The sequence below is a fragment of the Theropithecus gelada genome, chromosome 4 (genome assembly GCF_003255815.1).
Source record: "Theropithecus gelada isolate Dixy chromosome 4, Tgel_1.0, whole genome shotgun sequence".
NCBI classification, from domain to species: Eukaryota; Metazoa; Chordata; class Mammalia; order Primates; family Cercopithecidae; genus Theropithecus; species Theropithecus gelada.
Window position 1 is genome coordinate 107,140,917 of NC_037671.1, and position 125,218 is coordinate 107,266,134.

Sequence of the window (125,218 nt, forward strand, 5' to 3'; positions counted from 1 at the left end):
ATTGCTATTGTTATTATTACCTAATGTCCCTTCCTCACTTTGCCATCAACTGTCTTATATCATCGAGGGCACTAGAAATATTCTCTCTGGCCGGTGCAGTGGCTCACGCCTGTAATCCCAGCGCTTCGGGAGGCTGAGGCGGGTGGATCGCTTGAGCCCAGGAGTTTGAGATCAGCCTGGGCAACATGGCAAAACCCCATCTGTACCAAAAATATAAAAATTAGCCAGGCTCATAACCTGGTCTCAAAATAAACAGAAAAAATAAAGTGTTTAAAGAAATATTCCATCTGAGTTTTCAAGAACTACTTAAATCAAGCAATAACCAGGTTGTTGCAGTCTTCCTGGGAATTTTTATTTTCTAGTATGGAGGACCACCAGCAGATGGCAATCAAGGAATACAAAATCTGAATTTATCCTATTCAGGAAGATTTTGGTAAACAGATTTAAGAATCATAAGATGAGCTTGGCACAGTGACTCACCCTAAAGTAATCCCAGCACTTTGGAAGGCTAACGCAGGAGGACTGCTTGAAGCCACGAGTTCGAGACCAGCCTGAGCAATATAGCAAGCCCTCATCTCTACAACAGTAATTTTTTTTTTTTTTTTTTTTTTTTGAGACAGAGTCTTGCTCTGCCGCCCAGGCTGGAGTACAGTGGCCGGATCTCAGCTCACTGCCAGCTCCGCCTCCCGGGTTCACGCCATTCTCCTGCCTCAGCCTCCCGAGTAGCTGGGACTACAGGCGCCTGCCACCTCGCCCGGCTAGTTTTTTGTATTTTTAGTAGAGACGGGGTTTCACCGTGTTAGCCAGGATGGTCTCGATCTCCTGACCTCGTGATCCGCCCATCTCGGCCTCCCAAAGTGCTGGGATTACAGGCTTGAGCCACCGCGCCCGGCCGCCGGCTTTTTGTATATTTAGTAGAGACGGGGTTTCACCGTGTTAGCCAGGATGGTCACGATCTCCTGACCTAGTGATCCGCCCGCCTCGGCCTTCCAAAGTGCTGGGATTACAGGCGTGAGCCACTGCGCCTGGCCAATAAATTTTTTTTTTGCGGGGGTGCAGAATCTCACTCTGTGGCCCAGGCTGGAGTGCAGTGGCGCAATCTCAGCTCACTACAACCTCCACCTCCCAAGTAGCTGGGATTACAGACGCCACTCACCATCACACCCAGTTAGGCTTTTTGTTTTTTTTGTTTTTTGTATTTTTAGTAGAGACGGAGTTTCGCCATGTTTGCCAGGCTGGTCTTGACCTCCTGACCTCAGGTGATCTGACCGCCTCAGCCTCCCAAAGTGCTGGGATTACAGGCATGAGCCACCACACCCTGCCTCAATTTTTTTTTTTTTTTAAGAATCATAAGATGGGCTGGGCACGGTGGCTCATGCCTATAATCCCAGCACTTTGGGAGGCTGAGGCGGGCAGATCACGAGGTCAGGAGATCGAGACCATCCTGGCTAACACGGTGAAACCCCCTCTCTACTAAAAATACAAAAAAAATTGGCAGAGCGTTGTGGCAGGCGCCTGTAGTCCCAGCTACTCGGGAGGCTGAGGCAGGAGAGTGGCGTGAACCCGGGAGGCGGAGTTTGCAGTGAGCCGAGACAGAGCCACTACACTCTAGCCTGGGAGACAGAGCGAGACTCTGTTTCAAAAAAAAAAAAAATCATAAGATGATAAATTTAAGATAAGCAGACCACTGTATTCTACTTCTTGAATATTGGTTCTTCTCAGAGCCACAATTTCTCATGCCCCAAACACATCTTCTACCAGTGACTGGAATTAATGTCTAACCTCAAAAAACTCACCAAGACAAAATATAAGATCCTTTAGGTAATCTAACAGAAACTTAGGCCTGGTGTAGTGGCTCACACCTGTAATTCCAGCACTTTGGGAAGTCAAGGTGGGAGGATTCCTTGAGCCCAGAAGTTCAAGAACAGCCTGGGCAATGAAGTGAGACCCCATCTGTAATTTTAAAAAATTAAAATAACAAAAACAAAGACAAATGGAAACTTTAGTTATTCTATGTAAAAATGAATTAGTAGAATTTGTTTTTATTTAGGCATTCTGTTTCCTGCTTACATCGTGAGCCAAGGTATATTTTCTTTGGTATGTAAAAAAAATGAACATTTGTGTAAATGCTTTTCCAATGGTAGAAAACTTATAGTTCTGGCAGAATAGAGCTGCAAAATTATCAGAGGGAAGGGATTTACTCATAACATTCCAGTACATGTACATCAGGGTGAGGAAAGGGATTTCACACCAATTTTACAACTTTATGAAAAATGAATTTTACAACTGGTTTTACAAAAAAAGGAATTTCTTCTTTTCTTTTCTTTTCTTTCTTTCTTTTTTTTTTTTTTTGAGACGGAGTTTTGCTTTTGTTGCCCAGGCTGGAGTGCAATGGTGCGATATTGGCTCACGACAACCTCCGCCTCCTGGGTTCAAGCAATTCTCCCGCCTCAACTTCCCAAGTAGCTGGGATTGCAGGCATGTGCCACTACACCCGGCTAATTTTGTATTTTTAGTAGAGATGGGGTTTCTCCATGTTGGTCAGGCTGGTCTCGAACTCCTGACCTCAGGTGATCCGCCCTCCTCGGCTTCCCAAAGTGCTGGGATTACAGGCATGAGCCACTGTGCCTGGCCCTTTTCTCTTTTTTTGCACTTTGCTTCTGGAGACATGTTAGTGAGTAGGTGTTCAATTAAATCAAACACTCTCAATAGGGTAATGGAAGACTTTGTCCTTGTTGACGAATACTGGTATCTATGCTTTCCATTTGCTCAAATTGCTCTGAGTTTCCAGGGAGAGTTGCAGTGCGGTCAAGCCTACAGAATGCTAATATTGCAAATTTTTCTGTTAGGTTGAAACAAAGAGCATTTCAGTTTATAGTTTACTGCTCAAATATATTTGATGGCATAACAAAATCCCTTGAAATATGGCTGGTGGTTCATTGTAGAAGATGATTAACCTGTTTTGTTTCATTTTGTTTTGTTTGACAATACCTTTACCAGAAAAAAAGCCTCATAAAACACTTTAAAAAACAAACATTGTACCTGGAGAGCTTGGAGAATGTCCAGTATTTAAGAGAAGTTATAAACAACAAATAGTATTTTTGGACTTCTGCTATTTATTAGGCAATATTATCTTAAGACAGATAAATTAGCCCATTTTTATAGATTTTTTAGGCAATTAAGGATCAGTGAGATTCATAGTTTGCCAAGGTTACATGAGCTGAGATTGGAACCAGGCCTATTTGGGTAAAGGTAAGCACTTCCCTGCACTATAATTAATTGTTGATCTTATTCTAACAAATGATGTTAAATACTTGGAACCTCCTAGTTAATGCAGAAATTTAACCAAATCACCTGGGAAGCTGTTAAAAATTTAGAGTCCCAGACCATATCCCTAGAGATACTAATTCAGAAAATCTAGTGTGGGGCCCAGGAATCTGAGGTTTTTGTGTATTTGTTTCTTTTTATTTATTTATTTTTTTGAGACAAGAGTCTCACTTTGTTGCCCAGGCTGGAGTACAGTGGGGCAATCTTGGCTCACCGCAACCTCCATCTTCCGGGTTTAAGCGATTCTCCTTCCTCAGCCTCCTGAGTAGCTGGGATTGTAGGCATGCACCACTACATCCAGCTAATTTTTATGTTTTTAGTAGAGACGGGGTTTCACTATATGTTGGTCGGGCTGGTCTCGAACTCCTGACCTCAAGCGATCTGCGCATGTCGGCCTCCCAAAGTGCTGGGATTACAGGCGTGAGCCACCGCGCCCGGCCTAAGAATCTGAGTTTTTAACAAGCTCTCCAATGATTGTGATGCTGCAGGCGCTCTTCTGACCTCAAGCACTTTGAGAAAGCACAGGCCCAAACCTGTGGACCTTAAAGAACAAAGAATTCTTTGAGAACCTGATGAAAGCTCTAGACCTTTTTCTAGATAAATGAACATTTTTTACATACAACTTAAGGGGGTTCACAGACACTCTGGACCTATGGATGCTTGGTCTCTTTCCTGTCCCAGTTAAAATTCTCCTGATAAGGAACCTCTTCCACCTCTCCACCGAGAGAGGTCACTCTTCAGCCTCAAACAGCCTCCCTGTTTTTTCTTTTTCTCTTCTTACTACAAAGGGAAGAGTTTTCCAGGAAAACGAAGTGACTGTTGTTTGAAAAGGAGCTTCATCTTGTAAATAGAGCAGCCTCTGCTGCTGTGCTTCCAAAAGTTAAGCTGAAACAGGATAATAGTGTTATGTGCAATCAGGATGAAGGCCGATCTGGATAAAGGTGTTGTGATTAAAACCAACAGCAGAGACCAAAGATTAATAAGGGCACAACCAGAAGAAAGAATCATTAAATTTATTTTCTCAAGAAGCCCTTTCTCTAATGTCTTTTCAGACTCTAGGTTTTCTCTTAGGTATTTTATTTTATTTTATTTATTTGAGACGGAGTCTCCTCTGTCGCCCAGGCTGGAGTGCAGTGGCACAATCTTGGCTCACTGCAACCTCTACCTCTCGGGTTCAAGTGATTCTCCTGCCTCAGCCTCCTGAGCAGCTGGTACTACAGGCTCATGCCACCACCCCCAGCTAATTTTTTTTATTTTTTATTTTTGCAGAGATGGGGTCTCACTATGTTGCCCAGGCTGGTTTTAAACTCCTGGGCTCAGGCTCTCCTCCCACTTTGGCCTCCCAAAGTGCTGGAATTACAGATGTGAGCCACTGCACCTGGCCAGGTTTCCATTTTTAAGCTACTCTTTGCATCTTTAAATAACTCAAGACTGATGCAGCCCATCTTTTGAAACATAACTAATATTGGTAGAGTCCTCAAAAGTTTACTTGTAATATGTTCTGGATTCTGTAACACTGGAAAGATGTAAGGAGAACAGATTGGTCTCTTTGTAAACCAGGGGCTCCAGACACAGGCCCAGAGAAGTTGATAGATAGAAGTTAAGGAAGGAATGTCATATCTGCAAGCACCCTGGTATTGTTCATAAGTTTCGTGTGTTTATGTACTTTTGGGGGGAGAGATTAAATGACTTTCATCAAATTCTTAAGGGAATCTTCAATTAAAAATTTTAAAAGTAATCACTTATAGAAGAGTCTTATCTCACAAGGGCTAGACAAGCAAACATGCAGCAAAGCCTGTGGCACAGCCACGGTGACCATTGACTTAAAGTGGCCTATGCACCATTGTCAAAACACCTGTCACAATTTTGATTTATATTTGGGACATTCTGCCAGAAGGACCACTTGTTCAGAAACATGTCCTCCCTGGCTGGGTGCAGTGGTTCACGACTGTAATCCCAGCACTTTGGGAGGCAGAGGCAGGAGGATTGCTTGAGCTCAGGAATTGAGACCAGCCTGGACAACATAGTGAAACCTTGTCTCTAATAAAAAAAAAGTCTTCCCCGATGTAAGAACAGAGGCATGTTTTTCAGAGCCAGAAAGACCTGTTGAGTGACAAGGACAGATGATACAAATTATCCTGGAGTCCTAATGCGATTTTAAATCAGGAATGATAATCCCTAGTTCATCAGATTGCTGGGAGGCAGCAGTGAAATGCCACATGTAAAGCTCCTCGCACAGTGTCTGGCATAGGTGGGCACTCAGAAGTGTTATTGTCCCTCTTCCTCACCACCACACTAAGATTCCCCATGATGGGAATGCTGAGAACAAGTGATCCGCTGCAAGGATGGGGCTGCACCTGGTCAGACAGACCCGAAATCTGGTCTAGGAAACCTGAAGGAAAACAGAGTTGTTTGGAAATTCCTATTTTCAGGTCTCTCACAGGAAGTCACAAGTGATGAAAATACATCATTCTTGTCCTTGGAGTTTTGGACCCTAATAGGGCAGATGGTACAAACTGTAAGCTAGCAGGGGCACAGGGCACAGGACACTCACAGCACATTAATAAGCACAAATACTCTATGCGCTTGATTGATAGCAGGTTGTGACAGACAGGACAAAACCACATGGAGTTGACCTAGGAAGTATTCATGAAGGAAATGATTATTGAGCAATATTTTTAAGGTGGGGGAAGAGATATGATTTAGGAGAAAGAAAGGGAGGGGAGAAAGCTGAAAAGATAGGAGAGATTGCCATAGGGGCAGGCTTAGGAGCAGATTTGCAGGGCAGCAGGGAAGCCATGCTTGAGGGCCTGTGAAAAGATGACAGCAGTTAGGTGCAGGGGAAGGGAGGCAGCTAATTGGTAGAGACCCTTGAAGCCCGTGATTAGGAGTTTTAATTTAATTCAAGAGGCAATTGGAGCTATTGTAGGCTGCTAAGAAGAGTAGTGATATGATCAAAATGATGCTTGAGGACAATGGTTCTTGCTGTTCTGGCTGCTGTGAACAGGGTGGATTAGATGAAGGAGATCCTCAGGCTGGGGGGCTGATCTGAGGCTGTTTCACAAACCAGGTGTGAGGGACTTGGCCTAGAACAGGATTCTGGGGATGGGGTGGAAGGAGCAGAGCTCGAATATGTTATGTGGGATAAACATTCATTCATTCTTTTTTAGAACCGGGCACTGGGTTGGACACTGGATACCGTGGGGCACGGAGGCTAAGATCAGGGGAGACAATTAAGCTTTGTTAATAATGTAGGATTGAAGTTCTGTGACCATTAAATCAGAGAAATGTGGGAGCACATAGCAGGAGCAGCACCTCACTGAGTCATGGGGAGGGACACCGGGGTCAGGGAAGTCTTCCTTGAGAAAGTGGTGTTTAAACTGGGCACTTAAAAAAGAATCAGGGGCGAGGGTAGTAGCTCACTCCTGTAATCCCAGCACTTGGGGAGGTCGAGGTGGGTAGATCATTTGAGGTCAGGAGTTTGAGACCAAACATAGTGAAACTCGCCTCTACTAAAAATACAAAATTAGCTGCACATAGTGGCGGGCACCTGTAGTCCCAGCTACTTGGTAGGCCGAGGCAGGAGAATCACTTGAACCCGGGAGGTGGAAGTTGTAGTGAGCTGAGATTGCATCACTGCACTCTAGCCTGGGCAACAGAGCGAGACTCTGTCTCAAAAAAAAAAAAAAAAAAAAAATCAGAATCAGGCCGGGCTTGGTGGTTCATGCCTGTAATTCCAGCATTTTGGGAGGCTGAGGTGGGTGGATCATTTGAGATCAGGAGTTCAAGATCAGCTTGGCCAACATGGTGAAACCCCATCTCTACTAAAAATACAAAATTAGCTGGGGCATCATGGCAGGCGCCTGCAATCCAGCTACTCAGGAGGCTGAGGCAGGAGAATCGCTTGAACCCGGGAGGTGGAGGTTGCAGTGAGTGGAGATTGTGCCACTGCACTCTAGCCTGGGCAACGGAGTGAGACTCCATCTCAAAAAAAAAAAAAAAAAATCAGATGTTAACTGAGTAATAAGTCATTGGGGAAACGTTACAGGCAGGGAGCCTCAAGATAAAAAGGCAGGGGTAGCCACAAGGGAAGGGAAGAATGGCTCCAGGAGAGGCTCAAGGGGGAAAGCAAAGCGGGAGCAGACCGAGAAGGGCCTTTATTTTGCAATATGGACTGTGGACTTTATCCTAAGGGCAGTGAAGGGCCATAAAAGAGGCACGATTCATGTTTCATTTTAGCAAAATCCCTCCAGCTATGTTGTGGAGGAAATGTATTGTGGGAGATTAGAATGGGAATCTATCTGGGAGACATGTTGCCATAGTTTAGGGGAGAGGTGATTGGGAAACTGAGATAGATACATGTGACGGATTCAAGAGATATTTAGGATATAGAACTTAGGGGATGAGAAAAAGATTGAGAGATGAGAAGGAAGGCAAGAGTATCAGAAGAGATGTTATCAGCCCAGGGAGGGAAGAAGTATTGTTTAGGGTCATACAGCCAGCCTGTGGAAGTATCAGTATTAAAATCCAAGTCTCTAGTATTTAAAGCAATAACAACTATATACACAAACACACACACACACACGTATATATGTATACATGTATATATCGTTATGTATACATGTATGTATGTGTATATGTGTGTGTGTGTGTATATATATATTACGCTAGGCATGCTCATGCCTGTAATGCCAGAACTTTGGGAAGCTGAGGTAGGAGGATCACTTGAGTTAGAGTTTAGACTGCGCAACATAAGGAGACCTTGTCTCTACGAGAAAATAAAAAAATTAGCCAGGCATGGTGGCATACACCTGTATAGTCCCGGAACTCGGGAGGCTGAGATGGGAGGATGGGTTGAGTCTGGGAGGTTGAGGCTTCAGTGAGCCATGCTCACAACTGCACTTCAGCCTGGGCAACAGAGTGAGACCCTGTCTTAAAAACAAAAACAAAAAACATGATCTTTCATTTCCTTTCTCATCATGTTCATGTTTTCCTTTGCATACTTGAAAATATTTTTAAAATTTATAATAGCTATTTTAAGTTCCTTGTCTACTTAATCCATTATCTCTATCACTTATGGATCTGTTTCTATTGGTTGATGTTTCTCCTGGCTGTTAGTGGTTTTTTGTTTTTTTTTTCTGCTTCTTTGCATGCCTGCTAATTTGTACTGGTTGCCAGACATTGTGAATTTTATTTTGTTGGATGCCAGATTTTGTTGCAGTCTCAGTCTCTCTCTCTCTTTTTCCAAGATGTCAAAAAGAACCTTTACTACTTTCATAATAGCCTCTTAACGCTTTCTTGCCAGATGCTTTTGGGCAACATGCTTTCTGGGCACGTTGCTTTTGAAATTTCTGAGCTTTCAGAGGAGGCACTGTCTCTAGCCTATGCCTTTCTGGGCAGGAACCTTCTGGGCTGGAGCCTTCTTGCCTGCAGTGGTCATCTTTTTTGCTGGAACTATAGCAGCAGGTACTTTTTGGGGAGAAGGTTTCAAGAGACCTGCCTTTTGAAGCTTCTTGTTCTTTCTTTTTTTTTTTTTTTTTTTTTTTTTTTTTTTTTTTTTGAGACAAGGTTTCACTCTGTCACCCAGGCTGGCGTGCAGTGGCACGATCTCGGCTCACTGCAACCTCCGTCTATGAGGTTCAAGCAATTCTCCTGCCTCAGCCTCCTGAGTAGCTGGGACTCCAGGTGCATGCCAGCACACCCAGCTAATTTTTTTTATTTTCAGCAGATATGGAGTTTTGCCATGTTTGTCAGCCTGGCCAACACGGGGGAAACCTCGTCTCCACTAAAAATACAAAAAAAAAAATTAGCCGGTCGTGATTGTGCACACCTGTAATCCCAACTACTCAGCAGGCTGAGGCAGGAGAATCACTTGAACCCAGGAGGTGGAGGTTGCAGTAAGCCGAGATCACGCCACTGCACTCCAGCCTGGGTGACAGAGCGAGATTCCCTCTCAAAAAAAAGTAAAAAAAAAAAAAGTTTTCTCATGCCTGTTCGTAATCCACACCCACCCTGCCAACCATAGGCAACCACTGATTTGTCATTGCAGGTGTGTTTGCATTGCCTACAATTTTATAGATGTTGAACCATACATACTCTTTTTTCGTCTGGCCTCTTTCACTCAGTATAATGATTTTGAGATTCATCCATTCCTTCTATTGCTGAGGACTATTTCATTACGTGGCTATACCTCAGTTTGTTTATTCACCAGCTGAGGGACCATGCTGTTACGGTCTGAATGTTGGTGTCTCCTGAAATTCACAGGTGAAACCTAATACCCAATGTAGTAGTATTAAGAGATGAGGCCTCTGGGGAGTGATTGAGTCATGAGGGCTCCACTCTTATGAATGAGATTAGAGTCCTTATAAAAGACACTTGGGCAGTGTGATGAAACAGCAACAGCACACCGTCCATGGAGCAGAGCACCCTCCCCAAATACCAAGTCCGCTGGCACCTTGATCTTGGACTTCCAGCCTCAGAACTGTGAGCAACCAATTTCTGTTGTTTATAAACGACCCAGTCTAAGGTATTTTGTTATAGCAGTCAAGCAGACTAAGATGCATCGTCTCATGGTCCAGCCCTTACTTGAGATATGAGCTTCTTATGCCTGCTAAATGAGTCAGTCAAGATGGGAATGATAATTCATTTACTCTTAGATGTGGGGAAAATGACCACACCTCAGATGGGGGGTGCAGGACATGCCAATACTCAGGGCTGGTATCAAACGTCGCATAATATTCCTAGGTTCCTGCATGAAGGAGAATATTCTCTGGGAAGAGATCTTTGTCTTTGTCATTGATTCCCACATTTCAGGTGTGAATTTCTCTGACCTTTTGTGACACTGAGCTATTATTTCTTCGAAAACACCATACATCCCAGAGGGAAAAGAAAATCATCAGATAGATAGATACATGCATACATACATACATACATAATATATGCAGTTACAAATTTTTGTTTGTTTGTTTTTGAGACAGACTCTTCCTCTGTTGCCCAGGCTGGAGTGCAGTAGCGCGATCTCAGCTCACTGCAAACTCCGCTGCCTGTTTTCAAGCGATTGTCCTGCCTCAGCCTCCCTAGTAGCTGGGATTACCGGCACGCACCCTCATGCCTAGCTAAGTTTTGTATTTTTGGTAGAGACAGGGTTTTGCCATGTTGGCCAGGCTGGTCTTGAGCTCGTGACCTCACTGGTCTGCCTGCCTCAGCCTCCCAAAATGCTGGGATTACAGGCATGAGCCGCCACACCTGGCCACTAATCTCTTAATGATGGAAATATGTTCTGAAAAATGCCTCATTAGGTGATTTTTATCATCATGTGGATATCATAGAGTGTACTTACACAAACCTAGATGGTATCACCTACTGTGCACCAAGGGTATATGGTAGAGCCCTTTGCTTCTGAGCCGCTAACCTGTCCTGCACATTACTGGACTGAATACTGTAGGCAACTGTAACACAGTGTAAGTATTTGTGTATCTAACCATATAAGAAGTACAGTAAAAATATGGTATACTACTCGGGAGGCTGAGGCAGGAGCATCGCTAGAACCCAGGAGGCGGAGGTTGCCGTGAGCTGAGATTGTGCTACTGCCCTCCAGCCTGGGTGACAGAGAGAGACTCCATCTCAAAAAAAAAAAAAAAAAAAAAAGCGAAAAAAAAAAAAAAAAAGGGTAAAAAAAAAAAAAAAATATATATATATATATAGAGAGAGAGAGAGAGAGAGAGTACATATATACCCTGGAACACTACACAACCATGAAAAAGAACAAAATAATGTCCTTTGCAGCAACACGGATGGAGCTAGAGGCCATTATCCTAAGTAAACTAACACAGGAAAAGAAAACCAAATCCAGCATGTTCTCACTTATACGTGTGAGCAAAACATTGAGTACACATGAACACAAAGAAGAGAACAATACACACAGGGACCTACCTGAGGGTGGAGAGTGGGAAGAGGGCGAGGATGGAAAAACAACCTAGCAGGCATCATGCTTGTTACCTGGGTAATGAAATAATCTGTACAGCACACCCCAGTGACATGTAATTTACCTACGTAACAAACCTGCACATGTACCTCTGACCTAAAATAAAAGTTGAAAACAAAAAAAAGAAGAAATTCTCAAAAGCTTAGGCAATGAACACATTGGGGCTTTGGGAATACCGACAGTGTTTATTTCTAAAGTCATTAGGCCATTGTACTTGGGTTCACTTCATAATAATCCATTATTCTGTGCATTTAAATGTATTTTTATATGTATTTTACATTACACACATTTTAAAAGGTTTAGAAACTTTTTTTTTTTTTTTTTGAGATGGAGTCTTGCTCTGTCATCAGGCTGAAGTGCAGTGGCACAATCTCAGCTCACTGCAACCTCCACCTCCAGGGTTCAAGCAATTCTCCTGCCTCAGCCTCCCAAGTAGCTGGGACTAAAGGCGCCCGCCACCATGCCCGGCTAATTTTGTATTTTTAGTAGAGACAAGGTTTCACCATGTTGGCCAGGCTGGTCTCCATCTCTTGACCTCATGATCCACCCACCTCAGCCTCCCAAAGTGCTGGGATTACATGCGTGAGCCACCATGCCCTGCCTGGAAACATTTTTTTTTTTTTGAGACGGAGTCTCGCTCTGCCACCCAGGCTGCTGGAGTGCAGTGGCCGGATCTCAGCTCACTGCAAGCTCCGCCTCCTGGGTTCATGCCATTCTCCCGCCTCAGCCTCCCGAGTAGCTGGGACTACAGGCGCCCGCCACCTCGCCCGGCTAGTTTTTTGTATTTTTTAGTAGAGACAGGGTTTCACCGTGTCAGCCAGGATGGTCTCGATCTCCTGACCTCGTGATCCGCCCGTCTCGGCCTCCCAAAGTGCTGGGATTACAGGCTTGAGCCACTGCGCCCTGCCTGGAAACATTTTTAAAAGAAAATGACTCATAATATATATTTTCATGAAAGTACATACTGACAATAACAGTACTAACCTGTATGGTACAATAAAAATATTAAACTTTAAGATGCCTAACAAATGCAATTGTGTCTCGGGATCTAGGTCTTTAGCTATTTGCAATAATCTCTTCTTTTTTTTTTTTTGAGACGAAGTCTCACTCCGTCACCCAGGCTAGAGTGCAGTAGCGCAATCTCGGCTCACTGCAACCTCCGCCTCCCGGCTTCAAGCGATTCTCCTGCCTCAGCCTCCCGCGTAGCTGAGACTACAGGCACATGCCACCATGCCCGGCTAATTTTTGTATTTTTTTTTTAGTAGAGACGGGTTTCACCGTATTGGCCAGGCTGGTCTTGAACTCCTGACCTCGTGATCCACCCGCTTCAGCCTCCCAAAGTGTTGGGATTACACGCATGAGCCACCGCACCCGGCCTCAATAATCTTTAATGATTTTTTGAACAGTGAACTTCTGTATCATGATTTAACCAATAAACTAAATTTAAAATGAAAACCAAAAAAAAAAGATAAAAATGGGCTGGGCAAATGGGAAGCCAAGGTGGGAGGATCAGTTGAAGCCAGGAGTTCAACACTAGCCTAGGCAACAAAGCAAGACCTCATCTCTATTTAAAAAAAAAAAAAAAAAAATTCTTTGAAATGTAGCAGGACGAGCTGCAGACAAAACTCCTCAGACACCGGATTAAAGAAGGAAGAGGTTTTTTATTCGGCCGGGAGCGTCGGCAGACTCGCGTCTTAAGAGCCGAGCTCCCCAAGAAAGAAATATTTGGCCTTTTTAAAGGCTTACAACTTTAAGGGGTCCACGTGAAAGGGTCGTGATAAATCGAGCAAGCGTGGGAAATGTGACTGGGGGCTACATGCATCAGCTAACAGAACAGAAAGTTTTACAATGCTTTTTTTTCATACAGTGTCTGGAATTTACAGATAACACAAGTAGTTTAGGCCAGGGGTTGATGTTGTTATTATTACTTTGTTTAACTTCTAGGGCCGAGTCATGGTGCCAAGGTTGTCTGGCTATTTATCTTACTTTTGTTTCTTTCTCTCTTTACTCCTGACTTGTGAACTAAGCAAGGTGGGGGGAGGAGGGCAGCAGGAGTAGTAGTGGTCTCCTTCCTTATAATTAAAATTACAAATACATAAAGATAAAAATGGCACACCTGAACGGGGCACTTATCATGGACGGGCTTATAGGACTGGAAGTTGCTCTGGGTGAGTCAGGGAGTGAGTGATGAGTGAATGTGAAGGCGTAGGGCATTACTGTACACTGCTGTAGACTTGATAAACATTGTACACTTAGGCTACGCCAAATGTATAACAAATATTTTTCTTTCTTCAGTAATAAATTGAGGAATGATACAGAGAAGATCAGCATGGCCCCTGTGCAAGGATGACATGTGAATTAATCTGTTCTCACATTGCTATAAAGAAATACCCGAGAGTGGGTAATTTATAAAGGAAAGAGGTTTAATTGACTCACGGTGCAGCATTGCTAGGGAGACCTTAGGAAACTTACAATCATGGCAGAAGGCAAAGGAAAAACAAGGCACCTTCTTCACAAGGCAGCAGGAAGAAGTGAGTGCAAGCAAGGGAAATGCTAGACACTTATAAAACCATCAGATCTCGGCAGGGCGCAGTGGCTCACACCTATAATCCTAGCACTTTGGGAGGCCGAGGCTGGCAGATCACCTGAGGTCAGGAGTTCAAGACCAGCCTGGCCAACATGGCAAAACCCCGTCTCTACTAAAAATACAAAAATTAGCCGGGCAAGGTGGCAAGCGCCTGTAATCCCAGCTACTCGGGGGTGCTGAGGCAGGAGAATCACTTGAACCCAGGAGGCGGAGGTTGCAGTGAGCTGAGACCATGCCATTGCACTCCAGCCTGGGCTACAGAGCAAGACTCCGTCTCAAAACAAACAAACAAAAAATGAGATCTCTTGAGAACTCACTCACTATCACAATAACAGCATGGGGGAAATTGCCCGTATGATCCAATCACTTCCCACTGGGTCCCTCCTATGACATGTGGGGATTATGGGGATTACAATTCAAGATGAGATTTGGGTGGGGACACAGCCAAACCATATCAACATGCAAATTCATGCAGCGTTCCATATTTTAAAAGAATATTATAATAAATTAATTATAAATTATATTATAATAAATTAACCTTACCTTACTGTAACTCTCTTACTTTATAAACTTTTTCATTTGTTTTAACTTTTTGACTCTTTTGTAAAACAGCTTAAAACACAAACACATTATACAGCTTTGCAAAATTATTTTCTTTCTTTATATCCTTATTCTATAAGCTTTTTTCTATTTAAAAAAATTTTTATTTTTTAACTTTAAAAATTTGTTGTTACAAACTAAGACACATACACATACATTAGCCTACACAGGGTCAGGATCATCAAGATGTGACTAGGTGATAGGAATTTTCCAGCTCCATTATAATCTTATGGGACCACCGCTGTATATTTAGTTCATAGTTCACTGAAACTGGTGCATGACTGAACTTAGTCTTAAAATTCCTTCCTTCTTTCCTTCCTTCCTTCCTTCCTTCCTTCCTTTCTTCTTCCCTCCCTCCCTCCCTTCCTTTCCCCTTCCCCTTCCTTCCTTCCTCCTTCCCTCCCTCTCTCCCTCCCATCCTCCCTCCTTCCCTACTCTTCCCTTCCTTCCCCTTCCTTCCGTCTTCCTTCCTTTCTTCTTTCCTTCCTCCCTTTCTTTCTTCCTTTCTTTCTATCTCTTTCTTTTCTTTTTTCTTTCTTCTTTTTCTTTCTTTCTTTCTCTGTCTCTCTTTCTCTCTCTCTCTCTTTCTCTCTTTTTCTCTTTCTCTCTTTCTTTCTCTTTTTCTCTCTTTCTCTCTTTCTCTCTTTCTTTCTTTCTTTCACAGAGTCTCACTCTGTTGCCTAGGTTGTAGTGCAGTGGCGCAATCTCAGCTCACTGCAACCTCTGCCTCCCATGTTCAAGTGATTCTCCTGCCTCAGCCTCCCCAGTAGCTCCTGCCTCAGCCTCCCCAGTACAATTTTGTATTTTTAGTAGAGACAGGGTTTCACCATGTTGGCCAGGCTGGTCTCAAACTCCTGAACTCAAGTGATCCACCTGCCTCGGCCTCCCAAAGTGCTGGGATTACAGGCATGAGCCACTACACTGGGCCTTAAAATTCTTTTTCAGTTAAATTCTTGGTTCAAAGAAAGAAATAGAAGCAGGGGGCCATTCTGTGTGCATTGAAGGTTGTTTGAAGCCCCTCTCTCTCCCTGTCATCCCTCCCTCTTGTCCCTTTCCTTTCCTTCCCTCTCTCCTCCCCTTCTTTCTCCACTTCCCCTCCCTCTTCTCCCTCTCCTCTTCCTCTTCCTTCTCTCTTCCCCCTCATGCCCACTCCTCCTCCCCCACCCACTTCCCCTCCCTCTTTCTTCCTTCTCCCTCTCCCCCTTCCCTTCCCCCCCTCTCTCTCCCACTGTGTCTCCCCAACCCTAGGGCAAAGCATGGCCAGGAAGTATGGGCTGTATAATGTACACATTACCTAGAAGCTATATTATTTCCCAGGGAAAAGAGAGCTTCTGTCACTTTGCCCACCAGATTTCCAATAAAAGGATTCATCTTAGATCAGCGTGATTGCAACTAGTGGAGAGCTTGCCAGCTTCTAACTTTGCCTTTCACCGAGGATCCATGTGGGCGTGTTCAGCTGTGACTGCTAGGATAAAGATCAGTTATAGAAATAGCTTTGGAGCTGTTAGGATGATGACTCTTTTTTATGGCAGACCATTAACAACTACATCAAATTACCCATGTGAATTATGAGCTGTAGTAGGGTGCCTGACCTTCCGCTCATTATGTGGGACCCGGTAGTTACTGCAGGTCAAGTCATGCATAATTGCCAAGGGCATTTTTATGTAACTTTGCCAGTCATTTCTTTATGTGGTCCCTTAAGATTACGTTACCATATTTGTACTTTACCTTTTCTGTTTAGATATGTTTGAAGATATAAATAGTTCCTATTGCACTACAATTGCCTGCAGTATTCAGTACTTGCTGTACAGGTCTGTAGCCTGGGAGCAATAGGCTCTACCACTTACCCTAGGTATGTGGTAGGCGATACCATCTAGGTTTGTGTAAATGCACTCTATGATGTTTCCAAAACAACACAATTACCTAACACTTCTCAGAGCATATCCCCATAGTGAAGCATCACCTGACTGTATATTTCAAAGCTCCTATGAATTTGCCTACATTAAAAGTGATGGGGGGCTGGGCTCAGTGGCTTACGTCTGTAATCCCAGCACTTTGGAAGGCCCCGGTGGGTGCATCACCTGAGGTCAGGAGTTTGAGACCAGCCTGGCCAAGATGGTGAAACTTCATCTCTACTAAAAATACAAAAATTAGGTGGGCGTGGTGGCGGGTGTCTGTAATCCCAGCTACTCACGAAGCTAAGGCAGGAGAATCGCTTGAACCCAGGAGGCAGAGGTCCCAATGAGGTGAGATCACACCACTGCACTCTAGCCTTGGCGACAGAGTGAGACTCTGTCTCAAAAACAAAAAAAAAGTGATTGGGGCAGGGTGTGGAACAACTGGTTAGAGATAATAGTATAGCTTATCAATGTTAAACATCAATTTGGACAAGTCTGCTTGTGCACAGTAGGTTGTGTCTCTGAAACATCTAAGGAGCGAGTTCTAATCCGAGACCATCTTCAAGTTTCTGTAAGGCAGCCAGGAGGTTGGCTGGATTACCTCGCAAATCCTCTTCCTACTCTAACATTCTGCTACCTGATGGGAAGAAACCCAGAGAAACTAGAAACAATTTTGCAGACATTCTTTTTAAAGGTGTTACCCAATACTTGTTCAATTTTTTTTGGAAACAGAGTCTTGCTCTGTCACCCAGGCTGGAGTGCAGTGGCATGATCACAGCTCACTGCAGCCTCGACCTCATGGGCTCAAGCAATCCTCCCACCTCAGGTGCATGCCACCATGCCCAGCTAGTTTTTTATTTTATTTTATTTTTTGTACAGACCAGGTCTCACTATATTGCCAAAACTAGTCTCAAATTCATGGGCCCAAGCAAGCAATCCTCCCGCCTCGGCCTCCCAAAGTGTTGGGATTACAGGCGTAAGCCTCGAAACCCAGCCCAATTTCTATCTTTCATTCCAAATACAGAATATGTCATCAAACTTAATTGACTGCTTCCTCAACGCCTGGTGCTTTCCACCCGAATGTCCCGGAGCTGGCTCACGGGCAAAGGGCTGCCTTGTCTATCTGTATATCTCTACCAGCCAGCACAGTGCCTGTCACCAAGAAGGAACTCAATAAGAGGTGATTGAACGACAGATTGAAAGAATTCACTGGATGGATGGACAGATGCACAGTGTCCGGGGCTGGGATCAGGAAATGGAGTAACTTGGGAAGACAGCACAGCGCACTGGGAGCCAGGAAGACAGGACAGCTGGAATCAAATGAAAGGCACCCGAGAGAGGTTTTGGCTGAGGGACTGAAGTGCAGCTTCTCCGTCACAATTATACCTGGGCCTGCGCAGGCAGGGGCCCCTCTAAAGCTCTTAGTTTCTTATACGAGGGCCTGTTACCTGCTGGTCTGAGCAATATCCCCTCCAGGAGGCGGGTATCTTTGTGTGTTTTGAGTAGCTTCCATGCCTTGTGCATACATCTATTATGAATACCAATGTGGTATTCATAATACCACAGTCATAATACCCAGAGCGGTCCCGCAGCTGGGCAGGCAGGTGGCCTGAGGGCACAGAGCCATGAAGCTGTACAGCCTCAGTGTCCTCTACAAAGGCGAGGCCAAGGTAGTACTGCTCAAAGTCGGGTACGACGATGTGGCTTCCTTCAGCTTTTCTCAGAGATCCAGCGTTCAGGAATTCATGACCTTCACAAGTCAACTGATTATGGAGCGCTCATCCAAAGGCACTAGAGCTTCTGTCGCAGAACAAGACTATCTGTGGCACGTCTATGTTCAGAATGACAGTCTTGCAGGTGTCGTCATTACTGACAATGAGTGCCCATCCCGGGTGGCCTTTACCTTGCTGGAGAAAGTACTAGATGAATTCTCCAAGCAAGTCAACAGGAAAGACTGGCCAGTAGGATCCCCTGCTACAATCCATTCTGCATCCCTGGATGGTCACCTCAGTAGATACCAGAACCCATGAGACGCTGACCCCATGACTAAAGTGCAGGCCGAACCAGATGAGACCCAGATCATTCTGCACAATACCATGGATTCTTTGTTAGAGCGAGGTGAGAAGCTAGGTGGCTTGGTGTCCAAATCCGAGGTGCTAGGAACAGGTGCCTTCTATAAAACTGCCCGGAGGCCAGGTGCAGTGGCTCACGCCTGTAGCACTTTGGGAGGCCGAGGCGGGCAGATCACCTGAGGTCAGGAGTTCGCAACCAGCCTGGGCAACACAGTGAAACCCCGTCTCTACTAAAATACAAAATTAGCTGGGCATGGCACCCTACACCCGTAGTCCCAGCTACACAGAAGGCTGGGGCAGGAGAATCGCTTGAACCTGGGAGGCAGAGGCTGCAGTGAGCTGAGGTTGCACTACTGCACTCCAGCCTGGGCGACAGAGCAAGACTCCCTCTAAAAAAATAAAAAAATTCCTGAAACAAAACTCGTGTTGTGCAATGGCCCAGCACTGGAACAGCACCATCATTCGCATCAGAACTGCAGCCCCCAGAGAAGAAGAGACAGTCCTACACGAGGACCTGGAGTGGGGGCACACAGGCCATTTTTATTTTGAAGTTCCCAGGAGAAGCAGGGATGGTGGAAGGGTGGAGAATGTTCAAATTAATATGTGTGGTAGTGATTCTTGGAAAGAATTTGAGGTCCACGAAGGTGGATTTTTGGGCAAATGAAACCATAAACTCCAACTGGCTTCTGAAAAGAAAAAAAAGAAACAAGAATATCGATGTGTTTCTAGAACAGCACCTGGCACATAGCAGATACCTCTTGTAGTTACTGAAGAAATGGACATATTCAGAAAGAGAAGGTTCACTATGTGTCTGAGGGGAGAGCTATTGTTTTCCGACCAACACCATATTTGTTGTGGTGGACAGCGGCTGCACGATTGGACACACAGGGCTTTCATGTGACTTGTGTGAACTAATGGCTGCACACCGGTTCTACGGGAAAGGGGACAGGGTCAGCGGTCAGAGCGAGCTGCCTGGGGGGCTAGTCTGCTTTGCTGCTCATGAGCCTCGCACTTATGGGCCAGTTGTAACCGCCCAAGGGGTTCACCTTGCCTGCTGCCTAGACAGAGCCAATTCATCCACTGCTACAGACAAAGAGTAATTCATGCAGAGCCGACTGTGCAGGAAACTGGAGTTTTATTATTACTCAAATCAGTCTCCCCGAGCATTCTGGGAGCAGAGTTTCTAAGGACAATTCGATGGGTAGGAGAAAGCCAGTGAGCCAGGGGCACTGACTGGTCAGGAACGAAATCTTAGGGAGTCAAATCTGTCTTGTACTGAGTCAGTTCCTAGGTGGGAGCCACAAGATCAGATGAGCCCGTTTACTGATGGGGTGGGGCCAGCTGATCCGTCAAGTGCAGGGTCTGCAAAATATCTCAAGCAATGATTTCTAGGAGCAGTTTACGGAGGGTCAGAATCTTGTAGCCTCCAGCTGCATGACTCCTAAACTATAATTTCTAACATCGTGGCTAATGTTAGTCCCACAAAGGCAATCTAGTCCCCAGGCAAGAGGGAGGTCTGCTTTGGGAAAGGGCTGTTACCGTCTTTGTTTTAAGCTATAAACTATAAGCTAAGTTTCTCCCAAAGTTGTTAGTTCAGTCTGTGCCCAGGAATGAACAAAGACTGCTTGGAGGTTAGAAGGAAGATGGAGTCAGTTAAGTTAGATCTCTTTCGCTGTCTCAGTCTTAATTTTGCAAAGGCAGTTTCACAGTTGCCTGGCCTCTGGGTGTGTGTGTCCCCGCAGTGGAGTGGGCTTTAGTGACAGCACCTTCCTCTCAGGGCTTTCGTGAGGAGTAAATTAATAGGCATAAAGCACTTGGAAAAGAGCCTATTCTAAGCACTAGGTATATAGAAGTGGTGAATATTAGAGCTGCTCTGGATCTCTTGCATTTGCTGAAATTGTATGCAACTCCTAGGTGAGAAAAGACTAGTGTTGGATTATTTTAGCAATAGGGAGCAGACAGGCTGTTTAGCGCCCTGAATAGTCATCTTTTTTTTTTTTTTTTTTTAAGACCATGTCTCAAAAAGAAGAAAATACAAATTAACTTCAAACACGTTCACCCAAGTATAAATCTGGAAACTAAATTTTTTTTTATTTAAACAAATTTTGACGGACCCATGTAATGATGATATAGATTGATATTTATCGGAAAGAAAAAGTCTTCACCACATGACTTTTTTTTTTACTGTACTGAAAATGTGTGTATTACATGATATCAGTTTTTATACTGGTGCGGTGGCTCACACCTGTAATCCCAGCACTTTGGGAGGCCAAAGCGGGCGGATCATCTGAGGTCAGGAGTTCGAGACCAGCCTGGCCAATATGGTGAAACCTCATCTCTACAAAAGTATGAAAATTAGCCAGGCGTGGTGGTGGACACCTGTAGTCCCAGCTACTCCGGAGGCTGAGGCAGGAGGCAGAGGGAGCTTGCAGTGAACCGAGATTGTGCCACCGCACTCCAACCTGGGCAACAGCAAGACTTCGTCTCAAAAAAAAAAAAAAAAGAAAAACAGAAATGAAATTCTGTCTCTACACACATGTGTGCACGTGCACAAACATACACACACACGCCCTTCAGGTTTAAATAGTAATTATATGTATATAGTTCTTGATTGATCTTAATGACTTATTGCCTCTGTGAATTTTTAAATTTTTCTACAATAAATATGTAACACTTGAAGAAAGAACTGTTTGCCGGGTGCGGTGGCTCATGCCTGTAATCCCAACACTTTGGGAGGCCAAGGCGGGTGGATCACCTGAGGTTGGGAGTTAAAGACGAGCCTGACCAACATGGAGAAACCCCATCTACTAAAAATACAAAATTAGCCAAGCGTGGTGGCGCATGCCTGTAATTCCAGCTACTCAGGGAGGCTGAGGCAGGAGAATCGCTTAAACCCGGGAGGTGGAAGTTGCAGTGAGCCAAGATCGCGCCATTGTACTGCAGCTTGGGTGACAAGAGCGAAACTCCATCTCAAAAAAATAAAGAAAGAAAGAACTGTCAAAACACACACACACACACACACACACACACACACACATGCACACATCCCTTCCTGAGGAATAAAACTGAGCAGAAGGAATTAGTTTCTAGTAGAGGAATTTCAAAGCAGAAATCCTTTCTTCATGGGGGCAGGGGTGTGTCACTGACCCCTCCATCATGTTGCCCCTCCCCCCATTCCCCACTCAGAGGCTCACTCAGAAGCCCCAGTGTCACCTTGGTGAGAAGTGGCTGCCCTGTCCCATCCTGGAGTCCTGGGGTCCTCCCCCTCTGAGCCACATGGGAGTTGGCCCGTTACATCATCACCTCTTTTTTGGCAGCCAGCCCAGTGCTCAGATGGCTAAGAGGTGACACCCTAAAACAAATAAACAGGAAAGAGAAAGAAGCAATTCACTTGGATGACATCTAACACAGCCATGAAGAAAGAGGCCACACCGTCCCTAAAGGACAAGTGATAACACCAGGCAGAGCAGGCTCCGCTGGGCATATGATGCAAATGCTGACCTGTCACAAGCAGCATCAAAGAAAGTTGCTCTGAGGGCACGAGCCAGCTTTAATTAATAGCTCACCACTGCATCTTGGAGATGGGTTTCCCACTCTGGTAGAATGTTCCATTAGACTTGCTGACAATATTTTATGTCAAATAAGGTATAGATTGACCTGCAAGTCAAGACTGTGGTGGTGTGATCAAGAAAGGAAGTACAGGCCGGGCGCGGTGGCTCACGCCTGTGATCTCAGCACTTTGGGAGGCCGAGGCAGGCAGATCACTTGAGGCCAGGAGTTCGAGACCAGCCTGGCCAACGGTGAAACTTCATCTCTATTTAAAACACAAAAATTAGCCAGGCCATAATGGCACATGCCTGTATTTCCAGCCACTCGGGAGGCTGAGACATGAGGATCATTTGTACCCAGGCAGTGGAGGCTGCAGTGAGCTGAGATCACACCACTACACTCCAGCCTGGGTGACAGAGTGAGATACCGGAAAAAAAAAAGAAAAAAAAAAAAAGAAAAAAAAAAAAAGAAGGAAAGGGAAGGGAAGGGAAGGAGGGAGGGAAGGGAAGGGAAGGAAAGGAAAGGGTGCAGGAGTACAGTTTAATGTGACAGTAACATCTTGGTATACTTGGTTACTAAAACAGGTTGTTAAGCAGATGGACATTGATGTAAGCTTTGAAGCTCAGAATTCAAGGAAAGTAGGGCATTCCTGGGTCTGCGGAGAGCAAACCCAACCACGAAGAGGCAACGCCCTTGAATTCACTTCCAACAAACCTTTCCAGGGCCCTTCATTTAAGCAGCTGGAATATCATTCAGCAACCACCCTGTCAGCCTTGGGAAACGGGAGACTTGCATTTCATTTCAGACACTGAACACTGTGTTCCGGACCACGTTTATTCTCCATATAAACAGTGTGTTTTGAGAATCATGCATTTACTGTATAATACCGACTCAGGTCACAGTAAACTCGTTTCCGTCGTGAAAGGTTTCAAGTATTCAGAGGAGGTTAAGAAGAATAAAAAGCTTATAACAAAACAACCTCTGTTTCCAAAGTGCTAAATAATGAAAAATGTGGTGTGAAAACATCACTAAATTCCATTTTAAACATCCAAAGTTCATAAGGGGAGACTCAGTCAAGGGAAAAGGAAGTATTTAAGTCAATGACAGAGTCATGAAAACTTAGCGGCTCCGACATTAGTGGGTAAGTCAGCAAATGTGTTTGTACAAGGAAACCAGGCACCTGCACAATTTCCTAAAACCTGCCCCAATTGGAGAAAGTGACATGGAACCTAAATACCTAGGATGTCTAATAACTACAGCTATTTTAAGAAGAGGAGAAAATCTTTGCCTAGTAAAACCGTGATTCTCAGGCATCCACATCTCCAGAACTCTCAGGCTTTCAAACTGGGTCCCAACCAGGAGGTACTAAACACACACATATATACTGACATATGAAGATACCCGGGATATTTTTGCATCTCTCTCTCTCTCTTTTTTTTTTTTTTTTTTTTTTTGAGACGGAGTCTTGCTCTGTCGCCCAGGCTGGAGTGCAGTGGCTCAGTCTTGGCTCACTGCAACCTCTGGCTCCTGGGTTCAAGCAGTTCTCCTGCCTCAGCCTCCTGAGTAGCTGGGACTACAGGCGTGTGCCACCACACCCGGCTAATTTTCATATTTTAGTAGAGCTGGGGTTTCACCATGTTGGCCAGGCTAATCTTGAACTCCTGACCTTGTGATCCACCTGCCTCGGCCTCCCAAAGTGCTGGGATTACAGGTGTGAGCCACCATGCCCGGCCTCCATCTCTTCATTTTCTAAATCAATTAAACATGGCTTGGCCCTCAGTCCCCGACTTGGCAGATAATTCAGTCTGAGCCATGTTTTGGGGATTCCACTCTTCACATCCCTTGGGCTCATGTAGGAACTCCTGGGCCTGTGCAGTCCACAGAAGTCCAACTGGAGGAAGGGCCTATGGATCTGGGGTTGCTGGCATGACCCATGTGGCCTCACAAAGGTGGGTGGCACCCCTTCTTCCTGGCTGAGCCTCACATGAAGACCTGAGCCAAGAAATCCAGGCTTTCAGGTGGGGCTGGCAGCTCTCCAGGGGTAACTCAGGCGCTCATTCAAGACGTTGCAGGCACACAGCACACTGTCCTAACCCCTGCCCCAAGGAAATCCTCCAAAGGCCTAAACCCAAGCCATCCACCTTGACTCCAGGTTGCACCACTTCCCTCTTCCTGCCCATGAGCAGCCTCCTTCCTTCCCATTGGCGGTGGAAGGAGGGGGGTGTGGGAATAATTTCTCCTAATAACTTCCCTCCGTCAACAAGAGGGATAATGAGACTCTAGCCCAGATATTACAAACCAGATGCCTGAGGGCAAAATTCTGAGCTGTTTTGGCCATACTCTATTTTTACCACTAGCCAACACTTTACAAAATCTAGAATTTTCACGTAAAAACCCAACTTCCTATCTACAGGTACACTGACAACACCAGGCCCACAGTCCCAGAAGCCGTAACTGGTTGGAGCCGACCAACAGCGTTCCATGGGACATGTGTTCTCTGCTTTGCCACAGTCTCCACTCCTCCCTTTCGTAGCACCAGGAGCACTTTACAAATGTACATAACCTACCTGACCCCTGTGAGATGTGAACTTTGCAGTCCACCCTCAAGGTCTCAAAGGTTGGCTGCCTTTCTGGGATTCGGAAAGGATTCATTCTTTCAGATTTCCCAAAGAACAAGGGAAATCATGACATGTCTGTAGCTTCTCCTGTTGTTACATCCCTGCGGAGGCCCTCAATGGGAAAGCAGGGAAAACTGGACACAGGCGCCCAGCTTTCCCATCTCACGTGGCCTGCAGCAGTGGTCCACCCACATGTTAAGAAAAGATTATTCTCACCCTTATTTTTGTGTTTTTGGTTTTTTGGGTTTTTTTTTTTTTTATACGGAGTCTCCCTCTGTCACCCAGGCTGGAGTGCAGTGGCTCAATCTCAGCTCACTGCAACCTCCACCTCTCAGGTTCAAGCAATTCTCCTGCCTCAACCTCCTGAGTAGCTGGGATTACAGGTGTGCACCACCACACCCAGATAATTTTTGTATTTTTAGTAGAGATGGGGTTTCACCATGTTGGCCAGGCTGGTCTCAAACTCTTGACCTCAGGTGATCTGCCCACCTCAGCCTCCCAAAGTGCTAGGATTACAGGCGTGAGCCACCATGACTGGCCCTCACCCTTGTTAAAAGACAGACTTTACGACTTTACTCAGGACTATCATGATAGGGACAGGGACCACCGCAATGGGATTGTGCAGCAGGACAGAGAGACAGGGGAAAGTGGGAGTTGTTAGCCATGCAGCAGGGTAGGAGGCTCGGTGGATGGAAAATGATTCAGATGAAACGGCTCATGGGGATTCTGGCTACACTGAACTAAGAGGGTTCTTGCTGAAGGCAGGCCAAGGCTATGGTGGAGGCGAGGATTTGGTCAGATATGGAGGGTGATCCACTGCTGAGGGTGGCGCATTCTGACTAAACTGACTTAGCAGGATTCTTGCCCAATCTTAGCAGGATTCTTGCCCAATCTTAGCAGGATTCTTGCCCAATTTTAAAGGATATGTCTAAGGATAGAGCCTCATTGAAAAACAGCTCAGAGGAGGCTGGGCTAGAGTTTGGTCAAGGATAGAATCTTTGTCACACATCTCCTCTCCTCACAGACAGGCCTCTCTCCAAAAGGCTAGAAGGACTGTGCCTGGCTGTAAATGGCTATAAAACGCCTGCCTCTTTCCCCCCAATTCAAGGAGACTGAAGGGAAGACAGCAGAATGCCAGGAGCAGGGCAGCTCCTTAGAGCACGGGGAGGGCCCTGAGCGGCAGCCCTGGAAGCTGTGATGCGCAGTCAGTCCCAACAGCAAAAAGAAGGGAGCTGGCCCCAAGGGGACAGGGGACTAGGAGTTTGACACTCAGAAGGAACCAGCAGATTCCGCCCTCGGCACAGAGAGCATGTGATTTGTGCGGGGGGTGCCAGCTCGAGGAGTGGCAGTCACAATACAAGGTGACAAAACAATGGTGAACCTAGGTTTCAGGCCTGGGTTCCATACCGAACATGTTTATATTTATATCACGACAATCACAGATGGGAGGTTGTATCTTGCATCATAGAAAAATACTAGATATTGGGAGGCCAAGGCAGGCAGATTGCTTGAACTCAGGAGTTCAAGACCAGCCTGGGCAACATGACGAAGCCCCATCTCTACAAAAATACAAAAATTAGCTGGGGGTGGTGGTGTGCGCCTGTAGTCCCAGCTACTTGGGAGGCTGAGGTAGGAGGATCGCTTGAGCCTGGGAGGCAGAGGTTGCAGTGAGCCAAGATTGCACCATTGTACTCCAGCCTGGGTGACAGAGCAAGACCTTGTCCAAAAAAAAAAAAAGCAATGCACAGGCCAGGTGTGGTGGCTCAGGCCTGTAATCCCAGCACTTTGGGAGGTCAAAGCAGGTGAATCACCTGAGGTCAGGAGTTCGAGACCAGCCAGGAGACGGAGGCAGTGAGCCAAGATCATGCCACTGCACTCCAGCCTGGATGACAGAGCAAGACTCCATCTCAAAAAAAAAAAAAAAAAAAAAAAAAAAAGCAATGCACACGATTAAAGGTTGTTGGGTAATTTCAAAGCCCTGAAAGACACTAGCAAGTCTTCCAATGAATCTGAGTTTCAAAGAAGGCCTGAGATAGAGAAAGACCTTCTTCCTGGGCCCCCCAGCTACCATATACTCTCCAGTCAGCTGTGCTCTCCCAAGTACCTTTGCATAGTGAACAAAGTGCACAGCCATGATCAGCACTATTTCTTCTATTAAACAGTGTGGAATCTATGACAAGTTTATTGCTCACTGAGCACAGGGAGTGGGGCCTATGAAGTGGGTCCAGTGAACCCAACAGGTATTACTCACTGCTCTGCAATATTCATGGTGCTGGAGATACTCAGCACCCTGGGGTGTAGACTGAGGAGGAAGGGCTAGGCTGAAGGGCAATCTTTCAAAGAATGGAAGTTGTTAAGGCCTCTGGTTGCAGTGGGTGGACAGTGGGCAGAGTGAGAAAGGAGTAACAGTGATGTTAACTAGCATTTAGTAAGTACTTTCTCCATAAAAGACTCCATGTAAATCACTTTATAAGTATTGTCCCATTGCATCTTCCCCAAATGAGGTATGTACTGTATTATCCCCATTTCACAGGGAAAGAAACTAAGGTTGAAGCAAGTTACATGACCTGCCCAGGCCTCAATGGTAATAAATGGTAGAACTTAAGTCCCAGGAGTCTGGGAACAACCAAACATAAGGGAAGGGCAAAGGAGGCAGAGGCAGAAAAACGAGAAGCTCCCAAAGTGGGTGACTTTAGAGGAGGGAGGTGGCAAAGCAGCCAAGGGGCTGAGCTCTGGGCAGAAAAGGAAGGAGACTAAGCCTCGGGAGGGGCCCCAGGATGGCAGCAGAGGGGAAGACATTTCCCAGGAGCCATGAAGGCTGAAAGCAAACTGTGGGCTGATGGGGAATGAATGGGGGATGAGGAAGTGTAGACATGGAGAACATGGATGCCTTTACCAAGAAGCCGGGCTTTGGAATAAAGGTCAACAGTAACAAACCCCTTCAATGTGTAATTTCGTTGTTAGGCCAAACTGGAAGAGAGCCAAAAGCCACCAGGAGCCCAGTCCAAATGTCACCTGCCCACCACACACAGCAGGCTTCCTGTGGTACGAACTATTCACCCCAAATCAGCCTCTTCCCCAGAGCAAACGCCTACCCTGTTGGTATATTTGTAATCCCTTTCCTGCTTGCCAAGGTGCTAGAAGTAATTGTACAGGTATGAGCTGGCCAGCCATTGTGCAGCAACCCTCTATGCAGACACAGAATGTCCTGAGCACACCAGGAACTGCAGACGCCAGTGCCCCACATGACTTCTAGAACTTCCAAGTGCCCACTGACAACATCCTCCATAAATGCCCCATGAGAGCAATGCTTTTTTGCCTTGGAAACCCCTTTTATACCATCCAGTCTCTCCCAGATCCCTGACCTGAGGGATCAAGGAAAGTTGGTTTGTTTTTAGAAAGCAGCCATTCTTGACAAAATGCACACCAAGATTGGCAGCTAGCTGCATTCCAGGGCCCCCATAAGAGGCTAACTCCTCTCCTTCCAACTCCCCTACTTTCAAAGCAAGATGTAGTTTGGGGACAAAATCAGGGAAAGGAGAAACAGGATTTCTTCTCTCCCCGCCACCCGCCATCAGGCTACCAGACTTTTTAAGGGTAGAGATATGCTCAGATTTTCTCTGAGGGGTTAAATGTACAAAAAATACTTCATAAGCGTCCAACGGGATAATTATAAATTACTGGAGAAAAGCTTTTCTTTCTTCAATCCTCATAGCCCTCTTCAAAGAAATCCACAGAGCTGGAAAAATATAGGAGACAAAAGAGGTAAAGACGAATCTAGGGCAAAAACGAAGTGGAAACTTCCCAGTCATGTTCTTGAATGCTAAGCTGAGCCCTGATTCAACAAACACTTTGCATGTGATTCCTAAAATCAATCTTTTCTTTTTCACTTAAAACAACAATGCCTACAGGCTCACATTTTATAGAACAGTGGTGAAAGAGAATTGAAAATATAATTCAGACATATTTTACACCTAACTGAAAAGAACAAACATTTAGAGAAGTGGAAGTCACTGAAACAGGCCTCCCCTGTGCTTTTCTTCAAAGATTTGCTGATGTCGGCTTAGAAGTGAGTTAGAGAAAGGATTAAATACAAAGGAGGGGAGGGGTTCTCTCATCAGCCACCCATGAGAATTGGGAGTTTCGGGCTCAGGCCAGACAGGAGACTGCCCCTGCCTGGGGACCTCCACCCCGGCCACCTTTTCCCACCTGCACAGCCCCTTCCCACATCAAACTGCACTTAGGAAGGTCAATAATGGTGCTGGTGGTCACATACTCCCTAACGTTCCTGGGTTCAGTTGCTGCTATGTCTTTTTAGATGCTAATTTTATGCTTCACTCAAAGGTTTTCCAAAGAAAGAGGCTTTTAAGTAATGAAAGAATGAATGGGGTTTAAAGCCCTGGCAAGCTGATACTGATCAGTCTCTGGAAAGGTACAAAGCACGCTGTAGAACGGGTTTGGCATGTTTGCAACAGAGGAGGCGTCACTGCCACAGGAAACTTAGCAAGCGCCCATTTCCCAGTAGAGTTTATTTATCTCAAAAGGTTTCTTCCCTGTCCAGGTATTATTACCACAGGAGACTGGGAAGAATCACCAGATGAAAATGCCTACATTTAAATACTTAAGGTTCCTTGCAAAGCAAGGAAGGTTTTCTATGATTGAATTTAATATATTAGTTTCATTGTAGAACGATTTTTAACTAGTCTAGTCCGAGACTCAGAATTTTGGTTGACTTTTATACTTAAATTTACCATGGAATTTTCTTTCCATTTGTAAGATTTAAGTGTTTAACAAGTACTTGCTGGTAAAGGGGCTAACACAAGCACCGATGAGTCACACTAGAACTGTTTACACACTAAAAGGCTGAGATGGGGGAAGCGCAGAGAGGGATATTCTCTGGGGAAAATATAGAGGCTAGGATGTGCCACCCCTCGGCCGGCCGAGCAGATGGACAGCACTACTGCTGCTGTCCCAGCCACCACGGAAGTGCAGACACCCGCTTCGAGTGGTTTATCTTCACTTCTTCCTCTTAAAAAAAAAAAAAAAAATCAAATATACACAAAGACATAAAAAGTAACACAACCAGCACCTTTTACTCCCCCAACACCCAGCTTAAGAAATAAAACATGATTAAAAACAGCTCCCAGCACAACCCTAACCCTAATCTAATCTCTTCCCTCCCTTCAAGTAACAATTCCTACCCTAAATTGATTATTCTCATTTCCACGGACTTCTTTTTTTCTTTTTTTTTGAGACGGAGTTTTGCTCTTTGGTCCAGGCTGGAGTGCAGCGGCGGGATCTCAGCTCACTGCAACCTCCGCCCCCATCCCCCACCATCCCCCGGGTTCAAGCGATTCTCCCGCCTCAGCCTCCCAAGTAGCTGGGATTATAGGCGTCTGCCACCACACCTGGCTAATTTTTGTATTTTTAGGGGAGACGGGGTTTCGCCATGTTGGCCATGCTGGTCTCCAACTCCTGACCTCAGATGATCCACCCGCCTCGGCCTCCGAAAGTGCTGGGATTACAGGCGTGAGACATCGCGCCCGGCCCGTGGACTTCTTTTACAACATATGTAAACATCGCTGAACACTATGTAGGTGTAGGTGTTATAATGCACTTTTTTTTTTTTCTTTTTTGAGATGGAGTCTCGCTCTGCTGCCACACTGGAGTGCAGTGGCGTGATCTCGGCTCACTGCAACCTCCGCCTCCCACGTTCACGCCATTCTCCTGCCTCAGCCTCCCCAATAGCTGGGACTACAGGCGCCCGCCAGCACACCCAGCTAATTTTTGTATTTTTAGTAGAGACGGAGTTTCACCGTGTTGGCCAGGATGGTCTCAATCTCTTTTTTTTTTTTTTTTTTTGAGACGGAGTCTCGCTCTGTCGCCCAGGCTGGAGTGCAGTGGCCGGATCTCGGCTCACTGCAAGCTCCGCCTCCTGGGTTCACACCATTCTCCTGCCTCAGCCTCCCGAGTAGCTGGGACTACAGGCGCCTGCCACCATGCCGGGCTAATTTTTTGTATTTTTTTAGTGGAGACGGGTTTCACCATGTTAGCCAGGATGGTCTCGATCTCCTGACCTCGTGACCCGCCTGACTTGGCCTCCCAAAGTGCTAGGATTACAGGCGTGGGCCACCGTGTCCGGCCTATACTGCACATTTTTAAGCTTTATGTGCCCAAAGGTGTGTGGAGTCATAAGCAAATATTTTTTGTGGGGGTGCCTGTCTATATAAACAATTTGAGTTGCCCAAACCTGCATATTAGTACCATTCTGGCAGCCCAATCTTGTGCTATGCCATCTGCCAACAGGAACACCAGCCAACTGCGCCAGCCAACAGGAGCAATCTGCTCACAGTTCTTCCTGGAACCAAGATTTGGCACCTAAAGGCACAGCCCAGGGCTGCTAGGGGCATCTGGTCAACCTCAGGCGCTGTGCAAAGGGTGGAGAGGAAGGCTAGTCATCTGAGTCTCTGTCCAAGCTCCGCCCTAGCTCCTGAGATGTGGGACCCGCGACAGGGGCTCCATTTGCACCAGTCTAGGACCAGTACCAGTATACCACATGTGCACTTCTGAAGTTCACATTTACCATTCAACATTGTATGAATTATCCATGTTGACAACGACAGCTCTAGCTCATTCACTTGCACCGTTACTTAGCATTCCATTATATAGACAATTTATTTATTCATTCTTCTGATAATGGACATTTTGTTTGTTTCCAATTTCCTACTATAAAAGAATTCAAGTGGTGTCATTCACCTGGGCTAATACCCGAGCTTCGTTGTCCCACGCCAAGGAAATCAAGGACGCCACATATGGAGTGAAGTTGACAGTGGTGGTTTAATAGGCGAAAGAAAGAGAAATGCTCTCTCCTGCAGATAGAGGGAGTCCAGAGCGGGTCTTCAGGTCCGCAGTGAAGTGCAGGAGGTTTTATAGATGAGCTTGAGGAGGCGGTGTCTGATTTACCTAGGGCACAAAAGATTGGTCAAACCAGTTGTGTCATTTGCATACCTCACGAAGAACTGGTTAGGACTGGGTGTTCCATTTGCATAGCGTGCAAAGAAGCTGGCTGCCCCACCCTAATCTTTTACTGTGCAGATGGGTTCTCTACCTGGGGGGTGCCAAGTTGCCTGCTTCTTTACTGCACACGTGGTGACAAAGAAAAGGGAAGATGGAGTCTCTATACTGAATATACCTGGTCCTGAGGTAGCCTTTTCCTGTTGGCACAGCTGCCAGCATTCACCCATATAAGCTTCCAGCTTGCTTATCTGTGTTTGCAGCTTGATTTTACAGGCTGCTCTTTGTTAGAAAAGAAATGATTTGGGGGCTGCTTTTTGTTTAAAAGGCAGCCTTACCAAGGACTCCTTTACCCTCACTATCTGCCTAAATAATTTCTTTTTAGCTCCTGTATCCGCATGATACATTAGATATTCTTCGACATGTTTCCTGCCATGTGCAAGGATTTGTCTGCAGTGCATACCTAAAAAGGGAATTATTGCATCTTATCGTATGTGTATTTTCAACTTTATTACATATTTTCAACTTATTCTACCAAGCGATTACCAATTTATATGATCATTACTGTAAATTGTTTCATAGCCACATCAATTGTTGGTATTATCACCCTGAAATAATCAAACAGGTTAGAATCTAATTTTAAAAGACTTTATTCAAATGCAAAGTTTGAGAATAGTCCACCAGGAAACCAACTCTAAGGAATGGAGTTGGCAGTTCAAAGTAAGAAAGTTAAGGTTTCGTTTATATATAGGGAGAGACAGAGTAGATTTAGCAAGATTACAACAGTTTTCATACAAGGTGGTACATAGTTATAGCACTTTGATGGTAGGCAGTGTTTGTGGGAATGCTACATTTAGCATTTTTTTTTATATCTATAAAGGGTATAATAGTGATGGTTTTGTCATCTGCGATCAGCAAAGCAGGACAACAAAGGGGACGTTAATCAATAACAAAGGCCATTAATTAGGCAAGCAGGAGGTTGTTGTTCCTGGTGTCATTTAATTGTCTCTAGTTATTGTACAGAACAAGAAAAATAAGAAAGTAAGTTAATCCATAATCTGAGAAACAGAAGTTGTAATCATATATGATCTGAGTCATGACTCAGATCACAGTCACATCTCTCTCAGTGCTTAAAGTGTTTTGGGATTCCAACAGCTTTTAAGCTATATTTATTTTCACATTATCATCAGATTTAAAATTTTAGCCAAGCCGAAGGGTGTGAAACAGTATTTCACTATGGTTTTAATGTCCATTTTCCTGATTACTAGTAACTTTTTCTATGTTCATTTACTATTTTGTTTTTTCCTTTAGGGAATTGCCTTTTTCTATTGGGTTATCTGTCTTTTTAATAGTAGGTCTCCATATATTTTGGCTACTTTATAAAATCTACTACTAATATTTATGAGCAAAATATGTTGCATATATCTTGTGGTAGTCCATTTGTTCTTTTAAGAACACCTGAGACTGGGTGATTTATAAAAAAACAGAAGGGTGTCTGGGCCAATGGTTCTGCAGGCTATACAAGCATGGCACCAACATCTGCTCAGCTTCTGGTGAGGCCTCAGGAAGCTTACAATCATGGCAGAAGGTAAAGGAGGAGCAGGCAATACCACATGGCAAGAGCAGGAGCAAGAAAGATGGTGGGGGTGGGTTCAACACTCTAAACAACTAGATCTCACAGGAACTAAGAGTGAGAACTCACTTATCACCAAGGGGATGATGCTAAACCATTCATGAGGGATCCGTCCCCGTGATCCAGTCACCTCCCACCAGGCCCAACTTCCAACATGGGAATTGAATTTCAACCTGAGATTTGGTGGGAAAAAGACATTCAAACTATATGATACCTTCTCAGAGTCAATAGCTTATTTTTTTTACTGTTTGTGTCTTTGGAGCACAGTTTTAAAATTTAGTATCAGTGAAGTTATCAAATTGTTGTTTACACTTTTTGTTACTTATAAGAAATATTTCCCTAACCTGAGATCATAAGCATTTTCTTCTAAAAGTGCAAAACTTTTATCTTTCCTATTTAGATCTTCAGCCAACCCTGGAATTGATTTTTGTTTGTAATGTGAACATTCAGCTTTATTTTTTTCCCATATGAATAACCAATTGTCTGGACACCATTCTTTGCCACTGATCTTCCATGGCACTCTGATGTTTTTCAATTTCTATACAGGCATGGGCATTTTTCTGTGCTTTCTGCTCTAAACCATTTATCTATTTTTCTGTGCCTTCATCAATACCACTCTGAATTATTAGACCTTTATAATAAGTAGTTATACCTGGTAAACCCAAACGTTGTGCGTCTTTGAAACTAGTTATTCTTGTCTATGTTTTTCTACTGAAATGTAAAACCAGCTTGTCAAGGTCCAAGAAAAATCCTGTTTGAATTTTAATTAGAATTGCAATTCAATTGCAATTGAATTCACAGATTAATTTAGAGAACTGACATCTGTATGAAATTGTGTCTTCCTATCTACTTGCCTGGAATATATTTTTTCATCCTCTTTCAACATTTTGTTATCTCTTATAAATAGCATATATGTAGACTTGTCAAAAATCAACCTGAAAATCTCTTTGTCTCAGCATTTTGCAGATGTTACTCTTCCACTGACTTCTTGCTTCCATTGTTAATGTTGAGAAATCTGCCATTAATCTTACTGTTGTGCCTTCATAAGTCGTTTGTCTTTTCCCTGTGGCTGCCCACAGTTCTCTTTTTCTTTAGTGACCTCAGTAACACTATAATGTGTTAAGGTGTTCATTTGTTTTACTTATTGAGCTTGGGATTCGCTATTATTTCTGAATCTAAGGATATGTAACTTTAAGCAATTCTGAAAAACTCGCAGACATTATCTTGTTGAAAATCACCTTTTACCTGTTCTTTCTGTTCTCTCCTTATTAAATTTTCATTAGAAGCAGGTTAGATCCCCTCATTCTATCTTCCATGTCTCTTAACTCCTGCCATTTCCCCATCACTTTGTCTCTCCATGCTGTGTTCTAGAAAATTTTTTCAGCTTTAATCCAGTTAATGCCATATCAATTCTTTCTTTAGCTATGTCAAATCTACGATTCATTCATTGGTTCGTTGGGGTTTTAAAATATATATTTTTTTCTTAGAAGTTCTATTTAGTACTTTTTAAAATCTGCCTAAAACTGATCTGTGCTATTAGAGGTGGCTGGGCACAGTGGCTCACACCTGTATCCCAGCACTTTGGGAGGCCGAGGCAGGCGGATCACAAGGTCAGGAGATTGAGACCATCCTGGCTAACACAGTGAAACCCCGTCTCTACTAAAAGTACAAAAAAGTAGCCGGACATGGTGGTGGGCACCTGTAGTCCCAGCTACTAGGGAGGCTGAGGCAGGAGAATGGTGTGAGCCTGGGAGGTGGAGCTTGCAGTGAGCCGAGATCACACCACTGCACTCTAGCCTGGGTGACAGAGTAAGACTCCGTCTCAAAAGAAAAAAAAAAAAAAAAAAAAAAATACTGATCTGTGCTACTAGAGGTTAGGATAGTACTTACCCTTGTGAGGGGTATGGGTAATACCTGGAAGGAAACATGGGGACGGGGGACCTGGGGATGTTAGTAATGTTTCAGGTTTTTTTATGGGTGCTAGTTAGATGTGTTCCAATTGTGAAAATCCATCAAGCTATATGCTTATAATTTGTATATTTTTTGCATGTATATGATTATATTATATAATATCTCTTGCTCTTTTCTTATATTTTTAAATGTAATCAAACATTTTAGGCATATTTGTTTTATATTATGCATTTGATAAACCCATTATCTTAAGTTCTTAGGAGTTCTTGCTGACTCTTATGGTAGCTTGTTTCTTCATGTATTTTTTTTTAATTTGGAGTGAAAGTTTATGTTCAGCTAGGACTTATCTGTGGGAATTCTATAAGGTCTAGGTTGAGACTGTGTCCCTCCAGGAAGGATCTGCATTGCTTCTGTCAGATGTCCAGAACTGGAACCAACTCGGGATCATAGAATTAACTTCTAAAACCACTCGGTGTAGATTCAAATCCCAGATCCAAAACCCCTTTGAGTGAAGATGTGGCGTTATACATCTGTGGAAGCTGCTTTTTTTTCTCCACACAGGGCACAGGCAAAGATAAGTTTTTGTTATTTCTCTTTGCTAAAAGTCAGATTTTGTTTCCTTTATTCAATCCATTCTTTTCCTAAGGATGTAGCTTTTTGAGTGTCTTGGTACTATATGGAGTTTTCAGTTTCAACTTCCTAATTTGCAACCCCTTCGCCCCCACCAAGGCATTTATCTACCAGGCACAGATGCCAGTTCAGCATCCAGGTCATCAAGACTGACAAATATCCCCAGCACAGCAGTGGCTTCAATATTAGTTTACAACTCCAGTTTCGTTCCACTGTGACCACTGGGAATCTCCTTGATATTCTTCTGATCTGCTACAAGTATGTAAAAACATATTTGTTACATTAAAGCTCGGATTTTGAGGTATTTTACATTTGGTCTATTTTCACTTTTGTTGTTGTTTGTCTGTTGTGATGGTAGCAGAGGTTCCATAACAGTAGCTTAGTGTGTCTTGGGAGCAGGGCACAGAGCACTCTGGTTTTTGCTGTGAAGCTCTAGCAGACCTAGCAAGGAACAGTCTAGTATCTAGAATGAAGCTGCCTGGAGCAGAAGTAGCAGCTTTCCTGAGCCACTAGTTCTAAGGTGCGGTTCTCAGAGTCATTCTTGGAAGCCCAGCTTAGATCCTGCTCCTCCAGCCCTTTCAGTGATTTTGTAAAAAGCTAATTTCCTTTGACAAAGCTCCTTCTCCTTAAAATAAGAAGAGTGGTTTCTGTTATCTCCAACTAAACCCTGCCTTACACAGACATCAAAAGTCTTAAGACAAAAGAAATGATTAATAAATGTAACAGGTTTTAACCAAATTTGTCAGTGAATAAATACAAATTACAATAAGATTTTTAAAAGTTTTTCCATTTATTATTTTTAGAAGAGATATTTCCACTTATAACATTGGCAAAATTCAAAATATAATAACCAGGCAGGGAGCAGTGGCTCACGCCTGTAATCCCAGCACTTTGGGAGGCCTAGGTGGATGGATCACCTGAGGTCAGGAGTTTGAGACCAGCCTGACCAACATAGCGAAACCCCATCTCTACTAAAAATATAAAAATTAGCCAGGGGTGGTGGTGGGCGCCTGTAATCACAGCTACTTGGGAGGCTGAGGCAGGAGAATTGCTTGAACCTGGGAGGCGGAGGTTTCAGTAAGCCGAGATCACGTCATTGCACTTCAGCCTGGGTGACAACAGCGAAACTCCATCTCAAAATATATATATATGTGTGTGTGTGTGTGTGTGTGTGTGTGTGTATACACACACACACACACACATATATATACACACACACACACACACACACACATATATATAAAATAACCAGTGATGGCAAAAACTTGAGGAAGCAGAGACGCTCTCCTCCACTGCTGCCGATAAAATTAGCACAAGCTTTCTCAATAACAAAGTTTTAAACATGCATCCGACCTTTGACCTAGTGATTCTATTCCCAAAAGTTTATTCTAAAGGAATAATTAAGGATCTGTAGTAAGACTTTATGGTAAGAATGTTCAGTGAATTACTATCTATAATTTTTTTAATGAAGTTAACTCATGTCTTACTTGTTCCTGCTGGTATAATAAAATATCACAGGCAGGGTACATTATAAATAATGTAAGTTGGTAGGGCATGATGGCTCACACCTGTAATCCCAGCACTTTGAGAGGCCGAGGCAGGCGGATCACTTGGGGTCAAGAGTTCAAGACCAGCCTGACCAACATGATGAAACTCCGTCTCTGTTGAAAATACAAAATTAGCCGGCTGTAGTGGAATGCACCTGTAATCCCAGCTACTCGGGAGGCTGAGGCAGGAGAATCACTTGAACTCGGGAGGCGGAGATTGCCGTGAGCCGAGATTGCGCCATTGCACTCCAGCGTGGGCAAAAAGAGCAAAACTCTGTCTCAAAAAAAGAAAAAATAATAATATAAGTTGACTTTTTCACAGTTGTGGTGTCTGGAAAGTCTAAGATCAAGGCACTAGCAGATGCCAAGATGGCACCTTGCTGCTGTGCCCTCACATGGTTTGAAGGGACAAAGGCTGTATCTTCATATGTTGTAAAGGGAAAAAGGGCAAAGGGGCCCTTGAACTTCTTTCATAAGGGCACTAATCCCACTCATGAGAGCAGAGCATTCATGACTTAATCACTTCCCCAAAAGCCCCACCTCTTAAAACTATCCCATTGGGTATTAGCTTTTAGTGTATGAACTTTGGAGAGACACAAACATTCAAACCATAGCTCCTCACATTGAACAGCTGAAGGCTGGTCTAATACAATATGGCACATGCATAAAATACAAAATTATACAGACTTTATAAAACCTGTAGTAGAGAAGGTAGAGCACAGTTCGTCCCCCTTGCCGGAACACCAATTTTAACAAGCATCTGCACACAAAAAAGCACCGTCACAAGAACCACAAAAGTCAGGGAAGCAATCACAGTACCTGGTTTTAACTTCATATCCCTAAAAGGGCCATGGAAGAGGCTCGGAAAGACGGTCTTGAATCACTGACGCCACCCCTCTCCCACCCCCGGCAGCAGCCATATGGCACAGAGAGAGGATCTGTGCACTTTGGGGAAGGGAGAGCACAGCAACTGGGGGACTTCACACTGAACTCAGTACTGCCACATCACAAAAGAGAATAAAGCTGTGCTGGGCTCAGCCAGTGCCTGAGCATGGAGGGAGCATTTGCACCAGCCCTAGCCAGAGGGGAATTGCCCATCCCAGTGGTTAGAACCTGAGTTTTTTGGCAGGCTCCAAAAAACTGTGGGCTGAAGTGCTCTGTGCTCCTAGGTACCACCTAGGCCACAGTGGAGTAGAGCGACGAGCAGGCTCCTGAAGTTTCCAAGTCCAGGCCTAGGCTCTTGGACATTTCTGGACCTGTCCTGGGCCAGAGGGGTACCCACTGCCCTGAAGGGTGAGTCCCAGGCCTGGCAGCATTCACCACACTCTGACAGATGAACCCTTGGGCTTTAGGTGAATATCTCTGGTTGACTGGCAGAACCCGCTCTGGACCAGTGGTGGTGGTGGCCACATGGAGAGGCTCCTCTCCCTGTGGAAAGGGCAGGGAAGCGTGAGAAGGACTTTGTATTGTGGTCTGAGTGCTAGCCTAGCCACAGTAGAACAGAACATCAGGTAAATTGCTAAGGTTTTTTACTCCTATCCCTGGCTCCCAGACAGCATTTCTGGACATGCCCAGGGCCTGGGGGAACTTGCTGCCCTGAAGGGAAGGGTCTTGGGCAAGACCTGGTGCTGTGCTGACTTCAGGTCTGACCCAATGTAGTCCCAGTGGTGATGGCCACGGGGGTGCCTGCATCACCACACTCCCAGTTCCACATGACTCATCACAGAGTGAGAAACCCATGTGTTTGGTAAAAAATAAGGGAAAAGAAGAAGAGTCTCCGTCTGGTAATCCAGAGAATTTTTCTGGATTTTATCCAGGACCACCAAGGTGGTATCTTTCTGAGTCTGCAAAAACTACTACATTACTGGGCTTGGGGCCTAAGTCCTTTCAAATAACTGGGAAGCCTTCCCAAGGAGGATGGGCACAAACAAGCCCAGACGGTGAAGGCTACAATAAATACCTAATTCTTCAATGCCCAGACACCAACAAAAATCTACAAGCATCAGCACCATCCAGGAAAACACAACCTTCCCAAATGAACTATATAAGTCAGCAGGGACCAATCCTGAATAAACAGAGAAATATGACCTTAAAGACAGAATTCAAAATAGCTGTTTTGAAACTTAAAGAAATTCAAAATAACACAGAGAAGGAATTCTATCACATAAATTTAACAAAGAGGATGAAATAATTTAAAAGAATCGAGAAATTCTAGAGTTGAAAAATGCAATTGACATGCTGAAGAATGCATCCGTCTCTTAATAGCAGAATTAATCAAGCAGAAGAATTAGTGAGCTTGAAGACAGGCTATTTGAAAATACACAGTCAGATAACACAGAGACAAAAGAAAACAGAATAAAAGGCCAGGTGCGGTGGCTCATGCCTGTAATCCCAGCACTTTGGGAGGCCGAGGTGGGCGGATCATGAGGTCAAGAGTTTGAGACCAGCCTGGCCAACATACTGAAACTCCGTCTCTACTAAAAATACAAAAATTAGCCAGGGACATGATGGCACATGCCTATAGTCCCAGCTACTTGGGAGGCTGAGGCAGGGGGATCGCTTGAACCTGGGAGGCGGAGGTTGCAGTGAGTTGAGATTGTGCCACCGCACTCCAGCCTGGGTGACAGAGTGACACTCCGTCTCAAAAAAAAAAAAAAAGAATAAAAAACAATGAAGTATGCCTACCAGATCTAGAAAATAGCTTCAAAAGGGCAAATCTAAGTTATAGGCCTTAAAGAGGAGGTAGAGGAAGAGCTAGTGGTAGAATATTTATTCAAAGGGATAATAACAGAGAACTTCCCAAACCTACAGAAAGATACCAACATTCAAATACAAGAAGGTTATAGAACAGCAAGCAGATTTAACCCAAAGAAGACTACTTCACGGTATTTAATAATCTAACTCCCAAATAATCAAGAATAAAGAAAGGATCCTAAAAGAAGGAAGAAAAACAAACAAACAACAATAACAACAAAAAAAAACCAGTAACATACAATGCAGCTCCAGTCTGGCAGCAGACTTTTCAGTGGAAACATTACAGGCCAGGCGAGAATGGCATGATATATTTAAAGTGCTAAAGGAAAAACTTTCTTTTTCTTTTTTTTTCTTTTTTTTTGAGATAGCGTCTCACTGTGTCGCCCAGGCTGGAGTGCAGTGGTGTGATCTCGGCTCACTGCAAGCTCCGCCTCCCGGGTTCATGCCATTCTCCTGCCTCAGTCTCCCAAGTAGCTAGGACTACAGGCACCCACCACCATGTCCAGCTCATATTTCTTTTTTTTTTTTTTTGTATTTTTAGTAGAGACAGGGTTTCACCGTGTTAGCCACGACGGTCTTGATCTCCTGACTTCATGATCCACCAGCCTTGGCCTCCCAAAGTGCTGGGATTACAGGTGTGAGCCACTGCACCCGGCCAGGAAAAATTTTTTATAATAGTATTTCCAGTGAAAATATCCTTCGAGCATGAAGGAGAAGTAAAGATATTCACAGACAAACAAAAGCTGAGGGATTACATCAACATCATACTTGTCCTATAAGAAATGCTAAAGGGATTTTTTCAATCTAAAAGAAAAAGATGTTAATGAGCATAAAGGAATCATCTGAAGGTAAAAATCTCACTGGGAATAGTAGGCACATAGAAAAACACAGAATAATATAATGCTGAAATTGTGATGCATGAACTACTCATCTTAAGTAGAAAGACTAAATGATGAACCAATCAAAAATAACTTTTCAAGGCATAGAAAGTACAATAAGCCATAAAGGAAAATAACAAAAAGTTAAAAAGCATGGGGTTGGCCAGGCATGGGGGCTCACGCCTGTAATCCCAGCACTTTGGGAGGCTTAGGTGGGCAGATCTCGAGGTCAGGAATTCGAGACCAGCCTGGACAACACGGTGAAACCCCATTTCTACTAAAAATACAAAAAGTAGCCAGGTATGGTGGAGAGCACTTGTAATCCTAGCTACTCAGGAGGCTGAGACAGGAGAATCATTTGAACCCAGAAGGCAGAGGTTGCAGCAAGCCAAGATCGCAGAACTGTACACCAGCCCAGGCAACAGTGCAAGACTCCGTCTCAAACAAAACAAAACAAAACAAAGGCAGGGGAATGAAGTTAAACTGTAGAGTTTTTTTTTTTTTTTTTTTTTGAGATGGAGTCTTGCTCTGTCACCCACGCTGGAAGGCAGCGGCACGATCTCAGCTCACTGCAACCTCCACCTCCCAGGTTCAAGTGATTCTCCTGCCTCAGCCTCCTGAGTAGCTGGGATTACAGGCACATGCCACCACGCCTAGCTAATTTTTGTATTTTTAGTAGAGATGGAGTTTCACCATGTTAGCCAGGCTGGTCTTGAACTCCTGACCTCGTGATCTGCCCACCTCGACCTCCCAAAGTGCTGGGATTACAGGCGTGAGCCACCACACCCAACCTAAACTGTAGAGTTTATGTTAGTATTTATTTGCATGTTTGTTTATGCAATAGGTGTTATCATCTATATCATGGGCTATAATATAGTATTTGCAAGCCTCATGGTAATTTCAAATAAAAAAACATACAATGGATATACAAAAAGTAAAAAGCAAAAAACTGAAGTGCATCACCAGAGAAAAAGATAGGAAGAAAAGAAGGAAGAGAAGATAGCAAAACAACCAGAAAACAAATAACAAAATGGTAGGAGTAAATCTCTACTTATCAATAACACTGAATTTTTTTTTTTTTTTTTTTTTTGAGATAGAGTCCTGCTCTGTCACCCAGGCTGGAATTGCAGTGGTGCAGTGTAGGCTCACTGCAACCTCTGCCTCCTGAACTCAAACCATTCTCATGCCTCAGCCTCCTGAGTAGCTGGGATTACAGGCGCGTGCCACCACACCTGGCTCATTTTTTTATTTTTAGTAGAGACAGTTTCACCATGTTGGCCAGGCTGGTCTCAAACTCCTGACCTCAGGTGATCCACCTGCCTCAGTCTCCCAACATGCTGGGATTACAGGTGTGAGCCACCACACCTGGCCAGAATATTAACAAACGAAACTCTCCAATTGGAGTGGGGCCAGGCATGGTGGCTCATGCCTGTAATCTCAGCATTTCAAGAGGACCAGGCAGATGGATAACTTAAAGCAGGAGTTCCAGACCAGCCTGGCCAACAGGGTGAAACCCCGTCTCTACTAAAAATACAAAAATTAGCTGAATGTGATCGTGCGTGCCTGTAATCCCAGCTACTTGGGAGGCTGAGACATGAGAATTGTTTGAATCTGGGAGGCAGAGGTTGCAGTGAGCCAAGATTGTGGCACTACACTCCAGTCTGGGCAATAGAGCAAGACTCTGTCTCAAAAAAAAAAAAAAAGACAGAGTAGGCTGGGCACAGTGGTTCACACCTGTAATCTTAGACCTTTGGGAAGCCAAAGTAGGAGGATCACTTGAGGCCAGGAGTACACAGGCAACATAGTGAGACCATGTCTCTACAATTTTTTTTTTTTTTTTCTGGAGAACTGAGTCTCGCTCTGTCACCCAGCCTGGAGTGCAGTAGCACGATCTCGGCTCACTGCAACCTCCGCCTCCCAGGTTCAAGCAATTCTCCTGCTTCAGCCTCTCAAGTAGCTGGAATTAAAGGCACCTGCCACCATGCCCAGCTAATTTTTGTATTTTTAGTAGAGACAGGGTTTCACCATGTTGGCCAGGCTGGTCTCGAACTCCTGACCTCAGGTGATTTGCCTACTTCGGCCTCCCAAAGTGCTGGGATTACAGGCGTGAGCCACCATGCCCAGCAACAAAAATTTGTTTAAAAAATAGCTAGGCATGTCAGCACACACCTATAGTCCCAGCTTCTTGGGAAGCTGAGGTGGGAAAATTGCTTGAGCTTGGGATGTCAAGGCTGCAGTGACCTGTGATCATGTCACTGCACTCCAGCTTGGGAGACAGGTAAGACCCTGTCCTTAAAAAAGAAAAAGACATAGAGTGGCTGAATGGATGAAAAAAACAAGACCCAGTGATCTGTTGCCTACAAGAAACATACTTCATCAATAAAGATACACATAGACTGAAAATTAAGGGATAGAAAAGGATGTTTCATGCCAATGAAAACCAAAGAAGAGCAGGAGTAGCTACACTCATATCAGACAGAATAAGTTTCAAGACAAAAACTGTAAGAAGAGACAAAGCAATCATTGTATAATAATAAAGGGGTCAGCCAGGCATGGTGGCTCATGCATGTAATCCCAGCACTTTGGGAGGCTGAGGTGGGTGGATCACCTGAGGTCAGGAGTTCAAGACCAGCCTGGCCAACTCATTCAACCCATGGTGAAACCCATCTCCACTAAAAATACAAAAAATAAATAACCTAACAATGCATTTTTTAAAAACTAGAAAAGCAAGAGCCAGCCAAACCCAAAATTAGTAGAAGAAAAGAAATAATAAAGAGGAGAAATAAATAAAATTTAAAATAAAATAATACAATCAACAAAACAAAATGCTGGTTTTTTGAAAAGATAAACAAAATTGACAAATCGTTAGCCAGACTAAGAAAAAGAAGAGAGAAGACATCAAATAAAGAAAATCAGAGATGAAAAAGAAGACATTACAAAAGATACTGCAGAAATTCAAAGGATCATTAGTGACTACTATGAACAACTATATGCCAATGAATTGGAAAATCTAGAAGAAATGGATAACTTTCTAGACATATACAACCTATCAAATTGAAACATGAAGAAATCCACAATTTGAACAGACCAATAACAAGTAATAAGATTGAAGCTGTAATAAAAAGTCTCCCAGTAAAGAAAAGCCCAAGATGGTTTCACTGTTGAATTCTGCTAAACATTTAAAGAAGAACTAATACCAACTCTGATCAAACTGTTCTAAAAAATACAGAAGGAGGGAATACTTCCAAACTCATTCTACAAGACCAGTATTATCCTGATATCCAAACTAGACAAAGACACATCAAAAAAGGAAAACTATAGGCCACTTTCTCTTATGAATATCAATGCAAAAATCAACAAAACTAAATTCAAAACAAAATTTGCTTTACTAGCAAACCAAATTCAATAATACATTTAAAAGATTATTCATCATGACGAAGTGGGATTTATTCCAGGGAGGCAAGGATAGTTCAACATACGCAAATCAATTAATGTGATACATCGTATCAACAGAATGAAGGACAAAAGCCATGTGATCATATCAATCATATGATCAAAAACTATACGATCAAACCATATGATGCTGAAAAAGCATTAGGTAAGGTTCAACATCCCTTCACGATAAAAACCCTCAAAAGACTGGGCATAGAAGAAACATATGTCAACGTAATAAAAGCCATATATGACAAACCCATAGCTACTATCATACTGAATGGGCAAAAACTGAAAGCCTTTCCTCTTAGATCTGGAACATGACAAGGATGCCCATTTTCACCACTGTTATTCGACATAGTACTGGAGGTCCTAGCTAGAGCCATCAGGCAAGAGAAAGACATAGGGCAGGCGCAGTGGCTCACTCCTATAATCCCAGTACTTTGGGAGGCCAAGGCGGGAGGATCACCTGAGGTCAGGAGTTCAAGACCAGCCTTGCCAACATGGTGAAACCCTGTCTCTACTAAAAATACAAAAAATTAGCCAGGTGTAGTGGCGGGCACCTGTAGTCCCAGCTACTCGGGAGGCTGAGGCAGGAGAATCACTTGAACCCAGGTGGCAGAGGTTGCAAAGAGCCAAGATCACACCACTGCACTTCAGCCTGGGTAACAAGAGCAAAACTACATCTCAAAAAAAAAAAAAAAGAGACAGAGAAAGATATAAAAGGCATCCAAATTGTAAAGGATGAAGTCAAATTATCCTTATTTGCAGATGATAGGATCTTGTAATTGGAAAAAACCTAAAAACTTCATCAAAAAACTATTAGAACTGATAAATTCAGTAAAGTTGTAGGACACAAAATCAACATATGAAAATCAATAGCATTTTTATATGCCAACAGTGAACAATCTGATAAAGAAATCAAAAAAGTAATCCTATTTACGGTAGCCACAAATAAAATTAAATACCTAGAAATTAACCAAAGAAGCGAAAGATTTCTGTGATAAAAACTATAAAATATGAATGAAATAAATTGAAGAGGACACAAAAAAGAAAAACATTCCATGTTCATGGATTGGAAGAATCAATATTATTAAAATGTCCATTGGCCGGGCGCGGTGGCTCAAGCCTGTAATCCCAGCACTTTGGGAGGCCGAGGCGGGTGGATCACAAGGTCAGGAGATCGAGACTATCCTGGCTAACATGGTGAAACCCCGTCTCTACTAAAAATACAAAAAACTAGCCGGGCGCGGTAGCAGGCGCCTGTAGTCCCAGCTACTTGGGAGGCTGAGGCGGGAGAATGGCGTGAACCCGGGGGGCGGAGCTTGCAGTGAGCCGAGATCGCACCACTGCACTCCAGCCTGGGCGACAGAGCGAGACTCCGTCTCAAAAAAAAATAAAAATAAAAATAAAAATAAAATGTCCATACTGCCCAAAGCAATCTACAGATTCAATGCAATCCCTATCAAAATACCAATGCCATTCTTCACAGAAAAAAAAAAAAAAATCCTAAAATTTATATGGAACCCTGAAAGACACAGAAAAGCCAAAGCTATCCTGAGCAAAAAGAACAAAACTGGAAGAATTACATTACCTACTTCAAATAATACTACAGAGCTATAGTCACCAAAACAGCATGGTACTGGCATAAAAACAGCCACAGACCAATGGAACAGAACAGAGAACCCAGAAACAAATCCACACACCTACAGTGAACTCATTTGTTACAAAGGTGCCAAGAATATACACTGGGAAAAAAGTCTCTTTAATAAATGGTGCTGGGAAAACTGGATATCCATATGATGAAGAATAAAACTAGACCCCTACTTCTTGCCATATACAAAAGTCAACTCAAAATGGATTAAAGATGGAAATCGAAGACCTCAGACTATGAAACTACTACAAGAAAGCATTGGGGAAATTCTCCAGGACATTGGCCAGGGCAAAAATTTATTGAGTAATACCCCACAAGCACAGTCTACCAAAGCAAAAATGGACAAAGGGGATCACATCAAGTTAAAAAGCTTCCTCAGCTGGGCGCAGTGGCTCACGCCTGTAATCCCAGCACTTTGGGAGGCTGAGGTGGGTGGATCACCTGAGGTTGGGAGTTCGAGACCAGCCTGACCAACATGGAGAAACCCTGTCTCTACTAAAAATACAAAATTAGGTGGGCGTGGTGGCATATGCCTATAATCCCAGCTACTACGGAGGCTTAGGCAGGAGAATTGCTTGAACCTGGGAGGCAGAGGTTGTGGTAAGCCGAGATCGTGCCATTGCACTCCAGCCTGGGCAACAAGAGTGAAACTCCGTCTCAAAAAATAAAAAAAATAAAAATAAAAAGCTTCCTCACAGCAACAGAAACAACAAAAAATGTGAAGAGACAACACACGGAATGGGAGAAAATATATGCAAACTACCTATCTGACAATAGATTCATAACAAGAATATATAAGGAGTTCAAACAATGCTATAGGAAAAAATCTAATTATCCAATCAAAAAATGGGCAAAAGTTTTGAATAGACATTTCTCAAAAGAAGACATACAAATGGCAAACAGGCATATGAAAAGGTGCCTAGCACCACTGATTACCAGAGAAATGCAAATCAAAACTACAATGAGATATCATCTCATCCCAGTTAAAATGGCTTTTATCCAAATGTCGGACAATAACAAATGCTAGTGAGGATTCGGAGAAAAGGGAACCCTTGTACACTGTTGGTGGGAATGTAAATTTGTACAACGACTACGGAGAACAGTTTGACGGTTCCTCAAAAAACTAAAAATAGAGCTATCATATGATCCAGCAATCCCACTGCTGGATATATACCAAAAGAAAGAAAATTAGTATATTGGCCACACGCAGTGGCTCATGCCTGTAATCCCAGCATTTTGGGAGGCCGAGGTGGGCAGATCATGAGGTCAGGAGATCAAGACCATCCTGGCTAACATAATGAAATCCCGTCTCCACTAAAAATACAAAAAATTAGCCGGGTATGGTGGCAGGCACCTGTAGTCCCAGCTACTCGGGAGGCTGAGGCAGGAAAATGGCGTGAACCCGGGAGGCGGAGCTTGCAGTGAGCCAAGACCGAACCACTGCACTCCAGCCTGGGTGGAAGAGCGAGACTCTGTCTCAAAAAAAAAAAAAAAAAGACAGAAAATCAGTATATTAAAGGGATATCTGCATTCCCAAGTTTGCTGGAGCACGTTCACAATAGCCAAGATTTGGAAGCAACCTAAGTGCCCATCGACAGATGAATGGACAAAGAAAATGTACTTACACACAATGGAGTACTATTTAGCCACAAAAAAAAAAATGAAATTCTGTAATTTGCAAAGACATGGATAGAACTGGAGGTCACTATGTTAAGTGAAATACACCAGGCACAGAAAGACAAACATCACATATTCTCACTTATTTGTGGGGCCTAAAAATCAAAACCACTGAATTCATGGAGTTAGAGACTAGAAGGGTGGTTACCAAAGGCTGGGAGGGTAGTAGGGTAGAGGGTAGCTGTGGATGGTTAATGGGTACCAAAAAAGTTGAAAGAATGAGTAAGACCTAGTATTTGATAGCACAAGAGGGGGACTATAGTCAATAATAATTGTACATTTTAAAATAACTAAAATGGGCTGGGCACAGTGACTCACACCTATAATCCCAGCACTCTGGGAGGCCAAGGTAGGTGGATTGCTTGAGGTCAGGAGTTTGAGATCAGCCTGGCCAAGATGGTGAAACCCCCTCTCTACTAAAAATACAGTGCACTCCAGCCTGGGAGACACAGCAAGACCCTGTCTCAAAAAAAAAAAAAAAAAAAAAGGAAGGAAAAAAGAGTCATGTTGATAAAAGTCAAAATGGTGTTCACCTTTCCATGGATGGGGGTTGGGGCAGGGAAATGGTGGTGTATGGAGTGGATATTGTATTGACCGCAGAGGAACATAAGGAAAGTTTCTAGCATGCTGGAAATGTTTTCTACCTTGAGCTGGTATTATGTACTAAGTATTTGTGTCTCCTCAAAATTCCTATGTTGAAATCTAATCCCCAGTGTGATTGTATTAGGAAGTGGGCCCTCTAGGAGGAATTAGGTCATAAGGATGGAGCCCTCAGAAATGGGATTAGTGCCCTTATAAGAAGGGACATGAGAGAAATGATCTTTCTCTCCCCTCTGTGAGGCCACAAGAAGACACTAGCTGTAAACCTAGAAGGAGGCCTTCACCAAGAATCCAACCACTTTGGCATCCTGATCTCAGACTTCCAGTCTTCAGAACTGTGAGAAAGAAACGTTTGTTGTTACAACCACTCTTTATAGTATAGTTATAGAAGCCTCAGCTGACTAAGACCACAGTGATGTGGTCACCTGGGCACCCACAAATGTAAAAGTTGATTGAGTTGCGCATTTCAGATGAACGCTCTTTTAGCAGTCTACTGTGTGTATGTTAAATTTCAATAAAAAGGTAAAACTTGGCCAGGTGCAGTGGCTCACACATGTAATCCCAGCACTTTGGGAGGCTGAGACAGGTGGATCATCTGAGGTCAGGAGTTTGAGACCAGCCTGATGAACATGGTGAAACCCTGTCTCTACCAAATACAAAAAATTAGCCAGGAGTGGTGGTGTATATCTATAATCCCAGCTACTTGGGAGGCTGAGGCAGGATAATCGCTTGAACCTGGGAGGCAGAGGTTGCACTGAGCTAAGATTGCACCACTGCACTCCAGTCTGGGCAACAAGAGCAAAACTCTGTCTCAAAAAAAAAAAGGTAAAAATCTAGCCGCTCCACTTTTAGCACTTTACTGTGTGTATGTTAAACTTCAATAAAAAGATAAAAGTCTGGCTGGGCGCGGTGGCTCACGCCTGTAATCCCAGTATTTTGGGAGGCCAAGGCGGGTGGATCACCTGAAGTAAGGAATTCAAGACCAGCCTGACCAACAGGGTGAAACCCCATTTCTACTAAAAATACAAAAATTAGCCAGGTGTGGTGGTGGGCACCTGTTATCCCAGCTACTCAGGAGGCTGAGGCAGGAGAGCGGCTTGAACCCGCGAGGCAGAGGCTGCAGTGAGCCAAGATGGTACCACTGCATGCCAGCTTGGGTGGCAGAGCAAGATTATCTCAAAAAAAGAAAAGGTAAAAATCTTTCTGCCAATGTGTCCCTTTCCCTGCCCCCAACCACGACTGCCATCACATCGAAGCAGAGGGTCTAGAGAGAGGTGGGATAAAGTGGTAGGCTGAGTGCAGCACAGTTAATACCCAGAGGGCTTCCTGATTCTCTTAATCCATATCCCTCACTTAGCTGAGCCCAGGGCTGTACCACCGCCCTGCCTTTAGGAGCCCAGTAAGGACTTTCCACAGGCCATCCGCAATGTCCGTCTTCACACTGAGGTTTGCCTTAGCCTCTGTCCCGCCTATGTGGATAATCCCCACCTTAAATCATCCTAGGGCAGGAAAAAGGCAGAGAGGAGGAGGAGGATGCCCTAGGAGAGGAGGTGATGGAGGTGGGAGGGCGCAGAGACTGAAAGCTCAAGAAATTCCTAAGCAAAGACAGTGATTAAATACGCTCCATTACAGAGCGGGGAGAAGATACGTAAAAGTCTTGAAAGATGTAAAAGGTAAAAATCGGCCAGGCGCAGTGGCTCATGCCTGCAATCCCAGCACTATGGGAGGCAGAGGCGGGTGGATTACCTGAGGTCAGGAGTTGGAGACCAGCCTGGCCAACATGGTGAGACTCCCGTCTCTACTTAAAAAAATACAAAACATTAGCCGGGTATGGTGGCGGGTGCCTGTAATCCCAGCTACTCGGGAGGCTGAGGCAGGAGAACGGCTTGAGCCCAGGAAGTGGAGGTTGCAGTGAGCCAAGATCGCGCCACTGCACTCCAGGCTGGGTGACAAAAGTGAAACTCCATCTCAAAATAAATAAATAAATAAATAAAAATAAAAGATATACTCCAGAATATGGTGGAATTATGGCAGATTTTTATTTTTGCTTGTCTGTATTTTCTAAATGCTTTATAACAATTCTGTATTACTTTGCAATAAGAAAAATAAAATGTTTTGAGCTTCACAGTACTTAAACTACATGCCCTGGTAAGAAGGGCACAGTACTCAACAGCTCCCAACATACCACATTCCATCTTTATCTTTGGTAACCTGCCCTGGTCTTAGGTGATTTCAGGTCAACCCAATTCACAATCATCTATGACGATCTTAGGTAATGTATCACTTTAAGACTGTGCAAAAGACATTATTTTGCTGGGAGTTCATTTCTTCATAACACATAACAAATGACTAAAGAGGTAGCCAAGAAAGAAAATATGCCCGGGCACACACATGAGCGGAGTGTGCTGGATTCTCTGCAGCACCGCACAACAGGCAGGCCCTGGACACAGAGCTGTGGAGGAGGGAGTGGGATATCAGGCTGTCAGGGCCTTGGTTTTTCATGCTGCTCTTCTCTTTCCACACTAGTTTCCAAGAAAGGCTCTGTAGACGACTCTTTCTTTTTTTTTTTTTTTTTTTTTTTTAGTTGGAGTCTGGCTCTGCCACCTAGGCAGAAGTGCAGTGGGGCAATCTCATCTCATTGCAATCTCCGCCTCCCAGGTTCATGCAATTCTCTGCCTCAGCTTCCCGAGTAGCTGGGATTACAGACGCCTGCCACCACGCCCGGCTAATTTTTGTATTTTTAGTAGCAACGGGGTTTCACCATGTTGGCCAGCCTGGCCTTGAACTCCTGACCTCGTGATCCCTCCCACCTTGGCCTCCCAGAGTTTTTTTTTTTTTTTTTGAGATGGAGTCTTGCTCTGTCCCCCGGGCTGGAGCACAGTGGCTCAATCTCGACTCACTGCAACCGCCACCTCCCAGGTTCAAGGGATTCTCCTGCCTCAGCCTCCTGAGTAGCTGGGATTAGAGGCGCCCGCCACCACACCCGGCTAATTTGTATAGGCTAGTCACTGCTTCTCTTTCCCCATTCCTGCTTCAGATGGCACATGGCTGTGGCCACCATTTAAAAATCATGTCAACATGGATTGGACTCCATTCTGTACTCAGCTTGGTGCCCAAGGTTGCTGTGACCAAGTGCTACCAAAGAGAACATTCGAGGTGGCTTGGGATGACCCCAGGAGGCTTCTCTGGGAGAAGTGGGCTTACCAAGCTCTGGACAGAAGCTAGTAATTGGGACAGGCAGGGAGATGGCCTGCATAAGGGCTCAGAGGCAGGACTATGTTGAAACCATCTGGCTTGGGCAGAGAATCTGAGATGAGACCTCCTCCCCAGAAGCTCAGGATGTACTTATTAGAAGGATGGATAGTATGATAAGACACAAAAGAGCGAGCTGATTAATTTGGATGTCGAGTTGAGGAAATGGTCTGAGCAGCCCAGAGATATGCTGAAAATGTACTTTAGAAAAATCTATCTGTACAGGATGGGTAAGGAAGGGTGAAGTGGTGATGAGAAAGCTAGGCCGAAGCCCACTACCCAACAGAGAAAGAACTTAGGGAGGCAGCCATAGAAACAGACACTGAGAAATAAAAATCACTGGATTTTAGGACTGGGCGCAGTGGCTCACGCCTGTAATCCCGGCACTTTGGGAGGCTGAGGCAGGCAGATCACCTGAGGTCAGGAGTTCAAGATCAGCCTCGGGAACATGATGAAACCCCCGTCTCTACAAAAATACAAAAAGGAGCCAGGCATGATGGTGGGTGCCTGTAATCACAGCTCCTCTGGAGGCAGGAGAATCACTTGAACTCGGGAGGTGAAAGTTGCAGTGAGCCAGGATCACACCACTGCACTCCAACCTGGGCAACAGCAAGACTCTGTTTAAAAAAAAAAAAAAAAAAAAAAAAACCTCACTAGATTTTAGAGCCTAATTGGGTGTGAAGGTCCAAATGAGGAAAGGATCACAGATGCTGCTGATGTCTCAACCTGAGGAGATTTGATTCACTTCCCTGCCCTTTCCTGTCCATTCACTCACTGAACACTGAGCACTTACCACACAGCAGGCCCCATGAAAGAGCCAGAGAGAAATAAGATGGGTGAGAGACAGCACCTGCCCACAAAAAGCCCATTGCTTAGTGCAAGATAAGGTGAAATCAACAGATGGCTATAAAACGGGAGAATAATGCTAGCCCTAGGCCCAGAGTCTGCACAGCATGGAAGAGGGGCTCTACTCTGTTCTGACAAGCATTGCCATCTACGTTACCACCCCTTCCCCACACCGGCTCCCTCTGCTAAGGCTTTAAAGAGAGGCAAATGACTCTAGAAAATCCCCACAGGGCTGGGGCAGAACTTTCAGGCCCTGTGAGGAGAGCCCTGTAGACAAGGAAGAGCTCCAAGAAGCTTGTTTCCGTCTCATGAGCATGAGGTGTGGGGATGGACCCCAGCAGTAGCAGGGTGCCACATACTCCATTAGGTCTCTTTTTAATTTCTTACCTAGCTCTCCTCCCACTACTCTGCAGGTAGTGCTGAAATCCTGGATGTTGGAGCTGGAAAAGGTAATGCAGTACGCACTCCCTTATTTTGCAGAGCAAGAAACTCCCCTGGCAGTGTTCCTCGTTCTTCATACCTCTCCACCTATTCTGCCAACAAAATTGGGCGGGGTCATTAGAAAGCTAAGTGACAGATACACAATAATGTGCCAATGAAATCACAGAATGGTGTTAAGAGCTGGTAATGACTTAATGTGTTTTTCCTATTAGGGTCATTTATAGTTTATTACCAAAAGTTTTTTGTTTTGTTTGTTTTTGAGATGGGGGTCTCGCTCTTTTACCCAAGCTGCAATGCAGTGACATGATCACAGCTCACTGCAGCCTTGACCTCCTGGGCTCAAGTGATCCTCCCACCTCAGCCTCCTAAGTAGCTAGGACCACAGACACGTGCCACCATGCCTGGCTAATTTTTTTTTTTTTTTTTTTTTTTTTTTTTTTTTTAGAGACGGGGTTCTCTCCGTGTTGCCCAAGCTGCTCTCCAGCTCCTGGGCTCAAGCAATTATCCTGCCTTGGCCTCCCAAAGTGCTACAATTACAGGTATGAGCTACCACACCTGGCCTCAATAACTTTTTAAAAAAAATTATTTTTATGTGTTTAGGGGTGAAATTGCAGGTTTCTTCCATGCATATATTGGGTAGTTTTACTAAAAGTTGTTAAAAGCCCTTAACAAAAAACAGATGAAGGAATGCATCTCCCCAGGTGGAGTGTATTAGGTAAGGGAAGGTCTACAACAGTCCAGATAAAAGAGCACTGTTTTTTCAGTGGTCTCACCAAAGTATCTGTTTTTAATACGCACACAGGCATTTATAGGTTAGGAGCATCTGCCTACCTCTTGCCTACAAAAGACTGCAGCCTACAAAAGACTACATTGATGTCTTTGGAAATGCAGAGATGGCATTCCTAAGGTAAGAGGTCAGCAGGAGTTGTTTTCTGAGGATGTGGTAAAGAAACCGGGCAAAACCTCTAGTTGCCTTCAGTGCTTGTTATACACTAATTATAATGCACTAGCATGCTAAAAGACATTCTAACTGGCACCATGACAGTTTACAAATGCCTTGGCAACACCCAGAAGTTACTTTATATGGTTTAAAAGGGGAGGAACCAGGCTGGGTGTGGTGGCTCATGCCTGTAATCCCAGCACCTTGAAGGGCGGGGTGGGCAGACTGGCCCACCTGCAAGCCCAGTTTGCAGGTGGGCAGATTACTTGAGCCTAGGAGTTTGAGACCAGCCTGGGCAATATGGCAAAACCTTGTCTCTACTAAAAATACAAAAATTAACTGGGCATACGCCCGTAGTCCCAGCTACACAGGTGGCTGAGTTGGAAGGATCACTTCAGCCCAGGAGGCAGAGGTTGCAGTGAGCTGAGATCGTGCCACTGCACTCCATCCTGTGTGACAGAGCAAGACCTTGGCACGCTCTCTCTCTCTCTGTCTCTCTCTCTCTCTCTCTCTCACACACACACACACACACACGAATTACATTGATGTAAGATGGATTAATAGGAGAAAAACAAAAAACCTCTCATCCGTTAAGAAAAAAAAAAAATTTGCCAGGCATGGTGGCTCATGCCTATAATCCCAGCACTTTGGGAGGCCGAGGCAGGCAGATAACCTGAGGTCAGGAGTTTGAGACCAGCCTGACCAACATGGAGAAACCTCATCTCTACTAAAAATACAAAATTAGCCGGGTGTGGTGGCACATGCCTATAATCCCAGCTACTGGGGAGGCTGAGGCAGGAGAATCGCTTGAACCTGGGAGGCGGAGGTTGCAGTGAGCCGAGATACAGCCATTGCACTCCAGCCTGGGCAACGAGAGTGAAACTCTGTCTCAAAAAAACAAAAAAATAAAAAACAAACAAACAAACAAAAAACAGGAGGCCGGGCGCGGTGGCTCACATCTGTAATCCCAGCACTTTGGGAGGCCAAAGTGGGCGGATCATGAGGTCAGGAGATCGAGACCATCCTGGCCAACATGGTGAAACCCCATCTCTACTAAAAGTACAAAAAAAAAGAAAAAAAAAAATTAGCCGGGCATGGTGGCAGGCGCCTGTAGTCCCAGCTACTCAGGAGGCTGATGCAGGAGAATGGCGTGAACACGGGAGGCGGAGCTTGCAGTAAGCCAAGATCCTGCCACTGCACTCCAGCCTGGGTGACAGAGTGAGATTCCATCTCAAAAAAAAAAAAAAAAAAAATTTAATTCTTAGACCAGCCACAGAACCTAGAAATGAAGAAGGAAGCAATTTTTCTTCCCGTACAAAAGAAAGGTATAAAGACTGGACAAGAAGAAGTATATTTATTTGTAAATAACATGACTACAAACTTAGAAAATATAAAATAAACCACAATTAGAATTAATAAATACATTCAGCAAAGTCATAGGCTACAATGTCAATATACAAGCATCAATAATATTACCATATATCAATAAAAAAATTTATTTTTGAGATGGAGTTTTGCTCTTGTCACCCAGGCTGGAGTGCAATGGCACAATCTCAGCTCACTGCAACCTCCGCTCCCCAAGTTCAAGCAATTCTCCTGCCTCAGCCTCCCAAGTAGCTGGGATTACAGGCGCCCACCACCATGCCCGGCTAATTTTTGTATTTTAGTAGAGACGGGATTCCGCCATGTTGGCCAGGCTGGTCTCAAACTCCTGACTTCAGGTGATCCAGCTGCCTTGGCCTCCCAAAGTGCTGGGATTACAGGCGTGAGCCACCGCGCCTGGCCTCAAAACATTTTTTAAATGAAAAAAATTTTAATACCATGTATAATATCAAACATATAAATATCTAGGAAGAAAATATAATACCTAAAAAAAAAAAAAAACTAAGGAAAAAAGTGCCCAATCCCTATGCTAAACATTGCAAAACATTTCTGAGAGAAATGAAAGACCTAAATGAATGGAGATATTCAAACACAAAGGAGGAAAAATAAAAATAAAAAGATCTACGTGGTGGTAAGGTTTCTACATTCCACTCGACATGACAAAATACTAATTCTAATTAGACTGGGAAATGTTAAGTATGTACATTGTAATCCCTAGAGCAACCTCTAAAACACACATATAAAGAGATATAACTAAAAACTCTAGAGTTCAATTCAGATGGAATACTAAAAATGTTCAAATAATCTAAACCATGGCAGGAAAGAGATAATAAAGAAATAAAGACTAGAGGGAATAAACACAAAATAAATAAAAGAAAAATCTGAAAAGGAAAAATCTGAATCCAAACCTATCAGTAACTACATTCGATGTAAATACTATAAACCAGGAGTCAGTAAAGTCCAGATAGTAAATATTTTTGAACTTGTCAGTCATATGGTCTCTGTTGCAACCACCAAACTCTGCTTTTGTAGCAGAAAAGTAGCCACAGAAAATACATAGATGAGCCAGGCGTGGTGTCCGTAATCCCAGCACTTTGGGAGGCTGAGGCAGGGGTATCACTTGAGGTCAGTAGTTCACAACAAGCCTGGTCAACATGGTGAAACCCCATCTCTATTAAAAATACAAAAATTAGCCAGGCACGGTGGTGGGCACCTGTAATCCCAGCTACTTAGGAGGCTGAGGCAGGAGAATCACTTGAACCCAGGATGGGGAGGCTGTAGTGAGCCCAGATTGAGCCACTGCACTCCAGCCTGGGCAACAGAGTGAGACTCCGTCTCAAAAACAACAAAAAAAGAAAATACATAAATGAGCATGGCTGTGTTTTAATAAAACTTTATTTACAAAACAGGCAGCAGGCCAGATTTGACCTACATAGTTTGCTGACCCCTGATCTAAACACACCAATTTAAAGAGATTTTCAGAATGAATTAAAAAAAAAAAGTACCAAATTATATGCAGTCTACAAAACAAAACAACATACACACAATCCACCTTAACTATAATTATATACAAGGAGTTTAAAAATAAAAGGATGGAGGACAGGCACGGTGGCTCACGCCTGTAATCCCAGCACTTTGGGAGGCCGAGGCGGGCAGATCACGAAGTCAGGAGATGGAGACCATCCTGGCCAACATGGTGAAACCCCGTCTCTACTAAAAATACAAAAAATTAGCCGGGCGAGGTGGCGGGCGCCTGTAGTCCCAGCTACTCGGGAGGCTGAGGCAGGAGAATGGCGTGAACCTGGAAGGCGGAGCTTGCAGTGAGCCGAGATCACGCCACTTTACTCCAGCCTGGGCTACAGAGCGAGACTCCGTCTCAAAAAAAAAAAAAAAAGAAAGAGAGGAAGTGGAGTAGCTATGTTAATATCAGACAAAGGAGACTTCAGAGCCAAAGAAATGACCAGGGATAAAGGAGACGTTATTGTTGAAAGATATTCTCCGAAACTCTCACATTTCTAAATGTTTTATGAGCAGAGGCAATGGCTTCCTTCGATTTAGAGTATCTTTTCAAGGATGTTTATATAGTCAACAGCTCTGGAAATAGAAATAGGCCGCTCTCTGGAGCGAAGGGAGGGTTTGTTTTCTATCCAGCATAATAAAGACAATTTCTCTCTTTGTGGCAAAAGTCAGGAAGGCTCAGCTTCCGTTCTTGTTTTTTTGTTTGTTTGTTTGTTTGTTTTTTTGAGACAGAGTCTTGCTCTGTCGCTAGGCTGGAGTACAATGGCACGATCTCAGATCACTGCAACCTCTGCCTCCCGGGTTCAAGCGATTCTCCTGCCTCAGCCTCCTGAATAGCTGGGACTACAGGCATGCGCTATCACGCCTGGCTAATTTTTTGTATTTTTTTAGTCGAGACGGGGTTTCACTCTATTGACCAGGCTGATCTCAAACTCCTGACTTCGTGATCCGCCCACTTCGGCCTCCCAGAGTGGTGGGATTACAGGCCTGAGCCACTGCACCCGGCCCATTCTTTTTTTTTTTTTTTTTTTTTTTTTGAGACGGAGTCTTGCTCTGTCGCCAGGGCTGGAGTGCAGTGGCCGGATCTCAGCTCACTGCAAGCTCCGCCTCCAGGGTTCACGCCATTCTCCTGCCTCAGCCTCCCGAGTAGCTGGGACTACAGGCGCCCACCACCACACACGGCTAATTTTTTGTATTTTTAGTAGAGATGGGGTTTCGCCATTCACAGGATGGTCTCGATCTCCTGACCTCGTGATCCGCCCACCTCGGCCTCCCAAAGTGCTGGGATTACAGGCGTGAGCCACTACACCCGGCCTCCATCTCCCATTCTTAAAGATGTGGGTTCCTAACCTCAGGGATCCTCTCCCACAGTGCAGACTCTTGACATGTGTAGGTGCCATCTGGTCCCTTTCACATCATCCTTTTGAAAATGAAGCTCAAGGAGCTGGTGCAGATGTGACTACCATGGCCACTGCTCTTGTGGGTGATAAGGTCCTGTGTCATTGTTCCAGCAATCTATGTCTTTTGTTAGCATCTATGAAACTGCCAGACTGACTTACTAGCTTACAAGCAGGGTAAAACACCACACCCTTCACTGTCCATGCAAATGATAAAAGGGTCACCAAGATGACAAAGCCATCCTAATTGTGTGTGCACTTAACAGAGCTTCAACACATCTGAAGAAGGCTGGGAACAGTGACTCACAACTGTAATCCAGCAATTTAGGAGGCCAAGGCAGGAGGATTGCTTGAGCCTAGGGGTTCGAGACCAACCTGGGCAGCATAGTGAGACTCCATCTCTACAAATAATAAAAAAAATTTAGCCAGGCATGGTGGCACACACCTGTGGCCCCAGCTACTCAGGAAGTTGAAGTAAGAGGGGATGGCTTGAGCCCCAGAGGTCAGGACTACAGTGAGCCATGATCATGCCACTGCACTCCAGCCTGAGTGACAGAGCGAAACCTTAAATAAAAATAAAAACAAAAATAAAAAATCTGAAGACGAACTGATAAAACTTAATTGAGAAATGGACAAATCCACAGTTACAGGTGGAGAGTTCAACACTCCTCTCAGTAATCAACAGAAAATTAGCAAGGATACAGAACTAAAAACATCATAACCAATTAACCCGATTGATATTCATAGAATATTTCACCTAATACATGCTTCCTGAATTTGGTATTTACCAAAAGAGACGATAGCCACCACGCCAGCTAATTTTTTTTTTTTTTTTTTTTTTTTTTTTTTTTGATTTGAGACAGAGTCTCGCTCTGTTGCCCAGGCTGGATGGAGTGCAGTGGCAGGATTCGGCTCACTGCAAGCTCCACCTCCCACATTCACGCCATCCTCCTGCCTCAGCCTCCCAAGTAGCTGGGACTACAGGTGTCCGCCACCACGCCCAGCTAATTTTTTGTATTTTTTAGTAGAGACGGGATGTTACTAAAAAATACCCCATCTCTAATAAATGATGTCTAACAGGATGTTAGACATCCTGGCTAACATCCGTGTTAGCCAGGATGGTCTTGATCTCCTGATCTCATGATCCCGCCCACCTTGGCCTCCCAAAGTGCTGGGATTACAGGCATGAGCCACCATGCCCAGCCAATTTTTGTATTTTTAGTACAGATGGAATTTCACCATGTTGGCCAGGATAGTAAACTCCTGACCTTGTGATCCACCTGCCTCAGCCTCCCAAAGTGCTGGGATTACAGGCATGAGCCACCGCGCCTGGCCAATTTTTTTTTTTTTTTCCTTTGAGATGGAGTCTCACTCTGTCACCCAGGCTAGAGTGTAGTGGCACGATCTCAGCTCACTACAACCTCCGCCTCCCAGGTTCAAGCAATTCTCCTGTCTCAGCCTCCTGAGTAGCTGGGACTACAGGCGCGCGCCATCACACCTGGCTATTTTTTGTATTTTTAGTAGAGACAGGGTTTTGCCATGTTGACCAGCCTGGTCTCGAACTCCCTACCTCAGGTGATCTGACTGCCTCGGCCTCCCAAAGTGCTGGGATTATAGGCATGAGCCACCACACCCATCCTCCCTTGATACATTTAAAAGATGCATTGAAATTAAACTATGAGTTTGTATTTTGAAAATACAAACTGAAATCATACAAAATATGTTTGTATGACTGAACTGAAATCACACAAAATACTGAATTGAAATCGTAGAGAATATAAAGTGAAATCATACAAAATATGTTCTATAACCACAGTGGAGATTGAAACCACCTTCGGAAAATTATGACTGAGACAGTGAAAGAGATCTAATTTAACTGACTGCATCTTGCTTCTAACCTCCAAGCTGTCCTTGTTCATTCCTGGGCATAGGCCAAACTAACTTCTGGAGTTTAGTTTATAGTTTAAAACAAAGAGGGTAACAGCCCTTTCCCAAAGCAGACCTCCTTCTTGCCTGGGGACTAGATTGCCTTTGTAGGACTAATATTAGCCACAAGATTAGAAATTATGGTTTAGGAGTCATGCAGCGGGAGCCTATAAGATTCTGACCCTCCCTAAACTGCTCCTAAGATCAGTGCTTGAGATATTTTGCAGACCCTGCACTTGACGGATCAGCTGGCCCCATCCAGATGGATTAACTGGCTCATCTGATCTTGTGGCTCCAACCAAGGAACTGACCCAGAGCAAGAAGACAGCTTTGACTCCCTATGATTTTATCCCTGATCAATCAGCACCCCTGGCTCACTGGCTTTCCTCCCTCCACCAAGCTGTCCTTAGCAACTCTGCTCCCAGAATACTCGGGGAGACTGATTTGAGTAATAATAAAACTCTGGTCTCCCGCACAGACAGCTCTGCATGAATTACTCATTCTCTATTGTAATTCCCCTGTCTTGATCAATCGGCCCTGTCTAGGCAGCAGGCAAGGTGAACCCCTTGGGCGGTTACAAAATCAAAATCAAAAGAGAAAGATAACTAGATAATTTCTTTAAACGTAAACAGCAGAACTTCTGGTTCAGCTCTCCTGAGGGCCTAGTCTTAGAGGGGCCTCACACTTTCATGGGCTTTATTTCCAGGAGCCTCACCAGGGTTTCAGGCAGGGGAAAAGGAAAAGTAACCATTTAAAAATACATCCAGGGGGAAAGTAAACATTTTGAAAAACACTCAGTTCTCTATAACAAAGGCCTGCCTTCTAAGGGAAACTATTTTACCTGAGTCTTATCTCATCTGGAGGAATGGCAATTAACCAGCTCCAGCCCCTCTAGCTTTCCTGTATCAGGTAAAGGAAGAAAAAAAAAAAAAAAGGCTAAGAACGGCCTCTGAAGGTTACAGTCCACCTTTAGAGGTTTCAGAGCCATTAAAAAACTGAGATTTAATCAGATGGTTAGAGAGCACCTCCTCTCCCTCAAACTATCACATCATAGTTCCTGCATAATAACAGGAAACAGGATTGCAACTGAGAGAGCTGCAAAGCACAGACTCCACTGAAGGAGGTTTTAGGGTAACCCAAAGACAACAACAAAACAAAAGGAAACTAGAGGAAGCATCTGGCTCTGCAGGTACAGCAAACGTTAAACACAGATCTGCTCCTGGCCAAATTAACGTTAAGTCTTCGCAGTAAAAGCCTAATCATCTCAGTTCCTATGCCTGATACATCGCATCTGGCTTTGAACAAAAAATTACAAGGATGCTAACAGATAAGAAAAACAGTCTGAAGAAACAAACTATGCATTAGACTCTGATTCAGATGTGGCACAAACTTTGGAATTATCAGGTAGGGAATTTAAAATAACAAGGATATAAGGGAAAAGGCAAATGGCATGCAAGAATAGAAAAGAAATAATGAGAGAGATGGAAACTAAAAGAATGAATCAAAAGAGAATTCTAGAAATTAAAAATATTGCGAGAGAAATGAAAAATGCCTTTATGGGATCATCAGTAGGTAATACGTGCCTGAAGAAAGAATCAGTGAGCTGTGAGATATGTCAACAGAAACTTCCCAAACTGAAAACATGAAAAAAAAAAAAAAAGAAAGAAAGAAACTGCTCGAACAGGGCCAGGTGCCATGGCTCACACCTGTAATCCCAGCGCTTTGGGAGGCTGAGGCAGGCAGATCACCTGAGATCAGGAGTTCGAAACCAGCCTGGCCAACATGATGAAATCCCATCTCTACTAAAAATACAGAAATTAGCCGGGCATGGTGGCGGGCACCTGTAATCCCAGCTACCCAGGAGGCTGAGGCAGGAATTGCTTGAACCTGGGAGGTGGAGGTTGCAGTGAGCCGAGATCGCGCCACTGCACTCCAGCCTGGGCAAAAGAGTGGGACTCTGTTTCAAAAATAAAGAAAAGAAAGAAAAAGGAAGGAGAGGGGGAGGGAGGGATGAAGTAAGGAAGGAAAGAAGGAAGGAAGGAAGGAAGGAAGGAAGGAAGGAAGGAAGGAAGGAAGGAAATGTTCAAACAGAGTATCACTTACTGTGGGACAATTATAAAAGGTCTAATATGCATTTAATGGGAATAGCAGAAGAGAGAAATAAGCAAAAGAAATATTCAAAGTAATAATCACTAGGAATTTTCCAAAATTAATGACAGACATCTAAACACGGGTTCAGGAAGATCAGAGAACATCAAGCAGGATAAACACCAAAAAATCTACCTAGGCATATCATATTCAAACTGCAGAAAACCAAAGACGAAGAGGATATCTAGAAAGAAAGCAGAATAAAAATATCTTGTCTGTAGCAGAAGAGAGATAAGAATTATATTAGATTTCTCATCAGAAACAATGCAAGCAAGACGACAGTGGAATGAAATATTTTGAAAAGAAAACAAAAAACTCACCAACCTAGAATTCTGTATCCAGTGAAATTATCCTTCAAAAAAAAGGGGGGAAATAAAGACTTTCTCAGATAAACAAAAACTGGGGGAATCTGTTGCCAGGAGAATGCCCTACAAGGTATGCTAAGGTATGTTTTTTGAAAAAAGGGAAACTATATAGGTCAGAAACTCAGATCTACATAAAGAAAGGAAAATTTACATCAAAGAAAGAAAAAAATGGCCAGGCATGGTGGCTCATGCCTGTAATCCCAGCACTTCGGGAGGCCGAGGCAGGTGGATCACCTGAGGTCAGGCATTCAAGACCAGCTTGGCCAACACAGTGAAATCCCGTCTCTACTAAAAATACAAAAATTACCCAGACCTGATGGCACATGCCTGTAGTCCCAGCTACTCAGGAGGCTGAGGCAGGAGAATCACTTGAACATGGGAGACAGAGGTTGCTGTGAGCCAAGATCATGCCACTGCACTCCAGCCTGGGTGGCAAAGCAAGACTCTGTTTAAAAAAAAGCACAAGGAACAGTGGCTCATGCCTGTAATCCCAACATTTTGGGAGGCCAGGACAGGAGGATCACTTGAGATCAGGAGTTCAAGACCAGCCTGGCCAACATGGTGAAATCCTGTCTCTACTAAAAATACAAAAATTAGCAAGATGTGATGGTAGGTCCCTGTAATCCCAGTTACATGGGAGGCTAAGGCAGAAGAACTGCTTGAACCTGGGAGGCGGAGGTTGCAGTGAGCTGAGATAACACCATTTGTACTCCAGCCTGGGTGACAGAGCAGGACTCCATCTTAAAAAAAAAAAAAAAAAAAAGGCCGGCACGGTGGCTCACGCCTGTAATCCCAGCACTTTGGAAGACTGAGGCCAGCAAATCACAAGGTCAAGAGATCGAGACCATTCTGGCCAACACAGTGAAACCCCGTCTCTACTGAAAGTACAAAAATTAGCCAGGCGTGGTGGCACTCGCCTGTAATCCCAGCTACTCGGAAGGCTGAAGCAGGAGAATTGCTTGAACCTGGGAGGCAGAGGTTGCAATGAGCCAAGATCGTGCCACTGCACTCCAGCCTGGTGGCAGAGTGAGACTCCATATCAAAAACAAAACAAAACAAACAACAACAACAAATCCAGGGATAAATAGACAAATCAAACATTATGGTTTGAGACTTCAACACTCCTCTGTCAGTAACTGACAGATTCAGTAGGCAGCCTGGATACAGTTAAACCAAACAGCATCGTCAGTCAACTGGATTGAATTGACATCTATAGACTACTTCATCCATCAACATCAGAATACACATTCTTCACAAGATCAGATGGAACATTCACCAACCTAGATCATATTCTAGCCAGAAAACATACCTCAACAAATTTAAAAGAACAGAAATAATACAAAGTTGCTGTCAGACAACAGTGGAATTAAAACTATAAAGTAAAAAATTTAAAATACATAAATAAATGATTTTTAAAAGATAGTAACAGAGAGCTAAAAATGCTGAAAATATTTAGAGAACAAACAGCATATTCCTAAATAACATCTGTGTAAAATAAAAAGTCTCAAGAGAAATGTTTAATTGTTTTGAACCAAATAAAAATGAAAATACAACTTACCAAATCTTGTGGGATACAGTAAAAGCAATGCTTCGACAGACATTTTTAGCACTTAATGTGTATATTAGAAAAGAAGAGGCTGGGCGCGGTGGCTCACACCTGTAATCCCAGCACTTTGGGAGGCCGAGGCGGGCGGATCATGAGGTCAGGAGTTAGAGACCAGCCTGGCCAACATGGCGAAACCCCGTCTCTACTAAAAATACAAAAATTAGCCGGGAGTGGTGGTGGGCACCTGTAATCCCAGCTACTTGGGAGGCTGAGGCAGGAGAATCGCTTGAACCTGGGAGGTGGAGGTTGCAGTGAGCCAAGATTGTGCCATTGGACTCCAGCCTGAGCGACAAGAGCATGGCTCTGTCTCAAAAAAAAGAAGAAAGATTTAGTATCAGTAATCCAAGCTTCCACCTTAGGAAACTATGAAAAGAAAATAATATAAGCCTAAAGCAATCAGAATAAGAGAACTATAATAATAAAAATTAGAGCAGAAATCATTGGAATTGAAAATAAGAAATTGACTAAAAAATCAAAACCAATCATTAGGAACGAAGGATAGGCTATCACTGCACACCCAGACTCTAAAAGGGTAATAAATTACACAAACAGCTGTGCACACATACATTTGACAACTTACATAAAATGGATCAATTCTTTGATGGGCACAAGCTACCAAAACTCATCAAAGAATAAATTAAAAACCTAAATAAATCCTTTATCTATTAAACAAAAAGTTGAATTTCCAGTTTAAAATCTTCCTTAACAGAAATCTGCAGCCCCAGATGGTTTCATCAGCAAATAGTACCAAAGATTTTTAGAAAGATGTAACATGAGTTCTACATAGTTTCTTCCAGAAAACAGAAGCGGAAGGAATGCTTCCTAACTCATTTTATGAGATGAGCATCAACATGATACTAAAACCAGATAAAGAAAATACAAAAAAAGAAAAGACCTTCATGAATCATGAATCAATATCCCTCATCAACACAGATGCAAAATACTAACAAACTGAAAACCGTAATACATAAAAAAAAAATTACACATCATGACCAAGTGGGGTTTATTCCCGGGATGCAAAATTTGAAAACCAATAAAAATGTAATCTGCAACAAGACCGTATCAACTGACAATACTCAACATCAATTCACGGTACAAGCGCTCAGCAAATGAGGAATCGAACAGAGCTCTCTAAACCAATAACGCAAACCTACAAAAAAGCCTATAACTAAACATACTGTGAACGACGTAACGCTTTTTTCCCCCTAAGATCAGGAACAAGGCAAGGAAGTCCACCTCACCCCTCCTACTCAACATTGCACAGGAAGACCTATCTTGTGAAATTGGGAAATAAAATTTAATGAAAATCATAGATTGGAAAGGTGAAAACACAACTGTCCCTAGTCCCTATTCACAAACAACATGATTGCCTATATAAAAAATCTCATGGATTCCATAAAAACCTTCTAAAACCAATGTCAGTTTTGCAAGATTGCAGGATACAAGGTTAACACACAAAAACCAACTATATTTCTTTATAATGGTAATGATTATCTGGAAACCAACTTTTTAAATCACAGTGGCTTAGAAAAATAGTCTCCCATAAATCTAACAGACCACGTGAAGGATCTATATACGAACACCACTAAATGCTGATGAACGAAATAAAACAGTCTAAATAAATGGAAAGACATACTATATTCACAGACAATATAGTTAAGATGTCAGTTCTCCAATTGATCTATAGATTTAACACAAATACAATTAAAATCCCCCACGAGGTGGGGCGCAGTGGCTCATACCTGTAATCCCAGCACTTCAGGAACTGAGACAGGAGGATCACTTGAAGCCAGGAATTTTGAGATCAGTATGGGCAACATAGCGAGAACTCCGTCTCTACAAAAATATATATATATATATATATGTGTGTGTGTGTGTGTGTGTGTGTATAGATAGATATATAAAATTAGCCAAGTGTGGTGATGCACACCTGTGATCCTAGCTACTCTGGAAGCTGAGGCAGGAAGATCCCTTGAGCCCAGGAGTTTGAGGTTACAGTGAGCTATGATGGCACCACTGCACTCCATCAGGGGCTACAGACTGAGACTGTCTGAAAAACAAAACAAAACAAAACAAACAAAAAAAGAACAAAATCCCCATCAGGATTGTTAAAACATATAGACAAGTCTAAAATATATATGGAAAGTCAAAGGACGTAAAATACCCAAGTAATCAGGAAAGAGAACAAAGCTGGAGGGCGCTAAGACTTACTTTAAAGCTACAGCAATCAAGACAATGTTGTGTCAGTGAAGGGACAGACACATAGATCAATGAAACAGAATGGTCCAGAAATAAATTCACACAAATATTGCCAACTGACTTTTCACAAAGTGGCAGGTGCAAAGTCAATGGAAGGGAGTCTTTTTAATAAAGGACTTGTATCCAGAATATTTAATGAACTCTCAAAATTCAATGGTAAGAAAACAACCTGATTTTGGCCGAGTGTGGTGGCTCATGTCTGTAATCCCAGCACTCTGAGAGGCCGAGGCGGGCGGATCACGAGGTCAGGAGTTCGAGACCAGCCTGGCCATCATGGCGAAACCCCATCTCTACTAAAAATACAAAAATTAACTGGGCGTGGGGAAGGTGCCTGTAATCCCAGCTACTTGGGAGGCTGAGGCAGGAGAATCGCTTGAACCCGGGAGGTGGAGGTTGCAGTCAGCAGAGATTGTGCCACTGCACTCCAGCCTGGCCAACAGAGCAAGACTCTGTCTCAAAAAAAAAAACAACCTGATTAAAAAAAAAAAACAAACCTGTAATCCCAGCACTTTGGGAGGCCGAGATGGGCGGATCACGAGGTCAGGAGATCGAGACCATCCTGGCTAACACGGTGAAACCCCGTCTCTACTAAAAATACAAAAAACTAGCCGGGCGAGGTGGCGGCCGCCTGTAGTCCCAGCTACTCGGGAGGCTGAGGCAGGAGAATGGCGTGAACCCGGGAGGCGGAGCTTGCAGTGAGCTGAGATCCGGCCACTGTACTCCAGCCTGGGCGGCAGAGCAAGACTCCGTCTCAAAAAAAAAAAAAAAAAAAAATTGGTAAAAGGTTCGAAGAGACCTTTCACCAGTGAGAATAAATGCATGGCAAATAAGGCCATGAAGTGGTGCTCGCCATCATCAGCCTTTAGAAAAGCGTACATTAAGGCTGGGTGCTGTGGCTCGTGCCTGTGATCCCAGCACTTTGGGAGGTTGAGGTGGGCAGATCACTTGAGGTCAGGAGTTTGAGACCAGACTGGCCAACATGGTGAAACCCCGTCTCTACTAAAAATACACCATGCTGGGTTTGCTGGAAGGTTGAGGCAGGAGAATCGCTTGAACCTGGGAGGCAGAGGTTGCAGTGAACCAAGATGGCACCACTGCACTCCACACTCCAGCCTGGATGATAGAGTGAGACTCCATCTAAAAAAAAAAAAAAAAAAAAAAGTGTACATTAAAACCCTGATGACAGTTACCACTATCACCTGTTATAACAGCTACATTAAAAATAATGGTGATAACAAGTGCTGGTAAGGATGCTGAGTACCTTGAACTCACACACTGCTGATGGGAACACAAATTGGTCCTCTGAAGTTGGGCAGAATTGCATAAAGTTAATCATATACTTACAAATGACCCAGCAAAGCCCCCTCCTGCGTATTTAGAGAAAACTGAGCAACAAAAAGGAAAAGATTATTGATACATGCAACAACATGGAGATCTCACAGGTTTTATGCTGAGTGAAAGAAGCCAGATTGAAAAAACCACTGTAGAATGAATGCCGTTTACATAACATTCTGGAAAAGACAAAACCACAGCAACAAAGAATACATTAGAGATTCTCAGGCATTACAGGTGGGGAAAGATATGACCATAAAAGGGCAGAACAAGGGAGTTTTTGGGGTGACAGAACTGTTCTGTATCTGATCCAGTGGTGGTTATATTTACTTATTTTGAGAGAGGGCGTCCCCCTGTCACCCCACCTGGAGAGCAGTAGTGCAATCACAGCTCACCACACCCTAAACCTCCCCAGCTCATGCGATCTGCCCACCTCAGCCTCCCAAGTAGTGGGGACTACAGGTTCACGCGCCACCATGCCTGGCTAATTTTTGTATTTTTTGTAGAGACAAGTTTTCACCACGTTGCCCAGGCTGCTCTCAAACTCCTGGGCTCAAGTAATCTGCCCATCTCAGCCTCCCAAAGTGCTGGGATTACAGGTGTGAGCCACCATGCCCGGCCCAACACTAATTTTATATATGTGTTAAATCTCATAGAACTGTATTAATAAAAAATAAAAAGCAGTGTTACTGTATGTTAATTTTAAAAACAATATAAAATAATAATAATATAATTTGACAAGGCAAGGCCCAGACTAGGAGGATCTATTCATGATACATATGCCTAACAAAGACATATCCAAAAATTATAAAGTGTTACTACAATTTACATGGAAAAAACACACGGACCAATTAAAAAATGTGCAGAAACCTTGAACAGTTGTTTCACCAAAAAAAGTCATACAAATGGTTAATAAGTTATTAAAAGGGGCTCAACATTATCATTCATTAGGGAAATCACATTAAAACCACTAGGAGGCCGGGTGTGGTGGCTCACGCTTATAATCCTAGCACTTTGGGAGACTGAGGCCAGCGGATTACCTGAGGCCAGGAGTTCAAAAACAGCCTTGCCAACATGGTGAAACCCCATCTCTACTAAAAATACAAAAATTAGCCGGGCATGGTGGCGCATGCCTGTAATCCCAGCTTCTCAGGAGGCTGAGACAGGAGAATTGCTTGAACCCAGAAGGCAGAGGTTGCAATGAGCCGATATAGTGCCACCGCACTCCAGCCTGGGTGACAGAATTCCGTCTGAAAAAAAAGAAAAAAAAAATCACTAGGAAATACTGCTGCATAACCACCAAAAATTTAAGACTGTTAACACCAATTGTTGGCAAGGATGTGAAGTAACTATAATTTTTTTTTTTTTTTTTTTTTGAGACGGAGTTTCACTCTTGTTGCCCAGGCTGGAGTGCAATGGCATGATCTCGGCTTACCACAACCTCCATTTCCCAGGTTCAAGCGATTCTCCTGCCTCAGCCTCCCGAGTAGCTGGGATTACAGGCATGCGCCACTACAGCCAGCTAATTTTGTATTTTTAGTAGAGACGGGGTTTGTCCACGTTGGTCAGGCTGGTCTCCCTACCTCAGGTGATCTGCCTGCCTCAGACTCCCAAAGTGCTGGGATTACAGGCGTGAGCCACCTCGCCCGGCCCTTTTTTTTTTTTTTTTTTGATATGGAGTCTTGCTCTGTCACCCAGGCTGGAGTGCAGTGGCATGATCTTGGCTCACTGCAACCTCTGCCTCCTGAGCTCAGGAGATTCTTCTACCTCCGCCTCCCAAGTAGCTGGGACTACAGGTGCATGCCACCATGTGCAGATAATTTTTGTATTTTTTTTTTTAAGTAGAGACGGGGAATCACCATATTGGCCAGGCTGGTCTCAAACTCCTGACCTTGTGATTCACCCACCTCGGCCTCCCAAAGTGCTGGGATTACTGGCGTGAGCCGCCGCGCCCGGCCAATTTTCAAAAATTGATTCAACCCTTTTGGGAAACTGCTAGCAGTGTCTATTAAAACTATACACCTATCATCCTATGACACAAAAATTCCTTTTATAGGTATATATCCAACTAAAATCAGTGCATTCATTCACCATACTACATGAATGTTCAGAGCAGCTTTATTCATAATAGCCAAAAACTGAAAACAACCCAAATACACATCAGTGGTAAAAAGGATAAGTTAACCGAAGTATATTCATGCAATAGAATACTATTCAGTAATAAACTTCAAACTACTGATACGTGTGATAACATGGAGGAATCTCACACACTACAGTGCGTGAAAAAAAAACAGACAGAAATGCAAAGGTGTCCAATCTTTTGGCTTCCCTGGGCCACACTGGAAGAATTGTCTTGGGCCACAGATAAAATACACTAAAACTAACAATAGCTAAAGGGCTAAAAAAAAAAAAAATCACATGGCGGGGCACCGTGGCTGATGCCTGTAATCCCAGCACTTTGGGACGCCGAGGTGGTCAGATCACCTGAGGTCGGGAGTTTGAGACCACCCTGCCAATATGGTGAAACCCCATCTCTACTAAAAATACAAAAATTAGCCAGGTGTGGTGGCACCAGCTTGTAATCTCAGCTACTCGGAAGGTTGAGGCATGAGAATCGCTTGAACCCGGGAAGTGGTGGTTACAGTGAGCTGAGGTCGCACCAATGCACTCCAGCCTGGGCAACAGAGGCTCTGTCTCAAAATAAATAAATAAATAAATAAATAAATAAATAAAATCACAAAAAATCTCGTAATGTTTTAAGAAAGTTTACAAATTTGTGTTGGGCCACATTCAAAACCGTGGCCTGTGCTGGTTGGACAAGTTTGGAATAATGCATACTGCTTGATTGCAATTACATGAAGTTTAAGAGTAGACACAACTCATACTTGGTAATTTAAGTTCAAATGAATAGTGGTTACCTTTGAGGAAGTACTACTGACCGGGAAGGAGCAGTTGGAAACCTGGGGTGATGGAAATGTTCTAGATCTTGACCTGGGGGCTGATGACACGTGTATACATATGTAAAAGTTTACCCAGCTGTCCTCTTAAGATCTGTGCAATTTATTGTGTGTAAATTATGTCAGTTGGGAAAAAAATAAGAAAAATGAAGGAATGATGGAGAAAAAAGAAGAGAAACATAAGGAAGGAAGAAAGAAGGGAGGGAGGGAAGGAGAGAGGAAGGGGGGATTAAGCCTAAGCACGGACGGGGAGAGATGCTCCTTAAAAATATGCTGTCAGTCATGTAGTGTTATTTATTTATTTATTTATTTATTTATTTATTTATTTATTTATTGAGACGGAATCTCGCTCTGTTGCCCAGGCTGGAGTAAGTGGCGTGATCTCGGCTCACTGCAACCTCCACCTCCCAGGTTCAAGCGATCCTCTGCCTCAGCCTCCTGAGTAGTGCCATTACAGGCACGCGCCATGGTGACCGGCTGTTATCTGCATCTTAAAGATGGGGAAAGTTTGAGGTTTGCTGATGTGTTCAGCGTCATAGACTAGGTGAGTGACTCAAGCTGAGGCTAAAACCCAGGTGTGTAGGGCGCCAAAGCCTTTGTGATTCCACCTCCTACAGCTCGGGTCACTTCCTCGAAGAAAGGTGACTCCTAGAAATGCCTCCCACGTGGAAATGATCTCCTCCTGGGAAGAACGTCTGTCTTATCGCCGTCGACCTTAGGCATGGACACCCTTCTGTTCGCCACCCACAACTGTGAGCCTGCTCAGGAGGCAGAGCCACGTTCATTCATTTTAGGCCTCCTCAAGGGCTCAGCACCTGCTAAGCAGATGCGCGTTCCTGTAGGACAAGGGGTGACCACTGGAGACGCGGGTGCGACGCACGCGATCACGCCCTCGGATGTCGCTGTGGACTGCGCTTCCTTCCGAAGAGGGAACCGTTGAGAAGAGTGAAGGATTATATTTCACTAGAGACCAGCCGCGTCCGTGTGACTCACTTAGAAACTCACTGTTACGTATTTGGAGCCCGGACTAACGACCTTCCGGGTACACGTCAGGCAGAAGCAGGTGCGCGGTGGGAGTGTCCGCCCCGCCCCGCCGGTAGCGCCGGCCCCGCCCCCCTCACCTGCGCGCGCAACCCCGCCCCAGCGCGAGGCTCTGCACCGGCCGCGCCCGCCGTCCAGCTTTTATACGGCGCTATTTTGGTCGCGCGCCCTGATTGGCCGGGAGCGGGCGACGACACGCTCGCGCGCCTCAGGGAGGGGCCAAGATCTGGGGGAGGGGAACTTCCGGCGGCCGCGCGGAGCCCGGGGCGGCGGAGCGGGACTGCTGCGGTCTCCGGCGGTGCTTTGGGACCTGTGTGCCTAGTCTGCAATCTGTCAGTGGGGTTATATTTTAATAAAAGAGCTTGTGTGTCCGAAAGGGATTTGTCAAGAACCAAACTCACCCTTCTGGGATGGAGTTGCCAGATGGCGGGAACAGGCGGCGTAAACCTTACCAGACGTGAGCCCAGGCTGCTCAAGTGTCATTCGCGTCTTGAAGCTCTTGCCCGCCCCCCTTTGCAGGCGCGTCTTCTGCCAACTCTACCTTGCCCTTTGCTAAACCAGCCCTCTAATGTTTTATCGTGCCTCACGTCAGACAATGGCTGGGCCTGCCTCTCTGCCCTTGGTTCTGTTCTCTCCCCTTCTCTGAAGTCAGAAGAACAAAACACTCCTTAGAATTGCTAGAGGATCTCATTTCCACCACATTTCCCTGTCCTGATCCGAAGAGCCACGTCTGACCTCCCCTGGTCTGGCTGTCCACCAATCAGGCAGCATTACTCTCTGAGTCTCAAGGTTATTAAATTTCTTCTGGTGGCAGACTGGTTTTGTACTTTGGTGAAAGTGACCAAATAGGTACCAAGTGTGATTCATCAAAAAGTCTTACACTTGGCCGGGCGCGGTGGCTCAAGCCTGTAATCCCAGCACTTTGGGAGGCCGAGGCGAGCGGATCACGAGGTCAGGAGATCGAGACCATCGTGGCTAACACGGTGAAACCCCGTCTCTACTAAAAAATAAAAAAACTAGCCGGGCGAGGTGGCGGGCGCCTGTAGTCCCAGCTACTCGGGAGGCTGAGGCAGGAGAATGGCGTAAACCCGGGAGGCAGAGCTTGCAGTGAGCTGAGATCTGGCCACTGCACTCCAGCCTGGGCGACAGAGTGAGACTCCGTCTCAAAAAAAAAAAAAGAAAAGAAAAATCTTACATTTGAAAAGATAAGCCAAAAGGACCATTTGAAGCCACCACTCCATATTGGATGGGAACGTAGCTTGAAAGGTGTTCTCTTAAGGATTTCTGTTTACTTCTTAGAATCACAGATATCATCTCTGGTTGGAAAGCCTATAAACGCCTCTGAGATTTCCTGAGTTCACAACTTTGAAGATGATTTGCAGCTGGATGCAGAAAAAAACAAACTTAGTAATTGTTGAATGCGGACATCAATGAGAATTAAGTACTTTTGGCCCAAACGTAGTGGTTCACACCTGTAATCCTAGCACTTTTTGGGAGGTCAAGGCAGGCGGATAACCTGAGGTCAGGAGTTCCAGACCACCCTGGCCAACATAGTGAAACCTCATCTCTGCTAAAAATACAAAAATTGGGTGGGCATGTTGGCACATGCCTCTAATCCCAGCTACTCAGGGCTGAGGCCCCGAATCGCTTGAACCCAGGAGGCAGAGGCTGCAGTAAGTATAGATAATGTCACTGCACTCCAGCCTGGGCTACAGAGCGAGACTGTCTGCAAAAAGAACTTTCAATGTGCTAGGCATTTTAAATGCTTGACAGGCATTTAATTTAATCCTCACAAAATCCCCATGACTTAGATACTATTATTATACCCATTTTACAGAAAGGGCCTAGAAAGCTTGCATAACATTGTGTCTGTACTTGGTTCCTGCCAGTGGGTTCGTGGTCTCACTGACTTCAAGAATGAAGCCACAGACCTTTGCAGTGAGTGTTACAGCTTTTAAAGATGGCCCAGGGCCGGGCATGGTGGCTCAAGCCTGTAATCCCAGCACTGTGGGAAGCTGAAGCGGATGGATCACGAGGTCAGGAGGTTGAGACCATCCTGGCTAACACGGTGAAACCCTGTCTCTACTAAAAATACAAAAAATTAGCGGGGCGTGGTGGCGGGCACCTGCAGTCCCAGCTACTCGGGAGGCTGAGGCAGGAGAATGGTGTAAACCTAGGAGACGAAGCTTGCGGTGAGCCAAGATTGTGCCACTGCACTCCAGCCTGGGCGACAGAGCAAGACTCCATCTCAAAAAAGAAAAAAAGAAAAAGATGGCCCAGACCCAAAGAGTGAGGGGTGGCAAGGTTTATTGTGAAGAGCGAAAAGACAAAACTTCCACAGCATGGAAGAGAACCCAAGTGGGATGCCACTGCTGGCTGGGGTGGCCAGCTTTTATTCCCTTATTGTCCCTGCCCATGTTCCATTTCTGTCCTATCAGAGTGCCCTTTTTTTCAGTCCTCCCCACGATTGGCTACTTTTAGAATCCTGCTGATTGGTGTGTTTTACAGAGCGTTGATTGGTGCATTTTATAATCCTCTCGTTAGACAAGAAAGTTCCCCAAGTCCTCACTGGACCCAGGAAGTCCAGCTGGCCTCACCTCTCAACATGACTGATGCAGCACATTAGTACCATGGCAGTGCCAGGATTCACACCCAATATTGTCTGACTCTATGTGTGCCCTTAACTACTAAGCTCTGCAGTTGCTTCTTTTCTTGTCTTACCTAACCAGAAACTTAGTCTTAAGCCAGCCCAAAAAGAGTTGGGATCACTACCAGGTGTTATAAATCTTCAGGAAGACATTTGTCCTGATGGTTTAAGAAAAGGATTGCTACTGTGAGGCATGGTGGCTCACACCTGTAATCCCAGCTACTTGGGAGGCTGAGGTGGGAAGATCACTTTAGCCCAGGAGGTTGAGGCTGCAGTGAGCTGTGATCACACTGCTGCACTCCATCCTGGGTGACGGAGCGAGACCATGTCTTTTTTAAAAAAAAAAAAAAGATTGCTGTGTGAAAAGGAAAATAAGGGTGCCTACAGTCTCAACAATCTCCACTTCCCCTGAGCAACAGACCATATTAAACCTGCAGTACAAAGTTTCTGAAAAGGTCTCAGATTCTGCTGTGTTCGTCAATTTGGAGACCTACCTGTTTACAAAGTGGCCTCACTTAGATCCACTTGGTTGGTTAGGAACCAGGAAGCAAACCAATCATAAGAATGACTTTCAAACTTTTTTCTACACTTTCTTCCAAAAAGCTACGAGAACTACCTGATAGAAGTTCCAAATACAGTAGACACTGCAGTGGAAACTGCCTTGGAGCCAGGCAGGCTTAGGTTTAATCCCCAGTCCGTCAATCCCCCAACCCCTCTCTCTGAAGTCGTATGAATTTCCAAACTTCTATCAACCTCAGATTCTTTATTTGTAACCTGTTTTGCTGAAAGAATTAAGTGAGAGCTCTGAAGTTTCTGAATTATTGAGTGGCACAAATAGGTATTCAAACAAATGTTAATTCTCTTTTTTGCTCCTTCCCCTGAATGATTAAGAAGAAAAGCACCAGTCATGACTATTCTATCTTTATTATTCCTCTTACAGAGCTACATTGACTATACTAAGTTTCATAGTCAGGTAGTAATTTACAGTAAGACTAAATTATCATCCATAGCTTTAAATGTCCTTATCAAAACTTCAACATCGCTTCCAAATACTAGCATTAGCTTTATGTCTGACATTCATTTAACAAAGTTACTAAAAATCTATTAAGTATAAGACTTTGGTTAATTTTTAATAGAACTCTCTGAAAACTTTTCAGCAAAATAGCCTATTGAAAAAAGTGGGTATGCTGAAAAACAAAAACAAAAAGCATGATTTACAAACAAGTATTAGGGAAATAGTATTTTTATTATTATAACCTGTTCCTTCTTACTGCTCCCAAGCTCCAACTCTGACCATAACTCTTAATGAAAATAATTTGGTCTGGTAAGATCAAATAAATAAAAAAGAAAACAAAGTTTATTGAAAATTAAAACACTGGGCTGGGCACATTGGTTCATGCCTGTAATGCCAGTACTTTGGAAGGCTAAGGTGGGAGGATTACTTGAGGCCAGGAGTGAGAGATCAGCCTGAGCAATGCAGTGAGACCCATCTCTAAATAAAAAAGAAAAAGAAAAAAGACACAAAGACAAAAAACTAAGAACAGAAAGTAGAATGTAACAAAAATTAAAGGTGTTCCTTTACAAACTTAATTCAGAGATGCTTTTCCCTTTAAAGCCATTCAGTACTTTTTGTCAATTGATTTTACATTATAGACATGACCCATCATTTTCAACGCTGCTAATCAATCAAAGGGAGACTTTTAAGTCTTCACATATAAAGTTGTAAAATGTGCAGTGTGTGTTGCACATCAGGGTAGCAGTGGATATTACTGCTAAAATACGAAATTTGCAAACCATTAGACATCCAAATAAGTTTTAAGTGAACAGATTTCCAGAAATTTGGAAAGTATTAACAAAATGGTTTGAAATTAAGTGGAACAACTTTTCTAGCTCAAAAGGATATGACTTAGGCAACATGTAATTGACACCCAAACACCTGTGTGGATTAGTCGATTTAGTCAAATGAGCAGCCAGCTCAACAGAAAAGAAATTCAGCAAACTCACTTTTTTAGACCACATTCACTTCTGCTTTTAGACTTAGCAATCTTTCATAGCACTTGTATCTAAGTAATGTGAAATTAATATATATAATATATTAAGTATATAAAATCAATTATTGAAAAAACTGATAAGTTATTAGCTACAAAAATAGTAGCATGAATTGAGCATGCACTGTAATAAATGCCGGATGCTAGAGTGGTTAGATACTATTATTATACCCATTTTACAGAAAGGGCCTAGAAGGCTTGCATAACGAGAGGATTATAAAATGCACCAATCAACGCTCTGTAAAACACACCAATCAGCAGGATTCTAAAAGTAGCCAATCGTGGGGAGGATTGAAAAAAAGGGCACTCTGATAGGACAGAAATGGAACATGGGCAAGGACAATAAGGCAATAAAAGCTGGCCACCCCAGCCAGCAGTGGCATCCCACTTGGGTCCTCTTCAATGCTGTGGAAGCTTTTGTCTTTTCGCTCTTCACAATAAACCTTGCCACCCCTCACTCTTTGGGTCTGGGCCATCTTTTATTTTATTTATTTTTGTTTTTTTTGAGACGGAGTCTTGCTCTGTCGCCCAGGCTGGAGTGCAGTGGCACAATCTTGGCTCACTGTAAGCTTCGTCTCCTAGGTTCACACCATTCTCCTGCCTCCCGGAGTAGCTGGGACTGCAGGCGCCCACCACCACACCCTGCTAATTTTTTGTATTTTTAGTAGAGATGGGGTTTCACCGTGTTAGCCAGGATGGTCTCGATCTCCTGACCTTGTGATCTACCCGCTTCAGCCTCCCAAAGTGCTGGGATTACAGGCATGAGCCACCAAGCCCGGCCCCAGGCCGTCTTTAAACATAATCGCTTTGATTCTCCTTTTAACTCCTCTCATTGCCAGCAACAGTGATTTAGGGTGTGGTTGGCTCAGATTATTTTTTGCTGCAATAAAGGGCTGCTGTTGAAAACCTGCCTGTTCTCTAACTCGTTACTGTTGCCCCAATACCACATTTTCTGTTAAACAAAACTGAGGAGCCAAAGCTAGCAATCAGTGAAAGTGTTCTCTACTATTGCTAAACAAGTGAACGCAGCCATCACCCTGAAACCTGAGCATTCAATGAGAATCTACATTTTAAATGGCTCTTTTGACGCATTCGTTCATCCATCCACTCATTCAACGAATAATTCTTGCTTTCTATGTCCCAGGCACTTACAAATAAATAGGAATAGTTTGTGTTTCCTGCTATGGAAGGGCTTGCAGTCTAGTGGAGTGAGAGATGAATAAGCAAATAAGGCAACTGAGAGCTAATTGCAATCATGGAGGAATTTAAGTAGGTGTGCAAAGGTGGAAGGATGGGGAAGGCAATGGAGATTGTAGGCAACACCAAGCACAAGGCTCATGATCTGGGATCTTCGAGGGATAAAGTCAGTCAAAACACAGATGGCTTGACAGCCACGCTAAGGCGTTAGACCACCATCCTAAGGGCAGTGTGGAGCCTGCAGTTAGTTGAGAGAATATGAGAGCGGGGAGCCATGGTGGCTCATGCCTGTAATCATAGCACTTTGGGAGGCCGAGGTGGGTAGCTCACTTGAGGTCAGGAGTTCGAGATCAGCCTGGCTAACACAGCAAAACCCCGTCTCTGCTAAAAATACAACAATTAGCCGGGCATGGTGGTGCATGCCTGTAGTCCCAACTACTCGGGAAGCCGAGGCAGGAGAGTCGGTTGAACTCAGGAGGCAGAGGTTGGAGTGAGCCAAGATCGTGCTACTGCACTCCAGCCTGGGCAACAGAGCAAGACTCTGTCTCACAAAAAAAAAAAAGAGAGAGAGAGAAAGAGAGAATATCAGAGAGGCTACTTCCTGGAGCCTGCTGACTGGCTTTCCATGCTGTGAAGAAGGAAGAAGAAGGGAAGACCCGGCTCTAGTGTCCAGTTCTCATGAGCTACAGTGTTGTCCTTAATATTTGCCTTAAGATATTTTACTGTCTCTGTTTTACCCAGGACCAGAAGGTCAGGTGAAGTTGTAGGATGTTTAGGGAAAGCATTTTGCCAGATGTCGTCAGTCATGGTTCTGTGATAGTGAACAAATGGTTCCAGCAGCCTGGGAGATGATTACCACATTTAATACATGCAGTGTTCTTATACATACAGACTTGGCCTTCTGTCTAAAAGCTGCAAGTTGGAGGATGTCTTAATGACATTGCTCCCTTCTTTGCTGTAAAATGCATGGTGAGGCGCTCTGCCAGCACCTTCTTGGAAGCATACAACACTCATTAAAGGCCCTAGCCATTAAGTGGATTAATACATTGCAGACTGCCACAGTCACTGAAGGGGCACGTTCTAACGTAAACACTATTGGTGATATGAAGGCAGCATTCCTGCCAAAAAAAAAAAATCAGAGCACGAGAAATGCATAGTACAGAATCAATACCTAAAGATCAGTTCAGAGGTACATCTGGGCCTGGAAAGAAGTCACCAATTCTACAGAAACAGCTGTCTCCAAAGAATATGGGATTCAAAATCCATCAGAATGAAATTCAGAAGTGCTCATAGCCATTCGCTGTGCCTTGCATTGAGGAATCTTGATTATTTCCTCGACGGTGAAACTAAGGAATTGTACCACATTTAGGTGGATCTGGGCAGGATGGCTCACCAGAGTAGCATTTCACAGCAGGAATCCTAAAAATGCACGGAATGCAAAATAAAGTCTTTTATGACTGCAGCACAGTCATGAGACACATTCACCCAGTCCTGGGGCATGAGCCCCTTCTCCAAGGCTGCTCACCTTGGATGATGGGTCCGTGGCTGAAGCTCTGTGTGGTGATTGCATGGACTCTTGAGTGAGCAGCTTCACAGAGGTGCCCGAAAGCCTCTTAGGAATGAGCTGGTTCACTCCACCAGGCATAGGAGTCAAGATGGGCAGACCTTGGAAAGGCCTGATGTCTGGATGTTTTCCAGAGGTTTCCCAGGCATTCTCCAAGGACTGGAAGTTTCCAGGGGGTAGCCAGTGGCCTTTATTCTAGACCTGGCCACATAATGGTTTACTTGCCAGTAGAAGTACAGGTAGACTTTTCAGAGGAATTACTCAACTAAGGTATTTTCAAACTCGTGTTCAGGACTAAAATTTCTGGTAATAAAGAGAACAATCTGGCCGGGCGTGGTGGCTCATGCCTGTAATCCTACCACTTTGGGAGGCTGAGACAGGAGGATCACTTGAGCTCAGAAGTTTGAAACCAACTTGGGCAACATAATGAGATCTTGTCTCTCCTTCCTCCCTCTCTCTCTCTTTCTCTATGTATGTGTGTATGTGTGTGTGTGTGTGTGTGTGTATATACACACACATATATAAATATATATACACGTATATGTGTATATATAAACACACACATATATGTGTATGTACATATATACACATGTATATGTGTATATATAAATATATATACACGTGTGTGTGTGTGTGTGTGTATATATATATATTATTTTTTTTGATTCAGCGTCTCACTCTGTTGCCCAGGCTGGAGTGCAGTGGCACCATCTCAGCTCACTGCAAGCTCCGCCTCCCAGGTTCATGCCATTCTCCTGCCTCAGCCTCCAGAGTAGCTGGGACTACAGGCCCCCGCCACTACGCCTGGCTAATTTTTTGGTATTTTTAGTAGAGATGGGGTTTCACCGTGTTAGTCAGGTAGTCAGGATAGTCTCGATCTCCTGACCTCATGATCCACCCACCTCGGCCTCCCAAAGTGCTGGGATTACAGGCGTGAGCCACTGCACCCGGCCTTATATATTTTTAAAAGAGGACAATCTAATTTGAAAACACATTCACTATGAAAACACCTAAACATGCATAAACTATAGCAAACTTCTCTTTAAATGCAATACCCAAAAGAGCAATACCTGATAGTCTCAGTAACCTAGGGAGTTCAGGATATCCAGAAGCCCTACTTCATCTCTATACATAAAGTGTGTCACAGACTGTTAGTGAAAAAGGACATAAAATCAGAATTTCTGAAGTCACCTTCTTTTTTTTTTTTTTTTTTTTTGATACAGAATCTCGCTCTGTCGCCAGGCTGGAATGCAGTGGTGCAATCTTGGCTCACTGCAACCTCCACCTTTCAGGTTCAAGCGATTCTCCTGCCTTAGCCTCCCAGAGTAGCTGGGACTACAGGCACACACCATCATGCCCAGCTAATTTTTGTATTTTTAGTAGAGGCAGGGTTTCACCATGTTGGCCAGGATGGTCTCAATCTCTTGACCTCATGATCCGCCCTCGTCGGCCTCTCAAAGTGCTGGGATTACAGGCGTGAGCCACGGCGCCCGGCCAAGTCACCTTCTTAAGCTGATCCTTGTTACTGGTGTTGCTGATCCACACATATAAGGTCTTTGCAATCTATAATATTCCCATTCTAAAAGCAAACCAAGGCTTTCCTGTCTTCTTTCCTTAATAATTGAGTTCTAAAGCCCTTGAGATCAGTGGCCCACACAGAGTGTGCTAAGCAGGGCAGTGGCCTGGCAGAGTCAGGAGACTAGTTTCATACAGAGAGATTGAGCAAATAAGTAAATATATTGAGGATAATGAGTGTCGGGTTTCTCACTGTTGAAAGGGGGAGTTACAAGTATGAAAGGGGAGAAGCTGAATAAACCATGTAGCATTGCTTTGGAGTTGGAGGCATCAATATGCACTGTAGGTTTTCAGTATCTCTCTCTCTCTTTCTCTCTCTCTCTCTCTCTGTGTGTGTGTGTGTGTGCATATATTTTCTAGTTCTGACTATTAAAAGATACTAAAGCAGTGAGATCCCAATAGCAGCAAGTGCACCTATCACCAAAATCTTGGTTTCTAAAAATCATTCTCTATTAAAAGGAGCAGGGCTTCCTGGTTCCACAGCTGAGTCAGAGAAAGTACAGAAGGAGCCTAGAACATCTTGTTTGGCCAGAAAGTCAGGAAGCACTCTAAGTATAATGGAAATAAGTTCAAAAGGACGCAGAAGCCAACTTGAATGTGCTCTCACTAGCCAAGTCTGGAACAATTAAAGTATCAAGATATATAATGGTAATAAGAGATAATAAATTCATTAAATAAAATAGGAATCCACAAGTCCATACTGAGATAGATAGATAGATAGATAGATAGATAGATAGACAGACAGACAGACAGACAGGTAGATAGATAGATATTAAAAGGGAAAGCTCAATGTCACCATAGCATGCAACCAGTAAGTGTAGATAGAATGATAGAATTAGAAAATCAGCTTTTGCTAAACATCATAGTAATAATTAAGGAAGAAACTTCAATGGATGCTAAAACTAGTGACTGAAAGTTTGATGAGGAATAGGACATTTATATAGTCTCAAATAAGTACTTATTAAAAACAAAGAGAAAATAAGTAACTGATGCTGGAAAAACCTGACAGTTACCACCTGAATCAAGCAATCAAAGTTAACATCATTGGCCGACTAGAGTGCAAACATGGATAAGTCCAACAACCACATCACACATAACCAGTTCTCAAAATGACACACACATAGCATCAATAAACCATGAAGATGTTCCTGAGAAACATATAGTTTGCAAGGAAGCACAAAAAGGATCTAGAGGGGGTGGGCGCAGTGGCTCATGCCTGTAGTCCCAGCATTTTGGAAGGTTGAGGCAGGCGGATCACCTGAGGTTGGGAGTTCGAGACCAGCCTGATCAACATGGAGAAACCCCGTCTCTACTAAAAATACAAAAAATTAGCTGGACGTGGTGGCACATGCCTGTAATCCCAGCTACTCAGAAGGCTGAAGTAGGAGAATTGCTTGAACCTAGGAGGCAGAAGTTGCAGTGAGCTGAGATTGTGCCATTGCACTCCAGCCTGGGCAACAAGAGCAAAACTCTGTCTCTAAATAAATAAATAAATAAATAAAATAGGGCCTGGAGAAGAAGCAGGTCAACAATGCCAAGGCTGGGAGCGTACATGCAGGGACCATCAGGGTCCTCAGAAATCCCAAGGCAGATCCCCAAAACCACAAGTTCAATTGACTTGTCCGCATTGCTCAGCCCAAGTTCAGGAAGCGTGCTGGTGCCCACATTGCCTGGGGCGCCCACATCACCAGTGTCTCAGACTCTGTAGGCCAAAGGCTTAGGCCCAGTCTTTATCAGCACAGGCTCCCAAAGGTTCCTCAGCCCCCATGAAGGCTCTCAAGCAGAGGCTTCCATCTGTTAATGTGAGGACAGAAGGACTGGTGTCTTCCTGGGTTGCCATCTGAATGGGCCTAGTGTCCTTTCTGTGCCATTTATAAATAAACCTCAGGCAGGAGTTGCCAAAAAATGAAAGTTAACGTCATTGATAATGGGATAAACAGAACCACGTGCCCCCTGATAAGATACAGTAAGAACATGAATCATTTCTGCGAAATTCCTCCAAAATGCATAATCTGAATCTCTGAGAAAACATCACGCAAACCCAAATTGAAGAATATTTTCCAAAATAACGTGTGTAATCTTCAAAATGTCACTGTTCTGAGAGACAAGGAAAGACTGAGGAACCATTCCAGACTGACGGAGACTAAAGAGACACGACAACTAAATGAAGTGCCTGATCCTGGACTGAATCATTTGGCTATAAAGAACATCATTCAGAGGGTGGGAGGGGGGAGGGTTGAAAAATTACCTATTGGGTACAGTGTTCACTCTTTGGGGGACAGGTACACTAGAAGCCCAAATGTCACCGTTATGCAATATACCATGTAACAAACCTGCACGTATAACCCTTGAATCTAAAATTTAATTATTAAAAATAAGATCATCTGGACAACTGGCTAACATTGAACAGGGTGCCCTGATCTTCATGGTTATACTGAGGGTATATGCAAGACTGTCTTTGTTTGTGGGCCATATATACTAATGTTTTTAGAGGTACAAAGAAATCATGACTGCAACTTTCTTTTTCTTTCTTTCTTTCTTTCTTTTCTTTCTTTCTTTCCTTCCTTCCTTCCTTCCTTCCTTCCTTCCTTCCTTTCTTTCTTTCTTTCTTTCTTTCTTTCTTCCTTCCTTCCTTCCTTCCTTCCTTCCTTCCTTCCTTCCTTCCTTTCCTTTCCTTCCTTTCTTCCTTCCTTTCTCTCTCTCCCTCTCCCTCCCTCTCTCTCTCTCTCTCTCTCTCTCGACAGGGTCTTGCTCTGTCGCCCAGGCTGGAGTGCATGGCATGATTTCAGCTCACTGCAACCTCCGCCTCCTGGATTCAAGTGATTCTCCTGCCTCAGCCTCCCGAGTAGCTGGGATTACAGGTATGCACTACCACACTTGGCTCATTTTTATATTTTTAGTAGAGACGGGGGTTTCTCCATGTTGGCCAGGCTGGTCTCAAACTCCTGACCTCAGGTGATCTACCCACCTTGGCCTCCCAAAGTGCTGGGATTACAGGTGTGAGCCACCATACCAAGCCCTTACTTTCAAATTATTCAAGAACTAAAAAGTCCTTTGAATTATTCTTGCAACTTTTCTGTATTTTTTTAAACCAAGGACTTCAAACACACTGAGGCTAACAAGTTTCGGCCACAATTGCTAGCATGCATTCACTAACCTGGAGGCGGGCACCCACTTTGTACCAGGCAATGTGTCCCGCTGCCTTCCTGAGCCTGCGCTACTGACAGAAAGGATTTGAAGAATTGGACCTGGCAGCATTAATTTACTTTGTGAGGTCACGTGTTATTGAAGTCAGAATCTACAGTACCGTGAAGACAAGCCTCTCCTTAACATTGAAGCCTCCTTACAGTTAGGAGGCATGTTCGATCAAAACATGCTTAATTGTTGCCAAGGACTGAAGGGCTTACTGCTCCAGGATACGTCACATGGAAACATATCCAGGGGTAGATCCAGGTCTTACGATGCAGGTCTATGTTTTGTGCCCCAGACCATTTACGAAAAGTATTATACAATTATGAATTTTTTAAAAATCAGTACAGGACCTTGGAAGAGGGGCACACAAGCAAAGGACCCTGGAGCTCATGCCTGACTGGCTTCGCAGAAAATCTTCCTCCGACTATGCACAAATCGGACGGTACCACCGCGGCTTGAGAGGCGACAAGGTCAATCACGTCCTCCGTGCTGGTGTCCTTTCGTCTGTGAAAATCAAAATGCTTCTGGGACTTTTCTCTCAAGATAAATCTAAGCCTGGAGTTGGGCTGTCCCTTTAGGCACTCTCTTGGTGTCAGCAGAATGATTGGACCCAGTTTTGAAGGAGAACGTGTTCACGGGAATGCCAGAGTTCTTTTTTTGTTTGTTTTGTTTTGAGACGAAGTCTCGCTCTGTCACCCAGGCTGGAGTGTAGTGGCGCAATCTTGGCTCACTGCAACCTCTGCCTCCCTGTTCTTTCTTTGACTTTCATCACTTCAGTTCCAGTGGTCCATTCCCCAACCATCGTCCCTAGTGGCCTGGAGACAGCAGAGGCGGGGACCACATCTTGCTCATCCCTGTAGACCTAATACCTAGCACTGTGCCTTGCCTGTGGCTAGCACTCAATTGTTTCGATTGGCTTTAGATAATAATATCAGCAAGGATTCTGCTTACTGACTGCTTATTCTCTGCCAGGTTGCTTGCTAAATGCATCCATGAATGCAGCTGTTAAAATGCATGTATGGGCCGGGCACGGTGGCTCACACCTGTAATCCTAGCACTTTGGGAGGCCGAGGCAGGTGGATCGCCTGAGGTCAGGAGTTTGAGACCAGCCTAGCCAACAAGGAGAAACCCGTCTCTACTAAAAATACAAAAAAAAAAAAAAAAATAGCTGGGCATGGTGGCAGATGCCTGTAGTCCCAGCTACTCGAGAGGCTGAGGCAGGAAAATCGCTTGAATCCATTGGGTAGAGGTTGCAGTGAGTCGAGATCCTGACATTTCACTCCAGCCTGGGCAAATGAATGAGACTCCGTCTCAAAAAAAAAAAAAAAAAAAAAAAGGAATTCATGACTCAAGGGAGGGTAAAGGGCTCTGGGAGGCCTCCTCCCCACAGTACATGAGACTGAGATGGCTTGTCATCTTGGATGGCACCCACTGGGCCCTTGAGGGACTGAGATCTGGGATGAGGAAGTGCATGGGGAGGGAGGCGGGGGCTTCTGCACACTTTGGTCAGCCAGAGGCCACTATAGGAGGCTCCAGGGAGTTATCTCTGAGGTGGGCTCCCCAGAAAGGTGGGGCAGCATGGGGCACTGGATCAAGGACAGCAGGACACAGGTGAGGGGCTCTCCAGCCATGCTGAGAGAAGGGGAGGGGACCTGCGGCATCATGAGAAGGGTGGCCTTGTGTTTTGTTTTGTTTTGTTTTGTTTTGAGACAGGGTCTTGCTGTCTCCCAGGCTGGAGTGCAATGGCGTGATCTCTGCTCACTGCAGCCTCAACCTCCCGGGCTCAATACATCCTCCCACCTCCGTCCTCCACGTAGCTGAGACTACAGGCGTGCACCATCACACCCAGGTAATTTTTATTTTTTATGGAGACAGGTTCTCACTATGTTGCCCAGGCTGGTTTTGAACTCCTGGGCTCAAGCGATCCTCCAGCCTTGGCCTCCCAAAGTGCTGGGATTCCAGGTGGGAACCTCCACACCCAGTGCAGCCTTGTGTTTCTTCACCTCTCAACTGGGAAGCATCTCTGCACACTGGCTAAATACTGAAAAGAGCAGACAGAGAAAGAGAGCAGCATTTATATACTAATAATGGCCACATTAAAAACATGGTTTCAGGCCAGGCCCAGAGGCTTACATCTGTAATCCCAACACTTTGGGAGGCCAAGGCGGGAGGATCACCTGAGGCCAGAAGTTCGAGACCAGACTGGCCAACACGGCAAAATCTCATCTCTACTAAAAATACAAAAATTAGCTGGACGTGGTGGTGCACACGTGTAATCCCAGCTACTCAGGAGGCTGTGGCAGGAGAATTACTTGACCCCGGGAGGTGGAGGTTGCAGTGAGCCGAGATCGTGCCACTGCACTCCAGCTTGGGCAACAGAGCGAGACTCTGTCTCAAAAAATAAATAAATAAATAAATAAATAAATAAATAAATAAATAAATAAAAATAAAAATTCATGGTTTCATGTACAAATCAATGCAAAAAAAACAAAAAAAAAAAAAACAAAAAAACACAAAGCATTGCATTGGCCTGAAGATTGTTTGCTCTGCCCTGTCAAAGGAAAGAGGAAGAGAGAAAAAAATAGGGATTAAAAAGTGCTGGCAACTTTGGAAAATAAATCACCGCTGTTTAGATTCTTGCCCTGTGATCAACATTCCCAGTTGCTCTTCCAGAGGTCTGGCCCAGCCGGTGCTTGGCACTGCCTGACACCTCCTACCTTCTGGCTGGTTTATCTTGCAAAGGGAATATTTGGAAAATATGACACCCTCTTCTGCAAGTGCTCAGTGATTCTATTCAGCACAGCTCTTGGCTCTCATGGAGGGCTGGGGCGGGACACAGGCATTAGAACACCTAACACTAGGAAGTCCCTGTACTGAATCTGGCTACATCTCAGGTTAGATCATGTCCTGATGTCCTTCGGCTAAAATAGAGAGCCTGACGGACTGTGACATTTCAGTGTAAAGACGAGACTTGTTTCAAATATTTTAAATAACTTTTTCTACCTCATATATTCGTCTTGAATACTCCGAATCCTCTCCCCTGTGTATGCCCAGGGCAGTCAAGTTCTTCTAGGCCCCAGGGAATGAGGCCTTGCCGCCCTCTGGTCAAGGCAGGTCCAATTCTCCTGTCCCTCTCAGTGTCACCACTGCCCTGCCCCCTCAGGGCCATGAAAAGGGAGAAGAGAGCCCCTCCGGCCGCCAGGAGCCTTCTGTTCCGGAGTATGTTGGCCCAGGGCTCAGAACTAAACAGGAAGACCAGGCACGGTGGCTCAGGCCTGTAATCCCAGCACTTTGGGAGGCCGAGGCGGGTGGATCACCTGAGATCAGGAGTTCCAGAGCAGCCTGGCCAACGCAGTGAAACTCCATCTCTACTAAAAATATAAAAATTAGCCGGGTGTGGTGGCACACGCCTGTAATCCCAGCTGCTCAGGAGGCTGATGCAGGAGAATTGCAGGAGGCAGAGGTTGCAGTGAGTGGAGATCATGCCACTGCACTCCAGTCTGGGAAACAGAGTGAGACGCTGTCTCAAAAAAAGAAAAAATAAAAATAAGTCAATAGGAGGGCCAGGCGCGGTGGTGCAGGCCTGTAATCCCAGCACTTTGGGAGGCTGAAGTGGGTGGATCACCTGAGGTCAGGAGTTCCAGACCTGCTTGACTAATATGGTGAAACCCCATCTCTACTAAATATAAAAAGTTATCTGGGCATGGTGGCACATACCTGTAATCCCAGCTACTTGGGAGGCTGAGGCAGGAGAATTGCTTGAACCTGGGAGGCAGAGGTTGCAGTGAGCCAAGATCGCACCATTGCACTCCAGCCTGGGCAAAAAGAGCAAAACTCCATCTCAAAAAAAAAAAAAAGCTTCAGCTAATAATAATAACAACAATAATATGAACAAATATTCTACCGCTTATGCTGCCCCAGGCCCTACGCTAAGCACTTTATATGTCACCTCATTTAATCTTCACACTACTCCTGTAGGATTAGTATTACTATGGCCACCTTTCAGAGAAGACTAAATGTCAGTGAACCTCCCAGCGAGGCAGAATCCAGTTTTCAAGCTCTTAACTTTCCAACTCCTCCAATGGTCCCTGGCCTCGAAGGGGGGACGGTGACCACACACGATGGGAGTTTGTCAGGTCACTTGTGGCCCCACAAGGTCGATCTGGGGTATCTTTATTCTCCTCCCCACGCAATCTTACCACCAGGACCCATCTCAGTGCCCTCACCCCAGGAAGCCTCCTCCCTCCAACTGTACCAGAATCCACCGACCAACCCCCCACCACCAAGTCCTCTCTGGTACTCCCAGTATTCAAAGTGTGGCCCACAGAGCAGCAGCCTGGGCACTGCATGGTGGAGAAGGCAGACTCTCCACCCCTGCCCCAAATGCACATTTTAACAAGACCCCAGGTGGCCCCAGTGTACCTAGGGGCTCTATCATTTGTTTCTTCCTGTTGTTAAAGGAAAAGAAAAACTCTCGGGACCCCAATTTTTTCTCGGCAACGGAAAAAATTAAGCTAGAAGCTGAGTCATGAAAGAAGTTGCCTTTCTGTTTGTGCCTAAGCAGGTAGCTACAGATAAAAGGCTAACTATCCCCACAGGCAGCTACTCTATGTTCACCTTATGTAAAGCACCGATTTACAGACTGCTAGAGGAAACAGAACTGATTGTTCCTCTTCCTGCTCCCTTTCCCTTGCAACAAGTAGATTCCCATGCCCTTCCTCTTTCCTCTGCAGCCCACTTTTCCCCTCTAAACATTGAGGCCCTCAACATCATCTTTGGAGAATGGCACAGACTACAGACTGTTTCTGTGATTCCGTGTTTCTCCCGCCCTGTCCTTAACCTTGGCAAAATAAACTTCTCAGTTGATTGAGATCTGTCTCAGATACTTTTTGGTTTACACTGTACAATTGAGCCTTGTATGATCATTGGTTTCCTACAGTCCTTGAGCTGTTTGTTAGGCAGTCCCTTTGTCTTTCTGGACAGATTCTAAGTGGAACGTTCATTTGCCCAAACCACCCAAGACTGTCTGAACTGCCTACTGATTTGAGTATAGAGTAGAACTGATGATTTGGAGTCCTTGCCCCCAGCATGATTCATCAGAGGCCCCGTTGAATGGTAGCGGAACGGTCACTATTATCCCAATGGCTCCACGGCCTCTCAGACCCCAGCTTCCCTGGCCTTTGCTTGTGTCCTAAGGTTGCATAAAGGAACACTTGTTTAAGAACACCTGTTCAAGGTCTTCAGGGAAGACCTTGCCGGGAGGTTCATGAAAGAAGTGACACTTTGATTTTTTATGCTGAAAGAACCCAGCCCCAACTCCGGAATTCTCCCCTAGGGCTGCCTCTCTGGCCCCACAGCTCAGGTATCCCAAGTGCACCCAACGCTCAGTGCATTCTTGGCAGTACAGCCCCGCCGAGTCAAAGGGGAAGGCACCTCCTGCAGGCTCTGGAATTTCAGAGCCCTGTCCATAAAAGACTCTATAGGAATCCTGTGGTCTCTGCCAGGCTACTGCCAAGTCCCCAGACATTGTACTTCTCCCATGACCTTTTAAGCAGCTCTCTGTCTTCTTAATCATCCATTTAACATGTGCATCGACCCTCAAAGAAAAACTACATATTTACTCTTTCTCACTTCCTGTGAGAAGGGTGGAGCCCACCACTGCCTGCTCGGCTGCAGTTTCTGTGACTCATTGTGGGAGGGACCTTTCATCGGGCAGGGAAGGGATTTGCCGTCTTTGGAATGCAGGTGTGGGCTGCGCCTCCAGAAGGGCTTGCTGATAAAGGAGAGTTGTGGGAAGGCAAACCTGTTAAGTAACAGCACATCGTGGTGGGTGTGTGTGCATGGTACGTGTGCGTGTGTGTGGTATGGGGGAGGGTGCGTAGTGTTCACGTGATGTTGGAGGGGTATGTGTGTGGTACATGGTGTGTGCATAGTGTGTGGTGTGTGATGGTGTACCGTGTGTGTGCATGGTGTGCGGTGTGTGTGTGGAGGTGTGTATATGTGTAAAGTGTACATGTGTGGCATATGGTGTGTGAGTGTGAATGTTGTACTGTGTGTGTACATGGTGTGTGGTGTGTGTGTGTGTGGTGGGGGTGTATGGGGGTGCATGTGGTATATCTGTGTGTGGTGTGTGTGACATATGAGGGTGTATGGGTGTGTGTGTGTGATGAGGGGTCAGTGTGGTATGAGAGTGCACGCGTGTGTGCTATGTGGTGTGGGGTTGTGTGTGGTGAGTGAGGCATATGGTGTGTGCCTGCTCCTCCTTCAGTCCCTTGGAAGAAAGGGCCTTCTGTGTTCTGGCAGCCTTTGGCAGGGCCAAAGTGCCAGAACATTCTCTCTGTAATGAGTGTCTGCTAGTCTACTTAGGTGCATCCCCAGGCTTGCCCTTGCAGAGAATGTACCTCCTTATGGTGGGTGCAGTTGGCGTCAGTGTGTTTTGCCCCGTTCTCCAAGGCCAGTCCCAAGTTTTCAGGGTCTGGAGGTGGCCTCAAGTCAAGCCAGGGAGGCCTCAGCATGGCCCCAGATAAAGACAAGGGAGTCCTGGGGCCGGGCCGGGCATCTGTACTCACTTACGTGTGCAAGGCCCTTGAACCTTGGTCCATGTCCAGACCAGACCAGCACAACGTCAAGGAGAGTGCAAACACCAGAACTTCCTTTCCCTTCTCTGTTTGAGAGCTGGTGTTGTAGTAGGGTTAGGAGTGAATTCTGGAACTAGTCTTCTGCTTCCCATCTCAGTAGATCCAGAGTCTTGAGGCAAGCTAACCTTTCTGTGCCTCAGTTTTGTTCCTCATGAAGTGGACAATAGTAGCATCCACTTCATAGTGTAGTTGTGAGGGTTAAAGGGGCTATGAATAGTAGCTGGCATACAGCAAGCTAACCACTATTCTTTGGGAACATGAATCAATGTCCTAGAGTGTGGCAGGGATGGGATAAGGGAGGCATTTTAATTCTCCAAAACCTAGGAGACAAAGTTCATCCAAAGATTCTTCTATACCGTTGAAAATAAAAAGACCTCCAGGACACTTCTTCCTGTTCTTGGGGGGTACTTTTTTTTTTTTTTTTTGAGACGGAGTTTCACTCTTGTTGCCCAGGCTGGAGTGCAATGGCACGATCTCGGCTCACTGCAACCTCCGCCTCCTGGGTTCAAGCAATTCTCCTGCCTCAGCCTCCTAAGTAGCAGGGATTACAGGTGCCTGCCACCACATCTGGCTAATTTTGTATTTTTAGTAGAGACGGGGTTTCTCCGTGTTGGTCAAGCTGATCTCAAACTCCCGACCTCAGGTGATCCGCCTGCCTCGGCCTCCTTGGGATTACAGGTGTGAGCCACCGCACCCAGCTTGGGGAGTACATTTTTAGATGGCATGTTAGCAAAGCTCTAATGCTGCTGAAGGAGAAGACATTACCTGAGGGAAAAATAGTAAACCTATGGGCCAGTATTCAGGCTTAAGTATTTTCCATTTTAGAATTAACTCCATGGTCTCTGAAATATAAAAGAATATCAGTCCGGGCGCAGTGGCTCACGCCTGTAATCCCAGCACTTGGGGAGGCTGAGGCAGGTGAATCACTTGAGGTCAGGAGTTCGAGATCAGCCTGGCCAACATGATGAAACCTCATCTTCTACTAAAAATACAGAAATTAGCAGGGCATGGTAGCAGACACTTGTGATACCAGCTACTCGGGAGTTTGAGGCAGGAGAATCGCTTGAACCCGAGAGGCAGGGGAGGCAGAGGTTGCTGTGAGCTGAGATCACTCTACTGCCCTCCAGCCTGGGAGACAGAGCGAGATTCCATCTCAAAAACAAAATAATAAATAAATAAATCCATGTCACTGGAAAATGCAACACTACATTAATCACTTGTGCATCCATTCATTCATTTATTCAACAACCATTCATTTATTAATATGAATTATATTCCAAGTTTTACGTTAGATTGGTATTAAGGCTGTAAGGATGCAAGAGATATATGGCCCTGTCTTACTGTGACCATAAGCAGTCGACAACATTTTACATTATAATAGGGTCAATAAAAGAAGAAATATAGAAGATACCATAACATATTTACAACAGGATTTGTTAACCAGTTTGAAATTATAAAAGCAAATCTTCTAACATCCCCAAACACAAACACGCTATCTGTTGAGAAGTTCGGAAGCACATTCATAACTCAGTTGGGGGTAATTTAGAGGTTTACAGTCAGACAAGCCAAACAATAGAAATCATTTGAGAAAAGGAAAAAACCATATCTCCTCAGGCAAATGATTTCTAGAGGTGGCAACGTAAAACAAAAGAATTCAAAACTAGAATAGCATTCCCTTTCATAAGCACTGTTTACTATAATATCACGTATTCACGTAAACTCAATGGGTACCTCTTGTACCAAGAAAATCTACTGCTTTCATTAAACAAAAAGAACACTCTAGTTCTTTAGAGGAAAGGAATTGTTGTCACATAAAGCCTATTGCCTAGCAACAAAACAGCAACTCATCACCCCTTTCTTCCAGCCATAGACACACCCTCACCCTCTTGCCTGCTCATTCCTCTTGACTCCAGAATTCTTTTAATAGTATCTGTGGTTGGAATAACTGAATTTTAAGTTTTAAACACCAGTCAGTATAAAGTCCTGCCAAGTGCTAAGCATTTAATCCTATAGTCACAGCCTCTGAAATGGCCGCATTATAAAACAAGAAAACCACGGGGCTGGGTTTCCTTTCCTCTTCTTTTTCCAATCCTGAAAACCTCACAGGCAGTGTCCCGAGACACTGTTTCCACCAGGAGCACCGGATGGTCCTTCTCCGGCTTTCATGCTTAGTGCGAAGATGGAATCATGCAACACAGCACTTCTTTTCAGAGTCTAAACCCATTGTAAAAACCCACGTCCGTTTCAATGCCAGATTCATTTCATTGCCTATTGCTAAGCCAAAATGAGCAACTCATCTCACTTTCAAATGTTATGTCTAACAGAACCATGGGCCGCGATGTTTGGAAGTGAGTTGCTAACCAACATTCTATAGAACAGTGTATTCAGTGATATGACTCACAGATAAATTACTTCACCCTCGTGGACCTCAAACTGGGTGTGCCACTTGCTGTAGATTGACTCAGTGCTTAACCCTTCCAAGTACGGGGAAATTCTCACCAGTCTTCTTTCTCCATAAAGTCTCAAACATTTCTGAGTGGTGCCAAGGGTGTCTATAGAAGGCAGAAACACGGAAAACGGCAGGACACAGGGGACTGCTGCCTCTTAGAGTATGATTTGCTGTTCCTCAATACTGTATGTTGCAACCGTCAACAGGGGCAGTGATTCTAGGGAAATGCAAATTTCACCTGTTCCACAATTAGACATAAAAACAGGAATAACTCTTTCATCTCTAGTGATATGGGCAGATTTACACTCTAGAGTTCAATATTTCGTGAGATTAAACACTTCATCCTGTCCCGTGTGCCACCCTTTTGGAAACAGGCTTTTAAAGTGAGGTTCTCTTTGTCAGCATTCCAAGGTCTCAAACCCCTAATGCCAGCTGAAGGCCTGAATAGGAGGGAGAGGTCTGTGTACTCTACTCTGAGTATGTTCCGCCTAAATGTTCGTACGTATTCTCTTGCACAAATGAACAGGGACCTCACTGTGACATTAGTGTGAATATTCAGTGGCAGTCATCAAGGACATATTCCACATTCCCCCATTTCTTTGTGATTTGATGATCTCTTGGTTTTTTTTGTTTTTGTTTTTTTTTTTTTTTGAGATGGAGTCTCGCTCTATCGCCCAGGCTGGAGTGCAGTGGCAAGATCTTGGCTCACTGCAAGCTCCGTCTCCTGGCTTCACGCCATTCTCCTGCCTCAGCCTCCCAAGAAGCTGGGACTATAGGCGCCCGCCACCACGCCTGGCTAATTTTGTGTGTGTGTGTGTGTGTATTTTTAGTAGAGACGGAGTTTCATCGTGTTAGCCAGGATGGTCTCGATCTCCCGACCTCATGATCTGCCCGCCTCGGCCTCCCAAAGTGCTGGGATTACAGGCATGAGTCTTGCTCTGTCGCCCAGGCTGGAGTGCAGTGGCGTGATCTCGGCTCACTGCAAGCTCTGCCTCCCTGGTTCACGCCATTCTCCTGCCTCAGCCTCCTGAGTAGCTGGGACTACAGGCGCCTGCCACCATGCCCAGCTAATTTTTGTATTTTTTTTTTTTTAGTAGAGACGGGTTTCACCATGTTAGCCAGAATGGTCTTGATCTCCTGACCTCGTGATCCGCCCACCTGGGCTTCCCAAAGTGCTGGGATTACAGGCATAAGCCACTACACCCGGCCGGCATGGCATAGTCTTAATACTGTTAATAGAGGGGTTATGATTTCTGCAAGAATTAAGAAGAACCTAGAGTCAGAAGCCGACCCGAGAAACTAGAAAAGTTGTTTTAAGAGATACCTTTACTTCATCACCTTAGCCCCCAGATGTGTTGACTGTGCCCCAGACCCCACCGTGAAGTGAGGCTTTTCCTCCTGGAACATGTTCTCAGGCCAGCTCAGAGGTGCTGGGGGTGGAAGGGCATTGCCTTGGAGACACCTTGACTCTTTATTCTTCCTTCTGGATGACCTCAGGCAAGTTTCTTCAGGTCTCTTACTCTCAGGTTTCTTTTCTATAAAAATTAAGATCGTAACAGTCCCTATCTCTATTTGCACAGGTTAAGTAAATAACACTGATAACATTGTTAATACCGTGTCTGACATGTGGTAAGTGCTCAGGAAACATTGGTCGTGATTAATAAGAAGTGAAACGGCCGAGCGCCGTGGCTCACGTCTGTAATCCCAGCACTTTGGGAGGCCAAGGCAGGCAGATCACGAGGTCAGGAGTTCAAGACCAGCCTGGCCAAGATAGTGAAACCCCGTCTCTACTAAAAACTACAAAAATTAGCCAGTTGTGGTGGCGGGCGCCTATAATCCCAACTACTCGGGAGGCTGAGGCAGAAGAATTGCTTGGACCTGGGCGGCAGAGGTTGCAGTGAGCTGAGATTGCTCCCCTGCACTCCAGCCTGGGTGACAGAGTGAGACTCCATCTCAAAAAATAATAATAACCATTAAAAAAAAAAGAAGCGAACCATAGTTTGGAATTATTGGGTGAAACCTGGGCTTTGAGAATAGGAGTGCTAGCCAGTTTGGATTGTGTGTTAGTTTACTCAGGCCGTCATAACACAATTCCACAGACTGGTGGCTGAAACAACAGAAATTGATGTTCTCATCACTCTGTCAAATAGAAGTCTGAGATTAAGGTGTCGGCAAGGTTGGTTTCTTTTGAGGTCTCTCACTTCGGCTTGCAGATGACCGTCTTCTGCCTGTGTCTTCACATGCCTGCACCCATCTGTCCAGATTTCCTCTTCTAAACACACGAGCCATATTGGATTAGAGCACAACTAATGACCTAATTTTAATTTAATTACCTGTTTAAAGACCCTATTTCCACATACAGTCACATTCCTAGGTACTGGGGAAATTAGGATTTCAATAGAGGAATTTTTTTTTTTTTTTTGGTGGGAAACACAATTCAACCTCTAAGAGTTCGGAAAATCTATCTACTTAGCTCGGGCCTTTTCCAGAAAATGAGATGGTGCCAGGTGCAGTACCTCACGCCTGTAATCCCAGCACTTTGGGAGGCTGAGGAGGGCGGATCACCTGAGGTCCGGAGTTCAAGACCAGCCTGGCCAACATGGTGAAACCCTGTCTGTACTAAAAATACAAAATTAGCCGGGTGTGGTGGTGCATGCCTGTAATCCCAGCTACTCGGGAGGCTGAGATGGGAGAATTGCTTGAACCCGAGAAGCGGAGGTTGTAGTGAGCTGAGATAGCACCATTGCACTCCAGCCTGGGCAACAGAGTGAAATTCTATCTGAAAAAAAAAAAAAAAAAAAAAAAAAAAAGAGGAAAGAAAGAAAATGAGATGGGCTTTGAAGAGACCAGGTAAAGGCATGTTCTACGCCCTGCCCTACCCACCACCAACTCCACTCAAGCTTGGCCCACGAGGGGGCCCGCTGGCTGCTAGCACAGGCTGCCACATTGAAAGGGCTTCTTCTAACACCGCCCAGCTACAAAAAATGCACAGCCCCATGGATTATGTGCTAAATGTTATCTCCTCAAATTCCTATGTTGAAATCCTAACACCCAATACTTCAGAATGTGACCTTATTTGGATTGGGATAGGGTCTATACAGAGGCGGTCAAGCTTAAAATGAGGTCAGTAGAGTGGGCTCTAATCCAAAACGGCTGGGGTCATAAAAGGGGAAATGTGGGCCCAGAAACATACATAGAGGGAGAGAATGAGAAGACAATGAAAGAGCAGCCATCCACGGGGCAGAGAGGCCTGGGACAGATCCTTCCCTCAGACTGCAAGAGGAACCAGCCCCGTCCACACCTCGATCTTCTTTTTTAAAAAAAACAGAGACAGAGTCTAGCTATGTTTTCCTGGCTGGTCTCAAACTCCTCAAGTGATTCTCCCTCCTTGGCCTCCCAAAGTGCTGGGATTATAGGTGCGAGCCACTGCACCCAGCAGATCCCAGGCTTCTACCTCCTAGAAGATGAGAAAATACATTTCTATTGTTTCAGCCACCTGGTCTGTGGTACTTTGTTATGGTGGCCCTAGCAAACAAACACACCGTGCTTTCGTCATGTATTTGACAATCATTTACTCAGTTTATCTGGTATGTTGGGCCTGAAGACACAATGAATAATAACGTACGTTTCCTGCCTTTGAGAAGCTTGTAGGCTTTGTGGAGGAACAATTACATTTAAAAAATCATTTGGGTTCAATGTGGCTGGCATTCCATCTTCCTATAAGTTGGGAAATACATTTTCAGCTATTATTTCAATTTTGCAGCAAAACACTGACTTTTGCTAAGAAGGAGCCACTCTTTGTGGGATTGGGGGACATTAGGCCTCCCTCAAGTCTCCTGTCCAAGTCATCTAGCTCCTAATCCAATTCAATTGCCCCTTAATATTTCCTCTGCACAGGATCAGAGCATCTTGGGGAAGGCAAATCGGATCTTACCACAGCTCAACCCATCTCCTCTCTGGCTTAAAGCACTTCAGTGACTTCCCATTTTCCAAGGATAAGTCAAATTCCATAACCCCTATGCACTGGCACAGTCTCCAGCCTCTGCCCCACTGGTTTTGCTTCCCACCCCAGAAACTTTGGCTTCTCTTGTGCCTGCATCGCTCTTCCCTCCTCTGTTGCCCTGGTTCATCTACCATCCTCCAGATCTTAGTTTATTCATCATTTCTTCTAGGGAGCTTCCCTTGAGGACCCAGCTTAAAGCAAATCTCCCTTATAATAACTCTAGCACCATGTACAACAAATACATCTTCTTATCACAGCTGAAATGTTTTGACTGTTTATGTATTGGTTTGATAACTCTAAGCTCCACAATGGCATGTCTGTATTCATACACTAAAATATCCTTAGTGCTTGGACACATGGTGAGAACTCGATAAATATTGGTTAAGTGAATCGATGAGTAAATGAGTGAATGGGTCAATACTGATCCTTAGAATTTCCACCTGGGGAAGCAGTTAAGTATTTGAAAACCAGGGCCAGGTGTAGTGGCTCACGCCTGTGGTCCCTGACTTTGGGAGGCTGAGGTGGGTGGATCACTTGAGCGTTCAAAACCAGCTTGGGCAACATGGAGTAGAGTAAGTAGAGTAAGTCCCTGTCTCTACTAAAAATACAAAAAAATTAGCCAGGCATGATGGTGCATACCTGCAGTCCCAGCTACCTGGGGAGGCTGAGGAGGGAGGATCATTTGAGCCCAGGAGGTTGAGGCTGCAGTGAGCTAAGATTGTGCTGCTGCATTCCAACCTGGGCAACAGATGGAGACCCTGTCTAAACAAACAAATAAACAAACAACAACAAAAAAACAAAACCAGAAAAGAAAAACAGTAAACTATTAGTGAATACAGGAAAGTGGATACACATTTGAGTGCTATTGTGCCAACAAATTTTTTGCAAAGTTATTTGTCATTGAGAAGCTTATTTTATCTGTGAAAATTAAATTTCTCCTATCATACTTTCAATATATTTCTCAAATAGTTACTTAACATTCTATTCACTACAAAATCTCTCATTCCACTTTCAGAGATATTTTTTTTTTTTTTTTGAGACGGAGCCTCGCTCTGTCACCCAGGCTGGAGTGCAGTGGCAAGATCTCAGCTCACTGCAAGCTCCACCTCCCGGGTTCACGCCATTCTCCTGCCTCAGCCTCCCAAGTAGCTGGGACTACAGGCGCCCGCCACCACGCCCGGCTAATTTTTTTTTTGTATTTTAGTAGAGACGGGGTTTCACCGTGTTAGCCAGGATGGTATTGATCTCCTGACCTCGTGATCCGCCCGTCTTGGGCTCCCAAAGTGCTGGGATTACAGGCTTGAGCCACTGTGCCCAGCCTTTTTTTTTTTTTTTTTTTTTTTTTTAAGAGACAGGGTCTCGCTCTGTCACCTAGGCTGGTGTGCAGTAGTGTGATCATAGCTCACTGCAGCCTTGAATTCCTGGGCTCAAGTAATCTTCCCTCCTCAGCCTCCCATAGAAAATTTTTGAGTAACTCTAATCTATTTTTTTTTTTTTTTTTGAGACGGAGTCTTGCTCTGTTACCTAATCTATTTTTTTTAAACAACTGAACACCAGTTGACTCTTGACAAACTACCAGATTTCATTGCTGTACTAAGAATTTGCTAGACCTTCTGGATTAATTGAATATTGAATGAGTTTTAAGGAACCGTAGGGCAAAGGTGCACCTGCTTCATAGTTGATCTACGAAATGTTTAATGGGTTGTACTAGTGTGCAGAGGATTATGAGTCCAGAGGCCCAGCCCCGCAGGAGGTCATAATCCACCATGGTGCATATAAATGTAAACAAACATTACAGTGCAGCAAGATACGTGCTACCAGCGGAATGTGCAAAATGCTATCACCTTCACACAGCCCACGGAAAATATAAGACTCTTACACCGTGACTCCAACTCTCCACATTTCAATATGTGTTATGATTTGAGGAGGAAATATACTGAATAGAACAAGACTTAATTGCCTTGATAGTCCACTAACAGAACAATTAATTTCATAGTTGTCCTTCTTTACCTTTTAGAAAGAGGGAGCTAACATGTTTCCTTATGTTGTTAGCGTCTGCAAAAAAAATCAATTCCTCTCTTCTTGTCATCACTTTGTCCTTGTCTCCGTCTTCTGTTCACCACTGCCTCCCTGCAATGTATCACTATTTTTTAACTTTGTGGTTGGTCTTTTGGCACTGGGCTCCCTAAGGGAGATGAATTAATATTTCCTAAATCCCCTGACTTTTGCGTGAATTCTTGATCTCTGGCTTTTATAGAAATAGAAAATAAGCCATTGAAGAGTTTGGAGTAAATGGGGAAGTCAGAATCCTAATTTACAGGCTCAACCTTTCACTTAGGTTTGGGGTGTATGTAATGAAGCTCTCTACAAACGATGTGGAAACTGAAACAGGAAATGAAAATGTTACCCATTTAGTGCAAATGCTCTGTTAGCCACAAGCATAATTTATCATTAAGTGCTTCTCCTCTAATGCTACTGGGTATAATTGTTGTGTTGAGTCAGAATGTTTTCAGCTAATATACTTTTTAATCCATAAGCCCCAATTAGGTTTTGAAAATATTGACAAGTATAGCTATTATAAAGTATCTGCATTCATGATTTACAGAAAGTAGAGTTTCTTTTTCTTTTTCTTTTCTTTTTTTTTTTTTTGAGACAGGGTCTCACTCTGTCACCCAGGCTGGAGTGCGGTGGTGTGATCTCGGCTCCCTGCAGCCTCTACCTGCCAGGCTCAAGTGATCCTCCCACCTCAGCCTCCCGAGTAGTGGAGACGATAGGCACACACCACCAAACCTGGCTAATTTTTGTATTTTTCGTAGAGATGGGATCTCTCTGTGTTGCCCAGGATGGTCTTGAACTCCTGGGCTCAAGTGATCCTCTCGCCTTGGCCTCCCAAAGTGCTGGGATTACAGGCATGAACCACCACACCCAGCCAAAAGTGGAGTTTCTTGTATGTAATTAGCAAACAAAAGATGTTCCTTCTAGCAGTAGAGGCAGCTATGCCTCTGCCTGGTGACCTACGTGACCTGCAGGTGAGAGGAGAGCCTCTTTCCTTACTAGTTCTCTGTTTCCTGGACCTCAGCAAGACTGTTTAGCCAATCACATGTAGAGTTATGTGATAAGCCAAATGGTCATTCATTCACTCATCCAATCATTCATTCATTCAGCTAATATTTATTGAGTGCCTTCAGTGTGCCAGGTAAAGTGGGTGCCCATAGAGTGTATGTTCTAACAAGCAAAAAGACCATAAATGTATGAACAAATTGCTGTGTACTCTAACGTTGGGTAGAATTAAGTGTTTTGAAGACGTTGGAGCAGAAGAAAGGGTTGGAGTTGATGAGAGCACTGTTTCAAATAGGGTGAGCAAAGAAGGCTTTCTGAGGAAGCCGCATTTAACAGATCCCTGAAGGAATTGAGAGAGAGCCATTAAATACCCCAGGGGAAGCGTGTCCCAACAGGGGGAGGAGCAAATGCCAAGGCACTAAGATGAGGGTATGTCCAAGATTCAATGTCTGGACAGTTTTTCTTTCGTATCTTAATTGAATTGAAACCGCCTTCGAAAAGATTGAAACAATGAAAAAATTATGACAGTGCAAGAGATCTGTTGATCTAACCAACTCCATCTTGCCTTTAACCTCCAAACTGCCTTTGGTCATTCCCGGGTTTGGGTCAAGCTAACACATTTAGTTTATGGTTTAAATGATAATGCCCCTTCCCCAAAACTAAACCACCCTTGTAAAAGTAACCACCAGGTTAGGAGGATGAGAGGGGCCTGAACTCTGCTAAAATGTAAGCATAGTTAAATGACTACCAGCCGCCCTTGCTGCCACCAGCATGGAGACTTTGTACCGAGTCCTATTCTTAGTGCTCGAATGTCCCAACCTGAAGCTGAAGAAGCCGCCCTGGCTGCACATGGCGTCGGCCATGATTGTGTATGCTCTAGTGGTGGTGTCTTACTTCCTGGTCACTGGAGGAATAATTTATAATGTTATTGTTGAACCTCCAAGTGTTGGCTCTATGACCGATGAACACGGGCATCAGAGCCCAGTAGCTTTCTTGTCCTGCAGAGTAAATGAACAATATATTATGCAAGGACTTGCATCCAGCTTCCTGTTTACAATGGGAGGTTTAGGTTTCATATTCCTGGACCGATCGAATGCACCAAATATCCCAAAACTCAGTAGATTTCTTCTTCTATTCATTGGATTCATTTGTGTCCTATTGAGTTTTTTCATGACTAGAGTATTCATGAGAATGAAACTGCCGGGCTATCTGATGGGTTAGAGTGCCTTTGAGAAGAACTCATTGGGTACTGGATTTGCTCCTGTCAATGAAGTTTAAAGGCTGTCCAATTCTCTAATATGAAATGTGGAAAAGAATGAAGAGCAGCAGTAAAAGAAATACCTAGTGAAAAAACAGGAAGCGTACTGAAGCTTGGACTAGAGTTCCTTCTTGGTATTAAAGAGGCAAGTTTATCACAGTCTTTTTTTTTCCTGCTGACCTATTGCTATATCAACGATGTTGAGTAGCATTTTCTTCTTAGTTTTTCATTTCTTAAAGAAAAGATGCTCCATATTTACAATGATAATATCAAATAAAGGGATTATTTTTTACAACCCCCTTAACACTTTTTGGAGATGATGTTTCTGATGTTCAGAAATTAACATAAAATCAAGAAGCAAGATTCCATAAGCTGAGAACTCTGGACAGCTGATCAGGTTTACCTATGGTGTTTTGCCTTTAACTAGAGTGTGTGATGGTAGATTATTTCAGATATGTATGTAAGACCGCTTCCTGAACAATAAGATGTATGAAAGGAGCAGAAATAAATACTTTTTCTAATTAAAAAAAAAATGACTCCCAGCCATTATTCCGGAGGTCACAAGATCTGCAACTTCCCTATTACTCCTATAAATGACATCACTATTGTAGAACCTGAGACTGGCCCTTTGAGATGTCTTTTCAGGCTTTTGCATTGCTGACTACCAGATGGCCCCAGCCAGACCAGCAACTCCTCTGGGGGTCCACCCTGAAGTGGACTTAGCACAAGACGGCCGTTCTCCACTCCCCTGTGATTGCATCCCCAGCCAATCAGCATTCTCCCTTCCTTAGCTCCCTGCCCACTAAACTGTACTTGCCTCCAAACTGTACTAGCCTCCGAATTTCTGGGGAGATTGAGTAGTGTCTCTTTTTCCATGCGGCATGGCCAGTCTCAAATCAATTAAACTCTTTCTTTACTGCAATGCCATGGTCTCAATGGATTAATTTTGTCTGTGCAGCAGACAGGAAGAACCTGTCAGGTGATTGCAAAACCAGGAGCAACACATTCAAAGTTAATCTCTCAAGTGAGATCAACCATTTTCAAACTTTGGTGTTGCTCAGTGATTCATTAGAGTTATCAGAGCTCAATACAAATTTGTTATTTAAGAGATAACAAATTTAAGACATTTATTTCCTACTCTTTTATACTTTCTAGTAGCTAGTATGTATGTATGGAGCAGGGTAGGGGATTCAGACAAGTACAGGACAATAAAAGGGAACAAAAATTACAGGGTGAAAATATTCACCCTGGCCAGGCACAGTGGCTCACACCGGTAATCTCAGCACTTCGGGAGGCCGAGGTGGGAGGATCACTTGAGCCTAGGAGTTCGAGACCAGCCTGGGCAACATGGTGAAACCCCATCTCTACTAAAAATACAAAATTATCTGGGTGTGGTGGTGGGCACCTGTAATCCCGGTTACTTGGGAGGCTGAGGCAGCAGAATTGTTTGAACCCAGGAGGTAGAGGTTGCAGTGAGCTAAGATCGCACATTGTACTCCAGCCTGGGCAACAAGGGCAAAACTCCGTCTTAAAAAAAAAAAACTTGCTTTTCTACCTCAGATCACCAGCTTGTCATAGTTTATTCCCTTCCCTTTATCTGGGCTCTGATCTCTCCCACATCAGAAGAAAGACTTTAGGTACTCTCCTTACTGCCCTCAAAGAATGTGAGCTATTTATTCTCTGACCTCATCACACTTTGTACCTCTCTCTGGTTATCTATGTGCGTCTTATCCATCGCCCTCACTGGCTTTGCTGGAAAGTTTAAATTTAATAATAAAACTACTTTTCTTTTCTTTTTTTTTTTTTTGAGATGGAGTCTTTCTCTGTCACCAGGCTGGAGTAGAGTGGCACGATCTCGGCTCACTACAACCTCTGCCTCCCGGGTTCAAGAGATTCCCCTGCCTCAGCCTCCCGAGTAGCTGGGATTACAGGCTTGCGCCACTATGCCCAGCTAATTTTTTCTATTTTAGCAGAGATGGGGGTTTCACCATGTTGGCCAGGATGGTCTCAATCTCCTGACCTTCTGATCTGCCCACCTCGGCCTCCCAAAGTGCTGGGATTACAGGCATGAGCCACTGCGCTGGGTCAAACTACTCATGTTTTGCAGTGTGTCTGTGTTGATCTGCTACAATGATGTCTGTCCCTTAGACCTGTGATTTCTGGATAAAATTCCATCACTATCTTCTTTCCTAAAAACCTGCATCCCACTTTGGTGTGTCACCTTAAAACAATTTCTCTATAAACCTCAAGTAAATGATGATTAGTGTCTACTATGGAAGGATTTGTCTTGTTTAAAGTCTAATGAGGGCATATGCTGGGTCTGAGTTTGCTCTTAAGAAGAGGAAACTCACCGGGCGTGGTGGTTCATGCCTGTAATCCCAGCACTCTGGGAGGCTGAGGTGGCCTCATCATTTGAGGTCAGGAGTTTGAAACTAGCCTGACCAACATGGTGAAACCCTGTCTCTACTAAAAAAAAAAAAAAAGAAAAAATTAGCTGGGAGTGGTGGCACATGCCTGTAGTTCCAGCTACACAGGAGTCTAAGGCAAGAGAATCTCTTGAACCCAGGAGACAGAGGTTGCAGTGAGTCGAGATCGTGTCACTGCACTCCAGCCTGGGTGACAGAGCAAAACTCCGTCTCAAATAAATAAATAAATAAATGAATGAAATGTATTATAAAAAGAAGAAGAAACTCTTCAATATAACACATAGGGTCAGAAAAATGAAAAAGAAAAATAAAGAAGCAAATAAAGAAGAAGAGGAAATCCCTCAAAATAGAAGCATACATTTTTGGATGTTCATAAAATATGCAGAGGAGAAAGGAGGCCAAGTTTGATCCCACTGCAGATGAATATTAAACCTTAGACATATTCCCTTCTTTCTAATAGTAATTAAAAGGTTTAGTTTTGTTTTATACGTTGTCTAAATGAAAATCAAAACAAAGCAAAGCTGTGACAGTACTTTGTAAACTTGGATGGGCTTTGGAAATGTATCTTCAAGGGTTGGCAACAATGAGACATAAATATTAACAGCTGGCACTTGTATCATGTTCTTCTTTGATAGGGCAGATTTTATCGGCCCCACTTTGAGAGAAAGCTGCGGTCACTGAGGTCACCCAGCTCATCAAAGGTAGAGTTCTGTTTCAGACCCAGGTCTCTGATTCCAAATGCTTGGCTGCGTCTGCCACCCACCCTCTTTCCACAGGAGAATCTGGTTCTCCACAGAAACCAGGAAGGCCTGCAGAGCCGGAGGGCATGCTCTGGTTGCCGTCTTTCATTCCAGCCTGAAACAGATCCTTTTGGAAGGACTCTTGGCTCTTCTGGCCTCTGTCTTCCAAGCCCTTACACACAGATGCACACATACGTACACGCACATACGCACACACGCACACACCCACACACCCACACACAGCCTTAGAGAACAGAGCAGGGTGTGGAGTCTCTGCCTGTTCCACCGTCACATTTCCACAGAGCCAGCCAGGATTCTGTGGTGTGGGAGTGGGAACCAGGATCTTCCTGCCACCCAGGCAAGAATGGGCAGCGCCACGTAGTCACCTCAGCAATTCTCGCGATGCAGGGGACGGATGGGGCCTCCAGGGCTTGTCGGCCACCGCTTCCCCCTCCCTCTGGAAAAGCTCCTTAGCTCCAGTGTTCTGCCAGCCGGCCAGTTTAGTACATACCTATTAGAGGAAATGGTGACTAACGTTTATTTATTGAGCATCTGCTATGTTCAACACACAATATTAATTATTTTTTTATTTATTAATTGGATTAATGTTATTAATTATGATTTTGATTTGTTTTAATAAATGTATTAGTTTATTGTATTATTGTTATGATAACATTTCCTGGGCACTCTCCAGGTGCATGAATTGACTCTAATGAGTAGCACAGTGACTCTGGGTGTTGTGGTTATTTTACAGATGGGAAAGGACAGATTGCTTGGGAATCTTGCTCCAGTTTATACAAAGGGTGAGTGGCAAACCCAGGTCTGTCTCATTCCAAAACCACTGAATGGTAGTCTGTGAAGGATGAAGACCTGTCGTGAAGGATGCAGACCTGTGTACAGCTAACTCTAATAGCAGGTGTTATGGGGTGAATTTTGTCCCCCCGAAATATATGTTGAAGTCCTAACCCCCGGTACCTCCTAATGTGACCTTATTTGGAAATACGATCATTGCAAATGTAATTAGTTTGAGGTCACATTGGAGTAGGGTGGGCTCTTAATCCAATAGGACTGGTGCTCCCCTAAGGACAGAAGAGACGCAGAGGGAAGATGAGGCTGTGACCACAGAGGCAGGGATGACAGTGATGCTGCCACAAGCCAAGCAATGCCTGGGGCCAACAGAAGCTGGAGAAGGCAAGGAAGCATCCTGCCCTGTGGATTTCAGAGGGAGACTTCCAGCCTCCAGAGCTGAGAGACAATACATTTCTGTTGTTTTCGGCCACCAAGTTTGTGGTCCCTTGTGACAGCAGCCCTAGGAACCTGGCACAGCTGGCAAGGGAGCAGTGAGCGAGTGAGCAGAACTTGAAGTTAGGGGAGTGGCTAAAACAGAATGGGAAGGTCTGGTCTGCTGCCTTTGCACTGGGTGTTAAAGGATAAGTAGGGTTGAGGAAGTAGAGAGGTGGGCTGCAGGAAAGTACAAGTCCAGGAGCAGCAGCAGGGCGACTGCGATTAGCCTGGGAGAGAGGAGAAGCCCGCATGACCGCAGCGTAGGAGAGAAGAGGGTGGTGGGTACACTGGCGGTGGGGATCGGATTCTGGAGGGCTGTGGATCCTCCACACAGGACTCTGGGATGCAGCCATCAGCTGTCTGCTCCCCAGCACTGCCTGCGCCCCTGCTCAATGAGTCAGGCCTCCTCGGACCCAAGTTGTTTCCCCTGGGCTCAAGACCCATCTTGCCTGACGCAGCCATCCCCTTGCTATGTTAGCCACGATGTGTACCCTTTTCTGCCTCAATTTCTTTTCTTTTTTTTTTGAGACAGAGTCTCACTCTATTGCCAGGCTGGAGTGCAATGGCACAATCTCGGCTCACTGCAACCTCCACCTCCCGGGTTCAAGTGATTCTCCTGCCTCAGCCTCCCAAGTAGCTGGGATTACAGGCATGTGCCACCACGCCCGGCTAATTTTGTATTTTTAGTAGAGACGGAGTTTCTCCATGTTGGTCAGGCTGGTTTCCAATTCCTGACTTCAGGTGACCTGCCCGCCTCAGCCTCCCAAAGTGCTGGGATTACAGGTGTAAGCCACTGTGCCCGGCCTGCCTCAATTTTTATAAAGCATCACCTGCCTTATAAAAGCAGGTGTAGCAGCCTGGTCCTGTGGTGGAAGGACCCTCCTCTTCTTTTTCACCTCTCACAGGATCTGGAGTCCTTTCCCTGACTTGGAGGGGCTTGGGCCCTAGGATCTTCCCTGAGTCTGGTCAGCTCCTCCCTGCCCTGCATCCTCCTGCCCTGTGCGACCCTTTCAATGCCCCACCTGTCCCTGCCCCCTGCTGCTGAGCCTCCCAGACCCCAGTCTGCCCTGGCCATGCCCTCTGCACACTGTGCTCGGCCTTCCCAGCTTCACGGATGGGCATGGTTCCAGGTCACAGCTTCTCCCTGACTGCCCAGCCTGCCCAGGCTTCCTTGGCTCCAGCTGGCCCTGTCCTGAGCTACGTCGCTGAAGGTTTGGGAGCAGGAGCATGCTGTAATCCAAACCACAGCTCTCGTTTCTCAGTCAATGCTGAACTAAAAAATAAGCCATGTGGAAGCGTTGCCTGGCACGAATGATGTGCTTAATGACGATCCGTTGGTCGAATGAATGGAAAAAGGGGCAAACGTGAAGATTGTTGTAATTGTCCAGGGCAGAGGAACTGAGCTTCTCAATATAGCCTTATCTCATTTCACACCCAGCCAGCAGCAGGACAAGGTGCAGTGGGGCCTGGGAGGTGAGGCTCTGTGATGCAGGAGAGCAGTGAGGGCTTTGCCAGTCAGCTGTCTAGGGGCAGCCCTGGCTCCGCCGCCTCTGGCCACACACCTTGAGTAGGCCACTTAACTTCTGAGCCCCTGCTTCCTCCTTCGTGGGGAGGAGATATTAGTATCCACCTCTCAGAGCAACCTGAGCCAGTAAATATGGAACAGGTGATTTTTACGGTTTGTGGGGATCTGCATCCAGGAGGTTGGTCAATAGGTGGTAGGACCCCCACATCCTCGATTCTAATTCCTTGGAGAAGGAATCAGAAGAGCAAACGCCACCCAAGTTCTCAAGGGTCTGGGCATCTGAGGAAAGAAGGTACCTGGCAAGCACCCAGGTGAGGGAGAGAACAAAGCTCCAATAATCAGGACCATCCAGTGTACTTAATTAGTAAGAATAAATAATGCATGGCTGGGAAAACAGACTAGTTACATTTCTGACCAGATCCAGGGAGCAAGCTGAGAACAAGAAGTCGCACAAAGCCAAAGTCGGGCCACCCTGACACGTGTCCAGTGCTGCAGCCCAAGGCTGTTGGGTCCAGATTGGCCCTTGGGGCTAGCAGAGGGTTCAGGTGGACTGAGTTGGCTCTAGCTATGGGGGGAGAGGGCTCTGGAGGCTGGGAAGGAGGAAATGGATATAAAAGTGGAACTGTCAGGGATTAGAACAGAGGATGTGGTGGGAGAGAGAGGAAAGAAGCTGAGAACAATGCAGAAATTAGGAACCAGTGAACGCCAAGCAGGTACTTGAGAGCCTTCAGGGGTGAATTGACCGTGGGTCCCGCCTGGCAGAAGCCTTGGAGTGGAAACAAGGATTCTTGTACGACTCCCTGAGTGGCTGGGGGTGTGCAGATGGCAAGGCCATGCTGCCCGGTTACTCACACGACAGGCAAGCCAGGCCATGGTCCTGACTGTGTGCCTAGCTCCTTGAGCAACAAATGAGTCCTTCCCAGATGACAGAGCATTCACTTTTCCACAGATTGATTGATTGATTGATTGATTGATTGATTGATTGAGATGGAGTCTCGCTCTGTCGCCCAGGCTGGAGTGTAGTGGCGCGATCTCAGCTCACTGCAAGCTCCACCTCCCAGGTTCACGCCATTCTCCTGCCTCAGCCTCCTGAGTAGCTGGGACTACAGGTGCCCACCACCGCACCTGAATAATTTTTTGTATTTTTAGTAGAGACGGGGTTTCACCGTGTTAGCCAGGATGGTCTCGATCTCCTGACCTCGTGATCCGCCCGCCTCGGCCTCCCAGAGTGCTGGGATGACAGGCGTGAGCCAGCGCACCCGGCTGAGATTTATGTTTTAAATAATCACAATAAGTTTAAAAATAGAGATGACGGGTCCCACCATGTTGCCCAGGCTGGCCTCGAACTCCCGGGCTCAGGCGATCCTCCTGCCTCAGGCTCCCAAAGTGCTGAGATTACAGGCGTGAGCCACTGCACCTGGCCAAAACGATCATGATAATTATAACTCAGTAGAAATGAAACATCAGTCTGAATTATATAACAAAAACTTACTTTTAAAGAATGCTAGCTGGGCGTGGCGGCTCACGCCTGTAATCCCAGCACTTTGGGAGGCTGAGGTGGGTAGATCACTTGAGGTCGGGAGTTCCAGACCAGCCTGACCAGCACGGTGAAACCCCATCTCTATTTTAAAAAAAATACAAAAATTAGCTGTGTGTGGTGGCGTACACCTGTAATCTCAGCTACTCAGAATGGCTGAAGCAGGAGAATCACTTAAACCTGGGAAGCGGAGGTTGCAGTGAGTGGAAATCATGCCACTGCACTCCAGCCTGGGCGACAAAGTGAGACTCCATCTCAAAAAAATAAATGAAATAAAGAATGCTTCACATTTAACAATCAAACAATAAGCATCATACGAAGAGACAAAAGTTAAGGTGAAATATTTAGTGGAGCGGCTCCTGCAGGGATCTTCATGAGATTCATTTGCTTACAGTGGAATCTCAGGAAGATCCATGGTGGAAAAAGAGGAACAATGAGGAGAAAATGTGCCCCATCAGAGGTTAGTATCTACTGCTGCAAAGACACAGATGCAAGAATGCACAGACCAATGGAACAGAACAGAGAACCGGCAGAGAGACCCAGGGACACACGGGAACATAATACACCATAAAGGTGACATCACAAATCAATGGGAAAAGGATGGATCATGGCCGGTGGTGGTGGCTCATGCTTGTAATCCCAGCACTTTGGGAGGCTGAGGTGGGAGGATCATTTGAGGCCAGGAGCCTGGCCAACATGGTGAGACCCTGTCTCTACTAAAAACACAAAAATTAGCTGAGTGTGGTGGTGCACACCTATAATCCCAGCTACTCAGGAGGCTGAGGCAGGAGAATCGCTTGAACCTGGGAGGTGGAGTTGCAGTGAGCCGAGATTGCGCCATCGCACTTCAGCCTGGGCGACACAGCAAGACTCTGTCTCAAAATAAATAAATAAATAAAAAATGAAGGAGTGGATCATGAAGTAAATGCAGCTGGGACAACTGGCTATCTGTATGGAGAAAAATAAATTTTAACTGCACAGAAAGGTGGACTCTGTTTCCAGAGAAAGTCCCAAATGTGGATGGTAAACTAAAATGTTAAGAGAGGAAAATGAAGGAGAATATCTTTCTGAAAAGCGGGGAGAGAAAATACTTCTAAAAAATGAATGTTAAAAACACAAAGCTGGCCAGGCCCGGTGGCTCACGCCTGTAATCCCAGGACTTTGGGAGGCCGAGGCAGGCGGAGATCACCTGAGGTCAGGAGTTCGAGACCAGCCTGACCAACATGTAGAAACCCCCATCTCTACTAAAAATACAAAAATTAGCCAGGCATGGTGGCGCATGCCTGTAATCCCAGCTACTCGGGCAGCTGAGGCAGGAAAATCGTTGCAGGGGGCCAAGATCATATCGTTGCACTCCAGCCTAAAAAAACCCACAAAGCTGAGACCTGGCGCAGTGGCTCACTCCTGTAATCCTAGCACTTTGGGAGGCCGAGGCGAGCGGATCATGAGGTCAGGAGATCGAGACCATCCTGGCTAACATGGTGAAACCCCATCTGTACCAAAACTACAAAAAAATTACCCGGGCGTGTGGCACACACCTGTAGTCCCAGCTACTCGGGAGGATAGGCAGGAGAACTGGTTGAACCCGGGAGGCGGAGGTTGCAGTGAGTTGAGATCGAGCCCCCTGCACTCTAGCCTAGATGACAGAGCAAGACACCATCTCAAAAAAAAAAAAAAAAAAAAAAAGAAAAGAAAAAAGAAAGACATTAGGCTGGGCGCGGTGGCTCACGCCTATAATCTCAGCACTTTGGGAGGCCGAAGCAGATTGCTTGAAGTCAGGAGTTTCAGACCAGCCTGACCAACATGGTGAAACCCCGTCTCTACTAAAATACTAAAATTAGGCCGGGCGCGGTGGCTCAAGCCTGTAATCCCAGCACTTTGGGAGGCCGAGACGGGCGGATCACGAGGTCAGGAGATCGAGACCATCCTGGCTAACACGGTGAAACCCCGTCTCTACTAAAAAATACAAAAAACTAGCCGGGTGCGGTGGCGGGCGCCTGTAGTCCCAGCTACTCGGGAGGCTGAGGCAGGAGAATGGCGTGAACCCGGGAGGCGGAGCTTGCAGTGAGCCGAGATCCGGCCATTGCACTCCAGCCTGGGCGGCAGAGCGAGACTCCGTCTCAAAAAAAAAAACAAAAAAAAACAAAAAAAACAAAAAAACTAAAATTAGCTAGGCGTGTTGGCAGTCACTTATAATCCCAGCTACTAGGGAGGCTGAGGAAGGAGAATTGCTTGAACTGAGGAGGGGGAGGTTGCAGTGAGCTGAGATCATGCTACTGCACTCCAGCTTCGGCCCCAGACAGAGCAAGACTCTGTCTCAAAAAAATAAAATAAAATAAAATAAAATAAAAAAATAAAATAAAATAAACCAGATGAATTTGATTACAAACAACATCATGGACAAAATACAGTGGATAGAGAGGATACGTGGAATGTTTCAAACTGACAGGGGATTCATAGCTAGAAAACATGAAACTCTTGCAAATCAGTGAGAAAATCCCAACAGAAAAATAGGCAGAAGAACTGAATCATTTTCAAATAAGGAAATCCAACAAACATAGTAGAAATTCTCAAGCATGTTAGTAACTAGAAGAATGCAGATTAAAACAATAAAGCTATTTTGTAGTTATCATCATGGTACAAAATAGGAATGGTGGATAACGTGAAGTGTGATGGGTGGTGGAGACGTGGGGGGCCTTGCCCTGCTGGGGGAGGGTGGGCACAGGAGCCACGCTGGAGGGCAGTCTGCTACTCCTTCACCAATTTCCATGTCCTCATAGCTTTTAACCTGGGACAGTCTGGGTTTATGTCTCTTGCCCTCATGTGACTATGAATACTGTCCCCTTTCATTCTAAGTTGTCCTTGTTTGGAAGATAAGTTATACGGCTACCTTCCCATGACTCAACAATTCCACTTATGGTTCTATGTCCCAATGAAATTCTCAAGTCCAGAGAAACATGTGGGCAGGTGATCTTGGCATTTGTGGTGGGGGAAGTGGGAGGTAACCTGAATGTCCAACCTGTGCGGGAGGACAGGTGCAATGAAGTAGACAGACCCATGAAAGATTAGGCAATGGATGTTATGAACCTGCAGCAACGTGGGTGGATAAACCAGTGCTGAGCAGAGGAAGACTCAGAAGCAGACACATGACCTCATATCATGTATACAAATTGAAAGCATGAGGCTGGGCATGGTGGCTCATACCTATAATCCCAGCATGTAGGGAGGCCAAGGCAGGCAGATTACGAGGTCAGGAGTATGAGACCAGCCTGGCCAACATAGCGAAACCCCATCTCAACTAAAAGTACAAAAATTAGCTGGGCATGGTGGCATGCACCTGTAGTCCCAGCTACTCGGGAGGCTGAGGCAGGAGAACGGCTTGAACCTGAGAGGTGGAGGTTGCAGTGAGCGGAGATCACGCCACTGCACTCCAGCCTGGACGACACAGTGAGACTCCATCTCAAAATAAATAAATAAATTGAAAGCATGTGTACGTTAAACAATACACACTTTACAGAAAATACACATAAACAGATATGTTAAACACATTAGGATGATGGGGAAAAGAAAATGAGAATAACAAGAAGTAATTAAAACATAAAGAGCTGGATTCAGTTTGAATAGGTAGGATCTGTATCATAAGTCTCGGGGATAAACATTCGGTTGAGTCTTGGTTGGTCCTATTTTGCTGAGAGCTCATTGCTTTGGAGAGTTATAAAGGACTCATTCAATCAACCACATTGATGGAATAGAAATGTTTATTAAGCTCTCTGGGTGTCAGATACAGGGATAGAAACCAGGCAATGTAGGCAGATGTCTTCAAGGAGCCATAACCAACTTCCTGCCTTAAATTAAAACACTTTTACTAATGACAAAGTCTCTTTGCTGTAACTAACTATAAACATAAACATTTGAACCCAGTAAATCTGGCTTCCAATGTTTTGAGAGCCGGTACGGTTAGAGAATGAAGTCCAATTCATTATTTAGGGGAAGCTTGATTCCCGAGCGTAAGTTAAGAGGGGGAAAGATACAGTTGCTGAAGATGGGTATTCATTCTTTTCAGCTCCAGCGGAGCAGCCTGGGAGCCAGCAGAGGCACTGGTTGCAGTGTGAAGGGGCCAGGGAATGAGACAAGGGAGATGAAACCTGCAAGTTTTATTGCCGATAAAGCCACCGTTAGAGGACATGGCCTCGATCTATAGGCAAGCGGACTGCCTAAAACTGCATGACGGAATTAGACGAATGTGCCCCCCGGCAGAGGCAGCTCTAGGCCACCATGGGCCACCCACAGGTGACCAGGCCCCATAACATGCATGGCTGGAAGATATAGAGCAGTGTGTGGGCGGTCAGCTCCCAAGAGGAAGAGTGAGCCAAAGGACTGGGCTCTGTATGCCCAGCTTCTCCTTTCAAATTCACCCACAGACAAGTGAGTCCTTTTCCTCTGAGGCTCTGGGAGAGGCCCAATAGTCACCCTCTCAGACACACAAGGAAATTGTGTGTCCTCCACATGGAAGCCCAGTCTCCCCCTTCTCAGTTGCAAGTTCTAGGATCCGATGGCCAGGCCTTGGGATAAAGGGAAGAGAAGGGAGGAAGAGCCACCAAGAATCGATGCCATCAGAGTTCTGAGCTTCGGGAGATTCACAAAACCCAGTTTGTCAACATTCCTATGGGCGTCATCCCTGCCCACCCGCCAGTTAGCACCTGCCCCACCTAGGAACCAGGGGATGACTATGCAGGTCAGCTCCACTCGGAGATGAGACGCAAAGTAGCTTTTCCATTGTGGGGAGTTGCTTTTCCTTTTTCTATCTTAAAAACAATTTCGAAATGAAAGCAAGTCTTAGGAAATCCATGCCTATTGTCCCAGCTTTGCTGCAGGTAGATCCAGGAGGAGAAGCGTGTTGTGAAATGGCCGTGCCTTTGGAAGTTAGCTGCGTGGAAGCACAGGAACCCTGTGCCCAACGCCCATCTGCTGCGTTGGTCATTCCACTGACCCTGAACAGCTCTCGCAGCCACAACAATGGGGCAGATTGGATGTGGAGCTGTCAGAGGTGCTCACCAGTGAGAGGGTTGTGGAACGCTGCCAGTCTAGAAGCAAAACACAGCCCTGCTGGTAAGGAAGTGTGCAGAAACCTGGAAGCCACGCTTTCTTATTGGCAGAGTGAGGGGCTCAGAACAGGGGTTCACAGCTCAGAACCCCTCCAGGGCGGTCAGCACAGATGGGGCCTGCCAGGGAGGAAAAGCTGAGGCCAGCCATTTAGGGTGTTGTGTCCACCACGAAAGGGGTGACACTCCCTCCTCGAATGTCCCTTAAGTCTAAGGCCTACAGTTACCAACAGGACAATTCCCCAAACTGAAAATGCAACCATGAGAGCTGCCTTGCGTGTGCACACAATGAGGCTGCATGGACGGGTCTGTGTGTCTTCTACCACGCCTAGACTCAGGGAGGGCAGTCCCTGCCAGCACTGTCACCAGGGAAAGTCAAGCATGCCCGGAGTGACAGTGTTTTGGAGCCTGGGGGGCATCAGAAGTTGCCTGGTTGAGGCCGGGCGCTGTGGCTCACGCCTGTAGTCCAGCACTTTGGGAGGCCAAGGCGGGTGGATCACCTGAGGTCTGGACACCAGCCTGGGCAACATGGTGAAACCCCATTTCTACTAAAAATACAAATATTAGCTGGGCGTGGTGGCACACACCTGTAGTCCCAGCTACTGGGGAGGCTGAGACAGAAGAATCGCTTGAACCCAAGAGGCGGAGGTTGCAGTGAGCTGAGACCACACCACCACACTCCAGCCTGGGTGACAGGGTGAGACTCTGTCTCACAAAAATAAGTTACCTGGTTGAACCCACGTATAGGACAGACACTAAGTGGGTCTGCAGAGCAGAAGGTGGGGGTGTACACACATCTGGCATGCACACATTTCATCTGGCTTACAGAGGATCTTGGGAAAAAACGATAACTCATTTGCCAATATTTAAGAACTGGGAGCTGGGCACGGTGGTGGCTCATGACTGTAATTCCAGCACTTTGGAGGCCAAGGCAGGAGGATTGCTTGAGTTCAGGAGTTCAAGACTAACTTGGGCAATATAGTGAGGCCTCATCTCTACAAAAAAATTGAAAAATTAGCTGGGCATGGTGGCATACACCTCTCGTTCCAGCTACTTAGGAGGTTCAGATGGGAGGATCACTTGAGCTTGGGAGTTCAAGGTTGCAGTGAGCCAAGAATGCACCACTGCACTCCAGCCTGGGTAACAGAGTGAGACACTATCTCAAAGAGAAAAAAGAAATGGGAAATGTCACACAAAAATCAGGATTTCAGGGTTTTCTTAAAAACGAGACAGGTAGCAGGACAGGGCTCATGTTCTGGCATAGCAACAGCCATGCACAGAAGCTGAAAGCTGGCCAGCCTACCTCCCAGCTAGCATGCCCCTCGGACAGCCGCTGTGCCAACAATGGCAGAATTAGGACCAGACCCAGACCTTACAGTCAGTTGCCCTTGGACTCCACCTCCCAGTCTCTGTATTCCCCAGTCACATTCTCAGGGTCACCTGAGGACCCAGTCTGAGTAGGTGGCTGGGAATGGCAGATTGACAAAGTGACAATGCTGATTTCACGGAAATTCATGGGAAGTCTAGGAAAACCCAAACAGCCAAAGGCCAAGTTTTAATTAAGCGTAAACTTCAAGATTCATCTGTCTTGCTCTCCCTTACAGCTCACTGATTGGTGAATGAAGTATATGGCCCATGTTTCAGCCTAGGGTGAAGCACTGCACAGGACATTACAAGATGACTTCCTTCTGGAACAAGTCCTTTTGATATTCAGTGAGATTCCACAGGGTCAGGTAACATTCGTCACCTGCTACAGAAATTTGTTTGCCCTGGTTATCAGAAGGTTTAATTTTTTTTTTTTTTTTTTGAGACAGAGTCTTGCCCTGTCGCCCAGGCTGGAGTGCAGTGGCTCTATCTCTGTTCACTGCAATCTCCACCTTCTGGGTTCAAGCGATGATCCTGCCTCAGCCTCCCGAGTAGCTGGGATTATAGGCACGTGCCACCACACCTGGCTAATTTTTGTATTTTTAGTAGAGACAGGGTTTCACAATGTTGGCCAGGTTGGTCTTGAACTCCTGACCTCGTGATCTGCCCGCCTCGGCCTCCCAAAGTGCTAGGATTCTGGCATGAGCCACTGCGCCTGGGCTAAATTTTTTTTTAATTAAAGAAAATATTTCAAGTGCCAATTATCCAGTTTACATGTCAAATCTCTGGGATCTGGACAGCTAAATGCTTAGTGAGACATTGTCTTCACTACAGAAAACACATGGGGCTCAGTTTTCAATTCAGTTCGATAAGTATTTACTGAGCCCCTATGACGTGCAAGACTCTATTCTAGGTACTTGAGATACCAAGACCAGTGGTCACTGGTTTTACCTTTGAGGAGCTCACAGTTTGAGCAGAGGGCAATCCAAATGAATGTGAAAACCATCCGTGCTGTGCTGGGCATTTCAGCACATACTGCTTTATTAAGGTAGCCTTTCATAAGAAAAAAAAGAAGGAAGAAAGTGGAAAAGAAAAAAAAATCAGGATGATTTAAAAATAATTCTTGTTTATATTCTTCAATTAAAAACCTAATTAATAACATCTAATTTATTTAGGAAATTGTTTCACGTTTTTGGTTTTTTTCTTTTTTTGAGACAGGTCTCACTCAGTTACCCAGGCCGGAGTGCAGTGGCATGACCTCAGCCCACGGCAGCCTTTACCCCCAAGGCTCAAGTGATCCTCCTGCCTCAGCCTTCTGAGTAGCTGGGACCACAGGAGCGCCCCACCATGCCTAGGTAATTTTATATTTTTAGTAGAGATGAGGTTTCACTGTGTTGCCCAGGCTGGTCTCGAACTCCTGGCCTCAAGCAATCCTTCTCTTGCCTCAGCCTCCCACAGTGCTGGGATTACAGGAGTGAGCCACCACACCCAGTCAGATTTTTTTTTTTCATATAAAACATTAACCCTTGCATAGAGGAAACCCAGCAACTTTAGAACATTGATTGTTCCTGGGGAGAGCTAGAGAGGCTTTAATGTATCTATTGTATTTTATTTCTTTTTCTTTTTTTTCTAATTTTTTTAAGACCGAGTTTTGCTCTTGTTGCCCAGACTGGCGTGCAATGGCGCGATCTCGGCTCACTGCAACCTCCACCTCCCAGGTTCAAGCAATGCTCCTGCCTCAGCCTCCCGAGTAACTGGGATTACAGGCACGTACCATGCCCAGCTAATTTAGTAATTTTTTTTCTGTAGAGACGGGGTTTCTCCATGTTGGTCAGGCTGGTCTCGAACTCCCGACCTCAGGTGATCCACCTGCCTCTGCCTCCCAAAGTGCTGGGATTACAGGCGTGAGCCACTATGCCTGGCCATTATTTCTTTTTTTAAAAAAACCCTGAAACTAATGGGATAAAATAATATCATTTGTTAAATCGAGATAGTTGTCTATTGAATTAACTCCTGAAGATTTAAAACATTTCACCATTTTTTTTTTTTTTTTGAGACGGAGTCTCGCTCTGTCGCCCAGGCTGGAGTATAGTGGCCGGATCTCAGCTCACTGCAAGCTCCGCCTCCCTGGGTTCACGCCATTCTCCTGCCTCAGCCTCCCGAGTAGCTGGGACTACAGGCGCCCGCCACATCGCCCGGCTAGTTTTTTGTATTTTTTTAGTAGAGACGGGGTTTCACCGTGTTAGCCAGGATGGTCTCGATCTCCTGACCTCGTGATCCACCCGACTCGGCCTCCCAAAGTGCTGGGATTACAGGCTTGAGCCACCGCGCCCGGCCCATTTCACCATTTTTAAACATTACAAAATAACATGTTTTATGATAGTAGAGAGCAGACATAGCTCCCTTTCCTGAGAAAACAATCACCAGGAACACCAATTAATGCCCTCAGGCTTCCCGGCAGTCCTGGACAGTCCACTCTGCCGCTGCCCTTCTGAGTTGCCTGCTCTGTACAATTCCTGCCTTTTCACCGTCAAGCATTGCTTCTTACTATTGTCAGTGTGTCTGTCTGCACCCTGCACCCTCTCTGCTAATCTGCCACGGCCTGGGAAAGGAACTAATAAAACTTAGACTCACAATGAAAACAGGAATTAATACACTTTAGGGGAAACCCAGAGAAATTCTAAATACATGAATTCTGTTTTTTTGTGTTTTTTTTTAACATCTGGTTTTCAATGGTGTTTTGCACAGCTGGGCTGCTACATAAGACTTTGAGTAAAGTGTTCCCCATGGTTAGCAAACCAGTGGACAGAAGTATGATGCAAAGGAAGGAAAACTTACCTGAGTACCCCGGTTCTGGGACTAACTAGCAGGATTTGTCCATTCATTTGTTCAGCAGATATTTATTGAACAGCTACCACACACCAGACACTGTTTCAGTTGCTGAGGGTCCATTGACAAACAAACAAGACGGAGAGGGGCTTCAACTCTTGTGGGGGGCCCAAAGGGGGTGGATCCCTTGAGCTCAGGAGTTCAAAACCAGCTTGGGCCACATGGTAAAATCCCATCTCGACCAAAAATACAAAAATTAGCCAGATATGGTGGCATGTACCTGTAGTCCCAGCTACTTGAGGGGCTGAGGTGGAAGGATCACTTGAGCCCAGGATGTCGAGACTGCAGGAAACCGTGTTCATACCACCACCACTACACTCCAGCCTGGGCAACAATGAAAGTGAGGCCCTGTCTCAAACAAAAACAAAAACAAAACACAATGGGGAAGCTGAGGCAGGAGGACTGCTTGAGGCCAGGAGTTCAAGACCAGCCTGAGCAACATCGAGAGACCCCTGTCTCTAAAAATAAATAAATAAATTAGCTGGGCGTGATGGCATGCACCTCTGGTCCCAGCCACTCAAAAGGCCAGTGCAGGAGGATCGCTTGAGTCTGGGAGGTTGCGGTTGCAGTGAGCCATGATCTTCATGATCTCACCACTGAACTCCAGCCTGCACAATGGAGTGAGACCCTGTCTCAAAACAGAAAAAAAACAAAAAACAACCAAGGAAGAGAATTGCTGAGTCAAGTCCTCTGAAGGCAGTGAATCGGGTGAAGTGGCAGGGCACCAGAGGGTGGCTCTTCGGATGGTAGGAGGCGGCAGGGGACAGTGGCTGGGAAGTGCTCTTGGAGGAGGAGGCACTGCTGCAAAGACCTGGAGGATGAGAAAAGGCCGGCCTGGCACACACTGGAGACATGCCTTCCAGGCCATGGGAACATGAAGCACAAGACGTCTAAGGCAGCGACGGGGCTGAGTGATCACAGATCAAAAAATCAGCAGCGGGAGCAGAGCCAGCTGAGCTCAAGCTCAGGGCGAGTGAGAGTGAGGGAAAGACGACGCAGCTGGAGACACCGATGCACTAGGGGCCAAGGAAGAGTCTGAATTTTATTCCCAAACCCAGCCATGCACAATCCAACCTAGCCTGGAAATATGGCTGTTTGGTCTGCTGGATTGGAGGCACAGGGGTGGAGGATAAAATGGGGTTGAGGCAAAAAGAGAATGAAGGTTACCTCTAGGTTTGGGGTCACGCAACAGGGTGTGTGGTGGAGCTCTTTGCTGAGAATGGGGAGGCCAGGCAGGAGGAAGCTCTTGAACAAACAAGAACCCTTGTTGCTGGGGGAAAAGGCAGGGCTGGGGACGTGACTGAAGCCTTGGGATCAGACTACAGGACCTAGGAGAATTCCTACATAGATAAGAGCTGGGAAAGACCTGGAGGGGAAGAGAAGAGAAAGCACAGAAATCCTAAGCACAAAATATGCTCAGGGAATGGTTCGACATGTGGGAGGCTGCTTAGGAGAAGGGTCAGATGAGGCCAAGAGGTCTGGCGTCTGGATTCAGCAAGATGGAGGTAATGTTAATCTTGACAAGAGACGTTTAAGTGCAGGAATGAGGACAATCAGTTTAATCTCTTGGGGCCTGGTTCCTCTGTCAAATGAGAGTATCCGAATAGAGGAGGTTTAAGCTTCCTACTATCTCATTAAGCCACATACTTTTTTTCAAAAAATGGGGAAAGAGGCCAGGCTGGGTGGCTCATGCCTTTACTCCCAGCACTTTGGAGGCCAAGGGCAGATTGCTTGAACTCATGAGTTCGAGGCCAGCCTGGGCAACATGGCGAAACCCTGCCTCTACAAATAATACAAAAATCAGCTGGTGGTGGCGCATGCCTGTAGTCCTAGTTACTTGAAAGGCTGAGGTGGGAGGTTGGCTTGAGCCCAGCAGGCTGAAGTTGCAGTGAGCCCAGATTGTGCCACTGCACTCCAGGCTGGGTGACAGAGCCAGACCTTGTCTCAAAAACAAAAGGGGGCAAGTGGGGGTGGGGGAACAAAACAATGATTAAGGATAAGAAGTCATAATAGGCTGGGGGCCATGGCTCACGCCTGTAATCCCAGCACTTTGGGAGGCTGAGGTGAGTGGATCACCTGAGATTGGGAGTTTGAGACCGGCCTGACCAACATGAAGAAACCCTGTCTCTACTAAAAAAAGAAAAAAAGAAAAGAAGTCATAATAAAGAAAGCTATGCTATTTGGGAGTTTATTAGTCAAATAGGTTGTGTGATCATCAGTACTCTTTTTTTTTTTTTTGCAGAGACAGGGTCTCCTTCTGTTGCCCAGGCTGCTCTCAAACTCCTGGGCTCAAGTGATCCTCCCACCTCGGCATCCCAAAGTGTTGGAATTACAGGTGTAAGCCACTGTGCCCAGCCATTAGTTCTCTTTTACACAGAAGTTATTAAGGATATTTGTGCAAAATATTAAACAAGCCAAGGAAACAATTAAAATAGAACAGTTAGTGGCCAGAATTCTTCTTAGCAGACCCAAATTATATAAATTGTACCATCAAAACAGTACCAAGACACTCTTCCTAGCTTATTATACAATAAAGATCCTTAAACCTTTTTTTTTTTTTTTGAGACAGAGTCTTGCTCTGTCATCCAGACTGGAGTGCAATGGTGCCATCTCAGCTCACTGCAACCTCCGCCTCCTGGGTTCAAGGGATTCTTGTGCCTCAGTCTCCCAAGTAGCTGGGATTACAGGCACGTGCCACCACACAGTGTAGGTTTCACTGTGTTGGCCAGGCTGGTCTTGAACTCCTGACCTCAGGTGATCCACCCTCCTTGGTCTCCCCAAGTGTTGGGATTACAGGCGTGAGCCACTGAACCTGGCCTTAAACATTCTTTCTGAACACAACACACATTTGGACTCCACCGAACGGTCACTTATCAGGTTGTCTGAGTCCTTAGTTGTTCCTGCACTCGCTCACCCACTCTGAAAGGATTGGCCACCCTTCCCAAGGTCAAAAAGGAATGTTAGATGATATCAGGAATTTGCATGCCGAGTTCATAGAACTTTATGATTCCATGAAATGTTTCTCTGTGGCTATCATCTCAGCCAGCGAAATGCTTACTGTGTTTTTCTTTTTCTTAAATAAACATTTCAGGCCAGGCGCAGTGGCTCCCACCTGAAATTCCAGCACTTTGGGAAGCTGAGGTGGGTGGATTACCTGATGAGTTCGAGACCAGTCTGGGTAACATGGTAAAACCCCCTCCCTACAAAAAATACAAAAACTAGCCCAGTGTGGTGGCGTCGCCTATAGTCCCAGCTACTTGGGTGAGGTGGGGGGATCTCCTGAGGTTGCAGTGAGCGGAGATCATGCCACTGCACTCCAGCCTGGGTAACAGAGCGAGATCCTGTCTCAAAAATAAAATAAAAATTTCAGACCAATAAAGAGGTAGCAAGGAGGCTATAAAGCAAACCCGTGGACTACCAGGCACCTTAGTCAAGTATTACCAAGGCAGTGGAAAACCTCCATGCTTCTCTCACTGTGTCATCACCCTGTCCTCCAGATTTAGTTACTGTCTTGCATTTTCCCCCAAGGTTATTAAGGGTGGAAAATAACCCCAATCCTTGTTTAGCCAAGAGTACTCTTTATATATTTCCCCATTGCCTACTGACTGTTGTTTTGAAGTGACTAGAACTAGATAGAGCTTTAGTCACTTTTTCGTTACTGGTTGAGATTAACCCGGCACCAGTATGGAGATAGGCTCCAAGGTGATTTGATAGAAAGCCCGCGTATCAGTGGATGTGACTGTTCTGGATACAACGGTTCCAGTCCGTGACACTGTTCCGAGCTTCCAGGAGGGCTGTCCTTCCTCACTTTACTTTAACCTTGTCTGAAGAACTCCCAGGAAGTTACCAACAGCCCTTCACCAGGTTCAAGAGGCAGACTTATGATTACCCTTCTCGAGCTGAAAAACTGAATAATGGAAACCTGGCAGTGAAGGGTCATTCAAGGTAAATACCTAGACTAACAACATAGTCCTGGCTCCAATGTTTCCTCACTTCCTTCTAAGGCACTGAGTATCATATATTAACAAAAGGATGACTTTCAAACACAGGGAACAGCTTCACAAATGAGGGCTGAAAGGACAGGCAAGCAAAACATGTGTCAAGGTCCTGCCACATCCTAAGTCAGTTGTTCTCAAACTATGGTGTACATCAAAATAACGTGGGGACTTGTTAAAGATATAGATTCCCAGGAGCTGCCTGAGACTTAGTGAGCCATCATTCCTGGAGAAGGGCACTAAGAGTGATTCTAATGCATATTCAAGTTTCAACACAGCTGGAGTTGAGTCTTCTGTGTGTGCTGGGGGGCAGGGGTTTAGGTTCTAAACCCTAATGAAAATAAATTACCCTTAGAAAATCTGAAAACATCCGTAAGATACACTGTAGGTGTTTCCTTGGTGGGCAGAACAGTATAGTAACATGTAAATGCAATGTGTCATGCTTACAGTAATGATAAGGAATGCATGTACAAATATGACTTTATACTATTTTAACTTAAGTAAGAAAAATTATATAGCATCCCTCTGTATCTACAGATTGGTTTCAAGACCTCTGAGGATGCCAAAATTCTCCAATGACCAAGTTCCTGACAAAAAACGGTATAGTATTTGCATATAACGTACAAAATCCTCCTGCATATCTTAAATCATCTCCAGATTACCTATGTCATATAATGTTACTACTTGTTATACTATATTCTGTATTGGATTTTTATTAGTATTTTAATTGTAATTTTTTATTTTTATTTTTTCCAAATCTTTTCCATCCAACGTTGGCTGATTCCATGAATGCAGAACCCACAAATAGAGGGCTGATTGTACATATAAGTTGGGTGAGTTAAATGCTCATATGATACGACTCAGTGACACAAGAATACCATGAAATACATATTATCATTTCCGTTTTACAGATGAAGAGACGGATGCTGAGTCAGGTTGACAGACTTGCCCAAACTAACCATGTTGGAAGTACAGGAAGCAGAATTCAGACTTAGCTCTGTTTGCCTCAAAAACCTGCCATCGTTTCATTTTTATTTTATTTTATTTATTTTTTGAGACAGAGTTTCGCTCTTGTTGCCCAGGTTGGAGTACAATGGTGCGATCTCAGCTCACCACAACCTCCACCTCCCGGTTGGTTTCAAGCGATTCTCCTGCCTCAGGCTCCCAAGTAGCTGGGGTTACAGGCATGTGCTACCATGCCCAGCTAATTTTTTGTATTTTTAGTAGAGATGGGGTTTCCCCATGTTGGCCAGGCTGTCTCGAACTCCTGACCTCAGGTGATCCGCTCGCCTCAGCCTCCCAAAGTGCTGGGATTACAGGCTTGAGTCATCGCACCCGGCCATTTCATTTTTACCACACTGCCACAGGCCACTTCATTTTTCAGCATTCCCCTAAAGGGTAAAGTTCAGAAATGCTCTTCAAGGTCTTGGGGCATGGCTATTTCAAATATTCAATTTAGAAGATAGTATACTTCAAACGGAGTGAGATGAAAATTAGATTAGAGGCATATTCTATTATCAGAGTTAGGAACCCAAATTGGCTAACCAGGCTCTAGGCAATGATAAGGTGGTGGAGGTACTGATGTCCAATTGGAAACATTATCAGTACAGGTAATTTAAATATCTTTCATAGTTTCCTTTCTACTGCAGTTACCATTATATCTTCATTTTATTTATTTATTTATTTTTGAGACGGAGTTTCGTTCTTGTTACCCAGGCTGGAGTGCAATAGCACCATCTCGGCTTACCACAACCTCCACCTTCCAGGTTCAAGCAATTCTCCTGCCTCAGCCTCCCGAGTAGCTGGGACTACAGGTGCACACCGCCAAGCCCAGCTAATTCTGTATTTGTAGTAGAGATGGGGTTTCTCCATGTTGGTCAGGCTGGTCTTGAACTCCCGACCTCAGGTGTTCCACCTGCCTCAGCCTCCCAAAGTTCTGGGATTACAGGCGTGAGCCACTGTGCCCGGCCTATATCTTCATTTTCATAAAAAAGAAATTCAGGCCAGGCGCGGTGGCTCACACCTGTAATCCTAGCACTTTGGGAGGCCGAGGTGAGCGGATCACCTGAAGTCAGAAGTTCAAAACCAGCCTGGCCAACATGGTGAAACTCCATCTCTACTAAAAATACAAAAAATTAGCTGGGCGTGGTGGCGGGTGTCTGTAATCCCAGCTATTGGAGAGGCTGAGGCAGGATAATTGCTTGAACCTGGGAGACAGAGATTGCAGTGAGCCGAGATTGCGCCATTGCACTCCAGCCTGGGCAACAAGAGTGAAACTCCGTCTAAAAAAAAAAGGAAAGGAAAGGAAAGAAATTCAGTCTTTCAGAGGGAATACACTTACCTGAATAGAGGTCAAAGTCTCAGAAGAGGCCTCCCTCCTCTCTCTGACCTCTGAAATGCCCTGGACCTGCAAGTGGGAGATTACAGGCCCTGACAAGGGTTGCCCAAACAGCAGTGTGGCACTAGGAAGGCAGGTTAAGCATCAATTACTATGATGCTAGCACAACTTAAGCACTCTGCAGGCACAATGTCATTTAATCCTTACAAGTGTATGTAGGAGGGGCTACTAGTATGTTCATTCAACAAACTGGGATACAGAGTTTGGAACTTCACCCAAAGTCACTAGTTTCTCTACCAGGATAGATTTAAGTGCTTACTGTCAGGTACTGTTCCAGGCATCTTATATGTACTAACTCATTATCCCCATTACAACCCTCTGATACAGGTGCCATAATTATGCCACTTTACAGAGGAGAAAACTAAAAGCAGAAAGAGAGCAGTAAACCCAGAAGACGAATTCTGGAGAAGCTCTCTGGTTTCAACCTTTAGCCAACATCACAATCACCTGAAGGGCTTGTAATACACTGACTGCTGGGCCCAGCCCTAGAGTTTCTGAATCCTAAGGCTGAGCAACACCTAATTTCCACTTCTGCAAGTTCCCAGTGAAT

General features: G+C 44.9%; 1 protein-coding gene, 1 non-coding gene and 2 pseudogenes across 3 annotated transcripts; 3 read left to right on the forward strand and 1 right to left on the reverse strand.

The window, feature by feature from the left end:
• The first annotated feature begins 13,586 nt into the window (after positions 1 to 13,586).
• LOC112623920 lies at positions 13,587 to 13,692 on the forward strand. Its single transcript, XR_003119269.1, has one exon. It is a non-coding gene; the product is annotated as a U6 spliceosomal RNA (small nuclear RNA).
• Positions 13,693 to 17,978: 4,286 nt separating this feature from the next.
• Positions 17,979 to 18,580, forward strand: LOC112623356 (annotated as a pseudogene). Its single transcript, XR_003119123.1, has one exon. The product of XR_003119123.1 is annotated as a synaptobrevin homolog YKT6 pseudogene (transcript).
• Positions 18,581 to 29,422: 10,842 nt separating this feature from the next.
• C4H6orf99 (chromosome 4 C6orf99 homolog) lies at positions 29,423 to 71,783 on the reverse strand. Its single transcript, XM_025383649.1, is given in 5 exon segments — positions 29,423 to 29,572; positions 29,574 to 29,620; positions 29,623 to 29,663; positions 52,851 to 52,991; positions 71,401 to 71,783. Coding segments are annotated over 4 exon segments (369 nt in total). The 5' UTR covers positions 52,982 to 52,991; positions 71,401 to 71,783.
• Positions 71,784 to 100,908: 29,125 nt separating this feature from the next.
• Positions 100,909 to 101,370, forward strand: LOC112623597 (annotated as a pseudogene).
• The last annotated feature ends 23,848 nt before the right edge of the window (positions 101,371 to 125,218 follow it).